Genomic DNA, 144,179 nt, shown 5'->3' with positions numbered 1-144,179 from the left:
AAACACATTTTTTATTGAACTACAGCATTTAGTTCCTCGGGCTCATCTACTATCAATTAGGGTGATGAGCAGACACTCAAAAACTAGCTTTTCAATTATGTTTTCTACCTTCAACTGAATGTTCCTGTCATTGCATATCGTGTAGTAATTTTGAAAAGGCTTCATCTTAGCAACCAAGTGATAACTCTAAAATCAAGAATCTGAACCAATTATTTCCTAACATTAATTACTTCTTTTAAAACAAAAGGCACTTTAAAGTAAGTGACTGCAAATATACTTTTTATCCCACTAACAGTCCTTATCTCTTTTTCCCCCAGCTCACAATTCTGTTGACAACTCATGCTCAGACTCAAATCATCATTCAAATCATAATTAAAGCATAAGTCTGAGCTCTCTTTGTACATGCTAATTCCAAAACCACCAGATGTAAAAGCCACACAGAAATTCCTACAGAGTATTATTAGCTTGCAAGGAGCAGAATTAAGATGCATAAAAGTATCTTCTATAGCAAGTAAATATTTTGGTTTTAATTACATTATTACCTTGTTTTATGTCACTAATTACTACAATTTATTGTATAATTGACTCTTAGAGAAAAATATTACCAGAGCAGTTCTGCAGTCTTAAACCAAAGATAGTATATACTAATGATTTTGCCTAACCACTCAGTTCCCTTTAAAAAAATATAATGTGAAGTATTTTTTGTAGTGGGTTTGACAAATCTCTTTCCTGTATTCCCACTAATATATAATGTTATCGTACACTACGGTTATTTGCTGATTTATTTCTCTATAAATCACAGGGCAATAAAAACAATGTATTCTCAAGCTAGAGACAATATATTATCTGTCTTTATTCCCTAGCACCCAGCTCAGAACTTGAAACTTAGTAGGTGCTCAATAAATTTTTATTAAATAAGTTAATGAATTAATCATTTAAAGTATTCCTTTAACTTGACACCATTAAAGTATTATTGTTGAATGCTTGCTCGTATCTATTTCAGTCTTTACAGATTAAAAACCTGCAGCCTTTAAAAAGCCTGAACATTAGCAATAATAACAGTTTGCCGTAGATTGAAAACAAATGAAGTCATTCTGAGACGCGGCAGTCATTCATAAGCCACTTGAGCTGCTTGCCCTCTTGCAGTTTATGACCTCAGTCAAGTCTTTCCAGTGAAATAAAGCCTTGTGTTCACTCCAGGGCCATCTATTGTTCTCTCTGTAATTTGTACCAAATTTTAAAGGTTATAAATATTTGCTGTGAAGCCTAGTTGCTGAGCTGCATTCATTCACACTTAGGCACCGTTTTTTATTAACTACAAAACTGGGGACTGGCATTTACTTACTTCATAATAACCTAATCATACGTACCTTTGAACTCAAGATGTTCTTCAAATGCCATGATTTATTATGTCCTCCTTGGTCGCATAACAGTCAACCTCATCAAATTCAACTAGGCCAACCTCATTCTCCTAGGAGTAGGAGCTAGCAATAAAAAGTGAAGAGTTATTTCTTACATGAAACTACATATACTTGAAGTCTTTTTCAGATTAAAAAAATTCTGATAAATTGTATTGCAAATGACAATGAAATGAGTGAAAATAAGCAGAGTTAAATACATAAATTTTCTCTGCCTACCACTTCTAAACCTATTTCCATCTTATTGCGGTGCTTTTTGTTTAATTTCTCTTGAACTAATGTGCCCTCTAATGGTTAAAGTAAAAATATAATCAGAACCATAAAATAAGTGCCAACATATTAATTGCAAGGAATATTTCTACTTAAAAGATACTTCTTTGATTCAAACCTATAGCTTCAAGACTAAAATGGATGTATTTTAATGAATAACAAGAAGAATAAGCATTTTATTTGTTTGCTGCAAATGAGGTGCAGCAAACAGACCTTCCTTAAATAGATTCAAATGTTAATTCCTATAAAAAAGCATCAGATATTTGCAATGATGTCTGTAATTACGTCTTGCATGTGCTGATGATGAAATATAGTTTGGGGTTATGCCTATTCTAATACTATAATTAAGCATTTAATTTAAGAATTATTACTCCAAAAACAGATTATTTTGGTTCTTTCTTCATTTTTATTTCTCTAACTTGAAAAGAATATTTGTCCCCACCACCTCCAAAAAATATAAACAAAAAAAGTTATATAGCTACGCTTTTTTGTTCACAATTCGCCCTCAGTGCTCATGGTCTCTTATTTTTGGTTCCGCTACAGTATCAGAAAATAATGAAGATTAAGTAATTACCCAGTTAATGTGACCAATGGCAATTGTCTATCCAGATAAGGCAGGGATCCAGGGGGAAATTACCTGAATGATTTAGCTTGGTTTATTAAGTTCAGAAAAGTTATTGTAGTTTTATAACAATTTATTTCTAAAAAGAATTTGGTCAAGACAGAAAAACATATATAGGAGAAAACATTTTTAATTCTATAGAAAAGAGTAGAACTGAAATAAATCAAAGACAAAAACAAACAGTATCATGCTAAAAGGGTTTCTACCTTATTTAACCATTATTGCTAGTACTTTAGGTAAGTTGCTTCTCATCAAAACGTGATAGTAGGTCCATAACATGGAATTTTCAAGTCCTTTTCAATTGTTGATGCTTTAAAAAAAAAAAAAGCAACCTTTTCCCTGCCTCAGAAAATGAAAACATTATTTTTCCTACTATGTACATGGGATAACCGTCATTGAGGTGATCAGACCTACCAAAGACTGCATAAAGTCAGTGATGGAAGCAAGAGTAGAGTTTAGAGTTGTTATGTGGTTTGCTGATTGTAGCTGATATTTTGTGTGCATCACAGGAATGAGTTTGTTAGAGAAAAAAATTACATTTTCCTGGATTAAATTTCTGCCTTTGTCTTCCAACACTAGCTTTACAGATATACAATCTGTATTATATATACTATATGAATATTTTTAAATGAACACAAAAATATTGAAAGGGCTGAAGGCTGAGGCACAGGAAACCTGGATTCCAGTTCTGTTTGTGCTCCCAAGCGACCTTGAGCAAGGCATGAAAGATTCTGATCCTTGGTTATTCACTCTACGAAGGGGAAAATTAAATTAGATAACCTCTGGGCTCCTTTCTAATTTAAAACTGGAAGGTTTTTTTAATAATACACATGGAAAAAATACATAGGCACTTTGTATATATAATCTAAAATTACAAGATGTTATTTAGCTTTCTTAAGATAATATAATTTTTTTCTTTAAGATTTTTGTCCTTGTACTTCATCATTTTGCAAAAAATACATGATAATATTCAAACAGATTAAGGTAGGCTAAAATGTCTGGTGAAAACACTTGTAAGCTATAATCACTGAGAATTATTGTAAGTAATTCCTACTACCATTTGCCCTTTTTTACATTGCTTTTGATTAAGTTGTTTATCTTTTGTTTTACTTTCTGGCATTTGTTCCTTACCTCTATACTTTGGAGACAGGAATTATTTTCTCCATATCAGCTTCCCATGGTAGCACTATTCAATAAAGGGGTCCTCAGTAAGTTTGACCAACATAAGATTGAGTTTGCCAGTTTAATGAATAGAATACAACTGGGATCCAGGTGAGTGAATTATCAATAAAAGAGATGAATGAGTATGTTCTCATATTTTTTAATGAAAACTTAAACATAATATGTCAAAGAGTTTAAAAGTATATGTGGTAAATGTATGTCTATACCAAAATCTATATCATAATAAATGATTGGGACTGGAGATGTCTTGGAGATAAGGAGGAAAATAACTACCAAAAAAATCAACACAACTCACATTATGTAGAATTAGAACTGGCATGCAAGAACAAGATAGCTGTTAAAAAAAAAAAAAAAAAAAGAACTGGCAGTATATTGCTCCTCATTCTTGAATCTCATCATTTCCCATTATGAAGAGAGCTGGAAATCAAAATATAATCAGTGCAGTGGTTCTTCATGATTTCTGAGCGCAGCATCAGCCTAGCGGAACCTCTACTGACATCTCCAGCAGTTCAGCGGTAGCCAGGATTGGAGGCTGTGACGAGGATCCTCAGGACATGGATTAGAAAACCTCTCCTTGTCCCTGTGCTCACCAGCTGCCTTTCATACTTTTATTCCCTGGAAGTGAGAGGAACTCTTTCCCTTCTACCAACAAAAACTGAAGCCTAGGTTGTGTATATAGTTCTTGTGTAGATTGAATGGATGGTGAGGAACCTCTATTCCCTACCTTTACTCATCACTTCCATCAGATACTGCTTCTACCTCTGCCTGCTCATCCAGGCTAACCACATCATTATTGCTTCTGCTTCCTGAACACCATGTGTGAGACCTACATGTCAGAAAGCACACTGAGGGTCATTCATAACTGTAGCCTAATTCTTGAACTTGTGATCTCTGATGCAGATGTTTTATCTTGGTCTCTAATCGTCTACTTCACAACCTCCCATGCTCGGCCTCCAATTATTTAAGGCCCTAGATTTGCAAATCTTTGAGATGTGCTCAGCCCTTTAAATATTAGTGCCATTGTAGACCTTCCTCTGCAAACATCAATATTAGAGACACGATAGGCAGAATAAGGTAGCTGTCAAGACATGGACTCTGGAGCCAAAATACCTGGAGTTGGATCCTAGATCCTTTACTTGCTAGCTTTGCGACCATAGACAAGTAACTTAACCTCTCTAGGTGTCAGTTTCCTCATCTATAAAATAGGGACAAGTGTAGCAACTGCATAGGGTTATCATAAGGATTAATCATGTTTCTACAAATAAAATGCTCAGAATAATGTCTGGTACATAAGAAGTGATAAAAAATGTTAGCTATTATTAGAATTGCCAATTTAACTTTTCCCTCAGTCGTAGTGGCAGAACACTAAAAAAGCAATTAAATTAATTTTAATGACTCAACCGTCTGGCAATTTTAATTTCCATTTTTTATAATCAAGGTGCTCATAAATCCTAGTTTCCCAGTTTACACCTGTTGTTCTGAGGCAATTATTAATAGCAACCCCTTTTAGTCTCAAAAGTATCCAGGTTCAGACAATCAAGTATGGAGTCACCCTAATTATAACATAGAGCACTCAGGTTTCTCCTGTGCAATTAGAAGAATGACTTAGACAACCGCCTCTGAGAGCATGTGAAACATGAAGAGTTTTGTGACAACGTGTAGGTTATACATGCAAAGAAATATTTGGGTGTTTTCTAAATAAAGTCTGAAGTCCAATAAAGTGCCGTTAACTTTAGTTAAGATGACATAATTTGATGGCTTTTAAATTTTTTAAATAAATGAAGCATGAACTTACATGTATGCAAAGAGCTGCTTTTATTTCACGTCTAGAGACTCCTCTGGAACTGTTGCCTCACTCTCCTTCAGTTCTTCCACTCCTCTTCCCTACTTGCTTCCACTCTCTCTCTTTTCTCCCCTAGATTTGAGGTGGAGTAGGGAGTGGGCAGGAAGAGAGAGAGCCTCTTCCTTCTCCTCAAACTCGGTCTATGCCCTGTTACATCAGGATTCCCAGAAAAGCTGGCCAGTCTCCGATTCTACCTTGGGTGAACAATCACTCCTAAACAAATATCAACTGAACTTCTTAAATATAGCAAAGAAAAAAATAGATTCATTTGAGTCCTCTGTCACTGCATGAAATCTGCAGAATGACAATATCAAATCTGAGAAGTAATAACATCTTCATTTGGTTCATTACTAAACATTTTAAAGTACTTAAAGCCAGAAATAGCTTCTGGAGGATGATACAATTTTTTAAAGATTGAATTAAATACCCCACATGAGAATTGTTTTTATTTCTTACCTTTTTTCCATCATACAGAGAAGCTTTTCCAATTTGAATATTATACTGTTTACATCCATCTTTAAATTAATCACATGGTTCTATTATAAGTCATTGATTGGTAAAACTTATGAAATTCAATATTATTTACTTTAAAAGTTGATTGATTATATAAGCATAGTTCACAATTATGAAAAATAGAGATTTTTATATACCTCAGTAGACATGCAAAATTTAATCTTAAATATGAATCACACTATAATTGCTTGATTGTTGCAATGAGCTGAAGGGGAAAAAAAACAAAAAACAAGGATCCTGCAGAGAACAAGAAATTGTGAAAGCAATCATACAGGGAAATAATTGTTACATTTATGATTCTTTCAATTATGGATTATGGAGGCGATTGCACGGCATCCTCTTCAGTTTCAAGACAGCATGGTGTTTTATATAACAAGCCTCTGAATAAAGAAACTATTATCAATAGTGTTTGCAACTTAATTGGCTACCTTTGAAGCCAAGGATGCCTTTTTGCTTTCCAGCTTTGAGTCCTAGCTATATTTTAAAACATTGGTGTTCTGTCCAGCTGTTTAACCTCCATTTACGTTCATAGATTCTCCGGAGGACAGTGCACGTACATTTTCCTGGAGCCGAATAACATTTTCACAAGGGAGGAATAAACCTTACAATATAAACCCTGAATCTGTTAAGCATTCATAAGTTTATGTATTTATCCAACAACCTGCCTACATTGCACCTCTAGCCTATTATAATTACATTTAATGTAAAAAGAACATCACCTCAAAGCACAAGTAGAATTTATTAAGTCCTTAAACAAAGCTAGCCTCTAATGTGTGGCCCATTTACCAGAAATAGTATTAACAAGGATGCATTCCCTGTTTAAAGAAGCTTTGCTTTAAACAGGCTTTGGTCTCTTGAAGCCTGATGTTCTCAAAGGCATCTGCTCCAACAGAAATGCCAGCCAGTGAGGATAGCCGCTTGAGAAAATGACAGTTTCACTCCCCTAGCTTGGTGTAAGCAGAAAGGAGAAGGCTTACCGATATACTGTAATGAGGGAGGAAAAAAAGAACGCGAAAATGTACATCTCTTGATTAAAAGTTGAGATCGAGAATTCTAAGGAATCAATTATCTTGGAAGGTAAAAATTGGGGGAGGGAAACATCTTAAGCTAATTTCAACGATTTATCCTGTTTTGTTTTCCTATAGTGAGGTTTTCTCTATAATATGACAGTATCCTCTTTAATTCATACCATAGAAAAAACATGTTTATTTGATGTCTGTCATCATCCAATCAGTAATACCAACATAGAAAGTGTAAAAGAGAGTGGATTATTAGAGACAACAATAGTTAAAGAGCAATACACTGATTTAGAGTGAAGTTTCCCACAGTGATTTTATCTCAAGTAACTCAGTGTTTTGATTGGTTTTACTAAGACTATTTCTGTTTTTCCTGGAAGATCAGTGCTTATCTAAAACTATCGGGAAGAAAGTAAATGCAGTTCTGGGCAATAAGGTCCCAGTCATGGTTCCCACTCAATCAGTTCCTGCAGAGGAGTCCTTCTGTCCCTCAGACAGTTCCTTCTGCTGCTGCCCCTATGCCCCGCTGGCCCTGAACAAAGATATGTTATAATTTCAGAGATGTTGAAAAGCTCCCAAAATACCTCCCCATGAAATCCAATACTGACAAATTCCCAAATCCAACACTGACAAATTCCCACTTTTGTGGCTTTTTCTGTACCTCAAAGGATTGATTTAAGATAGTCCTTATTAAAATACAAATATGTTACTGGAAGACCTAACACTTTGCCATCCACTATGATAGCAACACCAACTTTGCAATTTTGTAAGCTTTTTATCAGAAAAGTCATGGAGAAAATAAGGCTTGTTTTCATTCATTCAAATGTGTGTCATCAACCAACCAAAGCTAGACTAACTGCTGGGAATCTCAAGATAAATTTTTCTTAAATGTCTCTATCAGAGGGTTTTCTGTCCATTGGGGAAGATGGATATACTATATACAAATAATTTTATTGCATGTAACACATGAGTCTTAAAAAGGCATCATTTGATAATAAGAAACAGAGACTCACATGGGTCAGTTAAATAAAGAAAATATTAGCATAAAGAGTTAAGAGTATTTAACAAGCAACTGCAGTCTCAAGAGTGACTCAAACAGGAATCGATAAGCCAACAGGAACCAAGACAGTGCCCCACTACTTTTCTCTCTTTTAGGCCCCTAAGGATTTCTCATATGTAATTTTCCCTACAATCTGCTCCATATTCTTACCTTTTCCTATAGATCAGCTCTCTTGGCTTGCACATATGACCACATCGGCACTTGAGATTGTGAGACCTTATTCGTCCAACACCCATAGCCAAATAATTCACTCTTTCTGTGTCTCCATATCAATTCCTTGGAAAGAGAATCTGCCTCAATCCACCCCTAGTCCAAGGATACATTCTCTTAAAAGAAAGTATGGCGATGAGGAAATAATTATTCTCCCCAGAACAGTAAGATGATTTCAAGGTAAGCCTTGGTAGACAGTCCAAGCAGACAAAACTTCACATTCAAATATATAGATGGAGCAAAGCAGCCCAAAAATAGCCTATATAAAGATTCATGACCAGGGGGGCAATTGATAAAGCTGGGAAGATAGCCAGGGACCAGATAACAAAGAACTTTTTGTGCTCTGCTTAGGAGTATGATTTTTACCCTATAACTGATGGAGGCAGGGTGTCAAAATTTTTAAGCAGAGGTGAGACAAAAGCAGATCTGTGTTCCAGAAAGAAAAGTCTAACAGCAGGGTGAAGGATGCCCCACAAGGAGACCAGACTGAATATACCATTCAAGAAGCTATTCCAGCAATTCAGACAAAAGATGGTACAAACTCAAAATAAGACCATGGCAAAGAAGATATAGAAGAAGGAAAGGATTCAAGAATATTAAAAAACTGGAATCTAAAACGGAATGGGGTCAGTTAGGAAAAGCAAAGAACCATAAGCTTTGATACGGGGAAGAAAAGGGAAATTTAAACCAAGCCCAAGGCAGGTATACGGGATGCACTAGATATGGGAAAAAAGAAGACGCTGGAAGAAGTGATGTGCATACAAGACACACTTTACCTTCTTTCCAATCTAGTCATGGGCTACTCTATTCTACTGTCTCTGACTATTTCAACCCAAATAAATTATGGCAGACCCCAACTCATCAGGATGTAAGCACAAAGGGCAGCAAAAGAATTGGTAATTAAACCTTAATCAAAGGCACACTCCAGTCATCCTGTCATATTGCAAAAAGTGTCTGTCTATTCAGCCTATCACACAAAAGGACAAGAATTCCTTCCTAGTGAAGCCTTAACTTGTGAACGCTGGGCCTTGTTTCATTATGTATTTAATTAGAAATTTTTATGGTGTTGTTTTCCTTTGAATTCCAAGAATAAAAAGTAAAAAATAAGGAATGTGAACTTCTCAGATGATCCTATGACTTTGAAGCCACATATCTGAATATATGATCTCTTGCTTTTGCATTTAGAAACCCTGGGGAGCGACATTATCTGACTGATTATGAATGCGTTTATTTTCATAAGAATATGCAATCTTAACCAGCTCAGCACGGGACACTGAAGTGACTAAGTATCAAATTAAAGATTATTCTTTTTTGTGTGGAATTCACTCCAGCAAGACATTGAACAAAGGGATTTGAAATCCAAAAACAGTGGGACCACCTCATGAGACATTATTAATTATTAGTGGGCCCCAGTCTTCCAGTTTCTTATCTCCCTATACACCCAACACTCCCATTGCTTTAAATTATTATCATTATTTGCTAAATGCCTTCAGTATGCTTGGAACCCTGGCAAGCGCAGAAAAAAAGGTGCCACACCTGCCCAGGGGCTTTCTACCTAAATTACACAGATATAATTTAAGTTTGAAAATGAGTTGTAGTTGTCAGTTACAGTCTTTTCACTGGGCTTAGAAGCAATAGAACAAAACTAAAAGTATGTAGGTTCATATACCTCCTTTCTCCCCCTTGGATCTTCTTTCTAGTCCACAGCCTGGCTCAGTAGCCCAGACAACAGTGTCACAGAAATATGCCACAGGTCAGTAGTGAAAGGCCACTGATAGCTCAGAGAAATTATTAGCACTTAGAAATAATCCTGAGTGTGTGTCCCGCTTCTCACCCACTCCCCGCTCTCCCATGGGGAAGCCTGTGCCCAGAAGCAATAGCAAGCAAGGAGAGTTGAGTGGACAGTGAAGTCCCAGAATTGCCTTCCTCTCCCCTGACCCTACCTCACCCAGCTCAAGCCTCAATGTCACCGGCAGCACCCACATCCTTCTCCAAATCCTCACCATCCTCAGAGACCTTGTTCATCTCAGACCTCTCCTCCAACTCCTGTGACAACTGTCTAGAGAAATGGGGTCTGAAACTTCAGTGCCTCTAATTTCCATCCTTCACATACCCTCAGAAACACACTTCATCTATATATACTGTATTGTGTTTCCGTAAATGTCTAAGCATGTAAAAGAACAGGAAAATGGGGGTACACTTTCACCTATATTTCATCCATCCATTCCCATTATTGCTAATAAAAACAACAATCCTTTTTAAAAATCAAAAATGTTGTATTTGCCTCAAGGTCAGACAGACACTAGGACAAAAGCAGTGAACCAGGGCTCTATTCCACAAGATGGAGAAAACTCCAGACAAAAATCATAGGAGTCAGATGTGGAGAAGGAGAGCAGCCAAGCATCCCTTGAGCCAGTAAAGAAAAGAACAGTGGGAGGATTGGTGCAAGGGAGGGGTTGTGAGGAAATGGCTCAAGACCCCAGAGAATGACTCTGAGTGTACTCTACTAGAAAGTTCTTCCCCAGCCCATAATCCCACTGCCATTGCAGCCATCCCCAAACCAACTACACCTCAGACCCCTCCCCAGCTTCTGCCAATGGTTTGTCTGCCAGTGATGTCTCCATCACGAGTGGTTTGTCTTAGGGCATGCCTTGCTTCCCCTGCCCAGCAGGAAGAAGAGGAGGAGCCCTTCCCATTTACATAAAGGAGAACCATGTAGTCGGAAGTTCAGGGACTGAAAGTCATTTCCCGGATCATCATTAAACATAGTGGCATGGGTTCTACTGCTGAGGGGGCTAAACCAAGAACTTCCACATACACGCCTTTCTATGGGAGGATGTTTCAATTATCTAAATTTGAACATGTATGTTTCCTGAAGGCAAAGCTCTTGTCTGACCATGAATACAGTGCATAGGAACACATTTCCGAAGGATAAGTACTTACATATCTGCTGCATTATTGCCTACTGGCTTTACCCTCTACCTTAATTCACACAGAGCCAGCTCCTCAGTCATGTCAACCCAGCAAAATGCCACCAACTACCCCTGCTTCTACAACTAACCATGTCCAACTTTGCCACTCCTCTGGCCATCTCTTTGTTTTCTATCTATGTTCATTCCAGCCTACATTCCCTCCCCCATGCATGCTTTACACACACATTCACTATTGATTTAAAGATTATTTACTGAATGCCTACTATGTACAAGACACTGTGCTGAGTACAAGGTATTGTTAAGTTTGGAGTCCCTGGAGTTTTAACATTCCATTCATGTCTGCTCTAACCCAACAATTTCTAAAATGTCAACCAGGTTTTAGTCCACTGATAAAATATGAACCTAAGTTCTTATTCCTTATACACCTGGCATTTTCTGGAGAGTATTGAATGCATGTGCAGTTATTTTCTTACTGATCCTTTATAGTCTTATTGTTTAGGCCACCAAAACCCTAGCCCATTTTCTTGGAATGAACCTCAGTTGTTTAATCATTAAAATAAATGAAACAGCTTTTAATAGATAGCTCAATGAAACTGTGTTTTACAAAGACTGTATAAAAGTAACTTCAAAAGTAGTTATATCCCTATGGGGTTTTCAGGACATGCTAACCCAAAATATGATACCTTGGCATATTTTAAGCTGAAGGAGTATTTTAAGCTAAAAGAACTTGAGAGAACTGCAGAAGTAGGAAGGTCTCCCTAAACTTCCCCCACTCTTTTCCCCTGAACAGGTCATAAACCTAGGAAGGATTTTCTGACCTTCCCTTGAAGCAGGTCATAAGATCCCCATGTGAGAGATGTCCTCCCTATACCCAGAGGAAAGGAACACCCTTACCTCTGTAGACAAAGGGACACAGAGAGGAACCTGAATTACCAGGCCTTGCTGATTTTCCCCTAGTTTGTCACATTTAGCATCTACTCCATTTGTCCTATCATATTTGTCCACGACTATTCACTCTTCATCAAACCTACTATAAAAAAAAATCAGATTTGACTGTCTCTTCAGGTCTTCATTTCATTACAAGGCTCTCATATCATGTAAAACTTATAGTAAATAAATTTGTATGTTTGTCTCTTATTAATCTGTCTTTTGTTATAGGAGCTTCAGCCATAAACCTAGGATGAGTAGAAGAAAAGATATTTTTCCCTGAAAATATATATATCTACTATGTATCAATTTAAAAAATGATATTTTTTTACCCTTACAGCCCAGAGATGACTCTCAGGACATAAAAGGAGCAAAAGGAGGCAAAACTACAATGAAAGTAAAACAAAATTGGAATTAAAATAGCAAAAATTCTGAGAGTAAGAAGTACTGCTATACCATGTTTACTTGAAAATATAGAATTTCAGGGGAAGAAAAGGGGGAAAAATGAGTTTTTACTTGACAAATGATTTACAATATCACTTTGCAATATGTGAATAAGGCATGGTTCAATTAGTAAAAATAGAATATACATACCTCTTTTCTAGTATGCATGAATATAGCAAATCTGTAGTATGTGTACAATAATCACTCGCTATAAGCTTGTTAAATAATGGATGATCATTTCTCAATTTTTAGTTCCCATTCTGTCTTCTAAACCTTGCCAAATATCTATGAAAATAAGAATAATCAGGTGGGAAGCATATTTTAAGAACAGGTCAGATGATTTAAGATTAGATCAGTCCTCTGCTTTCTCTTCACTGCCCAGACAAAGGATAATATATGATTGTCAGATCTGGAATCCATAAATGTCATAAGCACAAAGCTAGATAATCCATATCAGCAGAGGAGGGGGTAAGAGTCCAGGGGTGCAGGGGTGAAAGAGAAAAGAGAGAGAAACACAGAGATTGCATTTAAAGAAAACATTTTATTATTATAGTTTCTGAATGTTAGTTAGAGGGATGTTTTAATCTTATAATAATATATTTTTTCCTAGTTTCTGTACTGCCTAAATTCTTTCTATCCAAATTACTACATGGATTTGCAGGAAACTCCCTTTTTTCTTCTACACATTCTATAGCTCTTTGAATCCTGTATTTTTTCCAGGCTTTTTCAGCCCTGCCTCTCCCTCCACCTTTTTTCTTTCATTAGGCTGTGTAATCTGTTTTCCTCTCAACCGTTTTTTTTTTTCTAAGTATTTTTAAATCTTAAATCTGGTTTGTACACAAGTATGTAGACAACAATGGTAGCTAAAACAGGATGCTAAAAATAAGCATAAGAGCAATAGCAAATTCATTTTATTTTTAAATTCTTTTTAATCAGCTTCCCTCTCACCCACTCCCGGAGGATTTTCTACCTTACTTTCTTTTTACTGTTACAAGCATCCTTACTCAATTAAAGGTACAAGTGTGAATCAACATTTCCAACAATAGCGCAAACCCTAAGCCCAGAGAATTTAGGGTCTGTAAAAACTTGTGGGTGCCTTGACTTTTTGATGGGAACAGATTTGGGTCTGGATGAAGTCACCGATGTGCCTCTGAAGAAACAAATGTCAGCGCGACCTATTAAAGTCAACCCTGAGCTAGGTAGCAACAATGAGCTGGGGATTAGCATTGACAGCTCCCTTAATGTGATTCTTTTGGACAGGGATTAATTTAATGTGTTGCTGTCAAATGAAACAAAAAACGAGATGGATTTACTAATGACTCTATTCTATACCACACACTTTTCCACTCCTGATCTATGTCAGGATGAATCTGACAGCAAGAGAAAATAATTTTTAAAATGAAAAGGAAGAAGACATTGCCTTCTTGACAAACTTTCAAGAAGGGCTTTTTTACTGGGCTCCCAAGAGAGAAGATGAGTGTGGGGTGCGGGGCCTCGTGGGGAGAGGCATTGGGAGCCGCCGCTCTGACAAGCACGCAAAGCACCTGACCGGGACCTGGGGTCCAGTCCCAGCTTTGGCACAAACTTGCAAGACAACCTTGACTTCTCGAGGCCTCAATTACCTCCGATGTGAATGGTAAAGGTTGTATTACGAGGCTTCTAAATTTCCTCTTAACTTTAAATTGCTAATCTCTAAGAAGAGGGAGCCCCCAAACCCACCAGGAGCACTAGCCTCGTTCCAAAGACAACTCTGCGTCTGTGACAGAGAGGGGGCGAGTCACATAGCGAAGGTTGATCTTTAGCAAAACGCTTTGCCAAGGCAAATGCTAAAGCCTCCTTAAAATAATTTGGATTCTTCTTTGTTCTCCCTAACAAAGAAACTTTAATTCGCAGTTCTCTACGGAAAAAGACAATGCAGACAAGCCATTTTCAGGTGAAAGGTGTCTCGTCAATTAATAATCATTGAATAATCACTGAGGATTGGCAGGAGCTATTCATCGAATAGGGCGCTCATAACACGAGGCTGCATCGATTTACACTATAGACTGGGCATTATTCTTTCTTCCTTGCGGGTGTTTTGTTTTTACTGCCTATGACGGACACATGCCCCTAGTCGTATGTATTTGTGTATATTCATGTAAATTACTGTGAGGTTTGTAAATAGCCCGGGCTTCCTTGTGTCGTGTAAGTCTAGCCTCATCTACACGGATGCTCCCTGGCAGCGCCCGAGCCCGGGCGCTGGGACACGTTGCCCCTCCCGGCCGGGTGCCTGAGCGCCGGGACCTGCGGTTAACTCGGCACCGACTCAGTGCAGCCCCCGCCCGCAGGCCTCGGGGCACGTCGGTGGGTCCGGGCGGGGATGGGAGGTGTGGGCCCCGGGAGGGGGGCGCCCAGCGCTGGCGTGGCTGGGGGACCCGAGTGTGGCGCGGGAAGAGCCTGGGCGGGACGGGGAGCGGAGGGATGGGGTGCTTCTCCCCGCACCGGAGCCCGGACGACTCTCGGCCCTCGCTCCCCTGCCCATACTCCGGCCGAGGAGGGGACGCGCAGAGAGTCCGCCCGGCCGGGCCCCTGAGAAGCGCTCTGGGTTGGGGAGGAGGCGGCCCCCTCCCGGCCCGGCCGCGCTCCGCCCGCCCTGCGCGTCCTCGCCCCCGCGGCCCGCCCGCCGGAGCCCGGATCCGGGTCGAGCAGCGCTGAGAATCCCGGCTCTGGTACTTAGCTCGGTGACCTTGAGCAGTTACCTAACCTCTCAAGGTCGGAATTTTCCCAACCGTTAAGCGGCACTTAAGACACCCGTGTCTGCGGGGCCCCCCGAGAGGATGACACGAAAGAACGGAGACGCGGCCTCGAGCTCCCGGCGTCCTGCCCGTCCTCGCCACGCTCCGCTTCTTCCTCTTTTCTACTTTCTGCCTTCGCTCCTCGCTGGTTTTTGCTGTCGTTTTTGATTCTGTGTTTTCTCTTGGTTTTGTCTTCCCAATCTCTTGCAGAATCCTTTTTCTTCTCTTCTTTCATTTCTCCCTTTCTTCCCGCGTTCGTTACTGTGACCAAATTCATCCAAGATTTGTTTCCAGTCTCTACACCCTGGCCTCCCCCAGACGACCCCCCGATCTCCGTCGGCCCGCTCCCGAGCCACCCCAATAAACAGGCAGTCACGGAAGAACTCTGCTTACTATGTAAAGGCAGTCTTAAGACACAGGTCCCCTCGCCCCACTTCCAACTATTACATTCCTGCTATGCGAGACCCCTGAGACCGCCGCTGCCCGAGGGCAGGAGCCTCCGTGGCTCCTTTGTCACCGGGTCCCCGATGCCAGACCGAGAAATCTATGCAGGGGCTTGACAAGCGTCGGCGCAACTGGCGAGCCGAGTGCGGAAGCTGAGACTGGAACCCAGTCTTGCAATTACTTGTCTTGGTTCTTGGTACAGAAAAAAACAAATTTATATATGATGTTCCATATCCAAATATGAATATATTTTTTAAAATCTTCAAGGAAGCCGAAGGATACAGTGTAAAAAGAGATTAATAGCACTATATCTACTCAAATGCTTTTTTAAAAAAAACATTTTCAGTAATTTTTACCTGTAGAACTGAGGTTTGGATCAAATTCTTTATCATGAAAGTTTGTTAGAAAAGAGAGAAAATTAAAACACCACAAAGTTGAATTACCTAAAGACAACGAGCTGCATTTATACTTATTTATTGAAACATTTTAAAGATGCTTAATATTGTTATTTCTTTATAACAAACTACTACTATATCCACTATCGTAGTATATATAGTACAAAAACTATAAATAAAATGTTATGAACTATAGCCAAAGTTTATACAAGAACTTTTTAAAAGAGGCAAAAAGCTAAGGAAAAAAAAAACCTCTTGTAAATAAGGCTAAATAGAGAATTTTTAGTTGCTTACAAGTTACTTCAAACCTAAAAGTAGCAGGTTTCCTTTGAAATTATTTCTCATTTTTATTAGAATCTAATTGAAGATCACCTGTAAAGGTGGGGGAAGGAAGACAAGTGGAGAAATATCAGTTCTAGACACAGATTTTTGAAAGAGTAAAAGAACCACAGTACCACCTTGTGGGGAAGAGAGATTTTTTTTTTCTTTTTCAATATTATGGTTGTTTTACTTCCCTCTACTATAGTGTCTCACACACACACACACACACACACACACATACACACACACACACACACACACACATTAAAAATAAAAATAAATAAAGCCATTTAAGGCACAGTACAAAAATTTAGGTCTATGTGAATAAATTGTGATGCATGCTTTCTCTAATTGTTTAAACACACTAGCATGTTTATGTCAAAACATTTAACATTATACAAGCAAGTTAAACATAACAATATATGGTATTAAGAAATTGCACTTTTGATGCTGAAAAAAATCCCATAAATCAAACATTAGGCATGAAACAGTAAATATAAAATTGTGTGCACATCCTAAAAGAAGTCTAGTTCTTTTTTAAAATGGCTTAGATTTCACTATTAAATGCTACTTATGCTTTCTAAAAATGTATTTCTTTGTTCAATTGCTCAGACCTGAAAAAGGCATATTCTTTTAGAAATACAAAACAATATTTTAGTTTTTAAAGTTGTTTGTTTCATTATATCTAAGAATCGTAGAGCAGCTAGACATTTACAGAACCTATAATCATTACCTTAACAAAACTGTTCTAGTCACTTTCAGGATATAAAGAGGGCATAGATCATAAAGCTTGCATGTGAAGAAGTACAATTATAAGACACCAAAGCCAAGAAATGCAAAATAAAAACTGTTCCTCTTCTATTGTACATCTGGAAATATCTTACATGACATGAATGTTTCCTGCTTTAAACGTGTTTTCTGTAAGGCAAGAGGGAATTCAGGGGTTACCTGTAGGCATTCTTTATTCTTTGTGCTTTAGAATCACAGGGATGGTATATCCCTCTGACCTTCAGGAAGGACTAAATCAAAAGCATCCTGGGAAGAGACCAGTGTATTTCAAACTGTGTTCAGCAGAGCCCTAGGGGCTGTCAAAAGATTATGAGGGGAGGGGAACACCGAGAGAGGCCCCTCACTCCCAGCTTCCACTAAGCAACTCTGCTTTCATCGCTTTTCACATACAGGAATTCTGCCTACGATTGAATGTAAACAACAGGCTCCATGGTGGTAAAAATGTTAGAAAATCATTAATCTAACCTAACTGATTTTGTATAAATCTAGTAAAGAATTGCTACAAGAAATGTCCTGATGCTTCCTGTAAGTTTATTAACAAATGCATTTTAAGAGCAGTCCACCATGCTTCCACATCTTCTTTATTTCTTTAAAAACAAATCATTCCTCACAAAATGTATACAGGTTGTTTAAAATTTTTGCATTAAAACCAAAGTATAGTAAATGAAAAATCTCCCTATCACAGCCTCAACCCATTCACTCCCCAGGAGTAAAGCAGTTAACATTTTGGTTTGTATCCTCGGAGACACTTTTTCTCCATGTGCATATACCCACATTTGTTTGTTTGTTTGTTTGTTTGTTTGTTTCAAGAAAACAGGATCATACACGTGTGTTTTCCTCCTCAATAACATAAATCTTTCCACTAAACCATCTCATTCGTTGTTATGACTCCATAGTATTCAAGGTATGGATGCATATAATTTATTTAATCTCACCTCTAGTATTGAATGTTTGAGGTTTTGCTTTTATATCATATATTTGCACTTGCCCTTCCTTCTATCTAAAATACATTTCCTATACTTTTTACCTGGCTAACATCTACAAGTTTCAGTTTTTATGTTGCTTCCTTAGAGTGACCACACCATCAACTTATAAGAAGCAAAAATTTCAAAATCTTAAAACATAATTTCTCAATACAATTTACTTTTCCTGAAGGAGCCAATTTTTTCTCTATTTGAACATTTTAAGTACAACAGAATAGGTTGTTTGTTTGTTTGTTTGTAGAGACAGAATCTCACTATGTTGCCCAAGTTGGTACTGAAAGTTCCTAGGCTCAAGTGAGCTTCCCACCTCAGCCACCCAAAGTGCTGGGAGTACAGGTGTGAGCCACTATACTCAACCGGAATAGGGTTTTTTTAAACACAGTTGCATATTAATTCCTTCACAAGAAAACAAATAAATATCCTTTTTAGATTTTTCCAATACCTCAAGAATGGGATTTATGCTTTTTTAGAGAGCTGTTTGTCTGCATATATCAATATTTAAAATGGTCATGTCTTTCAAACCAACACCAAGGTAGCTTTTCTATAGGAATATTCACACAAATTCATTAATTCATTCAACACATTTATTGTACCCATCTAAGTGCTAGTCACTTTGTTAATTTCTCACAGAAGAGTGGTTAAAAGACAAAAATCTCAGGAAGATTATAGTGTAATGGGAGAAATCTACACTGGATAAATAATCACATAGTATATATGTCATTATAAATTGTAATAGTAGTAGGAAAATTACATTATAATAAATGACTTTAACAGTGGGTTTTCTTCCCAAAGAGCTACAAAATGTTAGACTGTAATATCTCTCATTATACTTCACCTTTTAAACCCAATCTTTGATGATATAGTTCTAAAGCATTCCACATATGTTCTTTCTTTTTTTAATATACCTCAACACACGGACAAGCTGCTTAACTCTAATGAAGCTTTAATTGAGATTGACAAATCACTGCTTTCAGCTCACTTTAGTCTTTGTCCCAAATTCATTATTAAGATACTTAAGACTTTGTATCTTACCGGCTCTTTCATTTTTCTATTGTGAATTCATTTTTCAAATAAGGATAAAATATAATAGGATATTCAAATATATAAATAAATACTGTTGCTTGGATAAAGCCAAGAACATGAGTGAAGCTAAATTTTTGACTGGCAGTCTACACCAACCCAGCACAATTTCAAAATCATTGCCAATAAGGTGGTTTAGAAGAGTCCAAATTCAGTGTACAGGAGGTAGTTTGGGTGTGTTCATGTTTAATATAATAAAGTCTGCACTTTAATACATCAAAAGGCATGTATAAAAACTGAAGGCTAACATAAAATAGAAAATATTTTCTATCATATTGGGCAAATAAGGTCTAGAAAAAAGATACAGCCCTTATCAATGGTTTAGTTTTCAAGGATGTCAGTTGAGATAGTTGGTAACAAATACCAGGACTATGTCGAGCAAGCTATGAACCCACAGAAAATTTAGACATGTCCGAGCATATCTAGAGAAGTGAGATTTGGCCACCGAAGATCTATCTGTAAAAGATGCTTCTAGAAAATAACTCATCTTTAGGTTAACAGAGACTTTCAAAGTACCAGTTTGACCCAACAAAGGGTAATGAGCTAGTCTCAATACAGAGGAATGATTTTGGCTGTTAGCAAGCTCATATGAGACATATACTTCCTGAAAGTGCTGGTAAGAATTTAAGAGGCCAGAATGATCTCAGAGTGGGTGGGAGGAGGGGGAGGTGATAACCAAAGAAATACTGTTTTGTTTCTGTTAATGTAATACTGTGACCCTATGACCGTATTTTCAATCTGTATCTGGTGCACCCTGAGGAAATATGAGTTAGGTAACATAACACTGGGCTCTAAATGGAGAAAGTCATTATGAAGCCGACACTGGCTTTGTTGTTTCAAGTTCTTTCTTTCAAGCTTTGGCTGAGTTTGAATTTTGGAAGCAGAGTTCTTTCTACATGAATCATAAGAAGAACAGATAACTGCTGAAGAAAGATTATTTGAGGGCTCATTAATGACACTAACCGGTATGAATCAGTGTGTCGAAACTATGGTAAGGAAAAAAAACAAAACAAAAAACAGAACAGCCCTGGCCTCTAGTGGTTGGGGCAGGGATTGACAGGAAAAGGGCAGAAGAACTTTCTGGGATGAGGGATAACGTTTTATATTGTAATGGGGTTTGGTTTATACAAGTATATTCATTTGTCAAAACTCAGTGAATGTACTCTAAATATTTGTGCATTTATTATGTGTAAAATTTACCCCGGAAGAAAAAATGTAAAAATACTAAATTCTTGTTAATGATGAGTGCTGAAGTATTTAAGGGGAAATGTACCAATAACTATATTTACTTTCATTAGTAAATACATCAAAAATTAAGATGCAGTAATGGGTGGATAAAGGACTAAATAGATGGATGGTAATTTGATAAAACAAGCAGACTGAAATTCTAATGATAGAATCTAGGGGGTATGTATTTGGGTGTTGACAGTAAAATTATTTCAAGTTGCTGTATGTTTCAAAACTTTCATAAGAAAATATTGGAGGAAAAATTAATCCTTGGATCTAAGAAGGTCTGAAGTCTAAAAGGGACTAGAGTAGGCTAAGACAGAATCTATTTACATCCCATCTAAAGCCAACAAAGAACCAGAATAATGGGAATAGGCCAGACTGGAATGTCACTCATCTCATTTCCCCTGCCATTGGCTCCCCCAGCCCTCCAGTTAGTTCTACTGATTATCCCACCAAGGATCTGTCTTTCCCTGGTTAGCCAGCCATTCTGTGTGTCAGGCAGTCAGTAGGTAAGCAGATACAGCTATTCAGTATATAACCACCCCTGACTCACACACATATCACATTCAAAACAAACAAGCTTAGAAGCAGACACTTGCCCATATTCTCAGTCTCATCACTGGCTTCCATGTTGCTGAGCCTCTTCTGCCCACAGTCAGGCTTGGGGTTCAGTGCCCCAGGAATGACGAATGGGATTCTGGGAATGTCCTGCCCTTTCAATTCCAGCTCTGGGAAGCTCTAGTTGTAAGGGTGGAGTTTCTGTTTTGGGTCCTGTTATCTCATCAGGTGTCTGTGGTCACTCTCCCATTTTGGTGCCTGAGGCCTAGCCTATCACATAAATAGATGATGACTCCTGTACCAGAATGAATGACTTCTAGGACAGGCAGCTAAAGAAGAGGGCTAGAAGAGGTCCTGGAATTGGAAGACATGAGACTCAAAAAAGGGTTGAGAGAATTGAGACTACTTCTAAAAAGTTATTCAACAAATGTATTTAAGTCCCTACAATGTACTAGGCACTATGCCAGGCACTGAGTAATTTGCTGGTGAACAAAACAGATATAGTCTCTGACTTGACAGAGCTTACAGTGGTGGGAGAGGTAGTACATAAACACTAAAAAATAAAGCACATACACATAAATATATACATGCACGTATATATGTATATATAATAATTTATCATAAATACTATGGAAAAACAGGGTTCTTTGAGATATTATTAAGGGGACCCACTTTAGGCAGGGTGGGTAAGGAAACTGAGGAAGTGCCATTTAAGCTGGGACCATGTGTGAAGTGCGGTGCAATGGAGGGAGGGGAAGACAGTCAAGACAGAGGAGAGAAAATGTGAAAGTTGCTGAGACAGATTAATGTTAGAGGAAAGGAAAGCAAGCCGGTATGACTGGTGTAAGCTGGTGTAAGCCAGGGGGTGTAAATCCTTGGATAAGGTTTTGGACAAGTGAGCGTGGACCAGATCTTATCGGGCAGATCCAACAATGTATTAAGGCCTTTGGATTTTAGTTAAGTACGATGGGAAAACATTTAAGGGTTTTAGGAAGAGGAATGAAGTCTTCCTGAGTTACACCTGCCCCAGAACTGGCTGCAGTTCTGGGTACTGTGCCCTCTGGAGCAATACAAGAATGTCAGCTCTAAGAAGTCAGGGATTTTTATTTGTATCAGTCATTACTCTTTCCCCATATCTGAAATAGCAACAGCTTGGTAAACATTTATTGAATAAATAGTAGGTATATCTCTAAGGACAATAGGTCTTCTTTACAATTATAGATTTAGGTCGTACTCTAAGTTTAATGACTCTGCCTTCCTTTAGGCATCTTAACTAGGAATTCAACACCATAGGGCACTTCTTATTGCTCCTCAGCAAAGAACAGCTTTACTCTCCCACACACAGGACAAGAGCCACCAGCTCGTAAAATAGAAGTCTATTTGTTTGCTGTTTTGAACACAAAAGTCTTGTGGAGGCAGGGAGAACAATAGATTCATATAGTTTATATAGTATTAATAAGTATTAGGAAACCTAAGGTTGCCAGTAAGAAAAAATAATGCAAACTGTGAAGAGGTGGTGGGAGAGTGTTGATGGGGCAGCTGAACATTAATGGTTCAAGTAAGATGATAGGGATGGATCTCAGCACCATTGGCCCGAGATGCTTAGGCTTTGTCAGTAGGATTCTGTTGCTCTCCATTTGTGCTCCAATTCCTTTTACAGGCTTTATTCTGAAGCAAGCTCTTTTCAAATGGTCCCAAAAATATTCTAGCTACTAGTAGCTCCAAACATATAGACTACCAGCCTGGCAACCCTAGCAGGAAGAGAATGCCTCTTTCCTATAATTCTAGCCAAAGTCTACTGGCTCTGATTGGCCTGTCTTGGCTTACATTCACCTTGAACCAACCACCATAGGGATGTCATCAAAGGGATGTATTAATACTACTGTCCTTAGCCACTCCTAAATTATGTTCCATCCATGGAAGGGGGAGCAGTCAACCTCACCTGAAACCCAAGTATTGAGAGGGGTCATTCTCCAAAGGAAAACCAAGATGTTAATGCCAGAAGAAAAGTCAACTACAGAGCGTAAAGGATGTCTATATGCAAAGAATATTAAAGGCAAAGAATGCCTAATAAGTCATCTTTTTAAAACAGAAATACTCATATTTTATGAATCTAAAACTTTAAATAATGGACTCTATTGTACATAAACTTTCTGCTATGTTTCCTCAAGGTTTGGCTAGTTGCAAATTTCAGGTGAGCACTCCAATCAATGAATGCACAGGAATACCATGACCATGAGAAAACCATAGTTTTTAATTTGTAAATCCTTACACTGACATATGACAGGAAGAAGTAAGCATTTGTAAGACTTTTATGCATTTCTAAGAAATTACTAACTTCATGTTTTAAATTAAGCTGAAAAATTGCTATGATGTCTAAAACTAAATATGGCACTTATTTCAAACTTATATATACTATTCATAGTATTAAGAATTATTTGTGCTACAGACCACTTAATCAAAAATGTATTCAGTTTTGATCATTTCTATACATAATCAAAAGCTTTTAAAATTTTGTGTAAATATGGCTGAACCAAATATAAAAACTTTGAGAAATGCTAATCTCAGTGAGACATTATTGGAATAATAAAGTAGACCTTGAAACAAATAAAATTTTACAATAATGAAAAGTCATTCTTGGAAGAAAAGAATGACTAAAAATGAAAAGCAAAAAAAGAACTAGTTAAGTAGATGTACCAGATATTCAAAATTAGTAAACTGCAATTAATATAGAAGAGCATAGCAGAGGAAATGTGTTCTCACTCTGAGTATTGCAGTGCAAGTACTAGGGAAAAGAATTAGACACATTCAGTAAAACCAATAACCTCTTATTAACAACTATTAAGATTTGCAAGAATACCATATATTTGCATGAACAGCATGTAATATAGCTAGAAACAATAAAATAAGTTCACCTTTAAACTTCTATGAAAGCAGAGAGTTAAAACTAAGCAATCCTTAGTCTTAGTCATTGAAGTATCTCTAAATAGTACCTGGCACATGGTAAACATTCAATAAGTTTTGTTCTATTAAAAAATGACAGATAGGCCGGGCGCAGTGGCTCATGCCTGTAATCCTAGCATTCTGGGAGGCCGAGGCGGGTGGATTGCTCGAGGTCAGGAGTTCAAGACCAGCCTGAGCAAGAGCAAGACCCCGTCTCTACTAAAAATAGAAAGAAATTATCTGGCCAACTAAAAATATATATAGAAAAAATTAGCCGGGCATGGTGGCGCATGCCTGTAGTCCCAGCTACTCAGGAGGCTGAGGCAGTAGGATCGCTTAAGCCCAGGAGTTTGAGGGTGCTGTGAGCTAGGCTGACACAACAGCACTCAGTCTAGCCCAGGCAATAGAGTGAGACTCTGTCTCAAAAAAAAAAAAAAAATGACAGATATAATTACTCCACCCAGTTATTTCCATTATTTAAAGCTAACAATTTTTTGGGTCATTTGGCTACCTCAAAATGAAACCAGTTAATCCAATACAAGATTTATGTGAATGTGGATTTTGTGAATGTGAGTTTATATACACCAGAATTTCTGTGACCATAATCTGCAATCAAATATACCCAAGATTCTTCCAGTCATAGGTTGAGGTATTTAAGTTTTCAGACCTGAAAAAAAAAAAAATTCTACCTGCTTTTAGTATTTGGTGGACTTACGCTGCTACAGCCAAGATTCTACCCGGATTGTCTGGACAATACCAAATTCTTAGTTGTGTTTCCCCTAGAAGCAAACCCTGAGACAAAAATTGAGTGCCCATAGTAATTTGGAACAACGATCCTTACATAAAAATGGGAAGGTGATACAGAACAGGAAAGGCAGGCAGTACAGTGTGTATTATTAAGCCAACCATCCCAGTAGACACCACAGGGAAGCTCTAGAATTAGTCCAGCAAAGAGGGTGAAGAGCCTGGGTGTTTACACCTCTACACCACAGGCCACTGGGTTAAGGGCCATCACCTGGGGCACATTAACTTCCATGCACTTCCAGCCTGCCCATGTATGTGGGAAAAGTGGATTTTGGTAACCCAAAGGTATCCCCCCAGCAAAGATGTAGTCACTGGCTGTTGGAAGTTGAGCTCACATGTGTGGAAATAGCAAGAGAGTATAAGAGGATAGGGGTGGGGCACTCAGAATGTCTGCTACACCTGGCAAGTATTGGCCATTTTCATGTAAACAAAAGAGACCCTAGAGTAAAAAAAAGGGGGGGAGGGGGGAGACAGGAAAACAAAATATAACTGTAACTGCTTTTTAGCTCCAGGCTAAACAGACTTTACGGGTACCATGGTACAGTGGCTACTACTGTCTACACTCAGTAAATCACCATTGCTTGATGAAGGAACGAATACATGATTTAGAACTAAGCCGTCCAGGTATAAATACACCAGAACACAGTCATAATAGCCCACTTGCACTGAGCTTTGAGTTTTAATTTATTTTTTAAGGTTCACTTTGACAACCTAGCTTTGATGCAGGACTTTTTCTTTTGTAAGTAATCATCACATACTCCACAATCCATTTTTAGCCATAAAGAACCAGGAATAAAAATAGTAGATAAAACCCTAACAATTTTTCTTAATATAAACACAGTTTTATATATAGCAAATTAAAATCTAAAGTAAAAAAAGCATCTTGAATGTAAGAAGCAAAGTCATCTTACCTCTTCTTCTCTACGTATTCTGAATCTCTCACTTTGTTTCTCAAGATCCAATGGTATCTCAAGGCTAAATTTTTAATGCAGATTTTATATCTTATTATAGGCCTGCAGCTAATTTTGTTGCTTTCAGAACTTGTTTTTATGGGAGTTCAATATACTTCAATTGGAGGTGAATTATCAAATATGATAATATCTATTTTTTATAAATTAAGCTAGAGACCTACGATATAACATATTCTTTGTTTTCCAAAGGGGATCAATCCCAGGCTTATTAAAGTTGATAATGAGTCCTTTAGAAAAAGGTAGAAATCAATTCTGAGCAAAAGAGTTAAGGTAAGCAATATTATATGAAATTAAAACCAAAGACAACTCCATATTTGTTAGTTTAATAAGCATCATATGTCAATTAGAATATGCTATTGTTTTTCTTTTAATGAAGATGGCTTATATTGATTAATAAACTTTTGAATTGTCTGAATGTATAAGGAAGTGTAGAACTTACTCTCATTTAGATTGATCAAGAATTGCTTAATTTGATCTCAGAATGAAATTTCCCTTTAGGCTATGGACCAAGATAATGACATACTAACTCTAAGCAATTGTCACTTATCAAGGAAAACAGAAGTATTTATTAGAAAAGTTAAGAAATTTAGAGATTTAAAACCCTAACATAAGCTGAATGATAATATTTGTTCTTTTTCATCTTCCCAAAATTACCTATTTCTACTCAATTCCATGCAGCGTAATGTTACCTTTGATGCATTCATTACAGTACAGACCACATTCCTAAACATCCCTGAGGATTCATTCCTAGGGATTAATTGACCTTGCACTCTTTAAAATGTTTTACTCTGCTTAAATTTCAACTTTAATTTCTTCTTCCTTAAACCAAAGAATCTCTTTACCCTTCCCCCTGCCCAAGTTTTAAGCAATCTGTAATAAATGATCAGATAAGGAAAGAAACAGAATACTATTAGGAAAACCATAATGATGCAATCTTAAAGCATAATTATCTCATCAAATAAGGAAACAGAAAAGCTTCATATTTTTCTAGGGAAAGTTCATATTCAAAAATCATTCCTCAAACAAAGAAGATTACAATTAATCATTTGTCTTAAGGGACTTCAATATGCCCAAAAGCAATTTGATCATCTGATAGCTCGTGAGACCCCTAGAACTGGAAATCTAACTCTAAGCTTTCAGGCAAGTAGGCTTTGGTGACTGTACATAGGGAGCATTAAAATGAAATGTCTTCCTGTGGTTACAAAGCTAGTTGTTTTCTTTTCAAGCAGTAATCAGGCCAAGTTGATAAAGCAATTTTTACAGGATACTAATGAGTTCACCCACAACTGTACCAATATCTTTATACAGTAGTCCCCTCTTATCCATGGGGGACATGTTTCAAGACACCTACTGGATGCCTGAAACCATGGATTATACTGAACCCTATATCCACCATGTTTTTTCTAGCTGATAACCATGATGGCCATTAAGGAACTAATGGGCAGGTAGTATATAAAGTATGAATACCCTGGACAAAAGAATGATTCATATCCTAGGCAGGACGAGTGGGAGGGTGTGAAATTTCATCATGCTACTCAGAATAGTGCACAATTTAAAACTTACAAATTATTTCTGGAATTTTCAATTTAATATTTTCAGGCCACAGTTGACCACAGGTAACTGAAACTGCAGACGGTGAAACTTCAGATAAGGGGGGAACTGTTGTACATACACTTTTCAAGCCTCTTGTTCTCTCCTATTATAATTGTCCCCAGCTTAACCAGTCTCCCTTCCTCCAGTCGCTTACTTAGAACTACTGTACTGTATTGGCTCCTTAGTTCATATGGTGACTAGTGATTTTGGCAACCAGGAACCAAAAGCCATATCATTCTTTGAATGAACCAATAAAATTGAGTTACTGAACTTATAAAACCAAAGATGACAGCTAAGATCAGGATGTCCTCACCAAGGTGGATCCTATCAGAAATGATCTTCAACTTTATTCAAAAGAAATGTATTACAAATCAAAACAGAATCATTAAAACCAACTTTCTGCACCACATGTACTCACCATCAAATTGGTTTTAACTGATCAACACCTAAGTGCGCATATAGGAAAAACATTCATTGGGCATCGGGCAGATGGGAGAGGGGAAGAGAGGATGGGTGTATACATACATAATGAGTGCGATGAGCATCGTCTGGGGGATGGACATGTTTGACTTGGGGGTGGGGGGGACGGAGGGAAGGGCATTTTACATAACCTAAACATTTGTACCCCCATAATATGCTGAAACAACAAAACAAAAACCAACTTTCTTCTTTTAAACAATAGGAAAATGGGCCCAAGATTAAAATGTAATTACTAATTTTTACTTCTTTAAAATGAATTATTCAAATTATTTATTAAAATAAATGTCGCTGCCTATATGTGACCTCAAGAGTTCTCAACTCTGACTGGACTATGAAATAAAGTAATGCTGCCCTGGTTACATCAAAGACTTACTGTAGCAGAGTCTGCTAGAATTTAATACTCACTGACAGATCTACAGGGTGATGATTAACTTTTGTTGTTGCATCATGTCATCTATTTCTGTTCCTCTCTATAGTATTTCACTCATATTAACATTTTTGAATACCACATATTTTCTAGGCATGCACAACATACTGTCACATACTGTTTCACATACATTAAAAGATCTAGAGATGGATTGACATCATAACATTTAACAAAATTGATATGATTCAAGTTTTTATTAACAACTCAAACAAAATATTTTAATATTGATAGGAATATAGCATGGCTCATTTAGCTCAATACTAACACCTAACATGGTTAGTCAGGCTTCAAATACTGAAAGTTTATCAGATTATTTCTTCATTTAATAATTCAAGCTAAAGCATGGGATTAATAATCCATGCTGAGATTGTCTTCTGCACTTCAGATAGGAGATTATTCCATTAAGGAATAGTTGTCAGAATTCCACTTCCTGAATTTCTTCTAATACTTCTAATATTTCCTCCAATATCTGAGCACTAAATATTGATTTCTCAAACCTATCAAATGTGATAGAACAAGTGAATATTGAAGAGCAAACTAAAGCACCGTTTGGGGATGATTTTCCCATTAGACTTTTCCCCTTAACTTTCTGAATGCCTCTGGGCATAATTAAAAGACCCTGTTACTTTTCCTGTACCGCGTGTTAAAGTTTAAGTGTGTTATATAATTGAATTGATTAACAATTTTTAGAAGATTAATTAGCATTCCAACACAAATTTAACAGAACTTTTCATTAATACCTTAATCTTGATAGTACCAATTTCCCTCTCAGAGCACTTTGAATTCCCACAGATGGCTTCTAAATATGGAGCCTCTATTTACTTAATGGAGCTTTGCGCCACGGAGAGCAGCTCTGTGGGGTGCTGGGGAACTCGGAGGAAGATGTGAAATGGGTTGCTAACAAACGAGAACGCAGAGTGGGCCCCCTCAGCCTTGCAGGTTTCAAGCACTACAATATCCCTTACCCTGATTGCAACTTCAGCAGAGTGGAGTGGTTTGTTTGTTGAAATAATGAATAGTAGATGGCATCCATTTTAGTGGAAAGTTTTAATTTGTGATTCCCTGAGGCTGTGGGAAATGAAACACCCTTATTTATTCCCGAAAATGAAACCAAATTGCTTCTGCACTTTCTTCGGAGAAAGATCATCTAAGAACGCCGATTTGACATATTAGGCTATGATATAAAACATTTAATGAATGGACACTTGTAGTGAAGTGCACTATTTTCCATGAAGATTATTTTCATTTCTAACTCATGTTCTTTATCTGGTTAAGTTTCTGCTTTGAAAAACTGATGCTGAGGTGCGTGATGATGTTAAAGCTTGCCTCCGAAGCTTGGAAAATAAAAATCTCTCTATTCTCTCTGATTGTACATATTTGTTAAAATATCAATTATTTCTGAAAGTAATCATTAATGCCACAATAACACTTTATTACTAACTTTTAGCAAGCAAACCATTCGACTGGATTAACCAGCAGTGAGTATTTGGAAAGAAGAAGAGCTAAAGTTTACCCTTGGAAAATCTAGGAAGAATAAGGATCCTAAAAATTAGTAATATTAAAATCAGAGAGAGATTTAAACTGGCCAGTAAAACAAAGCATTTTCAAAACCCTCAAGTACTTAAAAATCTTCATTACAAATAATCTGTACGCTAATTGTATATGTAGCTATTTATTAAATCATTTCCCAATAATATTATAGGAAATATTTTGTTAACCCAATTCTTATACCTGAAATAAATTAAGCATCATTTACTTAAAAATGTAGATATTCATTTACTTCCTAAAAAAATTATTAAGTATCTACTAAACACTTATGATTTCTGCCCCAGTGGAGCTAACAGCAAATGGGCAAGGTCAGGGAGAGAGTGGAGGACAGAAAATGAACAAGGGAGGAAATAATTAAATTAGATTCTGTCAGATAGGTAAAGGGCTAGAAATAAAATAAAAATAATGGATAGAAAGTGAAAGGGTAGGGGCCTGAAAGCAGGATAATATCACCATCTCTGAGATAGTAACTGAGCTGAGACCTAAGTGATTAGAGGCATCTGTGGGAAATTTAGGAAACAGCAAATCACAGTTGGGAACACCGTACCTGTAAACCACCAGCAGTACACGGGAATAGAAATACAACACGTACAAAAACAGACCTTCTCCTAACATTTGTGGGGCTCAGGTCAAGAGTGCAAATGGAGTCCCACATATTATATGTCCAAATATTAATATTTATAAGTTCTAAATCAAGATAAACTGGTAAATGAAATATATTCTATCTTCCTCCCTCGACAATATACCCTTAACCAGAATATGGTAGTATGAGCATAGCTAGCCTCTAAATCCTGATTTATCCCCCGTCCTCCTACTCTGGACTCTATGAACACTGCAGGAGACCTTACACACCCACATGGCGGCATCTCAACTGCCCATCTGAGCCCCTTCACTCTCTCTCTCACGGAGAGTATATAAAAAATCATCAGCATGCTTTTTTCCCCTCCACAAATCTACCCAAGCTCGCTCTCTTTTCCTTTCAAGTTTATACCAGTCAGCAACTAAGCTCTCCTGGGACGATAGAGTCTTCCAGTGTCTGTGATGGAGAACTGTTTTCCCCAATGTCACCACTCAAGGACCAAAAAAAGGCAAGCTAACAATTATTTCACATTTAATTTTTATGAACCTGTCACTTTCAATTTGCACCAAAAACCTTTGATGTAAGTATTAGGTAGATAAACTAAAGTTGAAAGTCTAAGTAATTTATTCAAGATATGTGGCAGAATCAAGATAAGAACTCTGTCATTAGAGCTCTAAAACCTGTTCTTTGAAGATAAAGCACAGAAATCCTAACTGCAATTATTAATAGTTTACTACCCCTCTTTAAAGGATACAAAAATTAGAAACATTTCAAAGAAAGAAAAATAAGATAACAAGGGAAACAGAGTAGCTTTTGTATGAAGACACCCTAAAAACATTAAACTTAAATACAAGGATGTTCATCTCAGTGATATTTATAATATAAAAATAAATGTTAGAAACAACTTCAGTGTCCAACAGCAGGTGGTTAGATGAATGAACCATCGATATCCTGACTTCTTAGTTCCTGCTCTTCTCAGTTCCAAAGACCTAACTCTTCTTTTCTCCCAACCATATCTCAGATTAAATCTTGTCCTCAGCCAAGAAGATCATCTGAGGTCAGGAGTTTGAGACCATGCTGGGCAACCTAGTGAGACCCCCATCTCTACAAAAAATAAGAAAAATTAGCCAGATATGGTGATGCATGCCTGTAGTCCGACACATGGGACTTCTTGGGAGGCTGAGAAAGGAGAATTGTTTGAGTCCAAGAGTTCCAGGCTGCAGTAAGCTATGACTGTGCCACTGCCCTCCAGCCTGGACAACAGAGCTAGACCCCATCTCAAAGTAAAAAAAAATCTTGCCCTCACCTGAAACTGCACCACCTTTGAAATCACAAATTCAAAGATCTCACTTTCTAATCAACCCCAGATCCACTCAGTTTGTAGAGGAAATTTTCATCACACCTGTTCTTCAATTACGTATCAAACTTCCACCCCACTGACCCTTCTACCTTCTCCCAATCCATCCCACCCTCCCACTCTCTTTTCATCCTCTCTTCAAGTTGGCTCCCATGATGCATCATTTCAACGACACCCTTCCCAAATCCCTAAACTTCCTTGCCCCAATGTAAGTTTAATTCACACTGTTCTATATTTTCCCTCCCCTTAACAACCAAATTTCTCAAAAGGTTGTCTATATTACTATCCTCATTTTCCTCACCTTTCACTCACTTCTCAATCCAACTCATCTGGTTTCTGACCCCATCATGGAAATTGTCCTAGTTAAGGTTATAAATGACCCTGAGTCCCTAGATCCAATAGGTGCTGTTCAGTTTTTACTCACATTTAACTTCTCACAAGTATTCAACACTGAAATACCCTTTTTATCTTGGTTTTCACAACATCATAATTTCTGGTTTCCCACAAAATTTTTGGCAGTTCCTCCGCCCCTTAAACATTTGATTGCTTAAGGCTCTGTCTTAAGTCCTAATCTATTTGATTTCACACATCTTCCTTCAGTGATACCATTCATTTCCATTTAATTATCATCAGTAGTGTGGCCATCTGTTTCTCTAGCTTCGCCTTTTTCCCCAAGATCAACTGCTTGCTTGATAATAACACTTGGAATTCTTTCTGGTATCTTTAGCTCAACGTGCCCAAACCAACTTCTTCATTCTCTTCTCCCCCTTCCTTATTCCAGTTCTTCTTCCCACCTTCTGTAAAAGGCATCCTTCTTACTCTGAGTTTCACAAGTAAGAAATCTGGGAGTCATCCTTTACATTGCCATTTTCTTTACCTCCTTCCCCACATTCAGTGTCAATCATTGACTCCCACCGATTCTATTTCCTCAATGTCTCTCAAATCTATCCATTTACCTACAACCCCTGTGGCCACAATTCATGTTATTTAAACCACTAATACTTCTTGCCTTGAGTAACGCAACAGCCTCCTAACTCAGTGCTTCCCAATGTTTCATGTCATGGCATATATAGAAAATGATAATATTGGAAGATACTCTGGGATGAACTAGAAGGGATCTGAAGGTATCTATTTGGGGCTTAATTTTTAAAATCATTGCTTTTTTCATACTATAAAATTTTGAAAAATAAAATAAATACAATGTATCAGAGACAATGTTAAACACTGAATTTATATAAAACATCAAATATATATTTTAAAATTTTAGTAAAAACTTCTAATAAACTTTCCTTCATGAATATAACTTTAACATGATTTTATATTTGAAATGGCTACCATCAATTCCTGAGCCAGACTTCATAAGGATGATCTCTTCAATTTCTTGATAGTCACCATCAAAGAGAAATTTTGTTCATACAAGTAAATGAAAAAAGTATTTAAATATTTTTACAACCTTTCTAAAATTTACAACAGTTGAAATTATATTTAAAGAACCCAACAGCTCTCCTCTTCTTTAATAATCAAATACAATGTTCAAATTTCTTGTGGTAATATGAATGAATTTTGAGACAAGTTGCACTTTTTCATATCAAGTCTTTAGAAAACAATTATGGAGATCTGATCTGCAGAACACATAGCACCATCGAAGCAGTCACCTATAGCTAGCATGGATGGAGGTGGGGGAAAACATTAGCTGAAAACAGAAATTTCAGCTAAATGTGATGTCAGATAATGTCTTGGAGGTGCACTTACTGGAAGCCTCTACTCCATCTTTGTATGCCCACCCTTACAAGCCATATTGTGAACACGTAGAATACAAACTCTTCTGGCAGCTCCATAGATTGGTTAAATTCCAGTTTAATTTCTCCTGGGATGCCAAAGACATTGGATGAAAATGTAGGGAGTAGAAATATGGAATAAACTCAGATATCAAAGAAATGCATAAATTTGGAGAGCTGCTGTCTAGCAGTGTCACTGAAATGCTAAGGGATTAGCTATCCTCTGCATACACGAGATTTGAATATAGTACAGCAGAACTTCTGAGATTCCTGGAAAGAATAATATTTGATTGAATTGAGCTGGTTTGGTTCTCAGAGAGGTAGTAAAGATAGTATTAATACTTTCTAGGTAAAGAGCTTGTATTAGGGTTCTTTAGAGAAACAAAGCCAATAGAATATATATAAGGAGATTTATTATGGGAATTGGTTCACATAATCATGGAGGCCATGAAGTTACGCCATCTGCCATCTGCAAGCTGGAGAACCAGGAAAGCCGGTCGTGTGATTCAATCCAATTCCGAAGGCCTGAGAACCAGGAGAGACAATGTGTAACTTCCAATCCAGCTTCAAAGGTCTGAGAGAGACACTGGCATAAGTCCTGGAGGCAAAGGGCCAAGAACCAGGAGCTCCAATGTCCAATGGCAGAAGAAAATGGATGTCTCAGCTCAAAAAGATACAGTGATTCACTCTTCCTTCACCTTTTTGTTCTATTCAGGCCCTCAACAGATGGGATGAGGCCCATGTACATTGGTGAGGGTAAATCTTCTTTCTCAGCCTACTTATTCATATGCTAATATCTTCCTGATACCCCCTCACAGGTTCACCTACATATAAGTTTTGCCAGCTATCTGGATATCCTTCATATCAGCCAAGTTGACACAAAATTAACCATCACAAAGCTCAAGCTGAATAGACATCTAAATAATGACCATTTGCTGGTTGCATACCCAGCAACCATTCCTTGCTTTGCTCTTCCTGAGAATTCAGATTTTTCCTCTAGTTAACATCTTCTTCTCCTCAAAGCACATGCTTTCATGAGCCCTGGATCTAAGCTAAACAAGATACAGTTATGTATCACTTAATTACCTATGTTCTGAGAAAAACATTCTTAGGCAATTTCATCATTGTGCAAACATCATAGAGTGTATTTACACAAACAAAGATGGTATAGTTTACTACATACCTAGGCTATATGGTATACTTATTGCTTCTAGGCTACAAACCTGTACAGAATGTTACTACTATACCAAATACTGCAGGTCAGTGGTCCCCAATCTTTTTGGTACCAGGGACCATTTTCATGGAAGACAATATTTCCATGGACTGGGGAGGGTGGGGGATGATTTTGGGATGATTCAAGCACATTACATTTATTGTGAACTTTATTTCTATTATTATTACATTGTAATATATAATGAAATAATTATACAACTCACCATAGCTTGAGGACCCCTGCTGTAGATAATTATAACACAATGGTATTTGTGTATCAAAACATATCAAAACATAGAAAAGGTACAGTAAAAATACAGTATAAAAGTTAAAAAATGGTACACCTGTATAGAGCACTTACCATGAATGGGGCTTGTGAGACTGGAAATTGTTCTGGGTGAGTCAGTGAGTGAGGGGTTGGTGAATTTGAAGACCTAGGACATTATTGTATGTTGGTGTATACATTATAAACACTATATGCTTAGACTACACTAAATTTATCAAAAAATATATTTCTCTCTTCCTTAGCTTTACAGTAAGCTAAGGTTAATAATAAATTAATCTCAGCTTACTGTAATTTTTTCTTTATAAACTTTTTAATTTTTTAACTTTTTGACTGTTTTGTAATAACACAGCTTAAAACACAAATACATTGCACAACTATACAGTAGTATTTCTTTGCATTCTTATTCTATGAGCTTTTTATATTAATTTTTTTTACTTTTTAAACTCTTCTGTTAAAAACTAAGACACAAACACACATATCAGCCTAGGCCTACACAGGATCAGGATCATCAATGACTCTATCTTCCACCTCCATATCTTATCCGACTGAAAGGTTTTCAGGGGTAGAACATGCATGGAGTTGTCATTTCTTGTGATAACAATGCCTTCTTCTAGAATACCTCCTGAAGGACCTGCCTGAGGCACTTTACAGTTAACTCTATTAATATAAGTAGAAGTACATTCTAAAATAATAATAAAAATATAGTAAATACATAAACCAGTAACATAATCATTTATTAGCAAGTATTATGTACTATACATAACAGTATGTACTATACTTTTATACAACTGGCAGCACAGGTTTGTTTACACCAGCAAAACCACAAACACATGAGTAATGGATTGCACTATGATGTTATGACTGCTATGATGTCATGAGGTAATAAAAATTTCTCAGCTCCATTATAATATTAAGGGACCATCATTGTATATGGTGTCCATTGTTGACTGAAACATTGTTATGCAGAGCATGACTATATCTGTATCCTCAAGCATTTGTCCCCCATCCCTCACTCAAATGTATAGTTGCCAAGGGCTTTTGAAAAAGAATGTTTCCTGTTCTTCTGAGATGGCTACCAAAAGAGACGTCCCTGTTATATATCTTAGTGATACATCATGTGAAAAATGAAACTTCTAGTGCATGCATTCTCAGTAGGAACAATATGACCTCCAACGGGAGTAAAATTGGAGAGAGAAAAAATCTTGTCCCTTTTTGTGTATAATGCACAAATATAATACAGTACATAAATAAATATACAGTATATCCATGGTATCAAAATTTGGGGGAGGGGCGCTATGACATCTGAAAAGTCTCCTTAGGGGGACAATAATGGGGAGAAAAAGGTTGAGAAACATTATTCTAGACCATGGCAAATACCACAAAAAGCAGAAGAGAAAAATGAAAACTCAAGTATTGACATTATTATTAAGCCTATCAATTAAATGAAACCTGAAGCCTGTCCTAGCTTTTGACTTTCCACTTAACTAAGCCAATAAACCCCCTTTATTGTTTAAGCCATTTTGTGTCGGGTTTCCTGTTACTTATAACAAAAGTCATATTAACTGATAAAATATGGAACTCTAGATATATTATACATGCCAATGCCACAGAACATTAAAGTAGAGCTATTTTAATCTCAGTGTCTGCTAAGCCTCCATGAAAATGGGTGCTAGATATCCCCATATCCAAAATGAGCCAAGTAAGATGTGAATCCCATTCAGAACATACAAAGGAGTGGCAGGAAATGGATTTTGAAACTCTTGTTCCCTCATTTTCTGGAGAGTATAAAAAGCCCAAAATTGAAAACAGAGTTGGGAGTTAGAGAGTAGTTGTTAGGGTGCTGACATAGGGAGTGTTGGGGAGGGTTCTCAAACTGGGAGAGATTTCAAGGAGACCACAGAAATAGCTTTATATGTATCTCTGGAGATTTGTGGAGACACACAGATGGGTTACTGACGTCTACATGAAATTGTAAGGTCAAGCTTCCATCCTTAATTCATGAAAGTTAAAGAAATTAAAAGAAATGCAAAGTCAAAATTGAGGTGAACTGAGATGAGTTCAACTCCACTCCATCATATTTCTTAATAAAAACTTGACTACTTAGGATTCTTTGGTTGCAAATGACAAAAGTACAACTTGGACCAGCTTAAATTAAAATAGGAATTTACTAGCTCACATAAGCAAATTGCAGAAAGAAAGAGGTGAATTGGAACTTGGGAATGACCTTGGGGTTCAGAGACATGAATACTGCTGAGGCTTTGTATTATCAGAAGCTAGGAAAAAGGTCCCATGCAGACAAAAAATAAAAATAAAAAAGGAATCTGCCAGTAAGTTGGATAAGGATTAATTTTTGACTGGTATCAATATCAGAAGTCCAAATCAATGAATAAAACACAGAAGCAGAAGTATTGGGGTAGACGAGGTTCAAAGTCATACAAGCAATTCACTTTGAAATGCATCTAACAAAAAAAGGATAGATGGATGTAAGTATGGATGGATGGATAGATGGATATACATATATGGTATATATGATAAAAATAAGTATAGTAAAATGTTAAAGGTAGAATCTTGGTGGTGGGTATACAGGTGTTCATTGTAATATTCTTTCAACTTTTCTGTATATTTGATGCTTTACGTAGCAAAATTTGAGGGAAAATCAAGTAGAATTCATCATGGCTGCAGCGATTAGCCCCTTGTCAGGATTCTGGCCCTAAACTGGAGGTATAGGAAATGGATCGTACACTCCAGACCTGACAGAAGCTATTCATTTGTCCAAAACATATAAGAAATATTTCTTGAATTGACACTTGGCAAGCATCCACTGTACTAAGATCAAGGTATTAAAGAGAAATCAGATATGAACCTGCAGCATGACAACACAAGGTAAGAGGTTACCATCCTAGTTTGGAAAGGCAAGAAATGACAGGTGAAAATGATTATACCATTGATTAAATCTGTTTCTATTTGGTTATTAGTGCATGCACATTATTTCACATGTCCTGTTTCTCACTTGGCTGAGTGGGTGATGGATGGGATCCTTCAGTGAGATAGGAAAAGCACACAAAAGAACATATTTGTAGTGGGTGGCAACTTTCAAATTTGCTTTTGGCACCTTGTAGTTTAGGTATTTATGTTATATCTAAATAGAGATGTCCAATAGGTCCAGAATTCAAGAAAAATCAGAATATTGGGAGGAGATTGGGAGTCACAATCATAAAAATGGCATGGGAAGTCAAGACCCTGGGTAAGATCATCCAGAGAGAGTGTGTACAGTGCAAAGAAATTATTCCTTTTTTCATTCTTTTATCCATCCATCAAACTGTCATTGAGTGTTACTAGAACCAAAGTAAAAAGTGACAAAATGTTTTCCAAGAGTTCACAATAACTTCTTGATGGACAAATCCAGTGACGTATTTGCAATCCCAAATGTGAGATTGGAAAGCCCTCCTCTGGTGACATCTGGATCACTATTAGTCTCACTTCCCCCCTTTCAGACTGTCCCTTTTCAGTCTCTTGTTGAGACTTAGAATTTGACATTCACAAAAACCTACCTTTGGTCCTTAAATCTTCATCTCTAACTCCAATTTTCCCAGTTAGGCTTCAGATCAAACTGACTAAATAAAGTTTAATAGCTAGTTTAAAACTGAAAATTGTGTTGGTAGTACCACATGGACAATACTCTCCAGCTCGGAGATAGATTGACCTAGCTTGTGAGGATCATAATTGTTTTAATCTCTCTGATGCCTACTTTCTCACGTCCTGAAAATGGCAACAAAAATAATTGATTTGCAAGGCTGCTGTTGATTAATTTATCAACTTAAACCACTAGTGTCCTGTATGTCCTGCAATAGTGATCTACAACTTGAGATCAACAGGACAAATTATGCCACATTATAAATACCTTATCAACCTAATCCGTGTAAAGTTTGTAACACCAAAATATTAACTTCCGTTAGTGAGCATTCAGCCTCCATAGTGTTACTCAGGTTGCATGAACTGACTGGCTCTTGCAGAATCTCTCGCAGCGTCAGGGACTAGCTCAAAGTAACAGAAGCAACTACTTCCTAGCATATACTTTGAGGTAAACACAATTTGCAAGGCTTCTTAAAGAAACAGCTCAGTTTAGCTTAGGAATGAAACTGAAAGTGAAGCAAGTCTAACATATCCCGCCCGTATGCAGGCGGCTCAGGGAAGAGAAAGTGAGGACATGACATAGCTCACGAAGGAGAAACGAAATCGCAGATTTTTATCTTTCCCGCTTGTTCTTAAAGGACCAACCGCATTGATTTTCCGTCATGCGCCGCGCCACTTCCGTTAGCGCACTTTACTTACGTCAGTGCGCCAGCTCTCGCGGTATCATCAGGTTGCAGTGGCCCTTTAACAAAGGTCTCGCGAAATTTCTTCCACAGGTCCTGGCTAGCCGCTCACGCTACTCCACCCCACCCCCAACCTGTCCTTCCTTTCTCTTTAAGTCACAAAGTTCTCCCCTCCCCTCCCGGGAGCTCATAGCCCTCCTCCTGTTTCCGATTTCAGACCGGAACCGGAAGTGTGGTGGGCGGGGCCGGCAGCGGAAAACGCAGCGGGGCCAGAGCCGGGACACGGCTGTGGCCGCTGCCGCTACCCCCGCCACGGATCGCCGGGTGGCAGGACTGCGCGGCTCCAGGCTGAAGGTCGGTCCGGAGGCGGGTGGGCGCGGGTCTCACCCGGATTGTCCGGGCGGCACCATCCCGAGGCCCCCCGGGAGCCGCGAGGGATCATGTCTACAGCCTCCGCCGCCTCGTCCTCCTCCTCGTCTTCGGCCGGTGAGATGATCGAAGCCCCTTCCCAGGTCCTCAACTTTGAAGAGATCGACTACAAGGAGATCGAGGTGGAAGAGGTGAGCGAAGCCTGGCAAAGAGACGCCTATCCCGGCCCTTCCCCGCCTCTGCCTGGTCCCGGCTCTGAAGGCGCCTCTCCGGCCCCTCTAATTCACAGGGCTCCGCGCCCCCGGATCCACCCGGGAGTCCCCACAGCCCCTCAGAGGTGGGGTGTCGGGGGGACTCTGCACGCAACTGCTCCAGGGTAGCTGTCTTTTTTCCTCACTTCGGCACTCTTGAGTTTGAATTTGATACTCCGGTGCCTGGATTTGGGTGATCTCAAACGAGAATGAACTGGTGAGATCGTGTGGTCCATCAGTTCTCATATCTGTAAGTAGTAAATTCAGTAAAGACCGTAGCTGTTTTGGAGTTTCAATTCCCTAGACGTGTTGTTCTTACGGGCCAAGGATTGTATTATGGTCGACTTCTAGCTCAGTGCCTGGCACGTAGGGATGCTAATAAATGGTTGTTAAATTAGCAGATCATGGAGTCTAATAAAGTGTTTCCCCCAGTACCGAATGCTTCTCAGTTTCTCTGATACCATAGAGCAGTGCTTATAATATTTAAATGTTCTGCCTTCAGTTGAGCTAATTAGAACAATTTCACCATTGCTAATACAGACTGGTCTGCAATGGGAAGATGTTTCAAGTAGCATATTCTGAAGAAAGATAACTAATGATTTCAGTGACAATCAGAGTATAACATCAGACTAGAAATCACTGTTAGAAAAACCCGAATCTGTTCTTTATTCTGCAGTAATTTATGTTGGAGCAAGATATTTCAAGATGGCTTCAATACATTGCTTCTTTTCAAATTCACAGAGCAGTAGATTGGTTCTAAGGACTGTAAAATTTAGAAAAGTAAAAACTGTTTGTTTTAAAGACACTTTAAAACTTTGGTTGGAAATAATATCTACCAAACAATTACCATTGAGTTATCATTTTTAAAATTAAGTACTTTGCAGTACATGTAGCATGAAGAACCCTGTGTGTCCTAGTGAAATATTACAGACTCTCAAAGAATTGTGTCTACTTTGAATATCTAAAATTACTTTTAGGTAGCAGCAAATTAAAAGTAGTGAGATAAGTAACATTCATTGAATAAATTTTTCTTCCTATGCATGCTTTGGAAGAATAATGGATTACTGAATCATGTATTTTTTAATCATATAAAGTAACTTTAGAGATCATTGAGAACATCATTTTACAAGGTAGTATAGTGGGAAGAGCAGGGTCTTTGGAGTTAGAGGAAGGTTCAGTATGTCAGGTACACACCACTTACTGTGTGATTTGGGCCAAGTTTCCTAACTTTTAGTTTCCTTAAGTAAAATAGTTAAGTAAAGTAGGGATAATAATTTCTATTTCATTTTATCTGTATAACAGATCCTAGTAGACAATACATGTAAAACAGCCAACACAGTGCCTGACACATATTATTAGGAAACCTAGTTCCCAGAGAGGAACGGTGACCTGCTTTAAGGTTGGATGGCTAAAAGAAGACCTGTTTTTGAAAAGAGGGTGAAATGGTTTTGGTGTGTTCTTTTTTCTGTTGAGGCTATGATAAATTCCTTTTTCAGATGTGGATAGTTGATCCCGCATTCGTGGCTAACATTCTTTTTTAAAAATAAAAATTCAGTGAGTCAGTACACAAGAATTGCAGTTTTTAAATAAGCATTTACGTGTACTCTGTGGTGAGTTGCTATGCTTGTAGACTACGAATGTCATGTAATAATAACTTGTACTTTATGGTCTACCAAATGCTTTTACAAACTTAACCTCATTTGAATTTTACAACCTTAGTTTTTTTGTGCTACTTTCTGAAGCTTTTTACCTTCTTGCTTCATGGAAGAATGCAAGTTACTAAAAAGGCATTTGTCATTTTGATGTTCTTCCCCCAAAGCCATCTCACTTCTGGTTAGGTTTTTGTTTCCATGACCCTTCTTTCAGTTTAGATAATGTTCCGATGTGTATGTGTGTGTACATGCACACATTTAGGATGTTTCTGGGTAGCAGATTTTTGTTTCTAGATGAAAATTTATTTCTAATAGGCAGTCATTTAGAGGTTTTTTGGTTTGTGTTCTTTGCATTTTTTAACGCCCAATTTATTTTCACATTAAAGATTGAATTTGAACCTTTCTGTTATTAAAAGCATTACTTAATTTTCATCATATTCTTCATTTGGACACATTAAAACGGTGCTATATAATCCAGGATGCACCATGGACAGCCAGTATTTCTCAACTTAGATTCCTCTTGTAGGTTAAATCGCGATTAAGAGAACAGAGAAAGATGACCAGAAACAAAAACTATTTTACATTGCTTTCAATATTTTATATTGTACAAGAGTGTTACCTTTTAAATTAAGAAAATCATTTTGCATTTCTCAAATAATATAATTGAATCATGTTATATCAGCAGAATTAGAAACTATGTAAAAAGAAAATTTTAACCACAGACCAAATATGCAGTCATTTAGTAGATACATATTTCTAAGACATCAGTTGATTTTAATCCTTGCATTCCTAATATTGTAACTCAATGATATTAGGTTAGGTACTTCTTAAATTTAATCTGGTATCAAATTTTATAAGTTCTTAGCCTCTGAAATCTACCTAGATTTCTTTTTTTTTTAAGTCATTCAGTTTTTTCCATTCCAGATGTCGGTATAGAGGCTGTTAGAATAAAAGAGTATATATTAGGGATGAGTTTGCAAGAAATAGTTAAGATAGCATGGTGTAGTTGAAAGTGTACTTGGCTGAAAATCAGAAAATGTAGGTGCTGTACCAATTCTGCTGTAATATATTTCTGTAACTTTGTGAAGTCACCTCGTTTTTCTGGGCCTGTGATTATTCATGTAAAATGAGGGATCAAACAAGATCATTTTAGGCCTTTTCCAGTTCTAAAATGGAAACACATTCATTGTTTCCGGTATTTATGTTCTGTTTCCACAGTAAGCTTAGAAGTTCTTTAAGGACAGTGATCATGATCTCCCATGGAATTAAGTTGGTAACTCCTGGGTAGACAGGGCAAATGATATCCCATTTTATGGATATTGACAAGTGGTCATAGAGTTTGATTTGCCAGAAGCCACATGCCGAAGTAAATGGTAAAGCTCGGAATTGAATTTGAGATTTCTTACTCACGACTCAGTTGCTTTTTCCACTGGATTTGCAAAGTCACTTTAGTTCTTTCTTAAGTACTTTATAACCAAACCTTATTCTGGGAATGGGGAAATAAAATACTGATTTCTCTTATAGAGTATTTGGTCCTGAGTGTTTCATGAATGTTCCTTTCTGTGCCTAATACTGATAGGTACTATATGAGGTGAATAGAAGAATCCTAGGATTCTCTCCTTAAAATGTCTGACTTATTATGAGACTAGGTACTGTAAATAAGCCAGTTGTTGGCCGGTCTTTACTAAAGTGTTAAAAAGACCCAAAGATTGCTTTTTAAAGGGGAGACCCACAATGTTAACCTCAACTATAGTGTATGCGCAAGGATACAATATTGGACACATATAATCACTGTAGCATTTATATATGTTCTTAAGCTTCATGGAGGAGACACACAGAGGTTTTGTTTTAAAATCTAAAATATACTAGGAAGGGGAGATATAGAAAGAACTTTGTCAGTAATATATATCTTGTAGGTTTAGATTATAAAGATATGGGCAACTGATATTAAAGAAAAACCTAATTTATAGTGGTCTGAATAAACTGTTTGTAAACTTGTTAGTCACTATTAATTACAGATACCCAAAATTATTAATACATTCTTCCATGGGAAACTTAGTGACCATTGACTTCAGTAGAAATCTGGAATGGTAAAGAGGTAGCTACAGAGATAATTTTTGAATCGTGCATGTGTAACTTAAAAGATAGCATATCTGAAAGAAAGGACTATTAAATCAGTCAGATAGATTGTAACAAGCTTTAGAAGACTGCATGAAAAATTCAGAAGAAAGTTTGAATAATCAACACTTTACTTTTATGTTAATCAAGTCTGTCTTGTCAGCAGATGGCAGTTTTACTCTGCCAAAGTTTATTAATAGATATTGAAGTTCTGAGATAGTTGGAGACCCCAAGTCCTAACTAATAAATGTATGATCTATGCTTGTTCTGTCATGTTCTACATTTCTAGCCAGAGCAATGGCCACTCACATAGTCATGGGGTCCAGGGGTCCACTCACATAGTCCATAGAACAGGGCCAAACCAAACTGACAGCTATAGTCACTAAACAAAAAATAACATAAATCAGGGACAATTAAAAGAGTTATTTCATAGTAAACTGAAAGCACAGGGCATACATACATCCTTTTCAGTTTAGTTTAGGTGTTTGTTTGTTTTTTAACTTGACTTGCCTGAAGGAATGGAGTTATCTTCCATCCTAAAGAAATTGGATTTAAAGGAATTGCTTAACTTTAAACAGTCACACACACATAACACATTCTGATTTTGGTTTTTGTGTCTTTTAGTAGTAATTGCATGGAAATATTCACACCATCTCTCACATTCTTCTGTTATATTTTTTTTACTAAGAAAATAAATTTATATCTGCTTTGTTGTATGAGACGAAAGTTATAGACCCCAAGCCAAAAGGAGTAAACTCTATGGGGAGAAATGCTTATCCTAAGAGAATTAATCCAAAACATTTTAATTTAGAAAATATTCATAAATTTAGAAGGATATATTTCTAAATTGACTTCCCTTTTAAAACCAAAGTTATCTTTGCATTCCTTTGTTCTTCTGTTTTTACAGATGAGGGGTTGTGAAGAATATCTGAAATATTTCTTTATAGGTTCACCATTTTGGTTGGATGAGTATGATAGGGAAATACTTCTAACTTGGATGTGTGCTTTTTTTAACACTCTTGATGAAAATTGATCTTTGAGGAAAACATTCAAACATCATTCAAAGAAACCATGTTATATTATGCAGATGAGAATATAATCCAAAAAGCATTTTGACTTGTGAACTTGAATTAGATATTTGGTAGTAAGCAAAAAGTGTCTTTCAGTGTTTTGTAACTTGAGTATTAGATTTTTCTTTGTTCACCTGAGTTGCCGGTATGTCTCAAGAGTGATCATCTATGCCACTCTTCCACTAATCAGCCATATGTCAAGAAAAACATCGAGTTGCTTTCTGTAGTTTGTAACTTGGCTAATTCCTTATCTAATAATGTGCATAATCTCCTTATATGTTTTCAGGCTTGGCCTCCATAGTCTAGACATCCTATTACTCCATATCTGATCTTCTCCACCATTTTATGTTCTTGATTAATATGATAAATAAATTCATTACCATGCTATTTGTATTGGAAACATTTCCTTAAAGGTATATATGATTTTTTTTAAATGCAAACACTTGTAATATTTACCCCCATCAGCAGAATGCTATTTTACACTGTCAGCCTGAGAGAGCTAGAGTGCTGACAGTAGTGGACTTTATTTAACAGTCCTGTAAGGACAATGTTCATGTTTTTTTTTATCATCTATCTTCTAATAGTAAAACAAAACACTTTCTGTTTTGTATACTCATGGTTTTGGGTGTATATGTGTAAAATAGATATTTTAAAACATGGGAGATGAAATAACAATTAGCAAAACTTAAGTTATGGTTCCACACTATCGTTTGATGATGGCTCAAGTTGTAATAAGTACTTTCTAAATAAAACCTTTCCAAAATGTAAGGATTGACTTAATTAAAATGAAATAATATAATCTGTAAATCTACTTAACCACTGTCAAGTAAGCTACAATATGCCGAATGTAAAGCATAGATAATGGAGTTGGTATTCCACATGTTGGACTTGAAGAGCCTGCAGAACCGAAGTCAGTTTTAAATATATCTTGAGCTTGGGCAAAAGACCTGGATGGGAGAAAATTTGAGAATGTGAAGCTGTGAGATTAGAGAACACATTAAGAAAAAAGGTCCAAGGACAGAACCTTGGAAAGTATCAGCATCTAAGGTTTGGACAGAGGAAGCAGAGTCAGTGAGGGAGGCTAAGATGGAACTATTTCTTAATTAGGGACAGACAGAGAGGGAAGGGATTGATGGCCGCCATCTTTGGAGACTATCTACTATAAGCCCTTTATGCACAAGCCTTCTATTAACCCAAATTCACTCTTATTTCTTACAGGAGATTAGGCCTTTTAAAAACCTCCTTCTAAACAGTTAGAAATTTGAGTATAGTCTTTTGAAAAATTGACAGTTGTTAGTTGTATGATGCCTACTATTAGGTTATTAAGTATGAAATGTCCAATTTCCTTAAGTATTATAGTAAGTTTGACAGTTGGTATCTCTGACATTTCACTTTGACACTTCTTGTTTTATTTTTATTGTGAAGGTACATCCTCAGTCTTTCTAATGCACGTTTTGGCTTAAGATTATCTTTCAAGTTTTGTTTTAGAGCAATTTTTGTGAAACCATGGATAAGTCAACAATTCATGTTATTTTCAAATATGAGTACCGTCATGGAACCAGTGCAGCACAGACAGCTTAAAATATCAATGGAGTATTTGGGGATGATGTGGCTAATTAACACACAGTACATCAATGGTTTGAGAAGTTCCAGTCTGGCGATTTTAATCTTGAAAATGAGTCACGTGGGCTACTTCAGACCAAGGTGGATAATAATGAGCTGAAATCTGTAGTGGAAGTGAATCTATCTCAACCTATGCAGGAATTAGCAGCAAGGTGTGATGTTACTATACCAACAATATTGGACTATTTGAAACAAATTGGCAAGGTAAAGAAGCTGAATAGATGGGTAACCCATGAATTAAACAAGTGTCAGAATAGAAATCATCTCGAAGCTTGCCTTTCTTTGCTGTCACGAGATAAAGGCAAACCATTTGTATACCATATTATTACGTGCCATGAGAAATGGATTCTTATTGACAATCACAAGCATTCGGTACAATGGTTGGATAAAGATGAAGTGCCAAAACACAGTCCAAAACCGAATATTCATCAAAAAAGCTAATGGCGTCTATTTGGTGGTCCAGCACTTGTATTATCCACTATAGCTTAATAGAACCTGGTCAGTCAATTACAGCAGGTGTCTACTGCAACCAACTGGATGAAATGATGAGAATGCTTGCGATTAAGCAGCCAAGATTGGTCAATAGAAACAGGCCAATCCTCTTGCAAGACAATGCTTGACCAAATGTAGCACAAACAACACTGCTCAAACTACAATAGCTAGACTTTGAAACTCTGTTTTCCACTGTATTCACCGGACCTTGCACCAACTGACAAACACTTCTGCCAGGCTTTGGACCACTTCTTGCAAGAAAAAAATATGTTCAATTCTCAACAAGCAGTGGAAAACGTCTTTGGTGATTTCATCACCATTTGCTCTCCAGGCTTCTTTGCTGCTGGCATAAACAAGCTCCTGTTAAGATGGCAAAACTGTGTCGATAGTTTAGGCACATAATTTGATTAATTGTACTGCTTCTTGTTTGAGATATAGTGAACTACACTTTTGATTCAAAATCAAATATTTCATATTTAATGACCTAATATTTCTGAGTAGCATTTTCTAATGATTCCTCTGTACAAGGCACTGGACCAAGTGCTGTGTATCTATGTTGGGCTTCTGTTTTGTTGGAACCATCAGACCTATCTGAAAGGTGACTCTGGTTTACTAGTTACATGATTTTTGAGTAGATAACTTCAACTCTAGGAACCTTGGTTTTCTCCTCTCTGAGGGAGAAGTAAAAAATCTTGGATATTCACAGGATTATGACTTAAACTTTGTCATATTTGTAAGAAAGTGCTTTTATAAGTTGTAGTATTTTGTTAAACAAATATAAGGTTGCATTGTACAAATAATAAAATTGCACTTCTTTAAAATATTATTTCTTAGAAAATGGGATGAGGAGTATATTGGAATGTACTTTTTTCATTCTATAGTGCACCTTCTGCCACCACTAATTCCCATTCGGACTTGCTCCCTTAGAGAGCTAGTGTCAGAATTGGGGGAAGGAAGGGAAAATATAGCATGAAATAACTTTCCCAGTTGCATATCATCTAATTATTATATTTTCCACCCAAACCCTTATGCATATATACTTATACTCTTTTTTTCAATTCCATGTCTGTATTTCCTCTTTTTTTTTTTTTTTTGGAGACAGAGTCTCACTCTGTTGCCCGGGCTAGAGTGCTGTGGCGTCAGCCTAGCTCACAGCAACCTCAAACTCCTGGGCTCAAGCGATGCTACTGCCTCAGCCTCCCGAGTAGCTGGGACTACAGGCATGCGCCACCATGCCCAGCTAATCATGTCTGCATTTCCTATTTGTTTTTGAAGATTGTTCAGAAAAGCAATTATTTTTCTGTAATTGATTGCCACCTTAAATCTTCCCTCTTTTCAACTCAGTAAAGTATTTAATCTTGCCACATTAAAGGTAACTTGGTTAATTTCAATGTAAAACATCTCTTTCAGGTCATTTTTTACTCAGAAAATTCAAGATGTATTCAGTTATTTCAAAGTTCAGTCTTCCCTCATAAGGATTTTCATTTTCCCTTTCTCCTGCCCAAGATGGTATCTGGGTGCTCTGGAAAGCTTTCATCAATGATGTCAACAGCAGGGGAGGGCTCTCTTGTCTATGAGATGGCTTCCACTGAAATATCTTGTCTTATTAATGTGTTGTTAATGTGTTGGCCTAATGCAGTGGTTCTGAAACATCAGGATTACCTGGAAGGCTTGGTAAAACACAGATTGCTTGGAATTTACAATTCTTACAGATTTCCAGGTGATACTGATGCTTCTGAACCAGAGACCACACTTTGAGAGCCACAGGCTTAATGCTTTCACTGTTCTTCCCTCTGCTTTCTTCTTCAAACATTTTTTTCTCTTGGCTTCTGTGACACTCTTGGTTTGCCTGCTACCATATTGACTGTTTCTTCTTAATCTTTGCTAGCTCTTTCTCCTGTGTTGTGTTTTAAATGTTGAAATGTTGCAAAGCTGAGTTCTCAGACCTCAGTATCTATGTATTATTATTTTTTGGTGATCTCATCCAGTTGATTGACTAGAAATACCAACGATATACTAATGACTCCCAAGTTTGTACCTCTTTGCCTGACTTCTCCATAGATCCAACTTGGATATCTAATAGGCATCTTAAACTTCATATGACTAAAACAAAACTCTTGAGTTATTTTTTAAAATCTGCTTTCTTCATTCTTATACTTTAGTAAATTGTTGCCCAATCTAGACATTGTCTTTGATTCATCTCTTTTCCTCTCCACCTGTCCCGCCTGCATGCAGACAATCAGCAAGCCCTATTCACTCTACCTCTAAATCATGTCCCAGATCTGCCCAGTTTTCTGTATTAGTCCCATCAACCTTGTCCTCACAGCTATTACCAGTTGCTTGGGCTGCTGTAATAGCCTCCTAATGGGTCTCTCTCTTTATATATTCCAGCTTCCCTATAATCCATTCTTTAAATAAGAGCTAGAATGATTTTTTTAATGTAAGTCACAGTATGTCTTTCCTTCCTTAAATTTCTCCAGTTGCTTCCCATTGTGCTTAGACTGAAATCCAAAATCTTTTTCATGGTACATAGAACCTTTCAGGATCCAGGCTCTGCCTGTCCTTCCAGCTTTATCTTACCTCACTCTTCTCTTCTCCTACTAGGCACCAGCCACACCAAACACCCCAAATATTCTAGATCATCACTAAAATGTCACCTTTCTCCATGAGGTTTTGTGTGACTACACTGTCTAAAATTGGTAGACAGTGTATTCGGGAGTGTGTACACATGTATACACACACAACTTACTCCTTAGCACACTTATTTTTTAAAATATTATATATTTTTCTTATATATCTCACTTCGTCTTTGTCTCTTCCATGAGAAAAATAAACAGTGAGAACGAGGATTTGGATTTGGTTTGTTCAGTGCTGTATCTTCATTGCCAAGATTAGCACCTAGCCCATAGATGGGGTTCAAGTATAAGGGAATGATTTTTTTTCCTTAGGGCCTTTACATTAGTTGTTTCTTCTCCCTGATCTTCGGTTGGTGCCTCGTGCCATCCACATACCAGGTTAATAACCTGCTCAGATGGTCTTTCTGTACTACCTAGTCTGGAGCTGCCACTAGTCTCTTTTTTATAGCATCCTATTTTTTTGTTCTCTATGTGGCATTTTTTACAGTCTGATATTTTCTTATTCATCTTTTTGTCTGTGTATGAATTGTCTTTTCTCCTTCCCACTTCCCTCCACACACACTAGAAAGTGCATTCCATGTAGATTAGAGCCTTTGTTTTATTTACTGCTGTATTTCTAATATCCCAAACAGGAGCTGGATGTAGTAGGCACTCAAGAAATCTTGGTTTAAAGAGTAACCAAATGAAGTTCATCATTCTTTTAGTATAAAGCCTCACTTGCACCCCTTGAAGGCAGAAAACCTGACTCATTTCTCCTGCTTGCTGACAAGGCCTTTCCCTTGGCTTTCATTGATCCTCTGAAAGTCAGCTGTATTCTTAATTAAGCTGCCTGTATTTGAGCTGGCTGCTATCCCACAGCCTCTGATACAAATCCCAGCACTCTGCACTGCAGTAGCTTCCTTCCTGCAGTCAGAGGCTCTTTAATTTTCATTTACCTTGCTTTCCTCCTGGCAAGAGTTTTTCTGTATCACTTCCACATCCTGCTAGGGCTGAGGGAGCCTTAGGTAGGGCCTCCCTCTGTCCATCTCCCTTGCCACTGTTCTTACTCCTTTGTAGCTTCTCATGTTTGCAAAGCACATTCTCTGAGGCTTCTTGCTCCCAGGGATCTAAGTGAGAAGTGGAGGCTATAAGTCCTTTTTGCCTTTGAATTCCTAAGCCTATTCTGGAAAGAGGTAGTGGGGAGTTCTTTAGTCCCCGTCATGGACTCTCACCTTTGGGTCTCCAGCTAGTAAGTGTTTAAAAAATTAAAAAGTACTGTTTAGTTTTGAATTTCTTCTCTTCCTCACGTTTATCCCATGAAGACAGGGGTCCATTCTTTATACATTGTTTTCTTCTCACCTCTAATATCTTTACATTTATGCCATTTGAAAAGAATTGGAAGTCATTTTCTGATACACAGAAATTTAATTCTTTAAACATTGATTCTGTGCTTATAATTTCACTCCTTTGAATTTACAGCAGTTACTCTATCATCGATTTCGATTTACACATACAACTTTGGACATCTTAGCCTTTCTTTGTTGTCGTTTTAGATCCTGTTGTTTTGCCATGCATGTGAAAGATTTTATGGCCCTGATGAGAGTAGAGGCTTCTTGAGGCCATGGGCTCTCATCTAACAGGAATGTGCCTATTTTGTATTTCAGTGTGTTCTGAAAAATTGCTTTCTCAAACAAAACAGAAAGTTTATCATGCCCTCATTTGGTCACATTTTGTAAATTAAAAGCTCAGAGTTAGCTATCATCTCATCGCTAGGTGCCACTTGTGGATCACAAATAGTCATATGAATTTTTGTGACAAGTGCATGATCGATCCACAAATATAATGTTTAGAATCCCTGTGTGGACATTACTTAATAGAAAAATGAAACAAGGAGAGTCCTATTGAGTATCCATTTCTTTGATACATTTATAAATACATGGTTGAAGACTATATTAAATGACTTTATAATAATTGTTTCATAGTTAATAGTAACATCAATAGATAGGCTGGTCTCTATGTATATCTTCTTAGTTTAATGTTGCCGTAAAGTTGAAATTTTTTTTAGGATTTGTTTGTATTCATCTTAGTTGTGAGAGAAGTATGATAGCTCCTTACACTGATTCATACCCAACTTCAAGCACTTATTGTTCTTTTTTAGTATTTAAGGAAATACCTGGTTTTAACTTGTGAACCCTGTTTATACTCAGTAAGGGAAATGTGAGTACCTCCACTTTACTGTTAAGAAAACAGAAACATAGACTTGTACAGCATTAAGAGCTAACAGATAGAGCCCTGCATTCAAACTCAATTCTATTGGGTTCTGGAGCCTGGATGTGCTCTTTCTATTATTCTAATGGTACCTGGTAGCCAATACCCATTCATGGTAAAGTAACTGGGTGGCAAGTGCAAATGACTGATGTTGGTTCCTTTCTCTTATGAGAGCTGTGAAGGAGAGTAAGAGCCTAAACTTCTGGAAGGGTAAAAGAAAAAGTTACCAAAGGAAAGACTAGCTACCAGAGATGTTGACCTACTTTGCAATTTTGCCTAGAGGCAGCCCCATTTCCTTTAAGCCAATGACAGAAGCTGAATATAGAATATATTGGTCATTACATGCTCTAGACTTCAAATCCTGGCTTCTCTGCATACTTTCTGACTCTATGATCTTGGACATGACTCCATTTGCCTACCTTTAAAATGGGGGAGGATTAAATGTGTTAGTGCATGAAAAGCACATAGAATGGTGCCTGGCATGTGGTAAACATTCAAAAAATGTTAACCATTTGTGTGGCTTTATACATTGAGCAATATGAGAAATGTTCGTATTACTTTATGTGATTTGTGGAATAGAGTTTGAGCTATGGCTGGAGGGGCCATACATCCCAATTTACAACCACTGTCCTGATACAGTTATTATTAGTGCCCCCTTTTTACTCTACAGAGTGTCCCAACATAGATAATAAATTATTTGATCAGCTTAGCTGTAGTCAGCTTTGTTATTAGAAGAGTTTTGTGTCAAGAATTTGTTCATGTAAGTTTGTCTAAAGTGAAGTTTCCTCCAAGGGAAGACATATAACTTTTACTCTCTGATATATGAAGGGCTTTATATATGTTACAAATTAGGATCATTAGCATTCTAATGTTAGATTACCTGTCAACAAACTGCACTTTACTACTGGCTAGCTACATAGCTTTGGGCAAGTTAGTTTACTTATTGAAAGCTAAGTGCTTCATCTTGAAAATGAGGATGGCATTAGTACCTGTCTCCTAGGGCTATATAAATTAGGTAACGTATGCAAAGGATTATTCCAGTGTGTACTATATAGAAAGTACATATAAATGTGGTATAGGAAGGTAGAGTTTTCACTTAAGAAAAAGGCCTTGACACAGACTGCTTAGACACCTTGGAAGTTGAGAGACTGGAGTAGATGACACTGAACTAAGGTCCTCTGCAATGATAAAATCTAATGATTTTGTTCTTACAGGTATCAAAAACTATTGTTTGTTTTTATTTTGTTGTTGCTTTTATTGAGTAGGTAATAAATTTTGTCTAGCCTTCATCATGGCCAACCTTTTAATATTTATGCTTGTATCCTTTCTCCCCTATCCCTTTTGAATTATTTCAAAGCTATTTTTTAACTTCTTAAATATGATAGCTTAAAATATTCATATTTATCATATGTTCTTGCTTTTTTGTTTTTATTTTTCCAAACCATCTTCTGTTTTCTCATTCATCTTGCTTGTGTTAAATTTTTTTCTGCATTTAACGAATTCCTTTACATTATTTATGGTTCCATGGTTTTTGTTTTGTTTGTTTTTTTGCCGTTTTTGGTTTTACTTGGGGGGGTGAGGGGGAGCGTCTAGACCGTAAACTTTCAAAGATAAAGACAAGTGTGCATTTCATCATCTCCTCATTTTAATGACAATTCATACTTGCTTGGTGGCAAGTCCAGATATTGATGATTTCTAAAATCTTTTTATGTCTTAAAGATGATCTTCAGTGTTATATATTGGGCGGGATCCATTTGATTCTGATTATTTGGATTTTTTTTTTTTAATTCAGGTTGTTGGAAGAGGAGCCTTTGGAGTAGTTTGCAAAGCTAAATGGAGAGCAAAAGATGTTGCTATTAAACAAATAGAAAGTGAATCTGAGAGGAAAGCTTTTATTGTAGAGGTAAGTTGAGATGACATTTCTGTTGTCTAGATCTTCACCTAAGATGCTTTGTGAATTTAATATGAAAAAGATTGTTTCTCAGTTGTCATTTCTTTGTATACATGTACATCAGCAATTTGGTTGAACCAAAGGTAATGCCATATGGAGCCATAGGAACATTTTTTTATTCACACTCTTAATTCTGATTAAAAATCAGGGGAAAAGAGACTTAACTACATAAATGAATTCATCTCTTATTAGTGGAATTCAGATCTATTTCAAGGCATAGTATTTTAATTTTAAAACAGAAAAGAAATGGTACTCTTTCCCATTATCTAAAATTAAGAAAGAAAATTTTACTCATTTTTAACTGAATGTTTTTAAAACCTCAAATGAGGTTATTTTAAAAATAACTTCAAATTTGATTTTTCTCTTTTAGCATGAAAATTTACAACTCTATTCTCTTATAGATTGATGAAGGAAAATTCAATAATCATGGCATTACCATATTATCAGATTTATTACTTATTAACTTTGTATTATTTTGTATATTAGATCAGTGTTTAATTAAATCAGTATTTTCATCACTTTAACCTCATTGACCAATGGATAAATGGCCTCGGCCTCATTAACCTTCTGAATTTATATCTGTTTTCATTTAATCATAATTTCAAAGTATACTTCATGATTTTTTTTAATGTTAAACATGGAGAAATGAAGATTTAATTGATCTGATGAAGTGATTTGTAATTGGCCAAATGAGTTGAGATATGCTCATGAATGGTTTGATGTCATCATAAAGAAATATGATCTCTAGTAGAATACTCTAGGAGTTTGGCCTCAGCCTTGCCTTAGTCATGATTTTTATTTATGGTTTAGATAAGGTCATTGATCATATCCTGTTGTATTGGCAGTTTCACAAAGCTGCATGAAATAGCATATGTGTTAAATACTAGGAATCATGAGTCAAATAGCTTGGGGAAAATTTTTTTAAATCGAGATTATATGTGCATGGAATTTAAAGAGGCAAATGGTTCTCCAAAAATTCTTAGTAAAAAAACTTCAATCCCCTATACCTCCTTCCATCTAATTTTCTGCTTCCCAGAGACAACTACTTTGAGCTTATTCCTTCCTTTATGTTTGTCCCCCAATCCAGACGCTGTTTGTTCACTTTCTCTAAAGAATCTACCTCTAGTCTTCTGCTGGGATGATAAGAGATAGTCACTAAGCTGTTTGCAGTCAGAGAAGGAATCTTTGGTTTTAATTTTCAACCAATCTCCCACCCCCCTCCATTTATTGGCTCACTTGCATAGGTACCTGGTAGTACCACCACTCCCTAACCTTTTAGAGGTTTTGTGAGATATATCTGGTTGCTTCTCAGTTTTTCTCATTGCAGGTTTATGATTCAGCTCTTTTAGGTCTGTTACATCACTTATTGCTAGTCATTTGCTTTCCAACTTCCAAAAAATGGGTTCTGTTTTCTCATTTCACATATATATAGTAAATAAATGTAATAAATAGTGACTTCTGTTAGGACTGACAATCCACAAATGTTGGCTGTAGAGAGGTACATAAGATAAAGGTTTAGAGACCCTCGTGGACTTAATATGAGCCAGCAGCATAATGTAAGTAATAGAGAAGGAGAGGAAGAAGAGAGGGGAAAGGGCAGAAAAGAGAAGAGAAGGGAGAGAAGAAAGAGCAAGAAGTAGTTTGGTGGAGGGGGACAGGATACATTAATAGAAGTTAGAGATCTAGAACAAGAGAAATGAGTACAGCCAAACCCCTCACTGACCTCAGTGTGAATCACTGATCAGAGAAGATTAAAACTGGAAGTAGGGAGACCAGCTAGGAGAAGGCTGTAGTAATTACTGCAGTGGTTCCGGTTAGAATCACTAAGGCAATGGCAGTGGGAATGGAGTGGAGAAAATTAATTCAAGAGATGGAAAATGGAATAGAGGCAAGTATACAGAAAGATTGCACAATTTAAGTAAGGTAGATTAAAGTTGAAGCCCACCTGTACCACTTCCTAGCTATAGGAGGATTTAATAATCCTCTCTGAGCCTTAACTTTAAGATCTCATCTTTAAAATGGAAATGATAATACCTACCTAGCAGGTGCCCACCAGGGACCCATGTAGAGTAGCTAGACTGCTCAGTCATACCTATAGAAATGATGATAACAGTGGTAACATGGCTTCTACTGGCTTGGGTAACTCCGCTCAGTACCATCTGTAGGATGATATCCTAACATTTCTCAGCAGAGTTAATTTCTTATTCCATGTTCTTATCATTGCCTTGTTTATAACTCCTGTTATAGCACTTTGCACATTGCTTTAATTATTTATTTACCTGTCTGTCTCCCCAACTAAACCGTGTGAGCTGGAGGACAGGGATTCTGTGCCATTCTGGGCAGGCACTTGGTATTTCCAGTGCCTATGACCACAGTGCCTGCTACATAGTAAATAGTGATTGTTGAGTGGTTTAAATGTTTTGTACAATGAAAAGATTTTAATGATGCTGTGAAATCAGTACCTAAAAAGTTACCACTTTTTAAAAGAAACCTTAATTTGTTACAGCTTCGGCAGTTATCCCGTGTGAACCATCCTAATATTGTAAAGCTGTATGGAGCCTGCTTGAACCCAGTAAGTTTGTCACTTTTTTGTTGTTATCTGTCTATGAGAAATGACATGGCAGAAATGTACAAGTGTGTAGTTTAGGAAGCTGTCTTGATCTGCTATCTTAGATGTATTTCTGAAAGAACAGTTGTGCTTTATATATTTATTTTGTTTCTAGCCTTTTAGTAAAACGGTATAAGAGTTGTTTTAGGTGGTCTTATCAAATAACTTCATCTTCTTATGAGGCTTTTGATATCCTGTGACAGCACCTACTAATATTATTAGCACTGAAGAAAGTCCCGGAAAGATCTTATGGTTGTGTTTTTACATATATCTCCACTCCTGCTGGGCTCCTAGAAGACAAGATCTTAGGTCATAGATACTTTTTTCCTTTCTTTCATACCATTCACATAGCAGGGGCCAAAAAAAAATGATTTTTAATGTGTCTGTAAAATCAAGGGGTTGAATTAAATTATTTCTCAAGGGCCCTAAGATGCCATAGCTCTGGGGTTAATTCTTCTTGCGTATGTTTTCTTTAGGTGTGTCTTGTGATGGAATATGCTGAAGGGGGCTCTTTATATAATGGTGAGTGTCATTAGACCTGTCTTTATGCTAGTAGATTAAAAGAATTTGAAAGCTTTTAATATAAACTCTAAGTTATTTAATGTTCTTCATAATTTATCATCAGACTCAAAAGGAGGTAATTAAAAGAAATCTGCAAAAGATTAAACATGAATAGATAAGAAAGATGCTATAACATTAATATGTGAAATTTAGAAGTCTATATCAACTTTTTAAATTGATAGTACTTTTTGTTATGTTAAAAGCATCAAGTAAAATAAAATAAGCTTTTTAAAATAGATTTTAATATATCTTCAGACTTTCCATTTTTCTTTTTCTCCCTTATCTTTGAGCCTCCTCATTTTAAAACCCTTTAACCATACTTCCATTTCAGTCTGCTTTATTTTTTCTTTTCAAAAAATAAAATTGTGAAAACTCACTGCACAGAACATTTTAATTGTAACAATGAAAAAAACTTTGTGTATCATTGAGTTATCTTTGTAGAACAAAGCTCTTTTACCCTAAAAATACCAACCATAATATAAATATATTGTTTCTTATAGCACCAGGTAGAGAAAATAAATTATCGTATTTTGCTTTTTAATTAACATTATTTTATATAAACTTTTACTTATATTTACTGCCCATGTGTTCATCATGGTTGATGGGTATCTAATGCTCCACTGATTTTTGTTTTTTGGTTGAACTACTTCTAATTTTTAACTGTTATGTAAAATATAGTTATAAACATCTTGACATACATTTTATTTCTTTGTGTACTATTTCTCTGCATCTGCCTTATAGTGTGTGCCATAAGACTGCTTATAATTTATATTACTGTGTGAAAGACTTTATCTATCAATATCACTTAGAAAAGTTTGGTGATATATATTAATTTTAGTTGTATGTATGAATAATATTTAATAGACTATTAAATGTTAGATACTTATATAATTATCCACTCAAAATTATGTGATATTTCCATCTTTTTTATTTAGAAAAGAATTAAAAGCAGGACTGATGGAGCATGTATAGAAAAATACCCAGTCATATGTTCTGAGAGTACTTGGATTCACATTGTATCTTTTGTTATATGCAATAAAGTTCTTTTTAGTTTGTGCCTTTCTTTTGCAGTGCTGCATGGTGCTGAACCATTGCCATATTACACTGCTGCCCACGCAATGAGTTGGTGTTTACAGTGTTCTCAAGGAGTGGCTTATCTTCACAGCATGCAACCCAAAGCTCTAATTCACAGGGACCTGAAACCACCAAAGTAAGTTCTAATAACATGATGCCCCTCACCCCTCCTCCTGCCCCTTCCTCCTTCTGTCTTGTTCTCACTCTCTCACTTTCTTTCACCTCCCCCACCCACTCCCTAATTCAACCTGATTGTTGTATAAAAGTTTCTCTTTTTCTTTTTGGCTTACTCAGTGTTTATTTTTAACTCACCATCATTTAGTCATTTAAAGTAAGCTTATATTTTAGATGTTGTCTTTAATGGGATTTTTATTTTTAATAACTCCTACCTTTGATTAGCATACTTATAGAATCTGTTAGTCTATACATCTCATTTTGTGCCTGCGATATATAATGTTGCTCATAGACAGTTCCTGGAGAACAGAGACAAGTCTGACTGGTTTCTTCCTGTATCCCTAACAGCTAGCACAATGTCCACACGTAGACATTCTACAAAAATTTGCAGAGTTATTACTACTCGCCCTTTTAGAGAAAAGCAAAAGGGCATTTCTGGCATCATGGTGGAGATTGAAAATATTCTGAATTTCTTCATAATGAGAATCTTTGGGACGTCAAAAAACTTTTAAATTCCTTAGATAAGTAGTTTAAAAGGCAAAAGTTTTGGGGTTTTTGTTGTATAAATATTTAGTTAAAGAAAACACATGTAAAATGTATTGTTCCTTTTTCTCTCTAATTTCGTTTCTTTATGCACCTGTGACAAAGTGAAAAAGTCCCCACATATCTTCCCACACGCCACCCCTACCCCACCACATCAGTCTTCCGTGAGAGGCTCCCCCTAGGAAATTAGTATAGTCTTCAGTTTTTCCATTCTGTTGATTCTGGTTTAAAGCATTAAAACATCCCCTCTGGGTGTAACTTTTCACTCAAGTTTAATCAGGTACACTCTACATACATTCCAACTCTTAGAATGGCTGTTCTTGCTAGTGTACCTTATTTCTACTCCTAGGCTTAAACTGGTTCTGTTTCCCCAGGTCCCTGGTAAAATAATGTTTAAGCTGTAGATTCATGACATTTTCATTTTTTAAACTTGACTCCTGAGGCTATTATCTTAGCTATCTGCCTTAACTAGTGAAGAAAAAATGTCTTTTTTCTCTGGTTATGGATATTTGATCCTCCTTCCCCCCCATATTAACACAGAGTTGAATTATTAAAGCAAACTAGTGAGAATTATAGCTCTTATCCAGCACAAATTGACTAATGATTTAAAGGGTATAGGTACGTGTCAGGTACAGACAAAACATTCTTTTCCTTGAGGAGCCTGAAATCATCAGGTGCAACACCTAAGTGTCCCTTTTCTTCTACATTAGGGTGTGTTTTGGCTTTGGAATAAGTGGCTAGTTATTGAACAATATATGGAGAAATATCTTACAAAAGGAAACCGTTTCCATTTTCTAACATCTTTTGTATTGCATTAATTACACAGCTTAAACTACTATCCCCAATCTCCATCCAACCATACCTCATAAATTTTAGGTTTATTTAATCAATCTAATTAGACCAGATATATCCTTCTAAAATCAATTGTAGATAGGGACTCTCCTTTTGGTAGTAAATACCGTTAACATCTAGGTCATTCATTCTTCTTAGGCCCCTTACTGGTTGGATCCATCTTGCAAATCATCTTCGGTACACCTAGTATACAAATTGGAATTTAGAATTAAAATTGATTTTCCAGAAGGTACTGGGGAAAAGAAAATTCTTTAGCATGGCTATGCTTTTATACACAATTGAATATGCATGAATACCTGCTATATCTTATTGTCAGTGGAAAAATCTAGATTCTGTGATCAGGAAGAGTTTCTCAGAATGGCATATAAAGAAAGCACCTGATAATCTAATGAGGCATTTTATGTGGTATTCGATTGTGCTTGTGACCCTATTTTACTTATCTTGCAAGTTCATTCACAGGTACAGCAGAAATTAAAATGTATTTTAAGTCCTAACATAGTGTGAAAGTAAGCCTACAAAGATAATTTAAGTTCAAATTTCAGTGAGCCTTGAATGGCATTGTGAAGGCTGGTGGACTATTAAAGTCTTATGAGTAAAGGAGTAGTAATATATTATAAAAGTCATTCAGAAAAATTATTATGATATCTTAAATGTATCAGGATAAAACCAGTTACAAAATTCTTACAATTTTCTTGGGTAAAAAGTGTAAGAGTTTGAACAAAAACATTGAGATGGGGGGAAAATCTTTTTAGTTGAAGTACGTACAGAGTGCATTTAGCATTCTTGAATTATAAAGGAAGTATTTTTGGTAATATGGAGATGTGAATAGTAGTCTTTGAATTATGAAAATATTTTTCTTAGATGTGAATAAGTAGGTTTTCTGGCTTATCTTAATCACATTGGACTAAAAGAGAACAAATTTTATAAATAATCTCTCCAGATATAAAAAGTTTGTAACATTAGGAATCCCCATGTATTGCTGTTGAATATTTATTGCTACAGTGTGATTATGCAAATTATGGTACCCATCTCTATTTCTGTTTGTCATCAAAAGCAAAACCTTTTAAGTAAGAGTATGTTACTTGATGATTGTAGTTAGGTAATATGGAATCTGGAATCTAGGAAAGTCAGAATCTTTTTTTTTTTTTTTTGTCTCCCCCACCCACCCAAAAGTCAGAATCTTAAGGTCAGAAATTTTCTAGAAATCTTTCATCAGGTCCCTTTTAACCATAATGGATTTGTACTCATCCCAGACACACGTATTCTGAACACAAAAATGGTTTGAGGATTGAACATTTTTAGAAGTATCTTCAAAATGAAGACATTTAAATTAAGGACCAGTTTCCTTCTATATTGGTTTATTTAACTTTATTTTCTTAAATTAAATTATATAATATTATTTTTAAAATAACACATTGATGATTAAGCCCCCATTTCAGGACACCATAATGTTGACTTACTGGAAGTTTTTGAAACCCCATGTTTTGTTTTGGACAGAGAGAAGTATGGTCAGGAAAGATTATAGAAAGATGAAAATGTGAGTCTAGCAGCCTCCCTAAGAGAGCTAAGTCATGGTCAGTTAATTTTTGTTGCTATTCCTCTGAACTATTAGGCTGGTATAGTGACCAAATAACATTTCACAGAAGTTGAATTGTAACATTGATTTTGCCTAATTCTTTCAATTTCCACGAATATCTCTTCTTGTATTGTAGAATCAAGTATTGGCCTTGTAACTTTTGACATATATATTTTTTTAACAGCTTACTGCTGGTTGCAGGGGGGACAGTTCTAAAAATTTGTGATTTTGGTACAGCCTGTGACATTCAGACACACATGACCAATAACAAGGGAAGTGCTGCTTGGATGGCACCTGAAGTTTTTGAAGGTAAAATGGCAAAAGCATGATATGATTGATAATCTGCCTCACCCCATGTGAATCCAATATGCGTTTATAGATTTTCCCCATTTCCATGATTTTATTTCTGCATACTGCGTAATTATGAGGTATATACTGAAGTCTAAGAAGGAATTAAATAAATATAGCCTTATATCCTAAATTTTATGACAAGGTTTCAGTTGTCTGGCATCTTCTGTGCAGGTTCAAGCATGTATACAGTTGATCCTCATTGCTCAGAGGTTCTATAATTCCAAAATTGTCTACTTTCTAAACTTTATTTGTTACCCCAAAATTAATACTTGTGGTACATTCACTGTTATTTGCAGATAATGTGCGTGCATAGAGCAGGGTAAATTTTGAGTCATCCTAACACACGTTCCTAACTGAGGTCTTATAACAAGGCAACACTCCACCTTCTTACTTCAGCTCTCATGCTATAAATAGGTGTCCTTTATGATCTGTTTAGAGCCATATTTTTCCCATTTTGTGAATTTTTTTGATGATTTTGCTGTTTAAAATAGCCCCCAAGCATAGTACTGCCTAAGTACAAGAAGACTATGATATGTCTTACAGAGAAAATACATGTGTTAGATAATCTTCATTCAGGGATGAGTAACAGTGCTGTTGGCCGTGAGTTCAATATTAATAAATTAACAATATATATTAAATAAGGTGTCTTTAAGCAGAAGCACACATGAAACAAGGTTTTGTATTGATCAGTTGACAAAAATGTTCTGACCAAAGGCACACGGGAGCCTAGCCCTGTATTTTCCCCTAGGAGCAATTATTCAGTGTTCACAGAGACTTTGTATATCATAAATACCAGCAATAGCAGTGCTTTTGTATTGGTTTCCTAGTAACTAAAAATGGACAGCTCTAAAATTTGAATGAACATGCCTTAAAAAGAATGCAAGTAATTGGGCAGACTAGAAATAAAGGGCAAACTTATATGTTTACTTTCTTTCTTTTATACCTCCATTTCTCACTCACGTTGTAAAAGATCAGTCCATAAAATGTATACTTGGTTCCTGTATAAAAACATCAAATTATCTTTTAAATGCAAGAAGTTAAATTGAAGGTGGATGATTTGTACATTAGGAAGTATGAAACCCCGTAAAATTCAGATACATTGAATTAATCAGACCCTGATTTTGGCTTATTTCTTTTATTTTTGATGAGTTTAAAGTTTTTTACTTTTTTGTTTTTAGCCACCTCAGAGAAAAAGAAAATGCTATGCAACTAGTCACTTGAATGGAGCAGTTTTGCCCTAAAATGCAATTAAAAAATTAGTGGACAATGGAGTGTCATATTGCATAAAATTGAATAATGCCTTCTGTATCATATATAAAACATATATATTTGGTATTGTTTTAAAATTATATACTTAATAAATCTTTTGGTGAGTTAAAATGGCATATTATGGAGAACAAAAAGATTTGTTTATACAAAAAAGTAATAGTTACTGTTAATTGTCTAGAGCAACAAAACTGAGACGATTAGGCTATGTAGACATCTTCATTTCTGAAAGACGTCAACTGGCTGCACCTATATCCTAAATGAGATTGTAACATTGTAAGCCACATTACAGTGTACTACTTAGCATGTAAAGCTATCACTATAAAAACTGTTTATTCTTAATGGTGGATTGGGGTTTTTTTGGCGTTGGCTTAGGAGGGGTTTCTTTGACCATTTATTGTACGGATTCACTCACCAACTTAGCAGTCCTACAAATTTTGCTGTATAATCTAAATTTTGCTGTTTATTATAAATCTGTTATTCATAATTTTCATTAATTACAACTTATGTTTAAGTTTGAAAATTAAAAATTTTATCTCACCGTATGTAGGGGGAAAAATGCAACACTAAATTAGAAAGTTCTTTTGCTTTGATAGCAGAATCATGCTGTCCTATCAGAGAATGGGAAGAAAATTCAAGATTAAAAAATTACAAAAAGGGATGTATAAATGTTTTATACTCTGCCCCAAAGAAATTATCAGTCTAAATACATAAAAGACAAGGCCTGTGCCTCTTGATCCGAAGGTAGAAAATAACTGACTTTCCAAAGTAGATTTTTTAGTGTATTCTGGATTCTTAATTTATTTAAAAATGTATATATTGAAAAGACTTAAAGTACTTCAGAAAGATTAATTTCTTAGCTCCACATGTGCTAGCCTCTTGTTTTTATCCAAAATACCCATTCTTAAAATTTATGAAAGCAGTTGTTTCTTTAAGTCAAGTAGAAGAAAAGTTTTGAGATTATACTACCTTTTTTTTTCTAGGTAGTAATTACAGTGAAAAATGTGATGTCTTCAGCTGGGGTATTATCCTTTGGGAAGTGATAACGCGTCGGAAACCTTTTGATGAGATTGGTGGCCCAGCTTTCCGGATCATGTGGGCTGTTCACAATGGTTCGTGAAAAGAAATTTTTCTTGAATGTAGTTTGTATGTTTTCTATTTGGAAAATTGTTCCTGTCCCCTTCCCCAAAGGAGACCATTTATTTCTAACATTAAAATGGATAGTCTTTGTTACCACAGTACTTTCCTATTACCAGTCTCCACCCCTCTCCCTGCCCCAGAGTCCAGCAGGGCAGGGTTGGGAGCAGTCCTAGCATTCACATGGGACTGAGGACATTTGCTGGCTGTGCTGATTAGGGAAAGGCTGTCAGTGCACAAACAGAGCCAGCTGTCTAGGTTGCCTCTCTCTTAGTGATAGAGAAGCATCGGACTAGACTGTGGAAAAAATAAAATAAATACATAAATAAAATCTTTCACATGGTTAAGATAACTGGGGAGTAATAACCTTTTCCTCCTGAGGAGGCAAGGGTCTCACAGAGGAGAGAAAGCAAAGAATGAAAGTTGTTACTTAAGCTCATAGGCAAAACGCAAAGTGCTTCTCATACCCTTTCCTTTTATATTGTCACCCATCCTTATGAAATGAGTCCTATTGCCTCATTTTACCAATTAGAAAACTGAGACCTAGAAAGGTTAAATAACTTGCCCAAGATCCAGGATTAGTTACATGGTAGAGCTGGGATTCAAATCCAGATCTTTCTGACTTGAATGCCTATAAGTCATATTGACTTCTGGAGTCAATGTCCTTGCTTCCCTCCTGTTCCTTTTATTCCTCTAATAATGATGTTTTTAACCAGATATGATGTTAGAATGCATCCTCTCCATTAATAAAGTTACTTCACATTTGCTTTGGGAAAATAAGCTCTTCATGAAGTTATTTAACCTTCCTAACTTTAGTATCCCTCTCAGTTACTTCATTTCTATCAGATTATTATAATCGTTCTGATTAATGACATTTTTATATCTTATTTCAGAAGTGATAAAAACAAATATCTGCCTGCTATTTAGGTCATTCATAGACTTATCAAACAGTGCCATCATCTAAGTAATCTTAGCTATTTTTACCAGTTTCCCATACTGCCTTTAATGTTACTACCTTTAGTGTTGTAGATAATGCTAGAACATTGACCAAGAAAGTTTGCTTTCTTTCTATCAGTTGTCAGTAAATGATTGAATATCAGTGAATTAAGGAGTAAAAGAACTAACTTGTTAATTGATAAAATTGTTAATTGATAAAATTATAAAAATCTCCTTATATTTGAGGACTTCTTTAAGTAGGAACCTTACTAATAATATTACACGTTTGGTAATTACAAAAGGTTGGCAGTTTTCAGCTTGTGAAATGCAAAATGACCCTCCCCACAAAAGGGTCATTTGGTAGTCAGTGAGTATAACACTATAGTAGACCCTTTTTTAGATATGGAAGATGATTTTTCAAACCCATTTGCAATTGAATCTGAAAAATGCAATTCAAGAAAGGTTTTCTCAAGCCACCATTTTACTTTTCTTAACACATTAAGCCATTGTTATTTGTTAAAAGAGTGTTTATAACAAATCAAATATTGTTAATTCTCAGTCTTACCATAATGTACTATAAAAATTTTTATTTAACTTTTTAAAAGATGTAGTTTCCCCTTTATGAAAGTGTACATCGATAGAATTAAATGTTAACCTAAAGGACAGAAAGCGTACTTTTTTACTCTAAATTATAAATCATAAATTACAGGATCTATAAAATAAATACTGCTTTGGAAATACATATAAAAAGCTTGCACCATTCTTTGGGTAAATACATTGTTTCCCCCCTTCTCTAATTTTCAATTATAGGTACTCGACCACCACTGATCAAAAATTTACCTAAGCCCATTGAGAGCCTGATGACTCGTTGTTGGTCTAAAGATCCTTCTCAGCGCCCTTCAATGGAGGAAATTGTGAAAATAATGACTCACTTGATGCGGGTATAATCCTTCTTTTGAGGGGCTTTGGATTTAGGGGAATTTAATGTATGCTGAGTTTTAATGGGATTTTAAAGTAAAAGAAACATTATCACTATATTGTGCTTTATACTTTCTGTATTTTCTAAATTAGAATGAGCATTCATTACTCCTATAATCACAAGAGGAAATGTTATTTTGAGGGAGAAATCTAGTTCTTTATAATGGGAAGAAGACCAGACTAGGTTTCTGGACTTGCTTTTCTGCTTACATTAGTGAACAAGTATGTTTGTTTATGGGCCTGTTGCCTCATCTGTAATGTGAAAGAAACTGAATTAAATTATCTCTGAAGCCTTCACAGGACTTAGATACATTTGACTCCAATACATGCTAAACTAAATTTTAGGGTTTTTTATACTGATCTTCATCAATCATTCAATCATTTATATAAGACAGGAGAGAGATTCCATTCTCAGGCACATTTATTTGAGTGATTTTTACTATTCAGTTTTTGTTGCATATTTTCAGGTTTTCATATGCTAATAAAAAATTAAACTAGGATTTATAGACTTTTAATACAGAAGAATTCTTAAAAAATGGTTATCAAATTTTTCTAGTCTATAAATTAAACACTTTTAGAATTATTTGAAATACTTTAGGCCTCTAGTTTTTGATATACTAGCAAAAACTGTCAAGTGGTACCTTGGCTTTAAAAAGTATAAGTACTTAGGAAAATACCCGAATTTCAGAACAGTTTGTTCAGTAGAAGAATCTTGCAATCTCCTTAAATATAGATGAAGTGATGTTCTAAATGATGAAAGATTAAATTTGTTCAGTCTATTGAAAATTACTTAGGCAAAGCAGGCTGACCTACTCTGATTAAAGTTTACCATCATATTTGAATACCAGCTATGTTATAGAGAACTCTAGTCCCTAAAGCTATGTACATAAGAAAACAACCTAGTCTCCGTAGTCAGATAACTTAAAATTTTGTGATATATGAATTGTTTGAATTATGAGTGTGTTTATACATGCTTTGTCTAATTTGAGGTGCATACATTTCCTTTTTTTTCCCCTAAGTTCTAATTTTTTGGTCCAGTTAATACTTTTAACATTATGTCTCCAATTTGTAGAAAGACATCCATAATCTATCCTCTTGATATTTAAAATATTAGTTCCAACAATTATTCTTTAGTATACCAGTCTCAGTTGTCAGACTAACAACGATTGCAACAATTTGGAAGTTTACATCAATGCTATAAGAACATAGATGTGTTTTAAATAATTATGAGGAATGATACTCTTCTATTTCATATGCTCCTCTAGAGAAATATTTGTTGTTTTCTTTAAAACTATCTAGACTCCATGTAAAATAGATTCTTAGGTAGGTGCATGGCATTGATCACACTTGAAATTCAAGAAGGAATGCAGTATCATCATCTTTGTAAAATCAAAAACTTAAGCAACTACAAATTCAGTATATACCTTAGAGAAAATAAAGTATCATCTTTGCTATAGTCAGATCCCATGACAAGGAAATAATTCAGATATACTCTTTAGGTTAATCTTAGCAGGATTTAATTTGTATTAAAGTAATTTTAAACTGTGATTTACTTTTATATATATAGTATTTTCCAGGAGCAGATGAGCCGTTACAGTATCCTTGTCAGTATTCAGATGAAGGACAGAGCAACTCTGCCACCAGTACAGGTGAATGGATGGATAGAAAGAGTAATAACTTGATTTTTTTTTAATCTATTCCCATGAAATTATAATCAAGAAGCAATGAATGATGTCTCCATTTGCATTTTAATTCCTTCATTTCATATGATTGACTGCAGTTTGAGTTTCCAGGTGCATCATTCTTCATGAAGCACCCAGATTAAAGAGTTATTGAAGACTGGCTTCCAACTCTTCGAATTTTTGCAGTTATGCATAAAAAGATTGGATACAGTATTGCTGTGAATGTCATTCTTAATTTGAAAAATAATTTTCACATGGATGTGCTAGATCAAGTAGTATTAGAAATTATTGAAAATGTATATATTTCTTCATGATTTAGTTCTCTTCAATACTCTTAAAGAAGCTGTGTTTAGTTAAAAGTTCCCTGTTTTCTAAAATATGAAGTAGTAGTGGGATATGTAGTTTGTACTCATCAAAAAAGTTATAGAAATAACATTGTAATTGGAAATATTGTATTTCTCAAAATATAATGGCATTATAAGCATTTCACTATTAACACTAAAAGGTATGTGTGTACGTATACACATATATTTACCCTGCACTTAAAATTTTATTTTTATTAACAAATGTTTTTATTGGTCTATTTTTCCCACCTCAAGAATGGTTTTATTTATTTTAAGCTAGTTTACTGTTTGACTAGTTATTCTCAAATTCCAGTTTTACTGAAAATGTTCAGTAAAAATATGAATAATTTTTAGCTTTCTAGCCCCTCTCCTAAACTTGCTTGGCTAAACCACAAGCCTGATTAAATCCAACACTCAGCTTCCTCCTTGCCTTGCAGCTGAATGGGGCTGGAGACAGCACATGTGTACCATCCTTACATGCGTATTTAGTGCTGCTGGACAGTTGTCCTGTATTTTAGTTCATCTCCTCTCTCCTAGATGTCTTTGTTTTATACCTTAGCTTCTCCTCGAACTTCAGACACCCCCTTTCCACTCCTCATTCTCAGCTGACCTTGTTCTCTTGAGTAAATTGGAGTAATCGAGAAGGCAGCTTCCACAACTTCCCTCACTATGTCCACCCACCTACCTGCATCTGTGCCCATCTACTCTGCATTTTCTTCATTTACCAGTTACTATGGCTGACATGCTTCTAGCCAAAAGCAAACCTTTTTACTTGTCCATTATATCCCATCTGCCCTTCCCAGAAATTCTCTCCTCTTTTATATCATCAATTTTAGCCTTTCTACTGGCATCATTCCCGGAGCATATATAGTCTGTATTTGCATTCTCTAGCTTCTCTCTTGTGCTGACTCCACTCAGACTTACATTATACCACTACTCTTGTCAAGGTCACTAGTTACCTCTACATTGCTAAATCTAAGGAATGATTTTCAGTTCTCATCTTTGACTCCTGGCAGCATTTGAAGTAGTTCATTGCACTTTCCTTCTTAAAGCACTTTCTTCAGTCGGTCTCCAAGATACCATACTAGCCTATATCTCTGGCCATTTGTTCTCACTTTTCTTTCTTTCTTTTTTTTGGGGGGGGTACTCTTTTTCTCTTATGTTTCACTTTGGATAGTTTCTATTCTTCCTTCCTTCCTTCCTCCCTCCTTCCCTCCCCTTCTTTCCTCTCTCACTCCCTTCATTCCTTCCTCCTCTTCCTTCTCTTCTCTCTTTCCTTTCCCGGCTTCGCAGAAAAGTATGTTCTTTGCTAGTTATTCCTCACATCCCCAACCTATAAATGTCAGAGTGCCCAGGGCCTCTTCATTTGGCCTCTTCACTTATGCATCTACACTCATTTCCTTGGTAACCCCATCCACTATTACAGCTTTATATGCCATCCATTTGCTGGTATTTTTCTCCATCCCATATGCAAACTCTATACTCATCTCTCCAACTACTTTCTTTATCTCTAATAGGAACTCAAACTTAACATTTTCCAAATTGAGTTCCTGATACTTCCTTCAAACTCACTCCTCTATAATCTTCCCCGTCTTTTTTAGTAGCCCTCAGTTCTACTACCTCAGGCTAAAAATCCTAAGTTATTCTTGACTATTAGAAGACTATTTAGGCTTCTTGGTTCCTTTTTTGTGCTATCCTTAAGTTTCATTTAAAATGTGTTTGTTTTGAGATATCTTCATTAGCTTGAAAACTCTTATTTTATTTCTATTTATGTATTGCCAGTTTAGAAAATAATTTTAAGTTACATGTTATTGAATAAAGCATTCGTACTATTACCAACCTGTAGTAATAAATGTTCCTTCTTTCCTAGGCTCTTTCATGGACATTGCTTCTACAAATACCAGTAATAAAAGTGACACTAATATGGAGCAAGTTCCTGCCACAAATGATACTATTAAACGCTTAGAATCAAAATTATTGAAAAATCAGGCAAAGCAACAGGTTCGTTGTTATTAAAAATAAAATTGAATGATAGTCTTACCAGTAGTCATAATATTATACTAGCTGAAATTAATTTTTTGCCATCTTCTATCATATGAATCCTTAATCTTCTTCCTGAAGCAGAGAGGTGAGCTTAAAAAGAGAGAAATATAATGAGATTATCAGATTATCCTTACCATTTATTAAAATTCTTTTCCCTTTCATTGATTGCTACCTTTGCCAACTCTGTAACTTCCTCCCTATGATAAGTCCAAACTTTAATGGTTGATGGTTAAAAGTGTAAAATGGATGTTTCAGCTGCACTGGCCAGTTAAAGGAGTTGTCCTAAATCTGTCATTTCATGTTGTTCATATTTGTTATATTCTTGCCATTGTTTGTTTAAAAATATTTTAAGGAGTGATTTTATTCATCTTACTTGAGACATTTAGGTTAATAATTGGGGCATTTAACTCCCAACTGTAATGACGGTCTTTTCATACAAACAGGTCGTGTCTGCAGCTTGCTGTCCCTTACCCCTGTAGTTCCCTCTCCTGAAAATTTCCCTCTTCAGAGCAGTACAGGATCCTTAAGAATCCCACTTGGCATCTTCCTCCTAGGCTGCCCAAGATTTCGAAATCAAAAGAACTTCAGTAATTCAGATTGATCTGTAATTTTAACAGAGTGAATCTGGACGTTTAAGCTTGGGAGCTTCCCGTGGGAGCAGCATGGAGAGCTTACCCCCAACATCTGAGGGCAAGAGAATGAGTGCTGACATGTCTGAAATAGAAGCTAGGATTGCTGCGACCACAGGTAAAAAGGAACCACAAGTCTGAAGAGAGTGAAAATGTATATAAGCCATTTTGACATGGTAGTTTCAGTCGTTTCCATGGGGATATAAGAAATTTTTGTGCCTTATGTATTATTTTTAAAGCAGGAAGTAGGTTTACAATATATTTTTGTAAGCTTCTAGCAATACTTTATGCATTTATCTCAAATTCCAAATAAGAAAGGTATGACTTGTAAAATTATTTGCATTATAAAATATACCTTCCTAACTAGATTTTATCAAATGTAATTCTTTCTGCTCAAAAATGAGCTGAAAGTCTAAGTGAGAAACTGAAATTTTGCCAAAACTAGAATGCTTTAGATTTTCAGTGATTCTGTTAGATTTTTGTGCTGAACTCAAATAATAGCAAATATTTTGTTTTGAAGTCAGCAGAAAATTGTACTCCAGAGCCAAATATGATTTGGCCTTACTGTTGGCTCCTTCTTCCTTCCAGTGGCAAAAATAGCTAAGCTGGTTGTGGGTAGTTCTTTTAGTTGTATAACAAAAAATGATAATTTTGTTGGATCTTGAAAAAGCCAGCATTTACATTCCATTTCTTATCATTATTAATAATGGAAGAACTGGTTAGCACAAAAACAATTACATGTTTGGTGTCCTAAGTAAACAGACAACCTTCTTGTCTAACCAGGTTTCATTTTAGTAATGCCAATTTAATTTGGAGGGTTTGTTTCTGATTTTTCCCAGGGATGGAGGGGAGCTGATTATAAAAGTAAACTCATTTCTGTTGTGAAAAATGTGGAAATGTAAACAAGCCAAAAAAATCAAACTTGAAAAATTACCTCACTCAGACATAAACACTTAACATTTTAGTATATTTACCTCTAGTCTCTTAACTATATTTGTGTATAAATATGTATTTCCTTGTATATTTGCATATATATTTTTTAACTTAGCTAACCAGGTTTTATTTTTTAGGGTTTTTTTTTCCATTTATTTGGTTTTTTTTTCTAAATAGAATATTGTCGTTGTGTGTGGAGCTCTTTTCAGAAAGAAGTTGTCAAGATGAACCGTCATACTAGCCTTCAACTAATCATGGTCACTGATTTTATCAGCTAGCATTAGAATCCGTTAGATATAACAGAATATCCAAAATAACAGTGTCTGTAACACATAAGCCTTATTTTTCACACATAAACAAGTCTGGAGGTAGGCTCCATGATCATTAGGCAACTGGTCTCCTCCTGTCCCTGTGCAACAACCCCTATTGGATGGGCTCCATCCTCAAGGTTACCTTGTGATCCAGAATGGCTGTTAGGGTTCTAGTCATCACTTCCACATGCCAGGCAGCAGGAAGGAAGAAATAGGGGAAGGGCAAAAGGATATCCACATTCTTGAAGGAGCTTTCCCAAAAGTCCCTCCTAACAATTTTTACATGGATGTCATTGGCCGGAGTAATGTGGTCAGATGGCTACACATAGCTCCAAGGCAAGGAGGGATCTATGGTCTTTTATCTGGGAACTTTACAGTCCTAAATAAAATTGGGTCTGTTGCAAAGAGAAAAGGGAAAAATAGAGATTGGTGGGGGGACTAGCAGTCTGCCACAGTTGTATCTTCAGAAACTGTCAAGTCGAGTGGAAGTCACCAGCCACTTACAACCCCTTCTGGTCTCCATGAGTCACAAGTATTTCTTTGGTGCATGGTTGTCTCAGTGTAGTGTCAGATGAACCCTGCTCACAGGGACATACCCTCACACTTTGGGGAGCCTTTTTCACTTCAGAGATGCTATTCAAGATAGATCTGCCTAGTACTAATTGCTACCCTAAAACAGAAAATAGTATTATAATAATAGTTTTATGTCTTTGCTAGTATCATTTTTCTAGTCAAGCACTGGTTTATAATTATTCTTTATAGAAATGATATTTCACTAGAATAAAGATAACCACACACATTAAAATTATCCTATTCTTTCTGCCTAAATGCAGAACAAATGCTATTGTACATCCTTTGAATTTTATGCAAATTAAATTTTTTAGTGAACTGTCTTAACGTGGAAAGATTCGTACTCCCCAGCCTGTCTACGACTTTCATGTTTAGTGGAAATGTACCCTAAACTTTGGAAACTATAGTAAATATTCAGTTTACTAGAAATATTTATAGGTATTTATAATTACAAAAGCATACACATTTCATACTTTGATTCAATAATGATTATTTAATAATTGGATTTTACTTTATAGCACACTTCAAGAAACACCTAACTTGAACATGTATTCCTGTGTTTGTGTAATTAAAACACATATGGCAGCTTATTTCTTTTTAACTCCTCCCTTCCTTCCCTCCCACTTCCCTCCCACCCCCATCACATATCAGTGGTTTCACTTAGGTAGACTGTTTCTGTAAACACACTTGAAATTTAGCTTCCTCATTACCCTGCAGCTTTGTCTCTGTCCTTTTTCTTTTCCTGCTAATTAAAACCAGTGTGTGAAACATCTTGGTAGTTGTTTGCTTTTTAATCACACCTTTTCTAAGCATGGATGAAAAGTTAGATAGTTCTGCATGCCATTCTGCATGAAATGTTATTAACATAACTATTTGAAAATTATCCTATTTTTGTAGTTAATCGTTTTCTGTGTTACTATTTGTGGTTGTTTGCATGTATACTGTATATATGTGTTTTTGCAGCCTATCCCAAGCCTAAACGGGGCCACCGTAAAACCGCTTCATTTGGCAACATTCTGGATGTCCCTGAGATCGTCGTATCAGGTATCATAGACCACTTGAATTGGTCTAATAGCTGTGGAACCGGAATAATGATCCCTGGTACTTTGAAAATGCTTTTTGCTCCAATTTTTATAGGACATGAAAATAGATACCTTGCATGCAGTAATTAGGGAGACAGATTGAAAACTGTGCATTTATTCTGAAACGAGCTTGAAAAGATACCTCAGCTCTCCAATCATGAGGAAAAAATGGAAGACAGAGTAAACCTTTACATAAAAAAGAACACTAACCCAGAATTTTAGCAGCTTCATCTTTTCTTTTAAGTGAGCATGAGCTAAACCCCGACCATTTTTGCACCCAGCAGAAAGAGGAAACAACTATTTTAAATTTTTCGTTGTCCTTGGCTCTTCTCCTTCCTCAGTTAACTACTTTTTGGGCTCCCTGTCTAGGCTTTCTATCCTAGCCTCTTTCTGTTGGTAGCAAGTAAACACGAAGTTGAGAGAAGACAGTTGCTAAATAACCATTTTTCCTTAACCTAGAAAACCAAAACAAAGTAAAACTAAATGATATTTGCTGTTTTGCAGGGTATCTTGCCAAAGAATCATGTAAAATAAATGGTCAATTCTGGTTCTTACTTACGTATTATATAAGAAAATCTCATAAATTATAAATTACATGTTTTTATACCTAACTTACACATGGTACTTTAGGTCTCAAATTGAGAAACTGATTTTATTTCTTACAGTGAACATTTTATAGATAAATATAAATCACCATTTTTAATAGAAACTTAAATGACATATTGACCTTCTATATTGGTTAACATGTGTTATCGAAATTATCATTTATTTATCCCTCTGCTTTAGGTTTTCCTCTACCTCTTTACCCAAAATCTTAATAAAGAAATATATAATATTTTCCATACACATTCATGAGTGTGATTTGGATGAATTCTTTAGCACTCTGTCCTTTGCCTATGATTATGCTTTTAGCATAGTGTTTGTATTATAGTTGAATACTTCATGGTTCTTCTCTACTAAACTGAAAACTGTGAGGATAGAGACCATGGTTTATTGATTATTCTGTTGTTGTTATTATTGATTGTATCAGCAGTAGCTGGTTCAATGCTTCACATATTGAACATATTAACATGATATTTAATAAATATGTATTTATTAAATAAATAAGCCATTATTGAGCATCACCACTGGCTAGGAACTAGTATACAAAAATACAAATTATATAATTCTTATGTGTCTATGCAAAACTATTTTATATTAGAGTAATTTTTCATTGGTTATCAAAGGGGTTTCTTATTTTACAACATTATTACTATTGCTATTCAAAGAATAGACTTAATCCATTTTTATATAGTAATTTTTATTTATTGAGTCTGGACTGCTTTAGGAATTAACAAAGTACTTGGGATCATTTTACCTCCATGATGAAAGGTACTATGTATGTATAAGGCAGTAATACTTTGATAAAGAAGTGGCAATGTTTAAGCTTACATAGTGCTGAGCTGTGATTATGGGCAAGCATTAAGAACATAAATATGGCAATATAGCCAATACTATACAAGATAATGGGGGAGGGAGAAAAGGGGAAAGAATAATAGTTTACAGCTGACAAGTGCTACTGGCATACAGTGGGCAGAGGCCAGGGATGCTGCTAAACATCCTACAGTATACAAGACAGCCCTCAACAACAAAGAATTATCCAGCTCAAAATGTCTACAGTGCCAAGGCTGAGAAACCCTGGTTAGATGTCCTTTGTGGCCTGCAAAGTAGCTTAATAACTTACATCATCTTAATTGATCTTCATGACAGCCTTGTATCTAGGTTATCAGATGAAATTATAGCTATTTTTTTACAATTGAAGAGCTTAGATCTGATGATGTTGAGTAGTTTTCCCAGAATTACACAGTCCAGATCTTCTAATTCCAAATCACCGGCATTTTCTGCTCTCAGAGAAGATAGACTAATTCTGTCTTGCTCCTCTTTAGGGTTCATATTAAGGAGAGCTCTTAGCCAGGGAGACCCTCTTTTATGACATTGGGTCCTATATAGTCAGGAAACCTAGAATCTCTTAATTGCCAGAGCAACAGTGCTATTCAAATGAAAATATTCAATAATAGCTTTTATTAAATATTCTTGTTAGTTTTTTTTTTAGATATCCAAACATTAACTTAATCTGTTGTACTTTCTTTAATACAAGAATACAAGCTCTGGAATTGAAACTGATGGACATAAAAGCCAAACATCAATGTGTTTCTAGGTCATATTTATATAAAATTAAGTATAAAAATATAGCTCACCCTTTGTGAATATCTCAAATTTCCTGCATGGCACTTTAATTATAAAGGAAGATGATATTTCCCAGATTTCGTAATAACTTACAGAACTTTTTTGCTGTAAGTGGATTTCCCACAAGTTCTGTGGTATTACCAAATACTTCTTGATATATCCAAACTCTTATTAATTAGCATTGGAACCCAGTTGTAAGCATTTTTTTAAAATACAGCTTTCTTTTTTTAATCTGTACAGAAAGTAGTTTCAATAATACTTCCCTTTGGCCAAGTGCAATATATGCTGAGTCTAATGTACTTCTTGGAATGAACAGCCTCTCTTAATAAGAGCATTCTTTCAAGCATCACAAAAGTTTTCACGTGTACATCTTTATAATGACAAAAATGTCTAACCTAATCATAGGTAAAGAAACATAAAGACCCTAATCTAATCTTGTTTTTTTTTTTGCTTGCTCTTCAAACTGTTATGTATTATGCCATTTTTCAGATGTGGAAGAAAAAGCAACTTAAGGCTAACAACAATGTTCATCAATTTAATAGTTTCTCCAGTCATGCAGAAATTGACCTTTAATCCTTCAGGATTCTCTCTGGATCACAATACAGTTTTTTATACCGCGTCTACCTGATTCCTAGCTCTGAAGAAGTATTGGCAAATTTTGGTGGGGTAACCCTCCTTTCTTCTGCTTCCCACTGTCCACCTGCCCTTAAAGTGTGAGCTATAGATCAGTCTGGCTCCTTATTACCAAGCAAGACCCAAGTTAAGAGCAAATTACCAGCAGAGTACATATGACATTTTCCTGACTCTTCATTTGTGGAGAAGATCCTGCCAAGTAGCAGTATGCTACCTAAGCAAAGTAAATGTAAATGTGGAAGATTCCTACCCTGGATTTAGACCATTTAACCTGCAATTTTCTAATACATTTGCTTATTGAACACTATAAGCTGATAAGTTGGAATGGGCTTTGAGAAAAGTAAATAGGCTTTCTTAAATATTTTCCATTAAAACTTGATTTTTAAAAAGCATAATCCTTCTCCTTTTCAACTAGTACTTTTTAATTTGTTGTACTTCTATTTGCAGAATAGAGAATGGGTGGCAGATTATTGGATTTTTCAAGTTTTTCTAAATATTTTTTCTTCTAGGGCTTTAATAAGGGCAATAAGAATGCAGATCTTTGCTTGGATTTTCTTTGCTTTCCTCCACATTTTGTGTTTGTTGCTATCCAAGCTTCCAAGAATCTATTTTTCTCCTGCCTTCATCTCAAATACACAAATGAAATAGGGATTGTGATTTTGAAAGTATATCATATATTCTGATAATAACAGTTCTTTTGATGTTAGGAAAATACCTAAATTTTACCTTTTTTTTAAATCCAAATATCAAAAGATGAACAGGTAATATGCCTAAAAATTACAGAAAAGGAGCAACAACCTTTTCCAGTTTAAAGCATAGAGTAAGAGAATGAGTAGTTAAGAAAGCAAATTTTGTTCATGTTTGTGGCATCGGTAGTCAAGGAAGATCAGCAGTCCTGCTCTTGAGTCTTTGTGTGAGTAGTTATAGTACTTAAGGAAATCAACTATGATTACAATGCATTTTGAAACCCACTGGAAAAAAATACTGATGTGTACATACATACATACTACCTATAAAAGGTTTAATTGAAACATTAGTCTTCACATTTCCACTCTAATATAAAATTTGTTGTACATAGTTTATACCAGCTTGATTGCTATTATAAAATGAAATGAATTTCCAAAATGTGATTTGCAGAAGTAAAATTTTCCAAATACTGATATTATAATATATTAGAAATATATCTTGAGAAAATTAGCTAAACTGGAAAATTTTATAGAATATTTCTATTTAAGCAGTTTTGTTAATGCTATTATATCATAATCGATAACTCAGAATTTATTTCTTAGTTTAGACTAAATTATAATACATGATTTCATTTTAAGCACTTGAAAATTTTCTCATCCATTCTATAGATAAGCATTGCCTTGAAGAACTTCAATTTGAGAACCTTGAATAGTGTTGCTTCAATATACCTTTTGTTTTTTCTAAGCGTAAAATAATATGGCATAACATTTGAGATTGATAGAATGCCTTGACCAAAGAGGATTTTCTATCTTACATACTGTTCTAAAGGATATGATAAAGAAAATTGAATATACAAATGGTTTTGAATCAGTCTTACTGAAATATTTTAAATATTTTTGCCCAGTTCCTTGAAGAGCCTGAATTTTATTGATATTTATTGTTTATAATATCATCTTAAAGCTAAAAAGAAACCTTAGGTGTCTTTATGATTTCAGCTGTAGATCTTTCAGATGCAAACAATTCAATGAGTATTCACTTTTAATTTCCGTCAAGGACATTTATACAATATTGTATATTGGGGTTTTTGCCAAGAGTATGATAAATAGTAAAATGAGTAGAATGTGGAAAATCCAAACATATTCAACAGAAAAATAGATGAGTAGTTAGGTTTCTAATACTTGTGTGTTGTTGCCCTCCTTCAGAAGTTCCAAATATCAGAGCTTGACAGATTGACTTTGTAGAATGCTAGACAACTGGAATTAGAGATACTTTTCAAGGACACCTGGACGCTATTTTGCTTTCTCCACTGGGATGAAAATGTAATCTTTCTAATACTATATTTGGTTCAAGAGCTAGATATTAATGTTTGTAATCATTCCTTTAACTGGAAGTATGCAAATTATTAAATATTTCCTCCTGAAAAGTGCAGCACCGATACGAAGAGACAGTGAGAAAAAGAATTCAGTTTTTCTAGATCTGGCAAGTTCCTACCTTACACAGATAAGTGTCATTAGAAGTTGTTAACCTTTGACTGGGGATGCTGGGGCCCAAGGGGTGCTATACTATTAATAAGATACACTATACCAGTTTCTGTGATAGCCACTTCCCTTTTAATAAAATTCTGTATTTGTGTGGCTAATTAAATGGGGAAGTTAATGTGACCTTACAATGAATGCTTAGGTAATCTCTATACTATAGTGTAGTCTACTGAGATCACTTTTTGTAATCTAAAAATATCAAACTCTAACCTAATAAAGGTGGTTTATTAGAAAGCAAAAATCATCAGTAATAATTGTTTTCCTTTAATAGGAAAACAAAAAACACCACTGAAGGGCCTTTTTAATGAAAGAGCCAGAATTTGTTGGAATTAGTAAAGGAATATGAAATTTGTGGCGGCCTAAATGAGAACACGTGTTTAAAAAGTACATATTCAGTTTACTGTGAAGCAGTAATATAATACTGCAGTGCATCGTGCTGTACAGATTTTTAAAAATCTTGTGTATTTTACATATGAAGAGAACATTACGTCCTGTAATTTCTAATATTCAAAACTTACAAATCTCAAATTTTCCAACATTTAAGTTAAAAGATGTCTCCGGGAAAATGTAGTGTTGGTTTTTACATGAAAAGAAGAAAGTCTTCAGGAAGTTTGAGAAATAGAAAGATAAGAGTAGTGAAGGTAAGGAAAGCTATGAACTGAAACCAATAAAAAAAAAAAAGGAGTGACTTTGTGGGACCTAAGCCAGCAGTCTCTGGGAGAACTCTGATAAATATCAGCTCAGCTTTTTTGAAGAGGTGGATTCTGTCTTTATGACATTACTGTAAAAAGAACTGAATTGACCTATAAGCTGCCATTCTTCTCCCCCTTTCTATTTAGGGAGAGGTGGATTTAGGATGCACTGGCAATGTTGTATATTCTTTACTTAGAAATCATCCTTAAAAATGTGATTTGTTCTCTATCATGTCATGAAAGTTCAAGAATTCATTACTCAGGACATCATTTGCAGGTTTGAGATTCCTTGATCAGGCATCTGTTTACATTTGTGTTACCCTCATTTCTACTTCTTTTTTTCCTTTACACTACCATGTATAATGTAGGTATGCACATATCAAAGAAGCAAAAAAAATGTAAAATGAGTGAATTTCTAAATTTGTGTTCAGTTGCAGAAAAATTCAGAATCAACCCAAATTTGCTGAGAACACACTCAGTAATTTTCATTTGAAATAATAGGAGATTGGTATTTTTTACATTCATATTTCTAAATTATGGCTTAAAACTTAATATTGGAGCAACAAGTATTTGTTGATTGCAATCCTATTTTGCTTTGTCTGAACTATTTGCCAGATGGTTTCTGTTGTGGTTGTGCTAATCAAATGCCTTGCCTAATATCGCCTGCTTTGACTCGTGGTAGCTTGAAGATTTGTCATTTTATGGCATTTGTTAACTGTCAGCTCTTCTTTACCCTATTTCCGTAAAAGTTTTTACTTCCCTTTCTTCCTATCCCCTTGCCCCCACTCGCACCTAAATTTGAGTTCAGTTTTTGTTGTTATTGAAATGGTGATGTAATGGTTTATAGACACATGTGCTGGGTGGTTCCTCAGATTCACAAATGTTGCTGTGTTGCTAATCTGAAAAGAGAATTCCAGACACTTTTACAAGCCTGTCTCATCACCGCTAATTTTAGAATGAGTGTGTTGAATGAAATGTGCCTAAAATTGCTTATTAGTCATGGTGGTGGGGATCCTTTTTTTCCTCAGGAAACAGGGATAGTTGAAAGTATTCATAGAAGTAATCTAGTGTGTCTGATTCAATAAATGCACAGTTTGTTATTTTAATTTAAAATGGAATGTTGAAACTTTTTGGAATAAAATGAAATTTGAAGTAAATTTGAATTCAAATTATGCAAAGAATTCTAAAGCATAGCTTAAAATGAAATAAAATTATGATGTCTTATACTTTCAAGGGTGGTTATAAATTTGAGTTTTTATATTCACTACACATATTATTGCATTAAACATTCTTGTTCCATAGTAAGGTCCTTTTTGTTTATGTGCAGAATAATAATGGGGTCACATGGATTTAGGTGCTAAATTACTGATTAGTTTAAAATAAGGTTTTTGTTTTTTTTTTTATGCACAGGATTATGGAAATCTTAAGTTTTATGAATGAATCCTGTATGCTTATCAGGCCACAACTATTAGAGTGCATGTAGAGTACATGTTCTGAGGGTTTCCCACTAGTTGAGAAATTACAGAATATCGCTTTCAGAGTCAAAAGAATTTTGAGTATTATATTAGCTGTTATGGACAGTATTTTGGTGTTTCCTTCTACCCAGCTGATCTCTCATCTTAGAAGATAGTTATAAACAATCCTAATACCAGATAAAAGTACTGAGTGAAGGTATTGCTTAATTCATTCTGTTTTGCTGAAGACTTATGTTTGTAGAAGTCTTTCATAAAGTGATTTTTTGTTAAATTATTATTAGTATGGAAGTTCCTAAAGTAGGGTATTTAAGAATGAAATGAGAGTCACTCATTTCCGGTAGGAAATTGAGTTGTTGTTCACAAATAATATTAAATAAATTACTATATTCTGACAAAGTCTAATGGGATTAAGTGTGACTCAGTATAATAAATTTAAGTCTAAGCATCCTTTTAGGCTCCGAAACAAACAAGGTATTGCTGCCAATTAAAGTCAGTCGTGTCTTACAACCTGCTAGCTGTCTTGCCATAAAAACTGTAACGTAAGGCCCTTGAAATAGATGCCGTCATCAGCCCCAGCCCCCAGGCATTCATCTATTTAAACACTTGACAGAAGATGGTAGCAGAGAGTTCAGCAGCTATTCATGTGGTAGGAGTGGTTACTGTATTAGGATAGACTCTGTTGTAAGCCAACAACTTTTGAGTTAAAACACTGCAGCTGTTTCTCTTCCTTTCTTTACATCCTTCTCTTCTTTCTTTTTTTTTTCTCAATAAACTCACTTACTCTTTTTTCCACAAACATTTTGTGTAGATCCAAGGAGCAACAAATTCCAACTTCCTATTGTAGCAGTTACACCTTTAGTGTCTATTTGAGTAGATTTCAGTATTTTATCTTTTGTTTGTTTTGTTTTGTTTTGTTTGTTTGTTTGAAGGGAACGGACAGCCAAGACGTAGGTCCGTCCAAGATTTGACTGTAACTGGAACAGAACCTGGTCAGGTAAGACTTAACATTCAAATTGTTTGTCTTCCAAGAATAATAATATGCAGAAATCAAGAATTAACTATAATATACTCTGCAAAATTAGGTTTATGAGTTGACCTAAAATTGATAGAGAAGTTCATTGATACTTGACCCTAAATACTTAGGGGAAAAAAGCATAAATGCCATTATTAATTTAACTTGAAGGGTAATTTATGAAAGTAGCTTGATCAAACTCCATGGAAAAGTAAATTGTTCAATAGTACTATATATATGTTATGGTTTTTATATATGCTTTAATAAGAAAGTATTCAACTTCATAATTTTAATAATTTGTCATTATTATTCTCCTCTAAAGTGATTCATTAGTGTATCTTTTTTATTAATGAGAGAAATATTTCCTCAATAAGATGCCACTTCTCTGGGATTACATAGGTATTGACATACCTGGAGAACTGGAATATCTTTTAATTTTACATACCCACTGGATTTATATTTTTGTGAATTGTCCTTAAGATAACATTTATTAAACAATGAATAAACTCTAGAAAGGCTTCTATTCCAATCATTTTTTCATTCTTTATATTTATACTTCTGGATCTTCCTCTAAACTCCCATTGTTTCTTTATTGCTGCTGCTTTATAGGTGATCCAAAGAGTGGTATAATTTAAGCTGTTACTGACTAGTGCAGTTTTTACCAACCAGGTATATAAAAGCAGCTCAACCATCATTTTTCCTCTGTTATTCATAATAATACACTTGACATATATAATTTATCTCATATTCTATTAAATAAGTGAGGACTAATTATAAGGTATTTGTTTTCAGTTGTGCTGAAATACATTTTAAAAATAGATGATGTAATAACATTATTATATCATGGTTCATATTCATGTGAAATTTTAGCATTATAGATTATAGACCATGTGATTTAATTTATGGTAGTATATATTAGTACTTTTCATCCTAGAAAGGTGTTTTATTATTATTTCATTTTTATAACATACTTTAAATTTTGGAGGGTCTTTGTAGTCATTAAAGAAAATTTAAAAGACTTTTATGGCCATCAACTTAACCAACTTAACTAGCAAAAACCACTTCAGATATTTAAGTGATAAATATCCTTTATCTTCATTTATATCTGGAAATATGTTTATTTCACAACTCATAATGCCTATGCACACATATATACATAAGATATATGTAGACACATTTATTTATTATATATTTTGTGATATTAATGACTCTAAATCTTGATTTCATTTATTTAATAGCAGTTTTTTCAGTTTATCTGTTTCTGTGAGACCTCAACTTTTGCCTCAAGTTTTAATCAACCCATTTAGTAACAAACAGTTCGACATCTGGTATTTGCTTTAATTCCTTAGAGGTTTGATGAGCTCAGCCTTTTAAACTCTGTTTACTATTGCCATTGATATTCCAATTATGAGAACTTCTAGCCAAGTGTTCTCCCTTTAACTAGGAATGACAAGCTTGCCCTAGACATATCAGGAGCAGCTCCTAGTGTAGCCTCCAGAATACAGGGGTTGTCATAATTCAGAACTCATCTCTCCACACCAAGCCTTACTCATTTCCTCACAAGGTCTGCATTATTTGAGATTATGATTGTTACCCTTTTAATTCACAATACATTTAGGTAGTAAAATGCTGGAACTGAGGCTGACTCTGGTTATGGGACAGTCATTTGCATGAACTGTCAGACTACTCCAGAAGATTCGGAGTGAGGGAGAGTTTGATATGGCAGTAAAACCTGTTCTAAAACAGGTGATATGTAACTATTGTGTAGCCAGATTTAAAATTAATCTACGCTTTCTAAATTACTTAAGTACTATAACCTTAAAATGCCTAATGTCCATTTTGGGATGAGAGTAGCAAAAAGTAATCCTAAGGTACTCTGAATACATTTTTCCCTGAAAAGTGTATAACAAGTGACCATTAAATGTTTTCAATTACTGATGAAGATAATATTCATTTGAGGAAGAAAAGTATTCACAATATGGATTTTCAAAATTTGAAAGTATAGTTCTTTCTGAAGTCTGGCTAAGTGTGATTAGACAGAGATGCTCAGATTTAATTTTTTTTTTTTCTGACCATGGAAACTGATAGAAAGCATGAAGAAAAAAATCTGGCCCATGCAGTACAATGATCAGAGGAAGAGAGAAAACATACTGATAAACTTTAATAACATTACATCTTGTAGAGGAAAGTGAATTGACTGGAGTTTGTATTCTGGCTCTTAACTCGATATAATCTTAGTAAAATCACTTAGACTTTCCATCTGTAAACTAGAATTAAACCGGTTGTTTTTATGCTGCCATTTTTATTTGAGAGGAACAGTGAATGAAGCAGGCTTCTTAATTAAAAATAATGATATATATGTGAAAGAGTGCATTCTTACAACATACAACTCACTTTTAAACATGGGTTTTAATTAATTTGCGAAGCTTATTAAGCATTCATAATAGACATGGCCTTCTAGAGGCTTTGGAAAGATACAGAGAAAGCAGAAAGTAGCCTCTGACATCCAGGAATTGATCCGACACTGAGGCCCTCACTGTTGTTAGAAGCTGGCTTGGCTATCACAGCTAGACCATGTAATTGGACATAAACAATCTCTCGGAACACCAATATCAGACAGTTATTTATCATAACAGGTTATGATAAAATGAGACAAAACAAGTCCACTTTGTAATATTGTCTAAGCACAGACAAAAACGAGTTTACTGTGCCATCCACAAAATACCAAACATTGCCCTCTCCTAGCTAATAAGAGTGACTGCTGCTTTCTTACCGATTACAGCTTTATCCTCACTCTGTTCTGCCTTCCCTATAGAATTGCCCTTGCTTTCTGACACCAGCCAATCTGGAGTGAACACCTCCATCTTTAGAGCTTCCCCGAAATCACTCAACCAATGTCTAAAACCTGTAATACATTCTTTTTCTAAAACCCTCTTATGAGATGCCTACAGTGCTCCATGGTGAGCATTCTCCTTCACTGCAGTGAATATTAAATGCAGCCCCTTCCACTATTAGTGTTTTCTTGGTGGTCTTCGGCTGTATGGCATTGACAGTACCAATAAAGCTCAGTCCACAAGAAGTTCATTTGGGCAGGTGAGACTCATTTTTTCCTCATTTGCAGGTGGGTAAACTGAGGATTAGAGAAACTTACCAAAGTCTCTTACTTCCTTACGCTGCCAGTACTTGTTATAACCAGGTTTTAAATCCAGATCTGGTTCCAAAGCACACAAACTCTACACTCTTATCATTCTATCTTGCCTGTAAAACTAGATGTAATGCATGCTGATATAATCCTAGATCTCTTAAATTTTAAATGTTTTGGCTTCTGATAGTCTGCATCATCATTAATTATTTAAATAGTTTTCGGTGATAAGGTGTAGCTGTACCATATCATTAAGCAAAGCTAACCCATCTTGATAATAAATTTCTACAGATGACTGCAAAAAATTTATTTTTTGTACATCTAGGTGAGCCATTCTATGTTTCACTAAAATTATACATTCTCATGTACACCTGCATACCCCTTCTGCAATTGTATCCAATATAGCGCTATATTCAAGAATTCTCTTTAGAAGGGGCTCACTCATTGAAAATTACAACTGCAAGATAACGCAGTTATGGTTATTTAGAGAACTAGACGTACTACATTTCTATACAAACTTTACAATCTACTTTTACTAGTCAAATATATGACTTCGGGTGAATTCCTTAATTTCCCTGAGCTTCAGTAAGCTTATCTGCAAATAGGGACCATAACATGCACCCCTCAGAGTTCTTATCAAATGTGAAAGTTACCAGACACACAGAAGATGACAATCCATGTTGGATGCCTGTCTCCCAATGGTGGGCCTCCAAGGCTCTTGGTACCCCTTCCTTCCTCTCATCACAGTATATTACTACCAAGAAATAAAATGAAAATAACACTTGGAAAGAAGTAAAACCCACCGGCATCTTATTCTTTCTGTATCATTAAAAAAAAATTTATGTCAAAGATCATAGAAAGTATTTGCCTTAAAGGCCCTTTATGACCGTGAGAGATATTATATATTATTATGTATTTAAAGGAAGTGATTTATTATACCACTTTTGTCTGTCCTTATTCTGCACCTCCTTTAGTGTAAATAGTTTTTCTTTTAAAGCTGTAAATCAGAAACGTACATAATAGTTTTAAATAATTTCTGATTGATGGTATACCTTTCTATTGGAAAAGACCATATAAGAATAACAAAATCTTAAAACTTCCTTATGAAGAACTGTAGTGAAAGCAGAATTAGATTGAGCCAATACCTTTGTATTAGAGTATTTTCAGTATACTCTGTCATGCTTTGATTTAATTGAATTATCTGTCACTGCCATAGTAGAGGAAGTACCCATGTAAATCCACATTATCAACTTATACCCATTTTTTAAAATATTCATGTTATTGAAATCTTACTTCAGCAAGAATATCATATAAATCAGCATTTAATCTCTGTGTTTTGTGCATGTATAATTTTAGCAACTAAGATTTCTGAGGGTTTTAAATAGCTTTTAAATGTCAGTCTACATAGCAACACTGGGCATAAATTCTTGACTTACAAAAATATTTTCCCAGTCTTTCAGGTGAGACATAAAAAGCTAAGCTTTATTTTTGTCTGTAAAATAACTTCCAGTTCCTTTTTATAAGTTCTGGTCAAAAGCCAATTCTAGTTCATATCTACTAATGGTAAATTGCCCCTTCAGTTTAAATTTGGCTTAGTATTCTTTTACTGCCTTAAATTGCTATATGGTGTTATCTGTACTCTTATAACCACTTTCATATCCAATCCTTGTAGCAAGTCAAGTTTACCTAATATCTCTTAAACATCGCAGTTTATGTGAGAATAGAATAAAGTAATTGTAAATGTCTTGAAGGAAGGGGCAACCTAAATGAGTTTTAATGGATTGAGAGCATTTATGGCCATCAGAATTTTACCAGTGATTTAGAAAAAATATAGCTACTATAAAATAAGACTTCTTTTGTAGTTAGTGTCAAGCAGGAACATAAATTTAGCTACAAACTAGTTTTTTTAGTTGTCAAATGTTACCTGTTCCTCTGATTTATGCCTTGTGTATTCATAAATTATGACTTATTTTAAATATTTCTTTATATGTGCCTATTAGCATATTATGTTATTCATTGAGATACATATTCCTTGGAATATAAAGATTTATTTAATTTATAGATTTAAATCTAATTCATTATAGTTTAAAAAAAAGACCAGTTTGGAAACTTGAAATAAAAGTATTAGCTTCATTTCTTAGTTTCATAACTATAGGAAATCATAAGTGGAACAAACAAGCATGCACATGAGGTGCTAAGAATTTCTTAGAAAGTAGAAGGTAAAAAGAAATATGTAGCAAAGAATTCTCTTGGGAAAGATTTAAACCTAAGGCGTACTATATAAGTCATATTAGATCCAAATACACTTACTTATTTTAATATTATAAATGTACAGTAGCCTTTTAATGTACTAAATCCATTCTTACATTTTGAAAACTTAATTCTTATACTGCATCTTGTTTAATTTCTCAACTGATACTGATTCTCATATGTCACAAACATGTTCCCTTTTAAAATGTCAAAATGTTAGCATAAATATTAGCATCACACTGACTTTGAAACCCTAGTCTGCCACCTCTTTGAAGAGAAATTGCTTTTGATTTACATTAGTAATTATAACTATGGGCAAATCAGTACATTCTTCTTAAATCATCAAAGCTTGCTTTCAGTCAAAGAAGGTGAAAAGGATTCAGGAATAATTTCGTAATATCTATACTTGTTTTACTAAGGGTGGCAATATCGTAAGAGTTACATGTTTCATCACTGGTTCTTTTTGGTGTGTGATTTTACTCTTCTTATATACCAAAGATATTTTCTAATTTTCCTTTGTTTTATCTTGGATCCGTGAGTTATTTGGAAGTGTTTTTAAATTTCAAAACATAGGATTTTTATGGTGAATTTTGAAATCAGTACAAAAGATAATTACATTAGGGTTCATGTGATACTGACATTTTTTTAAACTTTTTTGAGATTTGCTTTATGGCTTAGTACATCATCAGTGTTCATAAATGTTCCATGGGTGCTTGGAAAGAATGCATGTTCTTTATTTGCTTGGTATGGGGATGTGTATATGTTTAGATCAAGCTTATTTTTTATGGAATTCAGGTTTTATTGTGTATGTGTTTTATTTTATTTTTGATCTGCTTTTATATGTCATTCACTGAGGAGTATTAAAAGTATCTCACTATGAGGGTGATGTGTCCCTTTTCCTTGCAGGTTTTTTTGCTTTATCTATTTGTATATACAGCATGTAAATTTTGAATTATCATATTCTGAATTGAACCATTTATCATTTTATCTCTTTCTCTAGTAATTTTTTTTTTTGGCCCTAAAATATATTCTCCCTGATATTAATATAGGGACTTTATTTTGGGTAGTTTTTGCTTTGTTATCTTTTTTTATCCCTCAACTTTCTGTTTTCTCTGTCTCTATGAATTAGATATGTCTCTTATAAACAGCCTTTAATTCTGCCTAATAATCTAATTTTTGTTAATATAATATCATAACCCATTTATGTTTATTGTGGTTACTGAGAGTTTACTCCCTTTATTTTATGATTTCTCTTATATTGCTTTCTTTTTTCCTTCTTTTGAATTGAATAAATTTATTTCTCATTCCATTATCTTTCTTTCTGGTTTGGTAGTTATATATTATTACTTTTAGTAAATACCTTTGAATTTTAGCATTCATGCCCAACCTAATTAACATCTATAGCCTCGTCCTAAACAATGCAAGGATTTTAAAATCAATGTTAAGAATTTTAGGCCAGGCGCGGTGGCTCACGCCTGTAATCCTAGCCCTCTGGGAGGCCGAGGCGGGTGGATCTCTGGAGGTCAGGAGTTCGAGACCAGCCTGAGCGAGACCCCGTCTCTACTGAAAATAGAAATAAATTATCTGGACAACTAAAAATATATATAGAAAAAAAAAATTAGCCGGGCATGGTGGCGCATGCCTGTAGTCCCAGCTACTCGGGAGGCTGAGGCAGGAGGATCACTTAAGCCCAGGAGTTTGAGGTTGCTGTGAGCTAGGCTGACGCCACGGCACTCACTCTAGCCCGGGCAACAAAAGTGAGACTCTGTCTCGAAAAAAAAAAAAAAAAAAGAATTTTAGTACCATCTTATTTATTCATTTGTTTAGCAAATGTAAATTAGTGGCTGTTTTCATCACTGAGTATTTTCAGTGTGTAGATTTATTCCCTTGTTTACCAGTAGTCTTGATTGCATCTTAGCCCTTCCATCAAGGAAAAAGTATTCTTCTTTCAAAAATAATATGCTTGAGAAATTTCTATGGTAAGACTCTATGGCTGGTAACTTAGTTTTTGCTCATCTAAGAATATTATTGTGACCTCATTCTTCACATTTTTGTTGGCTAACGGATTCTAAGTTGGCACTTATTTTCTTTCAGTACATTGAAGGTACCGTTCTACTTTATTCCGGCTTCCTTTGTTGCTATTGAGAATCTAACTGGTATTCTTTAGTGGGTAATCTCTCTTTTCTCTCTGGCTGCTGTTTCCACTATTTGTCTGTTTTCTAGAATCTGACTGTATATACCCATGTTAAAGTCAGTACATGGGTTTACTTTTATTTTTTATGCTTGTGGTTGGGATTTATTGTATCTTCCATCAATTCTGGAAACTTTTTATAGATTCACAATGAATAAATTTTCTCTACTCCACCCAGAGCCACTACCAAGGCAGGCAAATTTATTTGCTATCTATATGTATAGGGTAGATTTTTTTTTTTTTTCCTAGTTGACCTTTTCCCTGAGAGTGATGCCTTTACTGGGTTTTAGCTTTAAGCAGAGGTCTCTGCAGTCTTACTTCTATCCTACAAAGGCCCAAGGCTTTCTGGTCTGCTCTTCTGAGTGCTGCAGGCTGTCAAAATAAAAGCTCTAAGCCATGAAATCCCCAGAGACAGCAGCAATGTAAGCACTTGTTAGTCTCTTGATCTTAACTTTGTTTCTGGTTTCAGAGTATTTCTTACTTTCTTGCAAGCTCATCAATTATTAAAAGGTATCATATGTGAGAGCATGTAGATTTTTACATATGTAGAACATTCTTAGAGGGTCTATTTTGGTTTTTTGCAAGATTTTTTTTAGGGGTTTCTACTAATAGAAATTGAAGTCTGACCTTTGCCTTTTAATGGAAATGTTCTGGGTTTTTTTGTTTGTTTGTTTGTTTGTTTGTTTTTGAGAGAGAGACAAGGTCTTACTCTGTTGCCTGGGCTAGAGTGCAGTGGCATCACCATAGCTCACAGCAGCCTCAAACTCCCGGGCTCAAGCCATCCTCCTGCCTCAGCCTCCCACCCGGGTAGCTGGGACTACAGGCACACATCTTGTCATTTTTTTTAGTCAAAGATCACATTTTGTTCCTCCCGTCACTTCTTCCTGCAGGTGAGCAGTAGGTCATCCAGTCCCAGTGTCAGAATGATCACTACCTCAGGACCAACCTCAGAAAAGCCAACTCGAAGTCATCCATGGACCCCTGATGATTCCACAGGTGACCAGTCTACTTTTTCATTGTAATTATAAAATTGAATTCATCATGTTTATGTTCATTTAGTTGTGTCATTAATCTTTGCAAAGGTAGGTATTACGTAGTAGTTTAGATTTACATATTAATAAAATCAGCTATTTAGCCATAAATTTAAAAAATTTGGGGGAGTACTAAAAGACTGCCTTGCCCTCTGCACTTTTTTTTCACCAGATGCTAAATATGTATTTTGAAAAAGTTTGTTTTGTTTTTTTTCCAGTTAGAAAGTATATTGTATTCTTGATATTTAAGTCTGAGGTTTTCCTGTTATGATCCATTCTATTGGGATAGTAGTAAAATCATTATCTTTTAAATAACTAAAATCAGCAGAATGGCAAAAATCATCATCATCTTCATCTCAGTCTTTTGTTTTAAGGACATAAAATATCATATGCGTTAGGAAGAAGAAAATTTCTGACTATTCCTTTTGAATCATTTTTAACTGACAGGAGACTTTATTTCAGTTATATAAATAATCTATTAAATAGATCTTTAAACATGAATTAAGAGTTGTTAAACTCCCCAACATGAATAACTAACTGGTCCTAATATTAGTGACCTTCCTGTCTGAAGGTAGTGTTGGAATAGTTACATTATGGGCAAACCAGAAATGATGTGCTATAGTGGAATTAACTTTCCCTAATGTTAACAGAATACCTTGATAAATACTCACAAATATATTTAAATGAAAATTTTTATTTATATTTTATTAAGTCAGAGAAAGATGATCTCTTAGACCTTAGAAAATTAAAGCATTTGGGATTTTATATAAGATCAACTATGTTATTAATAGTGGCAATTAAATTAAAATTTAAAAGTCAGCATCTGATTTACAAACTAAAATATAACTCAAGTATTTAGGTATTTGGGGTATTCAGTCAAGTTTATAATTTAATTTAAAAAATTAACTAGGTGGTTTTTATTGTGTGTCATGTAAGATAGAACAGTGTTTATAGCCAGGGCGTACTCTTTCGAGTTTTAGTAAGTTTAAATTTAGTGATGACAAAAACTTGTCTAAGTTTCACCCCAGCACAGCTCAACCTAGGATTGTCCAGGGCATTCGCCACACTCAGCAAATGTGCAGAATTCATCATAGACATGCTTCTCTCCAGTGAGTAGGTTTGGGCCTGGAAAATTTGGGAAATGCTCTTGACAGATTTTATTATTAATATTCAGGTGATGATACCAACTCATTTTGATTCCTGAAACTTCTGACAAGAGTACTCTCCCTGACATTAAAATTTGTGGGGTCTGGTACTCGGTTTGCAGAGCTTCCTAACTTCAGCCTAAACTAATCTATACTTGCAATCAGCAGTGTAACAAATTATGAATTCATGGGGTTAAAATCAAATTTTTTGAAGTATCTCTCACATAACTGCTATATTTTTGCTTCATGTCTGCTCCTACCCTTCCAATTCCTGTCTCATTATTTTCTTTTCCAATACTTAAAAATACCACAAAATAACCAATAGCTAGAAGTAGGTTGCAATATCAGCTGAATTTTGTCTTTGCCTTGAAATATGTTACAAATATGTGGTTGTCATTTTTAAATAATTTTGAATACATTTTAAAAGTTGAGACTCTGGTTTAACTTTGTAGTTAATTCAGCTTTTCAGTATTTCTAAGAAAAGTATTGATAAACAACTAATGGAATAAATTATAGGAAGAAGATAGGTAAAGGCTTTTTCCTAGAAGGCCCACCACTCCAGGAAAAAATTGAGTGTAAACATAAGGTAAAACAACCTAATTAATTAGATTTTTTTTAATTTAAAATAAAAGAAATTTCTGTGTATTTTCAGAGAAAACTAAAGAGCATAACAATTTAATAATCATTGCAAATAATGAGTGTTCTTCAGTTTCTATTTACAGTATAATGAGCATAAAGAAAGACATAGATAAGGAGAGGATCTAGTGAGAAACAGATCTAGACCCAGTAGAGGGAGCCACAGAGAGGCAAACTCGTACTAAAGAGTTTGTCCTGGGCTTAGTACTTTGCAAAAAGTGACATAAAAGACGTGGCTCATTCTTCACAATCTGATTAAACTCATGATACTGACACATTAAAAATAAACTCATCATACTATATAATAAACAACTAAGTTTACAGTTACAAGCTGAGTATTTTACTAGTCAAGAGAGGAATCAATTAAATAAGGCCTGACATAGTCCGTGATTTTTTCATAAACACTGAAACTTGTTCTTTAGCTACAGAGCAGAAAGGAGAAGGCAGCGTTCCACTGAAGGAACGCATACTCAGAAAATATGAGATGGTAACAAGTGTTGTGTTTTGGGGAAGTAGGTAGAAAGGAGAATTTGCCTCATTTAACCAAACCAACGTGAGTTTTGACATTGAAGAGAAGGGGTTAGATTTGATTAGCAATGGAAACATTAAAAAAACAAACTTTCATTAAATAACCTTGCTATCTTGTGACCAATTATTGCTATTAGAGACTAGAAGCTCAGTTTCAATTTATAAGTGAGAAAGTAAAGTTCCACTTGTTGGTTTTAGAGAAAAGATGAAATTCAATAAAGAATCCTAAGTTTCTCACTGTGGAAGGGCTTAAATTGTTTGAGTAGCCCAATCTTTGGACTTTTTTTCCCCACTCCCAGATTACTGTTAAACATTGATGTATACTTAATTCTAAAACATATATGAGATACAGGATGCTAATATAATGGGATATATAATGTATCAATAATTTAAGAAAGATTAATAAGAATGGAAATGTTAAATTGAGAAAATTTTTTTTAAGCACACTTAATTTTTCCTGTTAAGTCAGAAGGAAATCATTTTTAATCAGTTTTGATTTTGTGGAAGGCAATATTTGCGTGTGAGCATAGTTTAAAAACTACTGTTGGGAGTAGGGAGAGATTTGGTCAAAGAAATAACAAATTAAGTATATTTCTTGTTTGGCCTTTTCAAAAAAATGTTTGTATTAGTACTGTAGATAATTTAGGGTAAGTACCTCAAGGCTCTAGTGGGTTTTTTTTTTTTCTCTATTGCACTCTAGTATTTCATAAACATTACTTTTTTAATCTAAATACATATTTGACTATTTAAAATTGCCCGCTCTTCCTAAACCTCCATTTAGTATCAGTAATAATAATATTGATTATGATAACAGCCACCACCGTGTTTTGAGTGCTTAGTTATATGCCAGCATTGCACGGTGTTCCTTATATGCATTATCTATTTGGCCTGATTTAGCTAATTTGCTTTTAAAGTTACTTGCAAGCACATTCTCAATGGCTTTTTTAAAAACCTGGAATATCAGTCAACAATAAATTAAAAGGTTACTGAACTATCAGACTGTCTTGGTTTTTTATTCAGTTGAGTGCAGTGCCTCTGCTGTCATCCCAACCTTCCCCTTACATCCCGACCTTCCTCTTTCAGGGAAGTTACTTATCAGAAAAGGGCTGAGCAGCTCACTCATTTAGCTCCTTTTTTTCTCTACCAACAGTGGGAAAGCAGCTACTTCTGAAGTAGAAAAGTTTATACTACTTCATAGTTACTCTGCTTACTTCTGGAACTGTTCTACATAAGTGTTCATGTTGGGAAGAGACCATCTCATGCATCTCAATCAATTTGTATAACAGTTTTACCTCTTTTGAAATATAAACAAACACTTTCTGTTCAGATAGTTTGATAGAGTTGACTGGTTGGCAGAATTAACCGATTTAACTGTTTTTGGCATGACATTGAGCCACAGTTCTAAACCTCTTTTTTGTTTCCGCACTATTCATATTTGTAATATACTCTCATCAATAACATTTCTCATTTTCTGCAGTGATTCTTGTTGGAGGGCGAGATAGAGGAGGCTTCACATTAGAATCTATATGAATTGAAAATGATCTGCTGGAAGAGAAAGTGTCTCTTGCTTTCTCCCTTTCCCTGTTAAACACTGATGTTAACAGAATTGACACAGGCTTATGTAAAATAAACTTAACACCATAAAGAAAAGAAAGAGATGTGGGTTTGATTAGGTAGGGTCAATTAGGATTAAATTTAAAACGTAAAGGTCCTGCAGACTGTCCCCGCTGGCTCAGTGGGCAGAGCGAGAGACTCAAAATATAAAGGTCCCATATCACTGTTTTTGCTTTTAGTTAAACAAAGACAAGCTTTACTATATTATTTTCTATTCAGTTTATAGCCAACTTTAATTGTAGGTATGAGAACATGATTGCATCTAATTATCTGGAAATTGGATGTCCTGTTTTTACCTTTAGAATTCAAAAATAAACTCTATTCATTGCCAATAGCAGTAACTTTTATTTTACATGTCATTTACTTTAGAGGGAAAAAAGCATTTCATGCATGCTTTCTTGCTTTTTGTATAATTATTTATGACAGAAAATAAATGAAACACATGCTTGTATTCCAGATACCAATGGGTCAGATAACTCCATCCCAATGGCTTATCTTACACTGGATCACCAACTACAGGTAAAGGAGTACTTTCCCAGAGAAAGTTTACTTTTTTCTTCTTAGAGAATTTATCTTTGAAGCTGACAATTATGTTCCTATCCATCATTTTATATTCATTTATTCATGCTTTTAGTTGGCCTCCTTAAACTTTCAAAAATCAAATTAAAATAAACAATTCTTTTAGTTACGTTAATCAAATTTATTCAGGGTTTTTTTGCATTTTTATATTTTTTAATTGCTACACCTGAAGTTAATCAAATTTAAAATTGGCATAATAATATGCTCTTATTCTGACAGTCATCTTGAAATATCCCTAATATCTTTCTTCAAGACTGCCAAGCATAGCATTTGTACTCTTTAACTTTAGCACATTGAAATATAAAACTCCACTTTGGTAGCAAAACGGTAGGATCACTTGAGGCCAGGAGTTCGAGACCCTGTCTCTACAAAAATTTTTTTTTAAAAATTAGCCATGCACACTCCTGTCATCCCAGCTGCTTGAGAGGCTGAGGCAGAAGGATCACTTGAGCCCAGGAGTTAGAGGTTGCAGTGAGCTATGATGACTGCCACTGCACTCTAGCCCGGGTGACAGAGTGAGACTCTGTCTCAAAAACGTGTGTGTGTGTATCCTATAAGCTATTTCTGACACATTTTGTGATACCTTCTTATGTTCATAGTGATGGAAAATGTAAATAATACCCTTCAGTGCCTCCTCATGAGTATAGGGGCTATAAACATCTTTAGGCATAATATAGTTTGGCAACCTGAAATGTCACACCAGAGGCTACAAGTATTCTAGTCGTGGTTCTCTGTAAAAAACAAAAGTGTTAAAACAGCAAAAGTAAGTTTAAACTCTTAGCTTATTCTGACAAAAGGACACTGAGATTTTCTAGGGCATAGTTTAACATTTATTTTTATTAATAAACGATCATTGCCTTAGTGCTATAAAAATATATCACAGTCTCTGTCTTAACTCTCAGCTAGCTATTGAAATTTGATTTAATTATGCTTTAACATTCCTGATTATTTTCAGCCTCTAGCACCTTGTCCGAACTCCAAAGAATCTATGGCAGTATTTGAACAGCATTGTAAAATGGCACAAGAATATATGAAAGTTCAAACAGAAATTGCATTATTATTACAGAGAAAGTAAGTTATCTTTTATGAATAAAAATAAAGACACATTAGTATTTTGAGTTTAAAATATGTTAAGGTGCAATATTGTTTGAAGACATGAAAACTTGATGATTTTTAAAGTTAGTCATTAAGTGTATTTCCAATTTGGAGATTTTATTTTCATGTTTAAGTACCCTTTGACTATTTTTCGTTTAAAACTCAGTGCTTTTGACTATGTCATATTAATACTAAGGAAAATAAACTGGTGCTATATACCCATGTGTTTTATGTTCTCAGAGTTTTAAAGTTAAAAGCTGTTTAGATTTATTGTTAGGAAGATTTATTGTTTCCTTGGGCATAGGTAAAATAATTTGATTTACTAACGTTCAGTGTTTTATCTTAGGAACATTTCTGTAGATATAGTCTTTTCCAGGTGTGTGTTTAGGAAGTAGGATCACTTGTTAGAGGGCTTTATTTCATACCTATGAGTGTATTTCTGGGGAGTTTGATACCTGTACGTGTTTTTCTGAGAGTTATGGAAACTGCCTTCCTGCCTTTTTAAAGAAATCCAATCCAATTTCCATACCACTAAATTCACAGTTCTTAAAGATGTGTATATATCTTCAGTTTTCTTAAGCATGATGAAATTTTATACTTATCAAGCTGACTTATGAGTGATAACTAAAATGAAGTGTTACAGGAAGAAATCATGGCAACTTTATATATGTATGATAGGATTCCATCTATCTATTTTTAATCTAAATAAATGAAATTCTTATTTTCTGAAGTAACTTGTAAAAAGTTTTCTATTTGTGCTTCAAGGAAAAGAAAAAATAGTTTTATCACAATTTACTGATACAATGTTTTAAATGAAATCAACTTGGTATCTTAAAGATAAGCCAAAATAGGAAATGAAATACTACAGTCTGGAAATTGTAGAAGTAATTGTGGAACTGCTGGTACTTTATTTTGGAAAAATACTCTATGTTCTTATAACATATATTTAACCTATACTTTTGTCATACTTTAAAATCATTTGAAAGAAGAGTTCTATGATGGAAAAAACAAATGGTGAATTGGAATGTGGGTTGTGAAAACTATGACAGTTTTAATCAATTTTAAATACTTAAAGTGAGAAATACTAATAGTATTGGGAAATTATTTTTGAGGACTTTTTATTAAGTATTCATTTATATCCAGTAACCTTGCCCTTCTTAATACTCCCCAAATAAAAGGGACTTAAAGAAGTTTATCAGACTATAAAAGACTCTATGAGTCTTTCCTGAAAATATTTGCAATTTTAAGTGGCTTAAAAGTGATACTTTGCATTTTCTGCCTGTTTTAAAATAGGAAATAAGTTGGATAGCATCTATTTTAATTAGCTTGCAAATGTTCTGTTACCTACCACTCTGAATTATAGTTAAATAGAATTGCAACTTCAGAATATGAATATAAATATAAAAGTAGAATATGACTGATAAAAACTTCGTGTTATTTTCCTATAGTCAGAGCATTCCCCAACCTTTTTTCTTCTTCCCACACGAAAAGGGGATACTAAATGAAATTTTCTGAAACTTTTATTTTACCATTTTATCTGCTTCATTAATCATCCGACTACAGTTACTTACTAAATGGGTTATGATACATACATGGTTACACCAGAAGGGTAGCTGATAGTTTCCATTCTGGCCCATAATTATATTTGAGTAGTGTGCCTAAGATGCGGAATGATAGACCCCAAATAAAAGTTCTCATTAATTGAGCTTCTATCATTAACTAGTAAGGTATCAATTTTTCCATCACATGTAATATTTTATTATGTGGTATTTGTTTTTAGGCAAGAACTGGTTGCAGAACTGGACCAGGATGAAAAGGACCAGCAAAATACATCTCGTCTGGTACAGGAACATAAAAAGCTTTTAGATGAAAACAAAAGCCTTTCAACTTACTACCAGCAATGCAAAAAACAACTAGAGGTTATCAGAAGTCAGCAGCAAAAACGACAAGGCACTTCATGATTCTCTGGGACCGTTAAATTTTAAAATATGCAAAGAAAGACTTTTTTTTAAGGAAAGAAAACCCCTTATAATGACAATTCATGAGTGTTAGATCTTTGGCGTGTTCTGAATTCCATCTGCCTATATTTGCTGCATTTGTTTCATTGTTTGTTTTCCTTTTCTCATGGTGGACATGCAGTTTTACTGTGTCTCATTCATAACATAGTGGCATCTGTGACTTGAATAAGCAGCAGTTCTCAACATCAGAACAGATGTGGTGAACTGTGGCTGTATATGCATGCTCAATGTGTGAAGGCTAGCCTGAGAGAACAGAGGGCTTCAAACTAGCTGCTATATGCAAACATCATCCTTTTTTCCATATTAGAGGTGCAACCTCAAGAATGATTTTGTTCTTGTATCTCATCTCAAAAAACTAGTAACTTTTTTTCCCAAAATTATGGTATATACCAAGTTAAAGACAGGGTATTATAAATCTAGAATAATTGGTGGTACATTACAGATATACAGAACTTTCAGGGATAGTTCAAAGGTGAGGGCTTTGATGCCAGCATCCTTGGATCAGTACTGAACTTAGTTCCATCTGTAAAATATTTAAAGGTAAGTAGCAGCTGATATATTTAATGAAAGCAATTTTACCAGATTTCATTAGACTAAAATTTGATTATGATACATTGAACAAAATGAAACTTTTTTTTAGCATATTTTTAGTTCTGTGATTGTGTGTATGTGTTGAAACTATAAAGCTTTTATGACTCTTATTAATATCTCAAGTGAAATTAAAAAGCAAAAGAACATGATTCAGTTTAAATGATCATTTCTTCCTGCAGTGATTATTGGATTGTTTTATCATATATTTGGAAAAAAACTGAAGAGAAATAATGGAAATAATTGTCCCAGCTAAAAGGCTTGGGCTTAGATTTCTTTTTATGATACCGAAAGAAGAGTAAACCAGGCAAATCAGAAGTTAGTGAGGAAGTTAAAGTAGTAAATATAAATCCAAGTATCCCCCTTATCCTAGATATTGTAATGACTGATTTTCCTTGCAAGCCCATTCTGGAATGCCTGCTGCCTTTCAATACTTTAAAGAGAATTTCAACACTTAAAAAGAGAGAATATTTATATTGTTAACAATAACTTTGCTACCAACCTTCAAAATAAAAGTAATAATAAAACAACATTGAAATAATAGACTATACAAGCTCTATTTTTTCAGTTGGCATTAAAAATAAGTCACATTTTGATACCAGTGCAAGGTGTCTTTTAAATAAAGCTGTCACCAATCTCATTTTTATAGCATTAATGTTTTATGAAGAGAAAATTTTAAATGAAAGCGTAATTGCTGTGATTATTAGAATTCTATCATGATTATATTGTAGTTTTGCTCTATTTCAGATAAGCAAGTTGATCTAAGAAGTTATCAAACTATTCTTAAAAATGCTAAAGCAGGTAATTTTTTCTTCCATTATTTTTTCCTCCTCCCACTGAGTTTTATAATGAATTCTTTATGTATATAAGGAATAAAGGTAAAGGACAGTTTGTACTAAACTGTGTCACTTTAAGCTTCTTCAAATCTATTATTATAAAGCTTTTGGGAACTAAATGTCTTCCATTACTCAGTTTAAATAAAAGGAAGGTTATCATTCCCAAATAATTTGATTACCTAACTGAAACTGATATTGGGCTCAATATAGTAATAATAAAATAAAATTGACAGAGACAATAACCATAGACTAAGGAAAAGCATAACTCATCTGTAGCATCGCTGCTTGTATGTACATTTTCACTCCACCAAAAGGGACCTAGTCACTGTTAAGAGGCTTTTCTAATTATCTCAGAGCACGAGATGTCCAAGTGTGAGTGCTAAGGCTTAACGTTTCCATTAGGATTTAGCATTAGAGATTTCAGATTTTATTTCTAGTTATTGATGTGTTTTGCTGTATCATAACACACTTAAAGGGAAATTTTATTATTGTTACATGCAATCACTTCATAAAAATATCCAGATAGGTAAATGGAAGAAAATAGTAGGTTTTTTAGTCATGGTACTAAATGCAAAAGGCTGTTGAACAGTTGCTTGTTTGTTTACAGTAAGTTCCTTGGGATTTTCAGTACTGTAGTTGTCCTGGACATTGAGTACAGTTCAGCCTTACTCTGTTTTGAAGTAGTTGTGTTGCCGATCTCATACTTTTAAGTCCTGATGATCCCTGGAGATGGGAGAAAAGGACACCAGGGATAATTAAAATCCACAGCCAGTTTCATCAGTGTCCTCGTCCAACAAACTTTCAAATAAAAATGTTAACTGGAGCCAAAGTTTTTATTAAATCTGGTTTTACAATTCTAGCCCTCTTTTTTTTGAGTGGGAATAGCAAACAGGCAAGCAAGTGGCTGAAATGCCCCAGTCTAAGAAATGGACAAACAAACTGTTAAGCCCTAATTTCCATTTTATTCTTGCCTTCCAGGGAAAGAAAGCAAAGCTTTTCTCTAGTCTAGAGGGAAATACTCCTCAGCAATAAAAACTGCTTTTTTGAGTTGACTAAAAATCAATTAAGAGTATTTTACCTTGTAGCAACACAGCATATTGAAAAGATTTGTTAAAGGTTGTTTACAGATGTTTGACTATTTTTGCTGAAGTATTTTAGAGTATTGAATGTCTTTTTTCTTTAAGTTTTTTTCATGTTCCTAATTTCAGCTCCTGCCTGTAGCCAGAGATCACAGGTCTTCCCTGTGAAACTTTTGTTTCTTTCTATAAGTGTGTGTGGTTTTCAGCGCTCAACTCCTCTCTTCAAATGGTAGTAAGTTCTACTTCTGTCATTCAGAACATTTTATGTAAAATGATGTAATGCAGAAATTCTTGTGCATACTGTGTAATTGAAGGAAGCTTTTTAGATTTATTTTTGTTTTTAATAAAATTCAGATTGTTATTCTAAACCGGTGTTTAAAAGTGGTGGAATGACTTACATCAGCAAATGAGCTGTAAGGTGTTCTGTGTTTACCTTACATGGAAACTAATAAAAACTGAAATGTCAGTATTCTTACAATACTCGGCACTGTTGTACCTTAATCATGATTTTTGAGAGGCTGAGTGGTTGGCCAGTTAACACATCATCTCCTCCAGTTCAAAATTTTTGGTTAAATGGGTGCTTTTCACAATTTTATGAGTCTTAATTTGTATGAAACACAACATAGCATCTATCACTAAGTCATTCTTCTCATTAGAAAACATTTCTTACAGTATTTCTAAGTTACATTAAGTATTTCATTCATTCATTGACTCTAGTTCCCCCAACCTATACATATACACACATTCTTATAGACCCTACCTTTATTTTAGTAAATCCATCCATTCATTTCTTTAATATTTTTTTAGTTCAACAAAATGTTTACTGAGCAATACAAAGATGATGATATATACTAATATTCTCAGAGAAATTATAGTAAGCTAAGTAGCTTGAAAAAAGGCAAAGTGGAAAAAATACTCAGTTAACTCTGATAGTGTTTTATTGGAAACTCTCATAGCATTTTTCAGAAGGACCTGACAGATTTTATTTTAATAAGACATCATGAAGAGGAAATGGCTTAAAACTGGAGTCCCTAACCTTTTTGGCACCAGGGACCAGTATCATGGAAGACAATTTTTCCACAGGCCCTAGGGGGTGGATGGTTTCGAGATGATTCAAGTGCGTTTATTGTGCACTTTATTTCTATTATTATTACATTGTAATATAAAATGAAATAATTATGCAACTCACCATAATGCAGAACCTAATGCTGCTGATCTGACAGGCAGCGGACCTCAGGCAGTGATGCAAGCAATGGGGAGCGGCTGTAAATACAGGTGAAGCTTTGCTCGCTTGCCTGCCGCTCACCTCCTGCTCTGTGGCCTGGTTCTTAACAGGCCACAGACTGGTACCAGTCCATGACCCAGGGGCTGGGGACCGCAGGCTTAAAAGATATCATTAATCTTTTATTTAACTAAGCATTGCCCTTCATTTTGAAGGAAATGATAACAAATGTTTATTGTAAATCTATTATAAACTGAATAGCTATTACTAATATAATACCAAGTTACATGTCCATTTTAGTCACACAGTAGTTAGATGGTATTCCCATTTTACAGATGGGAAAATAGGCTCTTAAAGGTTAAGACTTGGGCCTGAGTCTACTTTTCTGTTGTCGTCTGTTTTAGACAGAATCTCATGCATGGGGACTCCGTGGCCACTATAAGTCCATAATGTGAAGAAGAGCACGGGAAACATCTTAAATTGACAAACAAAGGAAAGGAACATGAGGTAACTTCCAGCCTTCAGGCACAGGGGCTTTGTAACCAGCTGCTAGATAGCAGCAAAGCCAACACTGAGACCTCCATGTGTCTTTGAAACTCAAGTCTATGCTGTAAACAATGTGCCATACTGTTATTTTATATGCTTACCAAATTCTCAGGTGCTTTAGCTTTCACATTCCCTTATTTGACAGATGGAGTATCTTCATTCTTCCCCCCCTTCACCTAAAAGACATGTGCCAAAAATGAAAACACAGACAATAGCATTGTGAGGCTTGGTCTGGAAAGATGACTTGTTCACCGCTCCACAGGAAAGCGAGACTTAACCTGAGTTTTTTTCCTTTTTTTTTTTAATTTTTTATTTCTGCTTTTTGTTTTGTTTTATTATTTTATAATTAGGGTATAATTTATACACAATAAAGTGCATCCATTTAAAATGTGCTTCTTAATTGAGTTTTGACACTTGGGAAAACCACCCCAGCAATGAAGATACTGAACATGTCTACCTCCCCGGAAAGTGCCCTCCCGCCCCTTTCCATTTGTGCCCTGCCTCCACCCCAAGCCTTAGACAACTGATCTGCTTTCTAACAATATAGTTTGCATTCTCTAGAATTTTATGTAAATGAAATCCTACGGTATGTAGTCTTTACCTTTTGAGCCTTGCCCCACCCACACTTAAATAGTTTTAATTCCTTTGAGAGGAATTTTAAGTTTTCTGGTTCTTTTGGGTTTTTGTAGATTGCAGCTACTTTCTGCTTGCTCAACATCCTAGGAAAGACTAGGTTGATTATTACACCACAACCTGCAAAACAATATTTTCAGTAGCGGTGAAAACAATCTTCATAAAAATAAAAGTATTTGATACAGTATCTCACAGATGCTGTCAGTGGGCCTTCCAGCTGTAGTGGTGCACATAGAAATAAATAATTATGTTGTCAGCAGATCATGTGGCACTTACCACCAGGCCCTGTGCTCCTCTTCCATCCATGACTAGCCACTGCCCTAAGAGTTTCTCACAGCCCTTGCCACGCAGTCTCACCAAAACCAAGCTTCTATTTATTAATAAATGACCTGCCTTTCATATCATTTATTTCAGGCAGCCTTTGCAACCAGTGTCTTCTGTGTTATGCATAACTTGGGTCTTCCAAAAACATATAAGGCCACTTTTTAGTGAACCTTTTTTGAGAAATGGATGGTTATTTATCTGAGTTTTATAGTGCTTTTAAATTTCCAAATCATGAAATGCATTCCTTCTCCTGTAATTTAATGGTCCATAATATCTTATAGATGCCATATAGTAGCAGGATCATTGCTTTGAAAGCTCCAGAAATTACTGAGTAAATGCTGGATATTTATCTTCTGAAAAGCAAAAACAACTTACAAAATGTAATTACTTTTCAGACTTACTGCTTGTTTTATTTGTGGATACCTCTTTAGTTATTACAGGAATAACTACATTAATCTTTGATTGACTCATTTACTAAATTCAAATTAGAAACTGAAGAAATCTGAAAATGGGTGCAACTTCTTTTATGGTTGCAGAATAAATAGTAATATTCCTTTATCACACACTCTAGAACCCTTTTGGCTTTTAAGCAGTTTCCTACAAAGGTCCTTAACTAAATGTCCATCTAAAATGTGATAGACATATTACTTGCACAAATTGGTACCACTCTTTTTCCTTTTGCATGTACCATAAGGATCTTTTAACAGATGTTATTTCTTTGAGGATTGTAGGCATAGCTCTATTATCTAAGCCGCACATGAAATCAATGAATTATATGCTTATGAAACAGATCTATTTCTGTACTTTGGGGCCATTATGCTATTAGTACCTTCTTGGTAAAACTCATGTCTGACTATATAATTGTGTCTCCCCATTCATAGTTCCAAGTTTTATGTGTAGGGGGATTGAGGAAGTGGTGCACATTTCCTTGGGCTGAGCTGAACATTTCTTCTCCTTTTATTAATACTTTTTTTTTACCCATGTCAGAAAATCCTTTTAATCTCAGTGCTCCAGACCATGTCCACTGTCTCCCTATATTCATTAGGACATAAGGTTGGCTGCTGCCCAAAATAATGGCTTAAATGAGGTAGTAGTTCTTTTCTTCTCATATAGAAGTCTAAAGTAATATGATAATTCTACTTATCTGCATCCCATCCAAAAGGAAAGTAAGAGCAATGAAGGTGCACATCACTTACACTCACGTCCTTTTACCAGACCTTAGTCACATGGCCACTTCTGGCTGCAGGGAGGCTGCAAAACATCTTTATAATGGGCACCACATGCCTAACTAAGAGATCAGAGTTCAGTTACAAGTGAAGGATTGAGGGACATAGGGGACAAGAGTAGCCACCACTACTTTCCTTTGGGAAGGAAAGTAGGCCCCAGCCTCCACCATTTCCACTGTCCCCACTCTCCACAATAAAAGGGGAAGTGGGAAAACCTGGCCTCTCACCAGAATACACAAGTGACTTGCATTTTCATTAATATAAAAATCTGACCAATATGGTGTACGCAGACTTCAATATTTTCCTTTTATAATGAATGTGGCTTGGAAAAATAAATTAAAACTTCTCAAAATATGTTTTAGGTTAGAACACCTTAGTTAGAAACCAAACTTGAAATAATTTAAATACTCAATATCAGCCAATGCCCCTTAGGAAGAAAACAGTGGAAAGTCCACTATAAGAAAACAAAGAAAAATTGACTTTAGGGAAAAAATGTTTAACAAACTTAGAGACATCATTATAAAGAATTTAATTGAAAGAAAAGAGAACTAACATTTATTAAGTGTATTTTATTAATATGTTTCAGTCATTTCTTAAATGTTGCTTTAGAGATACACTGAAGCTCAGAGGGGTTTGAAAATTTGCCCAGCTAGTAAATGATGGATGCCAGTTCAAACCCAGGTCTTCTAAGTCTTAGAGCCTACAGAAATCACATTGTTAATTAGTTTAGAACTTGGAATGTAGTAATACTTTCTTATTTCCTTACTAAAGGGGAAGAGAGCTAGGTTCCTAACCCCATTCACAATGGTCTATTTGGTCCTTTATGGAAATGAAATAATAATGTCATTGAATGGAGCAATTCAAACCAGCTCTGGACACCAACTCACAGTCTGATCCTGTCATAAGCCCTGCCCCAGTTTCCTCATCGTGTAAACACAGATCCAATGCTAAATGCCTATAATCTAATGCCTATTAGATTATTGAGTATGAAATGTCTGATTTCCTTCAGTACTGAGTTTGACAGTTGATATCTCTGACGTTTCACTTTGACACTGTTTGTTTTATTTTTATTGTGAAGGTACATCCTCTGTCTTTCAAACACAGATTTGGGTTTGTGATTATCTTTCAAAGTTTGTTTTAGAGCAATTTTTGTGAAACCATGGATAAGTCAAAACTTCATGTTCTTTTTGAATATGAGTTCCATCGTGGTACCAATGCAGTGCAGACAGCTCAAAATATCAACGAAGTGTTTGGGGAGAATGTGGCTAATGAACACACAGTATGTTGATGGTTGAGAAGTTCCATTCTGGTGATTTCAATCTTGAAAACGAGCCTCGTGGGTGACCTGAGACCAAGGTGGATGGATAATGATGAGCTGAAAGCTGTAGTGGAAGCAAATCCATCTCAACCAATGCATGAATTAGGTTTGATGTTACTATTCCAACAATATTGGAGCATTTGAAGCAATCAGCAAGGTAAAGAAGCTGGATACATGGGTTAACGAGCATCAGAAGAGAAATCGTCTCAAAGCTGTCACGACATAAAGGCAGATCATTTCTACACTGTATTGTTACGTGTGATGAAAAATGGATTCTTATTGACAATCACAAGCATTCGCACAACAGTTGGATAAAGATGAAATGCCAAAACACAGTCCAAAACCGAATACTCATCAAAAACTACTAATAGTGTCTGTTTGGTGGTCCAGTGCTGATATTATCCACTACAGCTTCATGAAACTTGGTCAGTCGATTACAGCGGATGTCTGCTGCAACCAATTGGATGAAATGATGAGGATGCTTGAGATTAAGCAGCCAAGATTGGTCTACAGAGACAGGCCAATCATTCTACAAGACAACGCTCAACCACATGTTGCACAAACAACGCTGCTCAAACTACAACAGCTGGACTTGGCAACTCTCTGTCATCCACTGTATTCACCAGACCTTGCACCAACTGACTACCACTTCTTCCAGGCTTTGGACCACTTCTTGCAAGGAAAAATATAGGAAATATGCATTTCTTTTTCTTGCCTAAACAAGCTAGTACCTGAGCCAATTTTGCTGCCTGAAATGTCTAAGCATTGTTGCTATAATTGTTCCTTAGAGCTTCGTTCCTTAGAGCATCATTTAGGATCTGAACAACCTGCCATTCCCGGTAAATAACAACCTGTCACGATGACAAACGTGGAGGTGGTTAGTCCGAAATGCAAAGTGTTCAGGCAGACTGTTCGTGGATAAGCAGGTTCATCAGAATAAAACACAATCAAATTTGCCCCCACTCAGACACAATGCACTGGTTATTTGGGAGAAAAAAATGTCTTATTTTATACTTTAAAGAGGCTAAACGGGACCTGGAAGTATTAAATATTCGTAACTTAAAAGAGTTTCTTTACCACCTTAGTTCCAAATTCTCTATTCTACTGGCTGTTAGAAATGGGCCATTTTATTATCCACTGAAACATGACATTTCATCTCACAAGACTGCCCTCTTCAAGCTGATTTTTGAGAACACATGGATATGCTCCTTTTAATTTTTCCTTGGTGAATATCCATTTTTTAGTGATTTTTTTATAGGTGTGTATTTGTAAAGAAATAGGAGAGAGCCATAGTCACGGGGACACAGTCAGACTATTCACTGACATGACAATCTCCAGTTTTTATTATTCGTAATTCCAAGATGGGTGAGCGCACTAACGAGTACATTTCTGCTTTACCTTACATCAGCATTCATGAAATTGCACTCAGATGCCGGGAAGGAGCTGCAGTCAACCAATGAATTTTGCTTTGGAGCCTGAAAACAGGAGAATTCCAGCTGACTGTGTGAGGGAATGGCAAAGACCAGGGGGCGGGGGAGAAGGGGAGCAAACCGGCTCTGGTCCCAGCTGGACACCAGCTCACAGTCTGATCCTGTCATAAGCCCGGCCCCAGTTTCCTCATCGTGTAAACACAGATCCAATGCTAAATGCCCATAATCTCTCAGTATGGTTAACGTTACCTTCCCCACTCTCCACTGGGGCTCATTCTTTCCCTCTGTTACACATACTTCAGGCATTGATGAGAATGTATCAAAACGTTGGTGGGAAACTAGAATTAATGTGGATTAGTTGGTTCCTCCTTTTATAAAAGACTCTAAATCCTTTCACAGTTACAACAATGTTAACATAAATTCTTCACAGTCATTTCAAAAGTGTTTCCTCTACTTAGGAGTCAGGAAATATCCTGTGAGCAAGTGTAAAAGACAGGCCCCCGTGAAAGATCTCTGGGACTGCAGGGAGAGTCCTTGAGCCAAATTGCTGCTGCTCTGCTCAAGGGATGCGTTTGCAAGACCAGCACAACGGTGAGTCTCCCTTGGATAAAATGACAGGATAGCATTCCCAGATACAACACATGACCCATTGCAAATCTTGGTGTATTAAACCTCAGGGACACTGAGAGAAACAGCTGCCTCCAAACATCAGTGGAAATTGAACTTAATACTCTAATCACCATAAATTGTAGTGATTATTTGTAAAACCATACATGTACACTACGCCTAAATGAGTCATTTACAGAATATCCTTTCAATTATTGACTTGGCATAAATACTAATCCCTGAGGATTAAGTTGAACACTAATCACTTTGAGCATTCAAGGACCTTGGGTAATCCCGAGTTTCGTATTTACATATGGTAATTTCCCCTGTGGTAGCCGAGTAGGGCTGATCGTTGCGTGCTAAGCATTCACAGATGACAAGACAGGCTGCCACAAAGAATGGGGTTTTCATCTCTTCTCCCAATCCCTCCGCCTGCTTCATTCCCAATTTGAGCTTAATTAAAACTCCTGAGAACTTGGTTCTGTTTAACAAGGGGGCAAAACGAGCCCAGAAATGCTGACATGCTCCTCCACTTCCCCCTGCTGGGTCAGCTCATTAAGGGTCATGATTTTGTAGCACACCCATGGTGGCCTGGCCACAGGCTGGGGTAAGCTTCAGGGCCAAGAAGCAGAATGCACCTCAGCAAAATCAACAATTTGCTTTACTTTTAAAATGCATTTTAAAGCTGAATTTCAATTTTTAAGGTAATTCATGTACATAGTTTTTAAATCAAATATGTTTTTTTACAAAATTAGCAGTTTCTGTCCCACCCTTTGCTCTCCATCCATTTCTTCTGTTTAACCCGTGTTTTTAAATAATATGCTTATACAACTATTTCTTGATTTAACAATTTTGCATACCAAAATTTTGAATATCATATTTTAGTTAATGGAGAATTTAGGTAATGGACACACTCCTCTGCCATTTCGCCTGCCTTTTCTTCCAATGCACAATTTCGGGTTAAATCACAGTCAATGTTGCATTGTTATGACAATATAAATATCATTCACTGCTGATCCAAGTAATGTATTACTATAATTGCAATGGTCTGAATGTTTGTGTCCCCCCCTAAATTCATACACTGAAATCCTACCCCCCAAGTTGATGGTCTTAAGAAGTGGGACGTTTGCTAGGTGATTAGATCATCATAAAAGGGGAGCCCTCATGGATGGGATTAGTGCCTGAAAAGAGACCCTGACAACTTCCTTGCCCTTCTGCCATGTGAGGACACAAGAAGAAGATGGCATCTATGACCCGGGAAGCATGCTCTCACTAGGGGCCAAATCTGCCAGAACTGGTAGAAATCAATTTCTTTTGTTTATAAGCCACCCAATCTACAGTATTTTGTTATGGCAGCCTGAATGGGCTAAGACAATCATTATATTGCCTTTTATTTTAAATTATTTGCTTCTCCTAGTACCTTTTTTTATTTGCCTATAGATTGATCCCTTTTTAAATAAGTGCTCCAACAGATTTGTCACCCACACCTGTCGGCAATTTTTCATATTCTCCAAAACCAGCCCTCCCAGACCCATTTCTCCTTGGAGACATCATTCTGCAGCCACCCAGTACGGTTCCTCCAGCTCCAACACAGACTCCACACTCTCTAGGCCAGTGCTGAGCCGTCATCCTGTGACTGCCCTTCACTAATCTCCTGGGATGGACTCTATTTCCTGGCTTTCATGTCTTTTGTGTCATGTTTACTCATGACACTGATGTCATCCAATATCTTCTTCAGAAAGGGCACAAGTGAAGTAAGTTTTTTAATTCGTTATATTTCTGAGTGTCTTTATTCTATCCCAGATGCCCAATGGCCCCTTTGTTTCTTTCTCCCCAAGATGCACACAAGTTCTGCAGTCCCTGCCCTCTTGCCCAACTGTTTTTGGTACCATTTTAGACTAGGGGGACCGGTCTTTTCAGAATTTAAGGGTCCACCCTATTACTACCTAAGGAAATTCTTGCCCTGTGTTACATACTTCCTCTTTCTTTTTTAATGACATTTGTAGGCCTTTTCTGTATAACGCTGTGGATTGGGATGAGGGAAGGGAAAAGGCATAAGTGAAGAAGTAAGTCAAGGACTTGAAATCCACTCTCCTTGGACTGTGAGGGCTTGGCAGTTTTCCAAAACTGAGCGTGTAGAGGAGTGTTCTCTCGGCTGCCACGTGACCAGTACCTGACACCTGCCTCACCCAGGGCCACAAGTTGTGGTGCCAGGTCTCATATGCTCCAACACCTGGCCCTGAAGAATCAGGATCGGTCACTCTCAGAGAGAGGAATGAGCTGTAAACCTACATGAAAATCAACACCATGTGTTTCTAAAGTAGCCAAAGCTACCTAATGTACTTTTTATTGTATTTTTTTAATTTAAGACAGAGTTTCACTCTGTTGCCCTGGGTAGAGTGCAGTGGTGTCATCATAGGTCTGCAACCTCAGATTCCTGGGCTCAAGGCATCCTCCAGCCTCAGCCTCCCGAGCAGCTGGGACTACAGGTGTGTGCCACCATGCCCGGCTAATTTTTTCTATTTTTAGTAGAGACAGAGTCTCGCTCTTGCTCAGGCTGTTCTCAAACTCCTGAGGGCAAGCAATCCTCCCACCTCGGCCTCCCGAGGATTGCAGGCACTCCCAGAGTGCTAGGATTACAGGTGTGAGCCACCGTGCCTGGCCTTCACTTAATGTACTTCTGACAAGGGAGCAAGCAGGGGCATCTAGAGTGCTGCTCAAATTGAGGGAAAAAGGAAAAAAATAGAAAGAATTATGGCAAACACTGTCTCCATCACCTTGTCTACCTCCCTCTGTAGAGGCCAGAAACAGGGATTTGCATTCCCAGCTCCTGCTGCAGCTCATTGTGGCTGAGTGCCCCACATATGGCCAATGAGTACTGGGGGACAGGCTACTGAGAGGCTTCTGAAAAAGCCTTTTCCTTCCAGACACATGGACAGAGGCTTGGGAGCAAGGAGGCTTTTGCTCCCACCTGTCCTTCCTGCTTAAGACATGGTGTGAGGACGGGATGACTGCGGCCAGCATGTATGAGCCCACATGCAGCTGATGGAGCAGAGGATGGGGATGACCTTGATGAGCTGCACCACCAATCCTGAGACCATGCTTCTGACTTCTTATTAAGGGGGCAATAAATGTGCCTATGCAATAAGCCACAGTGACTCAGATTTTCAGCCACTTGCAGCTGAAAGCATGCCTAACTAATGTAGGCATGACTCAATCCTATCCACAGATGCAGGGTGTAGACCACTCAGGGACTTAACATCAGGTTCTCCTTGCTGCTCATTTGACTTGTGCCCTGATAACATGACCACTTCCCTTTAGGGTTGGAGTCCTGTCTTCATCTTGCCCATTGCTGGTCCTAATCACACCAATTCCCACTGTGGAATCTGGAATCTTGGACACCCCATCCCTCTGGTAGGAACCCTGTTAGCAGCTTGCCCATCCTCGGGCTGACAAATTTCCTGCTTGTCTAGACATCCAAATAGGATCTGTTCCCAAATGCCCCACCCAGCAGCTCGTGAGACACTGTCACCTTCTGCTGAAACCTTCCAAGGTCAGCCGCTTGCCAGAATGATCAGACTGTTACCTTCTGCTTGGCACCTTGCTCTCTGGACACCAGGCTCCCCCTGCCTGGCTAAACTGTCTTCCTGACCTTTAGCTGAGTTTGCTGGTCTTTCCTTCCCCAACTCTTACCAGGGAGGTGTCTGCCTTCATGGTCTGCCCCCTGAGTAACTCACACGTACCCAGTAGATGGCATCTAGGCTGATTTCATCCCCTACATGGTTTCAGGCCTGCATTAAATCCCTCATTCTATTACCCATTATAATGAAGTTATGAACTGCTTCTACTTCTTTTTGAGATGAGCAAAAAGGTATAAATGCTTAATAATTTGGAGGTTAAAGCCGACAGGGTTCTTGTCACAGGGCTGCCGAAGGCAGGCTCTCTTTAAACCGTGCCATGCACTCTTGATGACTCTGCAGTCATGATTAGAATGAATGGGCTTAAGGTAAAGGGATAAGATTTCAATTTAAAACACACACACACAAACCCAGAAGAACGTTCTAATGTCAGCTTTATGAGAGTGGGACCACATTCATCTTGTTCTCTAGGTATCCCCAGCACCTCACACTGTCCAAGACAAACTGTGGAATGAATGTTTGTGAGACTGACCACAAGCAGAATGGGCAGTCCGTGAGGTGGAGAGCTACTCATCACTGGACATGAGTGGGCGCAGACTGAACGCCCGTCTGTTGGAGAAGCTGCAGAGAGGAAGTCTGCTGCTGTGGTTTGAATGTGAACCCCAAAGTCCACGTGTTGGAAGTTTAATCCCCAATGCAACGGTGTTGAAAGGTGGGATGTTCCTCGCTGAGCAGGTCTATGCAAACCTACCCCCAAAGTCTGAGGAAGCTGAGATGCTGAAGAAAGAGGCTGACAAATCAAGTTTCTCAGAAAGAAACATTTAATAGGGACTTATGAACAGAGTCCATGTCTCGAGAGATGGCAAGACAAAACAGGATGGTGGATCCCTGTGCCATCATCCCCAGACCCGGGACTTGTATGCCATAGGGCAGGAATGGGTAAGACAATTGACATCCGTCTCTCAGAGAATGGCAAGAATGCTATGTGACTCTGCCTGAGGGCAGGACTTATGGTCAAGGTTGTTTTGACCTAAGGGCAGGATTTGCAGTAACAGCAGATAAAGTAGAAATCTAGAGACATTTCTGAAACAGGAGTTAACCAGAGTCAACATAAGGTATTAGTGTACAAGATAGAGTTGTTTTATCCTCCACCAGGGACCTTTAAGAGGTGACTAGGTCAGAGCCCTCATGAAATGTATTAGGGCCATTACTGCAGAAGCGGGTTAGTTACGGAAGGGAGTGGGTTCCTGATAAAAAGGATGAGTTCAGCTCTCTCTTGCTCACTCATGCACTCTCTCTCTCTCATCCCTTTCTCTATCTCTAATCTTATGTGTGTGTGTGCTCTCTTGCCCTTCTGTCATCTGCCATGCAATAACATATCAAGAAGGTCCTCACCAGATACAATGCTCAAAACCTCGGACTTCCCAGCCTCCAGAATGGTAAGCAACAAATCTCTGCTCTTTATAAATTCCCCAGTCTTAGGTATTCTGTTATAGCAGCACAAAATGGACTAAGACACTTGCCCTGGTAGGACAAGTTTGCTACAGAGATTTCCCACAATTCTGAGAAGGTTCGTGTTCTTTGATCCTTCTTATGAGACAGCAAACTTCTCCCGGGTGAGAATTAGAAACAAAGGAATACTGTAATTCGTTATAAAGATAAGGGCTATCAAACATAGTACTTTTATGCTCTCTCGTGGAAAAGGAAAAGCAGGCATTCAAATTGTTTCAAAACTGAAAAGGATGAAGGAAACTGAAGTTTGGGATTTTCTTGGGAGTCTAAGTTTAAAGAGAAAGGAAAGCTTCATAAAACGCTAAGAGTCTGGCTGGGCACATTTTTTTCTAAAAATTAGCCAGTCATGGTGTAATGCACCTGTAGTCCCAACTACTCAGATGGCTGAGGCAGGAAGATCACTTGAGCCCAGGAGTTCAAGGTTATAGTGAGCTATGATTGTGCCACTGCACACCACACGTGGGTGACAAAGTGAGAACCTGTTTCAAAGAAAAAGGCTAAGAGTGTAAGACTCTCATCTAATTTTGTTTTGTTTAATGTGCTTTTCTGTAGCAATTTCAGACACTGTTGTATTTTCCAATGAAAAAATTCTGAATATTATTTTTATTGTGGTAAAATACACATAATATAAAATTTACCATTTTAACCACCATTACGTGTACAATTCAGTAGCATTATGTCCATTTACATTGCTGTACAACCGTGACTACCATCCATCTCCAGAACTGTTTCATCATTCAATCTAAATATTATTTTTAAATATTAATATTTTATCTAGGAAATCTGTTCAAATGTTGGAGGTAAGTTATTGATTGACAATTAGCTTTTAAAAAAAGGAAAATCAATAGAATGTTATTTTTTCAATTTAATCAGATGAAGTTGCTTTTAAGAGGAATAAAGTGGTTGAATTTCTTGAGTAGAAAAAGTGCTTTCAAGATATTTTCTATGTTTATAAACTGTGACTTAAATGTGATTTGTTTGAGGATCTGGAGAGACCAAAACATAGATTTCCTGCATATCAATCACACTGGTCAATAAAACCCCCTAAACCTTCTATTTCAATAAGCAATAAATGTACCTTTTCAAGTATAGATGCTACTAGAGAAATTAAAATCATCAGCCTCAGGTAATCTGGTTATTTGCTTTATTTGCACCTATTTGAACTACATTTGCTTTCCTAGCAGGGGGTATAATCATCTCCATGTGCCCAAATCAGAATCTCATAGCTAAGACTCAAAATCCATTAACAATCTAAGTCATTTCTGACAACAGAGCTGGTTTCTATTTCTTCCACAGTTGACCTCACAGGGCCCCTCCTGTGTGCCGGGCTCTGGGGGCCGGTGCGGCCGCGGGCCTGGGCTCCGCAGATCACACGGTCACAGGAGAGGCACGAGGCAGCCCGTCACAGGGCCTAGCAAGAGTGCACCCCCAGCCCGATAACACCAATTCTAATCAGCTTCATATTGTTTTATTTAACTTCCTTCCTTTAATAGAAACAAAATCATCAAATTCAAGATTACTGGGCAGCAAAGGTGAATGAAGCAAACAGCTAATATCAGACACCATTTCAAAAGCAACTGCCTGGATAAGCCTCTAATAGAATTTCCCAGTTTACAACTCTGAAGATGAAGAAGGCAAGTTACCATGGAAACAAATAGTCTCTTTAAAGAGAGACGGGCTCCTGTCTTAGTCTGAGCTCTTTTCAGAAAGGAGAAGGGGAGGTGGGAAAAGGCGAGGGTATGTGACTGTAACAATGAAGGGAAGTTTTCTTCTAATTATTAAAATTTTGCCAATGAATCTGCATGGAGGTTCAGCTCAAAACTTCTTTCTTTTTTCTTTTTTTCTTTTGGCTGTACTATTAAAAAGCCTCAAATTAGAAATTTTGAGATACTTAAGCAAAATGACATTTTAGTGATAATTTCTTTAATTTTTTTTATTCAATTAGTGACATTTGCTGGTAACATGTGTGACCTTCCAGTACAAGGAGGTAAAAGGCAAAGAAGAATTACTTTTCTTGGCCTTGTCCCCTAACACACGCCCTCTGAGGTAACAGCCTGTTTTGTCTGTACCTCTGCCTTGTTTATATATACATTTTAAAAATATATACAAACATGGGAAGGGGAGGGGGGCTAGGTAAATTCACGCCTAACGGTACAATGCACACTATCTGAATAACTTTGACTCAAACTAAACCAAAGCAGTTCATGTAAACCAAAATATTTATACCCCATAATATTCTGAAATTTAAAAAAAGAAAGTTAAAAAACAATAAAAATATATACAAACAAAAAACCAGCAACCTGAGTAAAAATGTGGCAAAGACCTCTGTGGAAAGCAATGTGGAGATACCTTAGACAGATACAAGTAGACCTACCATTTGATCCAGCAATCCCATTATTGGGCTTCTACCAAAAAGAACAAGACATTCTATAAAAAAGACATCTGCACTCGAATGTTTATAGCAGCACAATTCACAATTGCAAAGATGTGGAAACAACCCAAATGCCCATCAATACATGAGTGGATTAATAAAAGGTGGTATATGAATATCATGGAGTACTCAGCTATAAGAAACAATGGTAATATAGCACCTCTTGTATTTTCCTGGAACAAGGTGGAACCCATTCTACTAAGCGAAGTATCCCAAGAATGGAAAAATAAGCACCACATGTACTCACCATCAAACTGGTTTCACTGATCATCACCTAAGAGCACATTCAGGAATAACATTGATCGGTTGTCCGGCAGATGCGGCGGGGGGAGGGGATGGGTGTATATAGACATAATGAGTGCCATGCGCACTGTCTAGGGGATGGACACGTTTGAAGCTCTGACTTGGGGGGCTTGGGGAGGAAGGGCAATATACGTAACCTAAACTTTTGTACCCCCACAATATGCTGAAAAAAAGAATTAAAAAAAAACTATAATGAGATGTCATCTCACCCCAACTAAAATGGCTTTAATGCAAAAGACAGGCGATAGTGAATGCTAGTGAAGATACAGAGAAAGGGGAACCCTCGTACACTCTTGGCGGGAATGTACATTAGTGTAACCACTGTGGAGAACAGTATGGAGGTTTCCAAAAAAACTGAAAATAGAACTACTACCTACCACATGACCCGCAATCCCTCTGCTGGGAATACATCCAAAAGAAAGGAAAACAGTGTATCGAGGCAATATCTGTGCTCTTATGTTTATTGCAGCCCTATTCACAAAAGCCAAGGTGTGGAAGCAACCTAAGTGTCCAGAAAATATGGTATATATACACAATGAAATATTATTCAGCCATAAAAGAGAACAAAATCCTGTCATTTGCAACAACATGGATGGAACTGGAGGACATTGTGTTGAGCGAAATAAGCTAGGTGCAAAAAGATAAATCTCACTTGTTCTCACTCCTATGCTGGAGCCAAAAAAAAATTGAACTCACGTAGATAGGAGCAGAATAATGGTTACCAGAGGCTGGGAAGGGTAACGGGGAGATGGGGATAAAGAAGGGATGTTTAATGTATACAAAAATGCAGCTATATAGAAGGAATAATAAGATCTAGTGTTCCATAGCACAACAGGGCAACCATAGTTAACAATAATTTATTGTATATTTCTAAATTACTTAAAGAGTGGAATTGGGATGTTCCTAACACAAAGAAATGATACATGCTTGAGGCAATGGCTATTCCAGTTACCCTGATTTGATCATTACCCATCATATGCTTCCATCAAAATATCATATGTACCCCATAAATATGAACAACTATTATGTATCCACAATAATTAAAAACTTTAAAAATTTTTTTTAAAAGTTTGGCTTTGGGGTTTCTACAGAATACATGATCTAGTGTACAAAAGATTGTCAAAGCCAGAGGTTCTCTAACACTGCTCCAAATTATTCCTGGTTTTCCTTGTTCTGCTGTGAAATGAGAAAAATATAATGTGGTAAGTTTTTCATAAAAGTAAATGTGTTCAATTTCTTAAAAGGAGGGCTTTATTTTGAGACAATTCTTTATGTTTTGGTGTAAAACATTTGTTTTCTTTTATGGCATCATTCTGGTCATATATTTTCTTAGCCTTTCTAATTAGCAAGATAAAAAGACAGCCATCCCACAGTCACCCCTATGCTTAGTTTCAAATATTTTATTGATTTGTGACATCCCAAAGTCTAGGAAACAGTGACCAACTCCACACAGCCTCCTTCCGGAAGGTCTTTTTGTTCAATGTGTAATGTTTGTCAAAAAGGATTAAATTCTCAGATAGGGACTAACGCTTGACTTGAGGGGAGGATCCCGAACTCGGAATTCTGCCTGTGACAGTCCAGTTGCTTGGAGTCGAGCAAGTCGAGCAAGTTGATCAAGTCGTTTATCCTCAGGGCCTCTCAGCCAGCAAATCCAGTCAATAGTGTGGGCTTTCCCCCCGCAGGACCAGGACAGTGACAGGCTCGGCTGTCCAGAGCAGAGTGCTGTGTAAGTGCTGAGTGTCCTCACTGTGCAGCGTCCTAGGAGCTTCCCTGCACAAACGCTGCTCAGCAGGTCTCATAATAGCTGGAGAAGAAAATGAGAGCAGGGATACTCTAACATATCAAGTATTTCCCTGGGAGTTCCTCATTTCAATGAGAAGAATATTCTCTAATTAAAATACCACTACATTTTTTTTTTAACAAATTGCCATCTAATTTCCCTTTGATCTATTTTTTTCACTTGGGTTGTAAGGTTTTACAGAAATTTCCCAAACACTTGAAGTCAGCAGTAATTTTATTTCTTTCTGATTAAAATTCAAAGGACAAAACAAAAAGCCATCATAACAAGCTAAGTTTTTTTCTGCTTTACTTACGCAGTAAGCATTTTCCGGGAATCTGCACTGTGCCTGACATAGTGCTGGGCGTTGGAGATGCAAAGATGAATAAATACAACATGGTCCTTGCTCTTGCCGGGGTCAGTGTCTCCAGGAGGTGATCATGCCATAACAGAACACTGTGATGCAAGGTAGTGACAACCGAAATACCATCACAACGCCATTTTATACGGGGCACTGTGAGAGCAGAATGGAGGCTCTGGTTGAGCTATCACTTTAAATGAAACTTAAAGGATGACTAGGCTGGGCGCGGTGGCTCACGCCTGTAATCCTAGCTCTGGGAGGCCGAGGCGGGTGGATCGCTCGAGGTCAGGAGTTCGAGACCAGCCTGAGCAAGAGTGAGACCCCGTCTCTACTAAAAATAGAAAGAAATTATCTGGCCAACTAAAAATATATATACAAAAAAAAAATTAGCCGGGCATGGTGGCTCATGCCTGTAGTCCCAGCTACTCGGGAGGCTGAGGCAGTAGGATCGCTTAAGCCCAGGAGTCTGAGGTTGCTGTGAGCTAGGCTGATGCCACGGCACTCACTCTAGCCCGGGCAACAGAGCGAGACTCTGTCTCAAAAAAAAAAAAAAAAAGAAACTTAAAGGATGACTAAAATTTAGCCAGAAGATGGCAAGGAGGATATCCGAGGCAGAAGTGATAACATGAGTTCAGGTCCAGAGGTGGAAAATGTCATGGGCTCTGTGTGTGTGTGCGTGTGTGTGTGTGCGTGCGTGTGTGTGTATGCGTGCTCGCATGTGCGTGAGGGGTGGGGAGAGAGAGAGATTGTGTCTCCATAAGGAGAAAGGGTCAGGCTAGGTGTGGTTTGGAGGACTTTACTGAATGGCGTGGGCAGAGGACAGCTAACCTGGAGCAAGGCCAGCCATATCCGTATATCACATGTGGGTTTTAGGATTGAAAAGTTTACTTTAATGAATCTAGAAAGAAAGAAAAAGTGATTCCTGTATGAATAAATTTGACTCTAATGTGTGTCATAAACACCCACACAACCCCCCATTGGAGGATCTGCAGACACCTATGCTGAACCCTGGAAGGAAGAACCGGAGTTGTCCACAGTTCTCCTGTGGAGTGAGTTGGGGGACCCTTGCCCACTGGGGGCCAATCCAGGGCTTGTCAAGCTTTGATGTCCATAGGAATCACCAGAAATATTAAGATGAAGATTCTGGTTCAGTGGCCCAAGACTTTTCATTTCTAACAAGCTCCAAGGTAACGCCAATGCTGCTGGTCCAAGGACCACACTTTGAGTACGGAGATCTAATCCACTCACTCCCCGCCCTCCCCCGAGTCTCGACCGCACCACACCTGACTCAGCCCACGGGGATTCACTGCCTTCACCTCGGAAGCCAAGAGCGCAGAGGCTGCTGCAGGACCGTGTCTGGTCCTCACTGCACCCGAGGCACAGGGGCCCATCCCACAGGGGCCCAGGTCCCCAGGGCCCCGCAGAGAGCAGAGTAGTGTGAGACAAAATCATGGGCCCAGGACTGGAGGGTGGAAGTAGGAAGGAAGGAGGTAGAAATTGTGGGATAGGGCTGGCACTTGCTCAGAAAATGCCAGATACCTCCTGTGACAGGAGTTCAGTGGGCTACTAAGGGATATGAGAAGAAGGACGCAGGAGCTCGGGCAAGAGCCCAGACAGAGCCTCAGAGCCACAGCACTGAACGCTGACTCTGTGCTGGGGACTGTATTCATGTTTCACATAGATGACACATTTCATCTGCACACACAGTCCCTGCAAAGCAGGCTTCAAATTCCTGCTACACATGAGGAATTTGTAGTGCAAAGCAGTCCGTGCCAGCCCCGCCTCCCACTGGCACCCAGTGGGGCCACAGCTCGCAGCCAGGCCTGCAGGATCTGAAAGTCCAGGTCTCTCTGGTAACACCCCACGTACCGTCCTTTGTCCCTCAAAGACGGATGAGGTAAGACTCTGCAGCTAGATGTCTGTACCCAAAAGCAAGTGGCATCAGCCGTGAAGGAAGGACATGCAAGGCCAAGAGGAAGCAGCGTGAGGGATACTGGCATCTGAGGAAGACCCGGGCATCTGGAACCAGACTACCCTTGGACAAAGTGGCCCGGCCCTCCTAGTCCTGCAGGGGATCTACTTTCATGTGGGCCAGCCAGGGGGCCACGGTTACTCACGGTCTTGGCAACGTGCAGAGGTAGGCAAACTGGTTGGTGGGCATCTTGGCAGAAAGGGAATATTTACCTGAGAAAAAAGAAGACAGAGAACTAAATGGGAAAGACTATCATGACAAAGTGTCTAGAGCATAATAAGCCATCAATAATTGGTAGCTGCCATTCACTATTACTGTTGCTGACAGGCTTCAGGGCTTGGCACCTCGGCATTTGGGAAGACAGAAGCAGGAAGGTGTCTTCTCCTGCTATTCTCACCTGAAGCAGGCCGTAAAAGAATTCTCTGACCTTTCTCTCAAGTAGGTCATAAGGTCCTCGTTCCATGGCTGAGGAAATGATACTACTACTTCTCCCCTACATTGTTGTTGGGTGCCATTTCTGTGCATTGCCAGAGAACCAGTCAAGAATATGCTAGGAACATTCTCAGGCATAATTAGATATAAAATATTCCTGAGAAACCAAAGTCTGAATGAGTCCAGCCAGGCGGCCAAACAAACCAGCCTAAGGTTTGTGATTTACTGTGGGCAAACATCTGCCTCCTGGTATTTTACTTCACTTATATTCAGGTACCAGGATGCTGTTAGCACATTGTCATTGCTTATGCCTACTTGTTCCTCCTTATCGAGCTATCATAGTTCAAAACTTGTGTTTCTAGATGTCAGGAGCCCCGCTACAGAAAGAGCCACTCTGCTCCTCACTGACACTCCCTCGGTCTCCTCATCTGTAGAATGGAGACAGTCACACCTGTGCTGCTTTCCTCAGCATCGTTGCTGTGAGGACCGAGCAAGACGATGTGTGTGAAAGCAGGTATAAAACTGCCAGTCCTACACACGTAGAAGCTGTGCTATGAGTTTGCAGACGTCTTACCATTCTATTCTAATTTGGGAACTAATTCTTTATTAAAACTTTATTCTTACACCCTATGCATTTCTTCTAAACTGCCTCAGATCCTTTGAAGAACCAGCTGATATTTATTCACATGTATACAATCATGAAATAAAAGTCTACATGGAACCTAAAAGCCAAAATTGCATACATATATCATATGTATATAGATATATGTATGTAAAAGTATATACATACATATATGTATGCATGTACACACAGATATAATTATATATATAATTCCTCCTCTCTACTAAACACAAAGGACTACTTGTTAAAGCAGGTGAGACGTTTGCACAATCAGTTTAAAAGATTATTTAAAAACGGAAATTGCCTGGAGCAGACGTCTGGAAATCATTCCTCACTGCAACTCAAATGGAGGAAGCTGTCTAATTCTTGGAAATTTAGACGCTCTTCTAGTAATTTAGCACAAAAATGGGCCTGGCTCAATCTGCTCTTCACATTTTGGTAATTTAAAAGGACATAACGGAATTTTATTTTAATGGTAATTGCAAACTCATGCAGAAAATGTAAATGCACATTTCATGATTAGCTTGCAGCATAAACTATGGCTTCTATTAATGTATTCCAATTTGTAATTCTTTTCACAGTATGAGATTTGAAAGCTGTGATTAAAATTAATTAGGTTAAGTAAAGTTTATCCCCCCTGAGCACTGCTATTGGGAACAAGCAAGAGGAAAACGCGAGCTACATCTGGCTCTGCAGGAAGCTGTGTCTTCACAAGACGTCGGCTGACTTCTTTTCTCCCCACAGAGGTTGCATGCTGCTTATTTGGCATATCTCAACCACCGTGTATCTCCTCAAGGAGCTAATTGAACCATTAAACTATTCTTTGCTGGCTCACAAAGCCACATAGGCTGTAACTACATCATCTTCAAATAAGGGTATTAGGTGGATCCATCAAAGGTTTAAACACAGTAAATCTTGCAGGGAAAATACATACCTCTGGCAAACCTAAGGCAACAGTGACCACCCAGAATTCAGCACCGTAATTGGTACGGAAGAGGTGCCAAATGAAGGAATAATAAAGACAATAACTAACACCTGCACAGACCTCTCTGCTTTACACGTGTCTCCAATATTACCTCACTGGATCCCCTAACGATCCTGATACGGAGTTCTTATGACAGTCCCATTTCTCAGATGAGGGTACTGATGTTAAGGCAGGAGCCCAGGATCGGAGTGTTAGAGATTAGACCAATCTTCTGTGCGTCTATCCTACACCCCTGTGAGCACATCCAACACTTGGTAAGTTTAAGATTTGCTAAAAGTGTACTTATAGACTATTAACTCTTAGGAAGGATTTTGAACCTATCACTTCAGTATAACTCCCAAACTTCTAATTTCCAGAGCTTGGCACATTCGGAGGTAGAGCTCTGACATAACTGTTGCCATAGCAAGGAGAAAACCGTCCACAGAGAACAAGGCCACATAAGCATTGTTTCGTATTCTTAGGGCAGATGATTCAAGGGAACGATTCTACATTCGAAAACCAAAGAGTTTCCAGAGATAAAGAATACTTCCCCGAAATTCAGAAATTAAATGAAGGATTGGATTTTTGTACACAATAGTTACATTAAAAAGAAATACAAACAACACGTGCTTAGGAGTTGGAGAACATGGGCTGGGGGAGCAGCATGTTACAGAGAGGAGAAAAAGTGGAGTCACATTCAAACCTCACGACCACCTACGTAGCAGGTAAACTCTGGGTACTGTTAGCTTCCATTTTCCAAGACAAACCAGAAACTTTCAGCCACTTCCCCCAAGTTATACTGTGAGTTACCGACTCAAATGAGCTTTTACAACTCTATTTTGACTCACAGACTTTTCAGTGCTTTGACCATAAAATTAAATTATGAAAATTAGCATGCAAAGCTTTGAATAAAATGTTCATCTTATAAAATTTTCATAGGAAAGATGCTGGTTCTTGGTGATAACTGCGCATTATGGGATCCAGGGCCCTTCCCAGAGCAGGCCTTGCTGCATTGCCACTAGGTGGCAGCACAAGCACAGCCTTGGAGGGCCCGTAACGCCGCCCACGCACACCAGTGACAGGTGAGAGGTTTCCTAACCCGGCCAGGGTTAGTCATCCCACAACTCCCATGTGTGGTGTCAGTTTCAGTGTGTTCGGTTGTCTGGAGTTTTCTCTGTGTTCTCCGGTCTCACCAGAGGCTGCAACGAGATCTTTTACTGAATTGAGTATAGTGAATGGGGAAAAAGCTTAACTGGACTCCCCAAGCTTTGAATGTCATTTTCCTCCCCGTGAATAAGCAGGGCCACTTGGATGCAGAAGGAGACACCCCAGATCTCCACTGCAGAGCCAAGTCCTCAGGCAGCAAACATTCCAGTCACTTGTGTGCTGTGACCAGTCACACAGTTAAGTGCTGTAAAAGGGAAACTGGAGATTCAGAGATTGGGATTCACTGGGAACAAATTTCTTCCAAAACATGGTGTAGAGCATTCTCGTCCCAAAGAAAGGCATCATTTGGGGTGACCAAGCCTACTTTCCTCTAAAAAGGAGCACCCCAAACTAAAGTTATGTTATTAATATTAATTAATGTTATTAATATTAGTTAATGCATATTGGACACACAGTAAGTGCTACAGTATACGCTTTCTGTAGATTACCTCATGACCTCATTTAATCTCACAGTGACCCTAAGAGGTACGTGTTAGGACTGTCCAAATCTTCAAACAAGGAGCCTGAGGATTAGATCGGTGAAGTGACTTGACCAAGCCCTAGAATTTGAATCCAGGTCTCTCTGATTGAAAGCTAGAGTTTGACTCCCTGTATTAGTGTTTAGCACGTTGTTTAACAGGGCATAGTATCTTACCCCACCCACCTCTGCCACAGAAGGGGGCATGTGCCGTGTTCCAGTTCAGAATTCTTTGGTGAGGTCGAGCAAGAAGCCAAGAAGGAGAGCCTGAGCCAGCCCTCCCGCACCAGCCTGCACCTACGTGCAGAGGTTCAGCTGAATGGGTCCATCCCTAAGACGAAGGAGGCTTAGCAATCATCAGATTTGACTCTGACAAGCAGGGGAAGGCCGGGGTAGTCCAGATGAAGGGGCAGGCAGCTTAGTGACACAGCCAGCACAGATGCGCATGTTCCTGTGTGCTCACCTCAGCTTAGTGAGTGTCTTTGTCTGTCCTGCTGTAACAAAATATCTGAGGCTGGGTAATTTATAAAGAACAAGAATTTATTCTTGTTTTTTTTTTTTTTTGAAGAATTTATTCTTCACAGTGCTGGAGGCTGAGAAGTCCAAAAACAAGGTGCCCGTGAGTTTGGTGTCAGATGAGCCATCTAGATGTCTTCACATGGCAGAAGAGCAACAGAGAGACCTACACTAGTTCCCTCCAGCCCTTTTATAAGGCATTAATCCATTCACGAGGGTGGAGCCCTCATGACTTAATCACTTCCCAAAAGGACTCACTTTTAACACCATCACAGAGGGGATTCAATCTCAACACATGAATGTGGAGGACATTCAGATGGTAATAGTGGGTTTTACCAAATCCAGGTCTTATCAAATGGCAATCTCTGCTTCTCCTTTGTGCCCCTCTGGACTGAAACCCTGCTCAGTTAGATCTTAGAATCACTGTGAAGATAAGACAGCAGTGCAAGCCCAAGGATCTTACTTTCACTCATGGAAACACACCTTGGAATTATAAATTTTCCTCTAGCTTCACTTCCCAAATGCTTGTTCATGATGATTCTTTCACTGGTCTGCATCAAAATTAGAACAAAAGGACAACATGGTAAGTTTTTCATTAAGCTACATTTGTGAGATTTGGAAGATAATCCCTTATTTTGTGTTTCTGTCCTTTCTATATCTTTATGATTAAAATGTTTCTCTTAGGGAGCAGTGGAAGCTGATTTAGATCTTAAGGAAGTTCCATGGAAAAATTAAAACTTGGCAAGTCTATGGGACACCTCCCTTTTTTTCATCTTTTTAAAAAATGTTTCAGATCAAAATCTGGGAACCCTGGCTCTGAGTAGTCCTCAAACTTCTTTCACCTGAGCACCTTAGGAGTGTCTCATATACTGCCATCTAGTGGTCATCCTAGTTCACACTCACTGACTCTTCCCTTTGAGAACACAAGTGGAGACCCCGTGTGTGTGTGTGTGTGTGTGTGTGTGTGTGTGTGTGTGTGTGTGTGTACATTAAATGCCAACGGCAGGGCGGGGAATAAAAATAAATAAATCTAAATATAATTAATCACATTTGCCAAGGGGATATATTCAAAGAACTCTTAGAGAAGGCATCAGCCAACAGCTAAAGGAACTTTAAAGATGAAAACAGAATTGTTATGATGCCCTTGCTCTTCTGGGCTTCTGGACATACAAGGTTTATTTTTACTCATTTCAGTTTTCTCCTTAACTGTCTGCCTATCAAACTGTCTGCTCCAGGACAGCTCTGCTCCCCTTGGGTCTGGCTCACAGTAGGTACTCAATAAGCATCTAATGAACTGGACTGCCGAGAGCAGGCAAAATCTATTTCTTCTATTCATTCTATTTACATTAATCAAGTGCCTACTATGAACTAAGGGTGTACTAAGTACTGAGATCAACAGTGAGCAAGGTAGATTGGGTCTCTGCTTTTATAGTTTGTTATAGGCTGAATAATGGGCCCCCCTAAAGATGTTCACATCTTAATTCTTGGAACCTATGAAAACGTTACCTTACATGGCAAGAGAAATTTTGCAAATGTGATTGTGTCAAGGATTTTGAGATGGGGAGATTATCCTGGGTTATCTAGGTGGGGCTGATGGAATCACAAAAGTTCTTAAGAGAGGGAGGCAGGAGCATAGGTGAGAGCCATGAGGACTACAGCCAAGGGATGTGGCAGTCTTTGGAAGCTGGAAAAGGCAAGGAAACAGTTGCTCCCCGGGAGCCTCCAGAAGGAACACAACCCTGTCAACACCTTGATGTTAGCCCGGTAAAACTGATCTTGGAATTCTGACTCCCAGAGCCATAAGATAATGAATTTGGGTTGTGCTTAAAGCCACTAAGTTTACGGTAATTTGTTATAGAAGTAATGGGAAATGAATACAAGCTGAACATAGCTGTAGCTTATTAAATATTTTGCCTAATGTCTAACAGACATTTAAAAAGTAATCCCAGTAAGATGTGATAATAGACCAAGTATAGAGTGTCATTAGCTCATCTACCTTATTATATCTTCACAGCTTGGCTTAATAATTTGTTCTTGTCTTTGCCGATCAGAGTACCTACCTGTCTGAAGCTGTACCTTCCTGGGGGTAACAGCAATTCAATTTGTAGCTTCCAGTGCCATGTCCTGAGGCTTCAAATGTTTAGAGAAGGCATTTGGTGATGAATCCTTCACCCTAATGACAACTTATACTAGGAGAAATATAGTTCCTTAATTTCCAGTCAAGTTCAACTTGGTTTTCTGATCACAGCACTCTTAAATTATAGACAGAAGATCTTGTCTACACCCCCTTTTTCCAAAGGGGAGACTGAGGCACCAATCTGAACAAGTCTGCTTCTCCCTCAGAAAACAAGAATATGAGCTCAGCTCTTTGACACCTAAATCAGGGGTGTTCTTTTAGCCTCTGCTTTTTTTGTTTCCTAGGGGATTAAGGAAGAGCGAGAAAGGGATTAAATGCATAAGAGGAGGGAGATAAGTTACCAGAGGGAGAGAGGAGGAATTCTGGGAAAAGACTAATAGTTAAAACCTATGGGATAAGGGAGCCTCCATTTTTCAAATTAAAACTCGGGGGAAAATTTGACAATTAGATGCATTTCATTTTGAAACTCATTTAACCCTAAAAGTCAAAACGAAACTCCAGGGGTACAAACCCACAACAATCAAAATAAAAACAAGTTTTCACAAGCCTGCTGCAAAGCTAAAAATAAATTTTCAGATAGACCTACTCACCTTCAAATTCATGACTTTTTAGAACTATTTCAAACAATATTTTGAAAAAAATGTCAAACAAAAGAAAAATCATTTCGTGTGGCAGGTGGAGTACAGGCTGGGTGTGTACATGTGTGAGGGGTTTTTTTTTGTTGTTTTGGCCCCCTCCAAACTGTCAGGATGTTTTCAAATATCATTTGTGGTCACCTACACTGGTAATATTTTCTTACTGTGGTTGAAAGAAGCTGACTAAAGGTTTGTGTGTTTGCTCCAGGAGGAAACTTAGCTGTCATATGCCAGTGCCTTAGTGTACAGGTGCCTTTTGTCGTCCTGTTTCTGGTTTGCTGTACATTTATACGAACCTCTGCATTCCAACGTGATAAAACACACAATTAAAATTGGAAACCAAAGTCCTCTGGCTGCAGCAGGGAATGCCACAGCCCTTTCCTCTTTCTGTTTATCCCACTTAACCCCTGTACCTGGGGAAGGAAGAGGGAGGGTTCAAGACTGGCAAAGATGGGAAGAGTCTCAAACGTCCTGTGCCCCATGAAGCCTGTTCAGAACCACCTATGGCCTGAGGGTTATCCTGGAATGATGGCCTCTCAGGTGGGGAGGGCTGTGAACCAGGACATTTGGACTGCTGAGCAATTTCTTATTAAGGCATGAGCAGAGTCAGCTGGGGTTTTAGGCTTTTATTTGTGGTGGGCTGTTTTCCTGCCACGGTTGTTGTGGTTTACCGTCTACCTGAGTGTTCAAAACTACTTTGCGAAATCCAGTGACTGTTTCGGATCAGTAGCTCTCCGTTGCCTGCCCAGCCGTGACCCCCGGGGCACACACTGTGCTGTGCATCTTCTCCCAGGCCTTGCCCTCGGGTGAGTCACCACCAGGAGAAGAATCCCCTAGTGAACAGTCAATACCATCCTCAGACCTGTAGCATAATGTGCGTTTCTGGGAAAGGTGATACGGGGAAACCTGAGATGGGTCTCCAGACTGCTGTGCAAAAGATGATTTCACAAAATGGACCACAGAAATCAATCATAAAAACATGCAATCCAAAAAAGAAATTGCTAAATCAAAAGCCTTAGAATTTTGCGGACTACTCCTGGAGATTTATGCTAAGAAAATAATCACGGATATGTAAAAAATTTCCAAAAACAGTCACAGGATGTTTATTAGAAGCTTGTCTATAATAACGAAAAATGGGAAAACCTAAATATTCATAGGCTATTGATCAAATAAATTGTTTTAACTATGTTATTGCCATAATCAATAGCTAGCATTTATTGAATGCTTACTACGTGCTAGGTGTTGTGCTAGTTGGTTTATGTGTATTAGTATCACATTTAATCCTTAACACAATCCACTTAACACTACACTCTGAGTATAGGGAACTTACAGTCAGAGAGTATAACATATTCAGAGAGGTAAATATCCTTGTCCATGAACATAGTGCCAGTGTAGTAGGACAAACAAGGATTATGGTCAAAATTCATGTCCACTCAGAGACCAGAATGTGACCTTATTTGGAAATAGGGTCTTTGCAAATGTAATTAGTTAAAGATCTTGAAATGAAATCATCCTCGATTTAGGGTAGACCATAAATTCGACGAGAAAGAAGAGAGTGACTGGAGACACACGGAGACACAGGGTAGAAGTTCATGTGAAGATGGAGGCAGAGCTTGGAGCCGTGCATCTACAAGCCAAGGTTTGCCAAAGGGTGCTGGCAGCCACCAGAAGTCAGGGGAGAGGCGTGGAACCAGCTCTCTCTCTCAGCGCCTCCAGAAGGAACTAACTCTGCCAACACTTTGATTTCAGACTTTTGGTCTCCTGAACTATGAGAGAGTAAGTTTCTGTTGTTTAAAGCCACCTGGTTTGTGGTAATTTGTTATGGCAGCCACAGGAAACTAATACAGCTAGTGAGGCGTACATACACCCAGGACCTGAATCCAGACTGATTCCAGAACCAGAGCTCTTCCCACCGTACTATACTGCCTCTAACAGCAGGGCCCAAAATTGTATGTATAATATCACATTCTTGTGAAAATTTGAATATATGCATAGAAGGGAACTGGAAGAACATACAACAAAATGTTTATTTCTGGGTGCTGAGATTCCAGATGGATTTTAATTACCTTCTCTTTGCTTATCTGCTTTTTCTTTTTTCAGCCTTGAAGTGTAATACTTTTCATAGTAAGAAGTATGGAGGGGTAAAGAGGTATCATGCTGTAACTTGCTCTGAAATGTCAGGAAAAAAAAACTAATAATATGTATGTACACGGAGAGAAAATGATAGAACAAGCATGGGGAAATCTTCACCACTGGAGAATCTGGGTAAAAAGCGTAGAGGAATTCTTTGTACTATTCTTGCAGTTTTTCAGTAATTCTGAAATTAGTTCAAAATTTAAAAGTTACCAAAAAATTTTTAAAAAAAAATTTTTAAAGCCTAACATGGAAGATGTCCAAAGCTGAAACAGAGACTACTTTATAAACATAAATACCAAGAGAACTGCCAAGAATCAGAAAAGTTTGAGGAATAAAAGTCAAAATTTGTGTTATAGCAAAAATGACACTCAAAGAAAAAAAATGCAGACAGCAAGAGAGAGACAAGGAAAGAGGTGATAGAAGAAAATAATGCCAAAAGGAACTTCCTGTTGAATGACAGCCACAAGGCTGGGACGGGCTGTAAAGCCTAACTCAGCTCTCAAATGCTGTTTTTTGCACACTCAGGACCCAGTGACGTAAGGCGAGGCCTGGCCAAGGAGTCAGAAGACAAGGGTTTGCCTGATCTGCAAGGAAGGAAGGAAGTGAGGCCCAGATCACCTTGACGGCCTTTGCAGGCTCTGACGGCAGCTTTGAGTCACTGGTTACTCATCCCCCATGAATAATTATTCAGAATACAGTTTCAAAATAATGTAGATAGAGACATGCCAGAAGAGGGTATCCTGGTCTTTTGAAAATGTAAAATTATTAACAGGACACTTGATATTTTTATTTTACTAGGACAGAGATTCTAATTATGTGCCAATTTTAAAGCTCACTTCCAACCAACATGTCTCGTTTACCATCTGGGCAAGTACAGAGAACAGTATGTCCATAATTTGAACTTATCTAAGGGGGAAAAGCCACATTACTAAATGGTGTTATTTCAGATGGCCCATTTCTCTATCACTAATTCCTATAAAAATCTGTGGCCATTACAATAATGAACTCAATGTTATTGGCATCATTTGACTTGGGTACAAGATATTGTGCAACCGAGCGAGTTCTCATCCGTTTGAAGGAACTGCTTGTTCCTTTCACTCCAAGCTGGTGAAGGCCAGGCCTGGTACTAATGGGCCTTGCTTGGGAGCAGCCCCACCCTCACTCTCTACCAGCACAGATAAATATATGGTTTGGCAAAAGCAGACTGAATACGTTAGGTACACTTAATTGAGTCAAAGAATAATAGGTCCATTTTTATCCCATTCTCAAGTTGTTTCACGTTCAGCATTCCTTCATCACTAAGGTTTGCTAATTGTTCCAATTTGCAGTGCCAAGTGATCTGTGCCTAGTAATTCCATAAATGTTTGTATTTCTGGGCTCCTACGAAGCAATTCTACTTTCCAGTGCCTCTAAGTAGCCATTCGTAGGGAAACAATCCCACGAAGAGCACCGGCGGAGTCAGTGTTCTGTCCTGTCATCACGTGTGCAGCTTCTGCACATCCCTGGAGGTAGCTGAGTAGCGCAGTGATGCCCTGGCTGCACAGGGGGCCGCGCACAGACCCTCCAAACAGCATTAGCAGCCAGGGCAGGATGTCTGGGTGGGAGCTTTGTTGCGTGTATATATATTTTTTCCTAATGTATATAAAACTAGTTTGAAGTACAAATAGGAAGATTCCTTTTTAGCCTGACTTCTTATGGAAAGAAAAGCAGCTTCTTGGTAAGATTTCAGGCCACCAACCCCACCTCCACTTTAAGCTCTTTTGAACCCTTTTCTTCTGGTTTTATTAACACTTTCTGCTTCAATCCATCATCACGGGGTACAAAGAATGTTTCCTTGTATATCCTAAACCTTCTTTTCAAAGTGAAACCTCCTCCCAAAGCCTGTAGCGGCCATGGCATTTTGAACTGTTGCTCTTACTTTTTGGGTAACAGCAATACTGCTTACAAGCTTAATGTACGTAAAGCACGACCCACTGACCATAACGAACCCTGAGTCCAAGAGGTGTTTTTAAATCATTTAGATTAGTCACTCTTCACAGATGGTGAGGTTGGTGACATGATTAAAATGCTTGCATCCAGCCTGGACCACTAGACCCATAATCTTGGCGAGAAAGGGTTGAAGCTATCTACTGATGCGTTTTTAGCTGATCATAAAGTGAAAGCCTTGCTTCTGGGAATGATACTAAAACAGTTATCTTTTAAAAAGTTGCTAATGTTTTCATGGGCTTGGTTGAGACTGTGTTTTCCTATTTGAACTCATTGCCCTTAGCCTACATTCTTTGGTCTGTGTTCCTCTAGTCCACCTCGTAAAGGAGGGAGGAACTAGGTTCTCGCATTTCTTTGTATAGTTCCAGCACAGGAGGATTAGGTATATTGTGCCTGATGAATTCTAATTTTCCATTTTCAGAGGAAGAACTCTAGAGTCAGAAGGATGGTTTTCCTGAAGGTTTACATATTGCATTCATGATGCTTGGAGCAAAGGTGTCTCTTACAGGGTCACTTGTTTCTTAGATAGTGACTCTTGGACCTGCAGTTGTGTAGTGGTCACCAGTGGAGGAATAGTGCCTTGAGTTTAAGGGCAGTGGCTCACAAACTCCACTGTGAATAAGAATCACCCAGTGGCAGGTGAGGGGAAGCTACAAATGTGGGCTCTGGACCCCCACCCCAGGGATTGATTCTGCAAACTAGGGGAGATTTGCATTTTTAACAAATATTCTGGGTAATTCTGATGCAAGTAGTTTGCAATGAAAAACATGATTCTATAAATTCTGTTGGAGCATATTTAGACATGTGCTTTTTGGTTTTCAGGTTTTCCACCCAAATTTTATTATTTCAAACATTTTTCTTAATAAAAAACATTTCAGAACGTGAAAAGATAACAACACCATTAGTCATTACGATTAGGCAATTGAAAATTATGAGCCCCTACTACATACTCATTAGAATGACCATAATCAAAAAGACCGACAATACTAAACATAGATGAAGGACGTGGAGAAACTGGAACACTCACATATTGCCGACGGGAATGTAAAATGGTGAAACCAATTTGGAAAACAGTCTAGTAGTTTCTTAAAAAGTTAAACATATACTTACCATATGACCCAATAATTGTAATCATAAGTAGGATTTGAGGTTGGGGTGAGCAGGGTGACAGAGCCAGACTTTGTCTCAAAAAAAAAAAAAAAAAAGAAAAGTGATCAACTGATATGTGGTACAACATGGATAAACCTAAAAAACATTACGCAAGATGCAATAAGCCAGACACAAAAGACAGCAGATTGAATGATTCCATTTAGATAAAATTTTTAGAAAAGGCAAATCTGTACAGCTAGATAGAAAGCAGATCAATGGTTGCCTGGAGCTGGGAGCAAGTCTTGACTGTGAATGGACAAAAGGGAACTTTTTGGTGAGATGAGCTGTTCTAAAACTGGAATGGGAAAATGCAAAACTTGATAAAGTCATCCCCCCATCATTAAACTGTACAATTACAATAGATGCATTTTAAAGTATGTAAATTATACCTTAAAAATTGTATTAAAAAAAAAAACAGGCTTCCCAAAATGGCAATTGAATGGTAGATGAGTGCATGAACTAATCAATTTAAAAAATTTCAAAATATTTAGGAGATGGTGTTCAAAGAAACATGTATCTGTGTATGATCATGTAGTGCCTTCTGCATTTTGTCATCAACTGTGGCCAAGTATCAGTCTTGTCTATAGGTGGCTTTTCTCTTTTCTGCTCACTGAGTCACAATGTCAGCCTCAGCCTTCACCAACTTATCCACAACTTGCCAGCTGCAAGCAGCTTTTCTCAGTTGTAACTACCTTTAGGCTAATAGGCTGTTTGGGCCTTTTAGCTTCCTTAACAGCCAGAAAGGACTGTCCACCATTCCTTCTGACTCATCTGCTTTCTTTTCCACGTGGCAGGAGAAGAAAAAAGAGTTTTCAGTCTCATTGTATGTCTCAGTGTCAGCAATTCAATTGTTCCCTTAGCAACCATCACTTTTACCGCAGGCTTTCCGAGACACACTGCCTTCTCAAAGAGCTTAGAGTCACAAAATATCTTGGTTCACACCAGAAGCTGTTTTCTAAAAAGGCTGGTATCTCTTCTAGAGCAAATTATTTTTAAAACAATATTCAAACAAAGCATACGGCTTTCAGACAAAGGTGATAAAGGGACAACCGTGAAGGGATGATGCCTCAGAGGGTCATTTGGCTCCCACTGAGATAAGGAGTGGTGGCAGCCACAGACTCACTGCTCCCCTCCCCCCCCAGTGCATGTCACAGGTCACTGAGAACTCGAGAGTGGAGAAGGGGGAGAATGACGAGGGGCAGGACAATCTAGTGATGCTCCTGCCCTAGGAGAGAAGGAAGCATTGTTTTTGCATATGAAGCAGCCAGATTTACATCTGACTCCTTAAGGGTGTATACTGCCCCTCAATGTGGTTTCATAGCCAGGTGAAAACTAAGACCAAGAGATAGTTCAAAGGTGTGATTTCCTTTATTATTCCACCCTTTATTTATTTTCCAAGAGAACCTGTAAGTCTTTTTCCCTTAAAAAAAACTCCACAGTGGAGCACAATGGTTCACGCCTGTAATCCTAGCACTTTGGGAGACCAAGGTGGGAGGATTGCTTGAAGCCAGGAATTTGAGACCAGCCTGAGCAACAGTGAGACCCCCATCTCTACAAAAAAAAATTTAAAAATTAGCCAGGCATGGTAGCCAGGTACTTGGGGAGCTGAGGCAGGAGGATTGCTGGAGCCCAGGAGTTTGAGGTTGCTGTGAGCTACAATGAGACCACTGCAATCTAGCCCAGGCAACAGAGTGAGACCCTGTCTCAAAAAAAAAAAAAAAAAGAAAGAAAGAAAGAAAGGAAAGAAAACCCCATGTTTTCTGTGTTTACTACTATTTGAGAAGCAAGGACATCTCAGAGTACAGAGATCATGTAAAGACTCTCAAGAAAATATTTCCCAAACACCTTGAAAAGGATTTGGAGTTTGTGATACTTCTATTTCACAGACCTATCTCTAGGAATGAAATCGCTTAGTAACAACTTGATAGAGTTTTTTTTTTTTTTGATTAGTAAGAATACTGAGATATTAGCACTATTTGAGGGCACAGTGGCTTTTCAGCATTTCAGAACACCTGCACTTCAACCAATTGGTCCTAAATATCTTTAACGGGCCTCCGCTAAATATTAACTCTTGTGCACAAGGCATTGGATATATTAAATACAAGATTTCGGTGCCTGCCTTATTTTAATATGTATACATATTTAGGGTTTTCTTTTATAAACTCTTTTTATTTCTACTTTTCTTTTAAATCAGTTCTGTCCCTAATTCAGGCAGGCCTTCCTTGAGAGTAGCCCAAATTAAGGAGATCTTCCTGTATATACATGATTTTAAAAACTGTTAACACAGATGCTATTGACCCAGTGGGCTTGTAAAAGAAGGAGGAAATCCTCTGCCGTGTTTTACAACCTGCAAGGAGGGAGGCTCGAGGTCTGTAACCATGTGCTCCCGCTGCTGCTGCCCCCGAGAGCCTCAGCTCCCGGGTACAGATGTCCCCAAGCAATCCTTCAAGGTGTTTTGAAAGATTGTAAATTAAGGCCAATCCACGGGCCTTATGTTTACCCCAAATAAGACTAAGTTACCAAGAATGAACAATCCAAACCACAAGTCAAGGTTCTGACTCCACTCGGAAGACCTTGAAGATAAGATTGGCGGGTGATTTGTGTCATAGAGCCTAAGCGTAAACATCACCCAACTTTTCCCCATTTACAGAAAGATGAAGAGCTATTTACTTTTCAGTTCAGAAAAGGTAAAGGGAGTCATAACAGTTTGAATCTGCCTTGGAGGAATCGATACAATTTGTTTTATTATGACAGAAGAAGAAATGTCTCCTTAATTCCTCTGTTCTTACTAAGAATCATCATTTATAGACCAGGCCAGGCACATGTGTCCAGGTCCGATCTGTGGTCACTTTCTCCTAAGTGCCTCTGGGCATGCTCCCTCACCTGCAAAGGTCCCTCATGGCTGTGATCTGTGTTTGTATCTACTCCCTTCTGGTAGACTATGCAATTCCATGGCTTTCAGCTTGTCTGCCCGCTGCCCAGAGCCCCTTCCCAAGGCCCTGCCTCTGGGAACCCAGCAGCTGTTACATACAATGTTACATACAATGTTCACACCTTCCAATCCACACGCACCTTTCTTCTGGCCACCACCAAAGTCCCAGTCAGAGGCGTTAAAGGGAAAAAGAAAAAGAATATAGGCAGATACATACATGTAACTATATGCATATGGAAAAACTATGTGTTCTAGGAAAGATTCAAAGGACTGAGATAGCCCAGAGTTTAGTGCTCTGAGCCTTATCAAGGTGACTTTCCTTGGCAGGAAGTGACCCAGTAAACATCCTGCCCAGTCACGTGGGGCCCATGACGGGTCCTGTTCCTGGCTGGGGAAGGCTTGCCTGGCCCCTAGCCTTGCTTTCTAGGCTAGAGTGAGTGACCCATTGAGTGTCTCTTAACCGTTTAGCAATTTCTCTATAAAGTTATGGGGCAGTTTAGCTCAGGAATTGGCATGCTACCACCCAATCCTAGTTCCAATCTCACACCTGCAGCCTCCCTGTTTCCTTAGCCAAACTGCATGTTAAAAACATGTATGTCCAGTGGGAATTTGCCCTGAGTCAAAGTCTGGTAGGAGGGTCTAAATCTACTCACTATCAAAGCTAGCAGATCATTTTATAAACAGGAACCAATTTATCAGTCCTAGGGTTTTTGACTCTTATTCGGGAAACAAGAGACAGAAATCTCCCCACACTCTTGTCTCTAGTTTTGTCACCAGCCGCTTTCCCTAGCCCATCAAAAATAGATCACAGCCAGGATGATTTTTCCATGTTGGGCAAAGGCTTCCGGGCTGTGACTTGGTGTTTGTTGAATGAATGAATGACTGATTGCGTGACTACCAAAGTAACAGTGACATGTACTGTAAACAGTGAGTTTCTGGGCTCCGGGCGGGGCAGCACAGCAGGGGTACAGAATAGAAGAGGAGCAGAAGGGGGCAATCAAAAGAGGAAAAGAAGAGTAAAGACCACATCTATGAATGTATATAATTTATGTATACATGTACATATCAAATCATACTGAAAGATTTGGAAAATGTAGAAGAAAATAAAATCCACAACTTTACTTCCCAGAGAGACTGAGGTATATTTCATTTATCTTATTTTGTTTGTCTGTTCACATAAATGTAATCTAAGCTTTCATTCTGTTACCTGTTTTCTTTCCAGTTAATAACGAATCACAGACCATTTTCATGACTAGTAGCTGAGGGCCCCCGGCAGGGCTGAGCTCCTCGCCTCCCTCCAGGAGCCACTATAGTGATTCATTACTTATTTTATGACTTGGGCTGCAGCCGTTCACCTTGACCTGGGTTCGGTGATGGACTCAGTCCTCAGACCTGGCGATTACAGTCCACAAGAGCTTGAAAGGACTGTGAGCAGTCCTGGAGGTCAGACCCCCTCATTTCTCAGGTGGGAAACAGAGGCCTGAATCAGAGCCAGACACAGGACTCGATCCAAGTCCACCGCCCAGGGTCTGTTTCCACAAGCATGAAAACTCTTCCCTTTCAGCAAACAGCCCACAATGGGACTCAAGGTGGAAGGGGTGTGCAGCCTTGCACAGGATTTTATTTAGTGGAGTGTGCTCGGCCACACCCAGTAGAAGGAGAAGCCACGCTGGGAGAGGAGGGGGCTTGGCAGGGTACCGCCGGCTAAAAGCCCAGCTGCTCCGACACAGAGAAACGCACACCCTGTGCAGAGCCACCTTCTTTCTCCTGGATTATTGCAGGAGCCCCTTACTGGGATGCCCACTTCCATCCTGCCCACCACAGCCCCTGGGCTGATCACCTATAGGAACCAGCAGGGTCCTTTTAAAATACAACGTGCTCAAAACCTGCAGTGGCTTCCTGTCTTACTCAGGGTAAAAAGCAAAGGCCTTAAAACATCCACAGGACCCTCCCCAGTCAGTTGCTTCTCAGTCCTCCTGCTACTTTCCTTTCCTGTTCACACGGCTCCTGCCATACTGACCCCCTTGGTGTTTCTCACCCTGGCCTCAGCCCGAAGGCAAGCTCTGGGAAGCCTGGGATTTCTGTCTGTTTCATTCGGCAAGGCCCTTTTGTTGCAAGTCATAGAAACCAAGTGCAGCTAGTTAAGGGGGAAAGGGAGGCAATTTGCTACAAGAACTCATAGAATCCAAGGGCACAAGGAAGCCTAGACTCAGGGAGGTACTGGGACTCAGGGAGAAAGTTCTGCTCTCCTGTTGGCCTCTCTCTGAGAGGCCGCTTTTTTCTTCTTTCTGTACCTACTGGCTTTTCCTGCTCCTCTGGACCATATAATAGCAAATGACCCTAACTGCAATGCTTTTATTCAGCTACTGCATTTTGTATATGGTATGTGCCGGGCACTGATCTGGGCGCTTGGGCGGCATCAGTGCACAGAGCCTCCACTGCAGTGGGAGAGGCAGGCTGCAAGCATGTCGGTAGCTCGTCACGCAGCTTGGTAGATGACAAGGGCTGCGGAGAAAGAGAAGGAGGGTACAGTAAGGGGGATCCAGAGCAAGAGGCAGGGGTGGAGTGAGCAGGATGCACTTTTAAATATGGGCCAGAGTCGAATCCAGTGAGAAGGTGAGGTTTGAGGAAAGACCCCCAGTCACCACAGAGACCGACTGAGAAACTGTCACTAAGGGAAGGCAGGGTCACAAAAAACAAGCGTGGTTTCTGGAAGCCCACCTGGTGGACGGGGTGGGAAGGTAAAGGTCATTCCCAGAAAGGGATGAATTATCTTGAGCTGGAAAGACATCGCCACATGTCTCTGCCACTAGAGGAATTTAGGGACCCTCTATTCTTGCCACTGGAGGGCCTGTGACGACTTCATAGCTTGTTTTTTTAAAGTCATGCTCCAACTGAGCTGTTCAAGTGACCTCACCTGTTGGAGGTCTGTGGTAAACCAGAACCCCCATCCCCCCAAATCCTGCCACATCTGTGGGAAGGCCTTGTGCTGCTAACTTCCTGCTGAATTGCTGAAGACAAGGGAACAGAGATGGTGATATCTTAGAGAAACCTACTCAATGCAAATTGACTCAGAATGACTGGAAATGATGTACCACATCCCGACCGAGAGGCCGTTCCCGCCTCCCGGGGAAGGGCTGCCCATACGTAGGGCAAAAAGATGCCTTCTTCATCTCTGCCCTAAGGATTTTCTCCTTGAAAGAGCGAAAAGTCACAGAGAATTAAGGGATCGAGGGGGAATAAGGCATGGGGCATACTGGATGATATAATGGCAGAAGCTATGAGATTTCAGTTATTTCCTTCGAAGGCAAACAAAATAGCAATGGACCATGTGATAAACCCCAAGTCCTCCCCTGTTTTGCAAGCAAAGCCTAAGAGAATTTTGAGCCTGGAAGACTAGCTCAGAGGACCCTCAGATATTTATAGTCTCATCTGAATTGTAAGACTTTGAGAAGGAGACAAGCGATATTTATGAATTTAGTAATGTCGGGGCCCCATTATTAGAACCAAGTTATGTAAGAAACTTCTGGAGTCTCGTGGAGTGCACCTGTGACTGTGAGTCAGAGCACAGCTCTAGGCTGACCTCTGAGTGCAGAAATCCTCGCACTGAACGCCCCACTCCATCCGATTTGCAGACAGTGGAGACTAAAGCCTTGATGTGTGGAACTCCTGGACGGCGGAGGAAGATGCTGCAGGTAAGGTAAAGAGAGAAGGGGGAACTAACAAATGTTCTTTGTTTGCTGTGGCCCAAGGAAGAGTCGCTGGGGTTTTCTTTATGGGGGCTGCCTGCCAAAGCCATCCAAGCCTGATGGAAGAAAGGCCTGGTGCTGGCTTGCACCAGTCTAAGGGAGCCTGAGGCTCCTGGGAGCTCCTTGGTAGACTGAAGGTGCATTGTCCTTGGGTCACCTTTCATCATCTGCTTCCTCCAAGTAAGTAATTAATGCATAATCATAAGCAAAACTGAGTATGTGCAAGAGTCAAAATTAGGAAAATGTTTTCTGATTTGCCTTTGAGTCCCCAGTGAATCCTAAGCACTAACTAGCCTGCAGATCTTGTTCTAATTACCTGGGCTTCCCTTCCATGGTTTGAAATGTACCCTGAGAGACTGCCTCCACCCACACGGCGCCTCTGGCTGTTGAAGGAGCCACACAGCAAAGACCTCAAAAGCATTTTGCAGACACCTCAGGCCGTGACAGGCTGCTCTATAAAGCTAGAGGATCTTGGCTTTATAAACCCAGTAGAAAAATGTCCCCGTGAATTTTCTGGAGAAGAAGAAAAGCCTCACAGGTGCAGCTGCTCCTCTCTTTATAGAAGGTTCCACCTAAGGACCTGCTGGAGGTTCTCTCTGCTGTACCTTGGCACATCTCTGGAGGATCAGACTTCAACAAACGAGACCCACTCTGCCTCAAGTGTGTCCACTCCTCGTGTCAGCCCGCAGGTGTGAGTCCCAGGGCTGCCGAATGGCCACACGGTGTCCCCTACTTTTTACAGAGCATCAGTGCCTGTTTGGGCCTCCCCCAGGTATCTGGGCTTGACCTTGCCGCTGTAAAATCAATTTCTATGGCAGCAGTAATATGGCCATAGCACTTTCTCTATGCAAATTGTGTGCCTCCCATATTTCCCAGAGACCTTGCTGAGTTCCTGGAAAGACGGCAGCAGGAAGCTGCCAAGTAGTGTGTCATCCTGTCGGGTGCACAAGTGCACAGGGACTGCTGTGGGCAGGGGTCAGTGGAGAGTCCCAGGGTGAGCTGGCTGCCCAGCTCGTTCTTGGACATCACCCGGGAGATGTCTTCAACACCAGGAGGACAGTGTTTCCTCTTGAATAACTTCAAAGAGTTGTAAGGGAGCAGCAAGTGAGTAATACTTGGAGCCTCTATAAAAAGAATGTGGAGAGATCATGAAAAATGTGTATTTCTTCGTGTGTGGATCACTCAAGGCTATTTTTGATACAGGTATAGAGGCAGTGGCTGTGTTGAGAAGATCCTAGGCTTTAGAGCCATGAAGACTTAAGTTCAAACACTGACTCTGTCACTTCCTCCTGTGTAGCCTTGGACAAGCCATTTACCCTCTCTGAGCCTTGGTTTCCTTATCTGTGAAATAGAGATAGTGATTTTTCACTTTTCAGGAGAGGTTATTGTTACTGAGTTGGAGGCAAAGTAAAAAAATCAGCTAGCACAATCCCTGGTACACAGCAAGTTGTCAATAAATGGTAGTTGCAGCCTCTGTTGACATTTTTAATAAAAATAACAGCACTAAAAGTAATAAATACTGAATGATCTGGAGAGGTTTATTAAGAGACTTTCCCTGATGCCAGAGAAGCAAGTTAATAAGCTAAGCATATAGGTCTCCAAAATACAGGACTCAGTGCTGGCTGGCCATGCCTATCCTCTTTTATTTTAGTTCCTTCTCCACTGTGGAAACAAGGAAGGCTAAATAGTCACTTTTCAGACCCGGCAGCAAAAGATTACCATAACACATAGTTCTGGCCAAAGAGATGTGGGCAAAGATCTTCTTTCCTGATAAAGACATGGCTAGTGCAACTTTTTCTTTCCTTCTTCTTGCCTTGAATGTGGACATGATGCATGGAGCTGATGCAGCCATGTTATAGCCATAAAGCAATCAGCCAACATGGTAAGGATGTCAGAAGAGAATGAGAAAAGAACTTAGGTTCTTATCAACATCATTTAGCTGCCATACCAGCCCTGGGCTGCCTACACTCAGACTTCTTAGTTTTGTAAGAAAGATATCTTTCTATTTGTATAAGTGACTCAGATGGGTTTTCTGTTGCTTGCTGCTGAAAACATTCTTATCTGATAAAGAGCTTTGTGATAAGTTTTTGAAATACCTTGCTGACCTAGCAGAAAAATCTACAGTCACTTTGACCTCCTAATCAAACTCTCAGAAGCATTAGCTTTGCAGGCGTTAAATAATCCTAAATATTTTAATGAAAATGAATGTCTATCCATGAATGTGTAGATATACACACATATTTATACAGTAGCTTCTGAAACCTGAGATGTTTGCTTTGGATGCAATTCTTGACCCTTAGTGTGCACATGCACATCATAATCACAGTGGATTCCTTTAAACACACCCATGCCTGTGCTCTAACCCTGGAGACTCTGCTTCCTATGCCTCCAGTGAGGTCAGGGCATCTCAAATTTTTAAAGCCCTGCAGGCACCTGTGTGCCACGTGAGAACTACACTCCTAGGTAACTAACTCTTCCAAGAGTCAAGTTGGAAAGGTACAATAGCTTTATAAGCAGCTTGGCATAGTTCTTCTATTTTAATTCAACAAAATTATTGTGCATAATTACAAAAAGTTATCAGGCTTCATAAACCACAGGATTTATATGCAACGCTCTACTGTAAGTCATACAGGCTTCTACTTAAATTTTACATAACACATGGTCTGGATTAACCTCATTCAACCTGTTAGGGACCAGAAATATCGGAATTGCTGCATTATTATCTTATTTTACTAACTCAGATAACCATGATAGGAACATACTATGATATTACGAGGCCTGTGAGCCAAGCCCAACATATTCACATATGGGCAGACCAGAGCTCTCCTGACGCTGAGGCGTGCGGCTAGCTTCTCATCTTTTGAAAGTTTGCTATAATGTGTTGCATCCCTCACAATGTGAAGTGTCCATATGGTAAGATAAGAATCCCTCAGATTGCTGACCCAACAAGTTTTCCTTTGAATTTTTAATTTTTCTTGTTATCTGTAGTTTCTCTGTCAGAGTTGCATACTTTCTTATATTTCCTGCATAGATTTTTAAATGAGATACTTATGTGCATAAAATAAATATGCATAAATATCTGGAGGGTTTTTGTTTTCGCCAGTAGCAAGAGGTTTGTTTTACAGGCCAGATCTCTTGGTTTGTCCATTAAGCTTCTATTCCAGTATAATCAGTACAAGTTATAGCTAAATAATCTTAGGAGTGACTTATTAGATCCAATTTAATAGTAAATGGAGTAATTTGTAATAGTAAATGTGTTAATTTCTTTATCAAACCACTTTTGAAAAATAATTACTAGGGTTCACATTATAATACTTGTTGATGCAATTTATGGCAACCCGTCCTCACATTGCATTTTAAGTTTTCACTAGTAATAACAATGGTATAGCTTTAAGGAGCCCTAACTGTATACCAAGAACTGTGCTCTACTCTTTATGTGAACTATTTTATTTAATCCTTACTACAACCCAGTAGGGGAAGGTACTGTTACGACTATTTTACAGATAAGTAAACTGAGTTTAGAAAGTTAAATTACTTGTCTGAAGTCACAAAGCTAGTAGGTGGTAGCGCCAGACTTTGAACCTACGTATTGCTGATTCCAAGGTCCATCCTCTTAACTACCATGCTCTGTTAGCACCATTTATCATCCACATTTGTCAATCATATTTTTCTCTGAGGCAAGTCATAAGAATCTTTGTAATAATTATCCTATCATGAATCACCGGCAGCAAACCCTTCAGCCATATTCTGCTACAGCAACATCTATAAAATCATTTAAAAACAGAGAAGGCTACGGGTCTGAGTTATCCTTTATTTGTTTCCATGATTGTACTTCTTGTTGAGTCTCTCCCATAGATGCTGATGTGATGGAACAAGCACCGGTTTTGGAATCAGATGCTTTGTTTATGGGACCCAGGCTGGACATATAATCTCTTTGAGCCACAGTTTTACACATCTATAAAGGGGAGGTATTAGTGCTACCTTCCCATTCCCCGTGGTTACGTGATGGCTAAACAAGCTAGCACATGAGAGAAGGGCTTTGTGAACAGTGGTGTGAGACACACATTGTTTTATAACTTCTTTCGTTTCAACACAACTTTCCTGACTAGTTTCACTCTAATTCATTGGCCACAAATCCCAAATTGGCCCTCAGCAATGCCTGGTAATCCTATACATTGGGCATATCTGTTAACTTTTCCATTCTTCATAGTAACTAATTCATATCTTCTCTCTTCACACCATTCCCACCCACACTTTCATCGAGAAAACTGCAGCAACCAAAAAGACCTCCCTCACAATGTCACACCCCCACTGCCACCCCCTGTACTCAGTGACTTCTTTCTGACCACTAAGGACCAAGTGTCCCACTCTCCCAAGACCAACTGCTTTTCAGCTCCCATCTCTCTTTGTCCTTCTTGGGGACTTTGTTTTTCCAGTTACTCCTTCTCTTCACCATCATACATTTTACTTTGTCTACCAGAGAGTGTGATCTTGTACCTCCCATATTAAAAATAGATAGAAAAAAAAGAAACTCCCTTAACCCCCTATTCCTGCCCAGCTTCTCTGTTCTCCTTCACAGCAAAGCTTCTTGCAGTGGTTGATCACTGTCACTGCCTCCACTCTCGTAGTATTTATTCTCTCCTTAACCTACTTCTGCTGGGTCCCCGCCCTTCGCTCTTCGTGTTGCAGAATCCAACGTGCAGTCCCTGCCTCATCGCACTTGACCTCCCAGCAGAATTCAACAGTTTACCACTCCCTTCTTTTAAAACACTTTCTTCCCCTGACTATTAACACTCTCCTAGTTCTGCTTCCCACTTGCTGGTTGCCTCTCCTCCAGCTCTTTCTCCAAATTCGCCTCACTTTCCTGACTTCTAATTGTTAGAGCAGCCCAGGATTCACGCTCTGACTTTGTCTCTTCTAATGCACCTATTCTGTAAGTAGTTTCACCCAGCGCTATGGCTTTAAATATTATCTATATACCAGTTACTCCCTTTCCCTTGCCCCAACTATTTGGAGTATTTGGCAGTGCCACATGGATGGTAAGTGAGTATTTTAAACTTATAGCCAATCAAAATTCTTGATTTTTCCAGCCCAAAGTTTCTCCACCAGTCTTCTCTATCTCAATAAGTGGTATCATCATGATACCACCAATTGGAACCATTAAATGATACCATTTATTCATCATAAGAATCTAGAAATTATCCTTGAAACTTTCTTTGCATTACCCTCACATTCAAACCATCAGCAAAACTCTCAAGCTCACCTGTAAGACATAGCCTGAATCTATCCATTTCTCTCCATCCCTCTGCTAACGCCCCTTGGTATAAGCCATCATCACCTCTCATGTGGAATATCTCAGTAGCCCACTAACTGGTCTCCTTGCTTCACTTTTGCTCCCTACTATCCCTTTTCTAACACAATAAAGGGAGAAATGAAAGCTCTTCCTTATAGTTGAATTCCAAATAATGAACATGGAAGGAGTGATGGATTTAGAAATTCATCAGTGGGTACTAGTAAAACTTTGATGAGCAGCAGGATATTTACGTAGTTTCAAAGAAACTCCCCCCAAATTACTTC

At 37.4% G+C, this 144,179-nt stretch overlaps 1 protein-coding gene and 2 long non-coding RNA genes across 5 annotated transcripts; 2 read left to right on the top strand and 1 right to left on the bottom strand.

Annotated features, from left to right (window-relative positions):
- Positions 1 to 34,004: 34,004 nt before the first annotated feature.
- On the bottom strand, positions 34,005 to 39,337 carry LOC123633077. The gene is made up of 3 exons (XR_006733541.1): positions 39,324 to 39,337; positions 35,067 to 35,139; positions 34,005 to 34,018 (listed from the first exon to the last, which is right to left on the bottom strand). It is a non-coding gene; the product is annotated as an uncharacterized LOC123633077 (long non-coding RNA).
- On the top strand, positions 39,337 to 100,729 carry MAP3K7 (mitogen-activated protein kinase kinase kinase 7). 3 transcript variants are annotated; one of them, XM_045544034.1, is made up of 19 exons: positions 39,343 to 39,867; positions 53,558 to 53,668; positions 56,223 to 56,288; positions 56,801 to 56,846; positions 57,957 to 58,095; positions 61,289 to 61,413; positions 63,705 to 63,833; positions 65,605 to 65,735; positions 67,340 to 67,421; positions 69,669 to 69,799; positions 70,459 to 70,588; positions 73,248 to 73,328; positions 81,547 to 81,611; positions 90,103 to 90,208; positions 94,624 to 94,685; positions 95,701 to 95,816; positions 97,621 to 98,398; positions 99,194 to 99,247; positions 100,491 to 100,729. In XM_045544034.1, exons 1-17 carry the CDS (start codon positions 39,748 to 39,750, stop codon positions 97,799 to 97,801), a joined length of 1,821 nt encoding a protein of 606 aa, XP_045399990.1. In that variant the 5' UTR covers positions 39,343 to 39,747; the 3' UTR covers positions 97,802 to 98,398; positions 99,194 to 99,247; positions 100,491 to 100,729. The 3 variants fall into 3 exon arrangements, with proteins under 3 accessions (XP_045399989.1, XP_045399990.1, XP_045399991.1); XM_045544033.1 differs by having other exon boundaries at positions 39,337 to 39,867; positions 97,621 to 99,247; XM_045544035.1 differs by lacking the exon at positions 73,248 to 73,328 and having other exon boundaries at positions 97,621 to 99,247.
- Positions 100,730 to 101,792: 1,063 nt separating this feature from the next.
- LOC123632197 lies at positions 101,793 to 112,723 on the top strand. The gene is made up of 4 exons (XR_006733291.1): positions 101,793 to 102,090; positions 107,519 to 107,651; positions 111,776 to 112,016; positions 112,692 to 112,723. It is a non-coding gene; the product is annotated as an uncharacterized LOC123632197 (long non-coding RNA).
- Positions 112,724 to 144,179: the final 31,456 nt, after the last annotated feature.

The sequence above is a fragment of the Lemur catta genome, chromosome 2 (genome assembly GCF_020740605.2).
Source record: "Lemur catta isolate mLemCat1 chromosome 2, mLemCat1.pri, whole genome shotgun sequence".
NCBI lineage: Eukaryota > Metazoa > Chordata > Mammalia > Primates > Lemuridae > Lemur > Lemur catta.
This window is presented reverse-complemented; position numbering and strand designations above follow the sequence as displayed.

Excerpts from the sequence above, each read along its gene's own strand:
- MAP3K7 (XM_045544033.1), top strand. The coding sequence starts at position 39,748 with ATGTCTACAGCCTCCGCCGCCTCGTCCTCCTCCTCGTCTTCGGCCGGT. Across the intron at positions 61,414-63,704 it reads GGCACCTGAAGTTTTTGAAG|GTAGTAATTACAGTGAAAAA; the intron begins GTAAAATGGCAA and ends TTTTTTTTCTAG. Across the intron at positions 69,800-70,458 it reads AAAATCAGGCAAAGCAACAG|AGTGAATCTGGACGTTTAAG; the intron begins GTTCGTTGTTAT and ends TAATTTTAACAG.